Raw genomic sequence first — 114,345 nt, forward strand, 5'->3', positions numbered from 1 at the left:
TGGGGGATGAGTATTGGTTTCAGTAGTGCTGCCGGTTGTTTATGTGGTGGGAGCGCCTGGTATATGGTGCAGAAGCTGGGGTTGAGGGAGGGTGAGCAGTGCGGGTGGGGCTGGGTTTGCCCGGATGGATTAACACCGTCGACACAAAAGGATTAGGGAGCAGAGATCTGTTGTTTTCATCAACCATTCCCTCCATTTCTCTTAACCCCCGCCCTTTCCCCCCCTCACTTTCCCCCTCCCTCTATGCCTGGTTCTGTCTCGCAATTTGCGGGGGAGTGGGGGTGCTGGACTTGGAGGAACCAAAATCAGTTTTCACAAACATGCGGTGGTCAGTTTAGAGGAGAGAAGGGGATAATGGGGTTGTTAAAAATAAAGGAAGGGGAGGGGGAGCAAAAAAGAGCAACAAAACAGTGGTGAGTTCAGCAGGCTAGGGATGAACCACTGTGCTGGATTGCATATGATTATCAAAAAAAGAGACTGTTTTGGAGTGAGCAAAGGAAAGGTGAAATATGGGGGAAATTAAACAGTATTTCTCTGCACCCAGTTCAAACAGTCCTCTCATAACAACATGCCACATGCCATAAATAGCCAATTGCTATGATCTCACTGAGATAAAATGCTCTGTCAAAAGGTTGTCACCCCCTTTTTCTGCCTATTGTGAGGGATGTGGTCGACTGGTCACGCACAAAGCAAGTCACTCTATCCAGACCAATTCAGCACACGCACACATGCCCATGCACATGTACACAAAGGCCATGGTCTGACCTCAGTGCATGGCCCATGTGTACAATCTCAAAGGAAGTATTTAGATCCCATCAGAGTTCAATGAACACAGACAGTGAGGAAATCTCAGGGGTGAATGGGTTAAACAAATTTTTCCACCTATGTGCACAACAGTACTTTGTTTTGTGAACAGTGGAGGACACTCCCTCGGGGACAGAATTGAGGGTGAAATAAGCTACAATGCTTGTAACTTTTGAGTTCAGACACGCTTCTAGACACACAAAGACCTGCATACAGAGAGAAAGGCATCCAAACTTCCTGAATATATTAGCGACAGCATGATTTTCTGTATTCAAATTACTTTTTAGCTTGGTTTTGATAAGGAAATTATTATGTATTGTATATACTGGGGTGCAAAAGTCTGAGACCACTTTCCCATTGAAGTGAATGGGAAAGTGGTATGTTTGAGCTGATTAAAAAGATTGCGGGAAGACACTACCCAGTTTAAGACTTTTTGGTGTGACCTGAACAACAGATATATTCTGATTTGAGGTTGATAATAATACAATAAATTTTATGGTCAAATTATATTTCCTGTATTAATTTACTGACAAGCCAATAACATGTAGCCTGCCAGTCATTCTTTTAAGGTACTGGCAAAGTAACAACCCTACCAGTTCATGTATGTAGTGGAACACTGTGACATTAATGACTGTTTACAAATACAGACCAATGTGCCCTGGAGCAGATGCCTGGTACTCTGTTCAATCAAGCATGTAATGATGTTGTATTGATCCACTGCTGTAACAGACTAATGAAGAGTCTATAAAAACCATTATACAAATCAATTAAATGCCACTGAGGAAACAGAGTCATTATAAACAGAGCAGGGACTCTGCTTTACAAGATTTGCTTGAGTGCCATTTCTTGCTATCAGGGATTGGCACCTACACATGATGTTACTGCAAATGGTGGCATTCAGATTCTTTTGAGGTTTAGTGGTATTCTCTGTTCTCCCTGCGAGTGCCATGCAGGTGAGGATGAAGAAGGCACTGACAGGACAGATAGTGAGACAGTGGCACTGAAGATGTCAGACTCTCATTAAAGATGCAGCACGGCTTACTTCCACTCTTCACATCTCTTGAGAGAAATGGAGCATAAGGTTCTTGCTCTGACCAGCAATGTGCAGACATCTGACCACTCCATGTTTCATGTATGCATGCATGCACTGTAAATGTATGAACCCATTTCCTTCTCAATGCGCAACATACTCTATTTAGGAATGCAAGATAACTTAAAATGATTTTTTTTTTTTTTTTACCAAAATCTTATCCACATGTTCCTTAGAATTCAGCTGCACAGCATGAGGTAATGTTCTACTTAATCAAGCTTCTCAAGACTCATTTATCACCAGTTCCCCCCTCTAGAGATGTCAAGCTGAGGCATGTCTCTAATGACCACACTCAACACTTCCCGCTGTTCCACCAAGACAGAGAGGTGAAAATGGGAGACTGAAGAGCATAATCTCTCAAACAGGCGGTTGAGGGCTCCAATCTTGGGGGTTTAACCCCCTGTAAACCCTTTAAATCCCCAGTTTAGAGGGCCAGAACTGATGGGCTAAAACCCCCACAGACTGTCTACTAACTACTGGACCCAGACACAGCATGAGGACACAGAACGAAGGATCCCCCGCCACGACTACTGCAGCTACTTTATCCTCCTGTAGTCTTAGTCAAAAGATTGGATGTGCTTAATTGGCAACAGAGGCACCACAGTTATGTTCATGACCACTATCATATGGTTAAAGGTAGAAGGTCAGCATGAGAATATAAGTTTCTGATGGTGGAGTAAATACTGGAACATATTGTTCTTCTGTGATCGCCACTTGATGCAGTGTTTATCATCTTTTATGTAATGATTCTAAGGATGTGACTGATGACTTACTGCTAACCACAAACTTGGGAAACGGGAGATTATTTCAGTTTAAAATAGGGTTTGGTTTCAAAGTAACACGTATACTGGCTGGAGAGAAAAACTGTGATTTCCTGTCACCTCAGACAGGGTAAAATGACAAAAAAAACATGTTATCCTTTTCATTTCCTTCTGACCTTTTTTTGAACTATGTTTAATGGTGCTTCATACTGAAAATTTTAACCTGCACAAATGAGCACCAAGGGTATGTGAATGGGGGCTCTGAAAAATAGGGTGAATGGCGCCATCTGCTGACAAACTTTACCAACACTAATTTGAATAACGTGGTAAAAAAACAGAGAACATAGAACACATCACAATGGCCAATAGCATCCTACTGTATATTCTATATTGACTATTTGACTGGAACAATGCAATTTTGCCTGAACAAAATAACACATAATGACGTGATTATGCTGTGGCATTTACGGTAACTAAAATGTTAAAATTTAGTATGGAGAATCTATTGCAAATAACTGTCTCATGCAAGCCCAAATGAATATATAATTACCGTACATACAGAAACAGAAATATTTTTGCCCTGTAAGTGTTGAAAGGGCTCAATGCTGTATGAGTGTCTGCCTTACGTTCACCCATACACACACACACTGGTCATGGAGCTGCAGATGCAACATACAGTACCAGACACTGGTTTCTTTAATATCAATGAATTGTAGTTCTAGAATAGACCCTTTTTGCAGCACACATTTTGGCATGTCATAGCATGATAAACACAGGTGTATTTAATAATGTTAATGATGTCTGCATTCCACTTAGGGGAGGTCCTGGTATTGTGAGTGCTGGTTTACTGAAACAGCTGATACTGAGCTACTTAATGGAAGCCAGCCTTCGTTAATGTAATTAATTCCACCTGTGCTTTTCCTGCTACTGACAGGACTGAAAACTGACAGTGAAACTGACTGCTGTGAAAATAGTCTATTTGCTTTAAGCACCTCTGAAGATAAACACAAAGAACAAGTTAAAAATAAGACCTTAATTCAACAGAAATATACCATGAAATGTGTTATTTTATGTTTTGTGGTACAGTATTAGAGATATATAGGCGTTTCTGAGACCAAAGATTCCCAAATACTTAATAAGCCTGTCCTATGGAAAACTAAATTGTCCTGCATCAGGGCAATAGACTTATTCAAGTAAAAATATAGGAATTTGCAATACTTTGATTTCGTTTTTTTTCTTTTTTACTTAACACTAGTGTACACCAAACTTCTAATAGGAAAGGTTTCCCCCACTTAAATAACGGATGCTCATCAAGGTAAATTGGCAGCACCTGTAGCTGTAACTGTATTTTTAACGGTCGTAATACATGGGTCATTCCACAAAATCGGTGCCTTGGGTTAGATGGCCTTTTTTCATGTTACATGTAGTTTAGGGTTAGCGCTTACATTTTTCCTGGCACCCAACTCACACACTTCACAACTGACTACTGACCTAAGCCTGCTATGTTTTGCTTATGTTGAGTTATCCTTAATACATTACTTGTTTACTAATGTGTCAACCTCGTTCTGTGTTATGCTCCTGAATTAGCCAGGCATAAAAATAGGGGTGACATGACATATATATTATTCTACATAATCGTGCCAAAAACACAGTTTCACAATAAATTCATACCTAAAACAATATATAAATGAGAATGAGAATATTTTGCCTACATTTTAGAAATCAAGCAATCATAGCCAGGGACAGGCCAAAAACCTCAGAATAAAACTAATTTTAATAATTTGAAATAATATTTAATTGAATTGATATTTTGTTGAGGAGAGACATAGTAATAATATATTTTTTAATCACATATGTATTTGTTGTCTTAGTATTTTATGACTGATTTTTTTCTTCGGGACTCAAAAGGCATCGAATCTACGGACCCACATAAAACTGGGCTAGCACGATAGCTAGCGAGTAGCTTTGGTTAGCATTAACCAGTGACCGTAGTAAGTGTTGGCTGAAGTGGTGGTGAGCCCTCGGAGTATTTAACCCATTTCAAGCCTTTTGCAAATCTTCCAAGTATAAGACTGTTTTTTATGCTAGTCTAGCTACATCGGAGGTTGGAAAGGTATAGAGAGAACGATTGTTAGCATGAAACTTAGGAAAGATGAGGTCTCATTAAAACCTCTTACCTTTGCTGCAAGCAGTTCCTCCCAGGTACGGAGTAGTCAGACACACTGGTTAGTTAGCATTAATTTGACTTCTTTACTAGGTTTAACTGACACTGGTTTATGTCACAATGCTAACCTTGTACAACTTAAAACATGTAGATAACCAAACACGGAATTGCCATGCCAGCATAATACCTTGGTCTTTACACAATGAAATAACTGCATCCTTTTTGCTTTGCTTCCAGTTGAAATACCACTTATTTCTGCCCCCACCTCGAGCCGGATTCTGGCATTGGCATAATCTGGAAGCGTTAGGTGACTGAAGAAAAAATTGAGAATTTAGTTTTGAGGGGATGTGAATACCAGGTGAGAAACTTAACAGATCAGTGTGTTTTGTGGCATTTGAGAATGAGTAAATTGGTGTGTTTCTAATACCAGGATTACCACCAGGGATATGTGTTTAGACTTTATGCTTAGCCAAAGTCACACATGAGACCTAGGTGATTTGGGTGGCCTCAGCTGTTGAATCAGACAGCAACTTAAGTTATGCAGATAGTTTTAGACTTTCAAGTTCATGTACCTAAAACCACAGCCCCTACCGTGTATTCTGTCTCCACATTTGTACTGTGGTGTGCTTGTGGAGGCTATTGTCAGATGTGTACAATACAATGTGTGCTTTAATGCTGTAATGAGTTAACAGTTCTACAGAAAAAAACTCACCGACAAATATACTTCTTACTAGCAAGTACCATCTCTTTGCAAGCAATTGTTTTTCTCAAATGATTCTCAGAGACACAATATTCAGTTGTGATGCTTGCCCCCAAGCTTCAAGTCACACTGAGACTGTATCTTGATAGTTCAGTCGATAGTTCACATAAGATGTGCTGAGGTGTTCAGACTAATTAAGAACATATTTGCCCCCCAGGAATGGATGAAAATCTGAGAGCATGGTGTATTGCCTGCAACTCCAGCACATCTATGTGCTGTAGCTTTTGCTGGGGGCCTCCTTCAGGTAAGTGCAGAATGAGCCCAGAGGTTGTACACATCATCTGGGAAAGCTACAGCAGGAGATCTGGCTGTCTCCAAATAACCACTTTCAAACTGATTAGCTGTTGAGTCAAGATGTGCTGGCAAATAACTGACCGAACAGCCTTTGACTCTGCTGTTCTTATATGATGCTATACAAAACAAGCAGGATGAGCCAATACTACTGATGCCTCTAAAGTAGCCAGTGAGGATATGGTGCTACTATAGTCTTCCTTACAGAATGCTTTGGGTCCTCCTACAGAGGCTAAATCTTCTGTCACAATTGGGAGTCACATGTCTTCCCCACCATGTGACTATGTTTCACCTCTGCAGTAACAGAATCAGCAATTGTGGTCCTGCATATTTTGCAGATGTCCTCATGGGAGTTTCCTGGTCTGGAGGCACAGTGTTCACCACCATTTGAACCCCAGGACTACACAAACCCGAGGAGGCCACCTGCCACCTGCCTTTGTCCTCACTGATGCATGCACAAAGTGAGTTTTAATTACATTTATGCCTGGTTTATTGTTTTAGTTGTCATCTGTTACTTTAGCCATCATTTATTCTTATGAGGCCAGCTCTCAAGCCTGGCTGCTATCACCTCCAAACCACAGCAAGAAGAGCAGAGTGCTAATGTCAGTCCATGCCCTGATAATGTCTTAGTGTACTGTATATTGCAGCAGCAGCAGCCGATTGTGTTATGGTGGCCATTGGATTGGTGGTTCCATGTTCAAGTAGTGGCTCTAATTGGGTTGGTGACATTACTGTTCAGGCTTACAAACTCCTGGGTCTGCAAGTCCATCAGCTGTCATTGGATCAGAGCACTACATTTTGAGCTGCTCTGAAACTTGTTTCAGTGGGCGACATTTTCACTGTGACTAACTGAGCTTTATCCTGTGCTTGTACCTCTTTTCAGTATTACATAGAAATATGTCAGGATTACAGCTAGCTTCCCCTTTTCTCTTTCTAAACACACAGTTCAGGTCAGGGTGTTGATGTGATGGCAATAATTTCAGTAGTTTTAGCAGTTCTCTGTAGATTTTTCCCCCAAAGTTCAAATAAAAATGATTGCCTTAGTTCATAGAATGAGAAGGAATGGAAACCTCCACTGTAGATGGCATTCGAACCAACCAAGCAATAAACTTGCCCCCACCCCACTAGATCATAACTTAATTATTTATTTATATACCAATTTTCTAAAACCAGATTGCAGAATTCTTTTGTAGACTATTACAAACCAGTTGGCAGCTGATCGCTGATGTAGTTTGTTGGATGACCAGGAGAGGGTAGTATTTAACAAAATAAAATGTATAAAAAGAGCACCAGTAAGGTTACATTAGGAAATGTTAATTTCAAATCTATTGTGTACTGTATATACTGTAGGTCACACACATATTAGGTGTATAGATCTACATTGTTACACAGAAAATCTGGAAAACATGTCATCATAATTGGATAATGGTAATTTAATTTCTGAATTATTATTGATTACATATTTTAACTCTCCAAAAAATCTTACTTTATACTACTATAGATGTCAAATCTGTATAAGGAACATAATATTTTGATAGGCATATCAGTCTGGACAAATGAGTGCTTGCTTTACTAAATATTTTTTGCCAGAAGAGGGCAGCAATGTAAATCAAATAAAAGTAAATCTGTGGTCTTTACACATTCCAGCAATATTAAACAGGAGATTCAGATTCCCATAAATGCAAGTAATCAGCTCCAACTCAACAACCCACGTACTCTGAAAATGTAATGTCCTTTGATGTTTAACCATACCCCTCCCCACATTCATACTTAATTGTGTGCCTTGAGGACGCTGGCATTTATTGTCCTACAATCCATTTACTCATAATCCTAAATCCTGATGAAAAAAAGGAAGATGTAGATAGTAACTTAATGCCATCTGAACATTTTTAATTTAGTTTCTTTCTTGTAGCAGCTGACTGTGAGTATCTGCCTGAGTTTAAAATAGAATTTGGGTCTGTTGGAGAGACCACCAAAAATAACATTTAATTTTAGGGTGAGTTTGTAATCTCATGATATATATTTTTTTTTTATTATTACTTCAATTTGTAGATTATAAGTAAGGCCATGGAATAATGTTGTGTTTTACTATTCACACATTTGTTACAAAAATAGTTTAAAGTTAAATAATTTTCAGAAGTACACAACATGTCACAGGATGCAAAAATTATAGATAAAATATATGAGATATTGTTTAGTTGTAGGGATTTCAAATGTTGTAAGGATACTGAGACTGCAAGTCCCTATTGGGATATTGTAGTGAGTTTTAGTTGGGGCACTTAGCTGAAGTAAACAGAAAGGGAGGGGAGTGTGCACAAGGCTTTGGAAACAGGCATGCAGACAGTCGACCACTGCAAAGTGTAGAGCGCGGGACAGACTGACTTCAGCTCACACCACTCTTCATCTGTGCTAGAGAAGACCCCAACCCTCTAGCCTGCTTTGAGGCGCTCACACTCATCCCAACCAATAATGTGAAAATCAGACGGAAACGTTTGTCAGATGTTTAAACTCATCGTCGCTTCATTGTACTCCAGTGCCGTCTACATTCAACACTGTCACACAGTTTGCAGTCAGGCTACAGTAGGCTATCCACAAGGATACCTGGTGTGAGATGCAGCAATGTCCCGAGGAATATGCCCACGCGTGAACTCTTGCGGATCCTTTTGGATTTTGTCAGCGGTCATATTTGCGGTGAATGTGATCGACGTGGACGCGTACAGCTGCCATGAAGTCAGGACCGCTTTCCAGCTGCGGCAGGTCGGACCGCTTCACCGCGTACCGGAGACACCTGGCACAGGTGAGCGTGTGGGTTTGGCGCTTGCAGGGAAGAGCACTTAGGCTAAAACGTACTATAAACATCATAGATTTTGTTAGAAGCCACACATTTTGCTTAAACTACAATCATTACCATTTCAGCAAAGACAATTTGCGTGTAATTAATGTGTCAAATTAGCAACTTGATGACAACCTCTAAGTTTTTACAGTAGACTTGTCCAGTGCTTTTAACAGTTCAGTGATCCTGTCAAAAGCACACGTGGATCACAACACACACTGTGACTCCCAAAGGTAAAAGTCAAGTGACAGCATCAAGAGATTGAAAAGCTTAGAGACAGAACAGACACTGCTGTCTGTCTGCACTTTGTCTCTCTTGTAATAGTAGTCAAGTTTGTTGAAAAGAGTAAAGGGTTTTGACTATAAAATGTCTATGTCTGTTGTTGTGTATGGGGAGTATTGGTTATGATGTGGTATATTCTTAATGGTATAACACTGCAAAATCCAAAAAGATCTTGTGATCAAGTGAAGTGTGTCTTAACGTGTTTGTCAGTACTTTTAAATCAAATTCCAGGAATCATATCTGTCCATCACCGTGAAGTCTGAACATCCTGAGGTTTTTTTTTTTCTTCCAAAAAACATGTATCGATAAATTATCGCCAATATATTGCTCCCATCTGATCTGTGGGGTTTAAAGCACCAGTGCCTCTAGAGTTCCTCCACAATTTGCAGCTTCACATGACACCCAGCTGCTTATCATATGGGGGTTGTTTGGAAAGATTAAACAATTATTTTGTAAATTTCTTTTGGCAGAGAAGCTGCCCAGCACATTCACAGGCTGCTGAGACAGGGTTTTTGAGCTAGAACAAGACTAGTGTGATGCAGGGGTACCATGTGGTTTAATCTGTCTGGATCAAGAGGCTACAATATTGTGTTCACAATAGGGGAAGTGATTGATTTGCAATCTGCAGATTGATTCGCACAAGTCAGCAAGACCAACTCTTTTGTTCACGTCTTTAGATACTTGGGGTAGCAAGCCCTTATACATGCACTTGATTCCACTGTACTTTGGACATCAGTTGACTCCTACAGCAGGCCTATAGAGTCTTTTGGCACCTCTGCTGACACGGTCTTTTGACAGATTTTTGTTTATGATGCTGGAAAAGTTATTTTCTAAGGATAAACATTGGTGCCAAATCTGTTTTAGAGGCAAAACACATTTTGAGTGGCCTTAGGCTTTGGTTCAACTATGATAGTTTTGCTTGAAAGTTACTTGCAAGCAAAAGACACTTCATCACTTTTAACTAACTGTCATGTTTCTTATGAGGAGGACATTTCAATTGACACATACAGACGTGACATATTAACGTGATGACCGTGATGCTTGTGCATTAGTGAGATATGTGAGGAAAAACAGGAGAACAACTGTTCCTCAGATAACTGAGAATGTCAGTTCTGTGTCAAGAACAGTCCGAATAATATTGTCCTTATTGTAGTAGGGTTGCAGTGCATAAATCCCTCATTACAGTGATGCAAAAACCATAGTCATTGGTCTGAGTCATCATTCACCATATTCTCCACAAGTGGAGCAAATGCATATGTGGCTTCCACCAAGAGAATGGTACAAACCTGAATGCTTGACATCTACAATGAGGGGATCTGGCAGCTCTGTTATACTGTGGGGCGCATTTTGCTGGCATGGTTTGGGTCCACAGGGAAGGGTCACTACGAATCAATAGAAAGTTATTCTGAGTGATCACCTTTATGCTGTGATGACACATTTCTATCCTGATGGGAATGGTCTCCTCCAGGATGATAATGACACAATCCATAGGGCACAAGGGGTCAATGAACGGTTTGATGAGTATGAAAATGATATGAATTATATGCTATGCCCTGCACAGTCTCAATCTCAACCCAACTGAACACCCATGGGAGATTTGGACTGATATGTTAGACAGTGCTCTCCATCTCCATCATCAAAACATCAAATGAGGGAAATTTGTTTGGATGAACAGTTTTATTCCCTCCAGTAGAGTTCAGAGACTTGTAGAATCAATGCCAAGGAGCTTGGAACTGTTCTGGTGGCATGCAGTGGCCCACCACCACTTTCACAACAAATGAGGCTATTCAGTGGGCATTATTATATTTTAACTCCAAGATTTTTTTCTTTATCTTTATTGTAAGTTTTTTATTCTTGGGGGTGTCTAGGATACAAGAGCATTTCTCCTTCTGAATACTCAAATAGCAGTAGATATGCAAATGTACAACTATCTATATGAATACAGACCACAATCTGCTTTACTGCTGCGGTGTCACAAGCAGATTGGTGGCAGTTTAAATATCACCCAGTCTGAGACTGTATGTTGTAACAGGGAGAAGAGCAATAGATAGCTGAGTGGGAAACATACCTAGAGGTGCATCCAAACCACTTGATATGTTTGTTTAGCAGTGTGTCACTACTAGCAACAGAGGCTGTCAGTGTCATTGCAAGCATTAGTTTAGGGTTTGCTCTTAAAGACAACAGAAAGACCGTGGTCTTCTGAGGATGTCAGCAGTCTGGAGCAAGGCTTGCATGACAAGCTTTTACAGTCAGCAGTGCATTGGCAGAAGCTACATATGAGTATCTCTGTCTACAGTTGCAGCTGTTGGGAGCATTTTACCTGACGGTGAACAAACAGAAGCATGTACTCACTATGGTATGAAGGGGATACAATAGTCTTTCCTTTTAATGAATGTGCTCTTCCCCACCTCTAACCCCCACAGTTAGATATTTAATTTGAGGCACATCTATCTATAGATACAACATTTTTGGAAAATGGTGTTGATATGATCCAGATACAAACTGTGGCTCCTTGGTCTGGACTATTAATTGATATAAATATTGTTTGTTTAAAAGGTGTGGTGAACTGCATTTTTGTGCAGTTACACTCCACTACTTCTCTGCTGCTCCTTCCCTCCGCAGCTAATCAAACATTGCTGTAGCTTCACTGGTACATTCTGGGCTTCTATCTTATTTTGCTTTTTATTTGTACTTGTCCTAGAGAGGTGGTTTTGGGTCAGGCGCAATCTTGTCTTCAAAGCGCTGACCAATGGAAGGGGGTGTTACAGTGGGAGATTTGGTGTATATTTGTGTGTGTACACAATTATGCTACTCTGCTTCAGTTCTCAGATCAAATGCCAACAAAAGCAAGTCTTGAAATTTGAAGTGGCAAAACTTCAGCCCTTTTCAGAGCCTGATGTTTGTTTTAGGATACAGTGCTGCGTTTCATTCATGTGTGGTGAACTGAATTCTCACTAAACACCAGGAGTGTGGCAGCAGGGAACTTAAGAGCCGGCCAATTGGATATGATAGTGTATAAAAAGAATTGCACTTTAATGGTACAGATATTTTATGCATTATTTCTTTGTTCTTAATTCTGGCATTCAAAGAAAGCATGAAGTGCAATAAGTAGTGATAGTACCTTCTGATTATAAAGAGCTCTGTAACCTCATGTTGCCATGCAGTGTTGCAAGAAGTACTCATTGCATTTGCAAGTGTGTGCTTAAGCTGTGCTAATGAGTGACCATTAAAAGCAGTATTTTACCCATATATATTCGTATTGAATTATTTCAGCTTTCCAGACATTAAATGTTTGTTCCCTGCATGGGCCACAATTTATAAAGAGTAACTTTATCTCCATGCCAGATTCAGCATCAAGGGAGCTTAGATAATCAGTGACATGAAGTTGCTTATCCTGTCGTTATTTTGAAGAGTTATGACCACTTTGGTACTGTGGTACACAGCCAAATGCTCCATATTGAGATTACCACAGGGTGCTGATATAGCCCTTTGGAGATAGATCATTTGGAAAGCAGAAGGGTAGCAGTGCTGTGCACAGACTCACTACTTCTACAGTTGGCTTCCTGGATAATGTCCTCAGATATGATCAACCTATTTTACAGCTCAGTTAAAACTATCTGATTGAGCAGGGCCTATCTGATGGTGTACATACCCAACACGGAACACCTTTTTAAATCTTATTACTGTACTGCCATTCTCTGATTTACTGAGTCATTAACAGCTATTTTAGAGTGAAAGATAAAGTGTCTTATATTTTTAATATGTGGCAAGCAGGGTCATGTGTTAATAGCAAGAGAATGGGAGCCCAGTGTGTTATCACATGTCACCACATCCTTAACCAGTTACAGCGTCAAAAGCACTTGGCAAGCTCTCCAAGCTCAGCATGGTCTTTGATTGGCTATGGTTATTTTGAGTCCTTTTTTTACTTGGTCTTTCTCACTGAAATACCTTACATGGAGGTGTGTGCCTCAACCACCTACTTCAATCTAATGTACAATTCACATGAGTTTTGTAAATCTGGATCTATTTGAAAAAAGACATTGGTGGTTAGAAAAAATTACATCATATGACTTCAAGTTACAAGACACCGTTTAGATTATTGAACTGAACACCTCACAAGCTCTAGCTCCAGTCAATCTCAAACAGTTCAGCCTTACCAGTGTTTTCCCTGTCTGAAGCTGATTACACTGTCTGAGTCTGTCCCTAAGTCTATCCCTAAGTCTATCTTATGTTTCAGTGTTCAGTGTGTGTGCTACCTTACCCCTTCTGGCTTGCTACTGTGGTAGAGGAAGATGCGATTTTATGAAGTTAGTAGACTGTCAAGTATATCATCTACCTCTCCAATAATATAACCATCTAGAAAAGATGAACATATAGGACATAAGAGTCTGTGGCCCTCTGATATAATGCTGCATCATCAGGTGTGCATCTATCTGGCCACCAGCCTTCCACTTCTGTCTTTAAGATCTGCCTGTCCGTCCTCTGCCCTCTGCCGTGGTTTTGGACTGCGTGCCAATCACTGTAGGCAGTTGCAGCTTGGGGTCTGGGAAAGCTAAACATTCCAGTTGAGTTTCAAGGTTGTCCAAAAATGCAGGTATGCAGCAAAGACCCTTTTGAGTTGTTTTCATTCAACATGGTCCATCCCAAGCACAGCAAATCTGTATAGAGTAAATATCCTGTATGTTCAGTGGAGCTGGGAGCTTCAAAGCAAACTGGCTTCCTGAGGCAGGAGAAGGGTAACGGCATTAATTGCCCACTTTTGAACAAAGTTATTCTTGTTCTCAGAAAAATATCAAAACAGCAGCATCAGGAAACCGCAAACCTTCCAGTCATCAACACATTCAAAATCAAAACAAAATTTCCATACCATATTGAAGAGATGTGAGCTGCATATAAATCATTTTTTGAGTGCAGGACTTTATGCACGTGTTTGAAAAGAGTGGTAGTAACTCAAGCATCTTCTCAGCAGTATACTGTATTCAGCTCTGCTACTGTTGTACCACATATTGAGAATGGCATGTGAGTGAGTATGTCAGTTATACAGTGGTAGAGTTTCTCCACTCAGTTTTGACTTGTGCAATGAAGGGCACTGAGGTGTTGCTGAAGGGATTGAGACTAACAAGTCAAGACCCTTGAGCCATGGCTTTAATATGGCAAATTACTTCAGAGGTATTTGTCACCTGAGGACGATTAAGGGAATTAGGATTCAGAGTTGACATCCAGTCTGGAGAGCAAAGTGTGTTAAGGTTTAGCCAGGCAGAATGAGTAGGATACACAGTGGGCACTAATTACAAAAGAACCAGTAGAGTTCAGTCATCTGTCTCCATTGGAGTCTGTGTCAGAGTTGTTATTTGAAATCAGAAAAATAGCTACAGCCTGTAGACAAAATAACATTTACGATTCATGAGAAACTTTGGAATTTGTAAAATAAAATACAATTACCATAGCAAATTCTGCATATCATGTTGCAGGCCAACTAGCTGTATTTGTCCTCCCTCATATTCTGCAAATGTTCATTATCTTCATGGCTGGTTAGTTTCAACTTTTAACTCCTCAGTGCAGTTTATTTCTTCTCATGGTCTTTCATCATATTAATAGCTCAAAATATTGTTTAGCTTTCAACCAGTGCATTTATAGTGTGCACAATGTCTGTGTTGCCTTTTCAGAGCTCTGTTAGCTGTTAGCAAAAAATAGTTATTGCATAAGTATTCACCCCATTACGATTACAACATGCCAGGGAGTAATCAAGGTGTGGTGTCAGTGAAACAACTGGTGAAACAAGGTCCAACAACTAAATAGTTTATTTCTATCCAAAAAAGAACATCATGAAAACAAACAGGCAATTCAAACTCCACAACAAAGTTATTGAACAACTTCCAATTTTGGAAAGGATACAAGAAAATTTTCACAGTAGCACAGTAAGGTCGATCTAAAGAAAATAAACTACACTCACAAGTATGCCACAAAGGTTGTCCTTGTGAGCAGGGCACCAGTGTGGGGAAGCCACCAAGACACCTGTGGCTACTGTGTAGTTAGAGGGTTACATGGTTGAGACTGGAGAGACGTCACATACAATAACTACAATAACTATATACAATGGCTTTGGTGCTTCACCAGTTATAACTTTATAGCAGAGTGGCAAAGAGAAAGAAGATTTGAAGTTAATTCTAATGGTTTCTTGGCTTATTTTCCAGCAAGAGAGCAAGCCAAACCTGTGCAGAAATGGCTTAAAAACAACAATGCTGATGTCTATTGTGGTCAAGTCAGAGACATTCCAATCCATCCAATTGAACATTTGAGGCAGGACTTGAAAATTGTTGTTGAGTCATGGTCCCCAGGCGGTTTGACAGAGCTTGAGTACTTTTGCAAAGAATAATGGGGAAAAACTCCTGTGTCCAGATGTTCAAGACAGCAACTCTTGCCAAAGGTGCCTACTAAATTTTGACTGCAAGAGGATGAGAACCTTTAGAAATATGTAGAATTTACATTAGATTAAATTTCTTTTTTATGTTGACATTAAACAGCCCTTTAAAACCCCCATTAAATCCAATTATTTCATTTGATTAAACAGTATAAAAACAGTTCTAGGGTGGTTCAGTGCTTTTTATAGGTTTGTGGTATGTGTTCTTTATCTTGAAAATTTAAATGGAGTTTGGTTGAATAATACACATTACTCAAAATCAAGGCAGTCGGGTATTAAGATACTGTATGTCCTACATAGACTATATAGACTGAAATGAATCAGAGAGTCCTTGGAAGACCACTGCCCTGAGTCCTCAATACATATTTATTGTACCCTTCAGGCAGAAACCACTGAAATGTTGTTTATTAAGATAATGTAGCCTAATTAAACTATTTTTAAAGACAAAAAAGAACAGACTCTGCAGTTTGTTTGCTGTTGGACATACTAGTAGTGACATAGCGTCTAATGATTCCAGAAAGTGGCCCGGTACATTCGTGACACAGTCAGACTGTCCTGACTGCTGTGGTGGCTTTAACAGCCAAAGTATTCCTGAGTATCACTTACTCCATGCAGCTACTCGCAAGGGACGGAGAGCCCAGGCTGGATTCCACTGTGAGTCCCTGGATATTAGTTTCATATCACAGATAACACACAAACACAAAGGGGAGAAAGAGCCAGCCTGTTAAGTGAACAGGGTCAGGGACAGAAGAGGAGACAGGACAGACACCAAATATGGTGAAATGATAACCCTAAAAAAGAACTAAAACAATATATCATGCTTTCCCATACATTTCCCGTACTTCTAAGCTAACAGGTTGAGCTTGTTGTTATAGATTATATGTTTCATGAATCAGCTTGTTTAAATTTCCACAATGATGAGGCGCCTACTGTGTGTAGACACTGATATTTATTGAGAGATTTATAAACGTCCTTTTTTTAGTTCTTCATGGAAATCGAAATAATGCAATACACTTACATTATATCCCTAGAATATATAGTTTCTATAAAGGGCATTTATGGTTTGTTGTTGCATGTCATTCCGCCCCTAGAAAACCAATATCTTCTCCATTCAGAGCTGCATAGTTGCACTTACCCAGTAAAATGTAGTGGAAATGTCAAGTGTTGCTTCATTGCTTGTGTTGCCTGGTGACATGGGTGTAGACGAGCTCTGCTCTGACTGAAATACTTTCATATTAAAAGAAGATCCATTTTAAAAGGTTGGTGTTACGACTTTTAACCCAAGGATGAGGTAGACCACCAGCAGTATTCACTTGTTATGGGTCATCGTGACCTCGACCAAAAACAAAATTAGAACTCATACCCATTATTTTTAACTGACATTACTGTTAACTGACCTGTCCTGTCATCAATAGGACCCCTGATTTATTTAAGTGTTCATGTTAATTTATGTTTAGATCAATAAATATCTATGACTCGTATGCTGGATGGATTGGGATTCTCATTTATATCAGTTATCAAAATAATTTTTAAAGAGGTAAAGTTGCAAATAAAGTGTGGCATTCAATTTTTGTTCAATTTCTTCATTGGCAAACTTTATTCTTTGATGGTTGAGGTAAGGAAGAGGAGGAGTGGCATTATTGTAAAAAAGGTCAGGATAGGACTTTGCAGAAACAGTGTTGACATAAAAAGAGTAGACTGCTACAGAGATGGAGATAATGAGCTGGAAGGGGCAGGACAGCCAGTTATGACTTCACTCGTCTGGCTCTGGGATGGGAACAAATGGAGCCTCACTGGGTAATTAAGAGACACCCAGGCCTCAGTAGGATATGCCAGGCAAATGGGAGAGAGGGAGCAGAAAGGGAAAGAGGGATTGAGAATGCAACCCTATTGTGTTTCATGGAGGGATTTGGACAGTGAGGCACTGGTCTTGCGGTCTGTCCTAAGGCCATGCTTTAGGCTCTGGTTACAACACCTGCCTCCAGCCACCACATCCAGCCCTTCCCCCTGTAAAATGAGTTATCATATCAGCTACTGCATTATATAAATGCCCCTGTACATGTGAGTCTGTGCAAGGAAATGTGTGGGAAAGGACAGTTTTAATAGCTCATGCTAATTGTGAACAGTCTCAGTGATGTCATGACAGTGTTTATATATATAGCGATGGTGAGCAGCAGGTGACACTGGCAGGACAGGGTGGACTCTGTTTCAGCTGATGTAATTGTGCCTGATTGAGCTGTTCTTATTTGCAGTTAGGTCATTGCCGTCATGTGGTCGTTATGAACTACAGCATTATGGCTAATGACTGTTTAGTTGAAGAGGTGAAATTACTGTTCTGTATATATACGTGTGTGTCTGTGTCTGTGTCTGTGTGTGTGTGTGTGTGTGTGTGTTTGTGTTTGTGTATATGCATGTGTGTGACTCAGTTTGAAAGTTTTGCAAGTATGTGCATTCATGCACTTTTTTTAGTTTTTATGGGACATAGAGTTTACATACATGTACAAAAGTATGTCTTGATGACATGTGTGCAATCGTATGAGCCAGAGATATTTATATATTTAGCAGACACAGTATATATAGCAGGAAACATGGATGAATTCTTGGTCTACTTTCTCACCCTCCCCTGGTGCCTCTTCTGTCTCCCAGTGGATATGTGCATACTCAGGACACTATACATATACTCACACATACTTGGACAGCACACATATACATATACACACACACACACACACACACACACACACACACACACACACACACACACACACACACATATATTATATATATATATACATATATATATAAGTTCTCTGCACTTCCATTTCCTGTGATATGCTTTATATGTTACCTCTGATTTGAACATATGTTCATTTCTGCTTGACTTTCCTAGATGTGGATCTGCTGATTTGTAAGCACCAGGGTCCATCCTGCTGCACCCGGAAAATGGAGGAGAGCTACCAGTTTGCTGTAAAACGAGAAACTCTTCACAACATTCACTCCTACAGCTATGAGCTTGAGCACCTCATCTCCGGCCACTCGGATGCCTTCCAGGGTAAGAGCTGCGACAAAGGGGCCAAGCTGGGGTTGGGTGGGATTGGCCTGAAACACTGGGTTGTTGTTGATGTAATGGAAGGAGATGTTGGGATTCTGTGGTTGATGAGTTGTTATTTAGCTATCTGGCACATACTGTACTTACCACTGCATGAGATTGATACCCCAAAATGTTAGCTTTTCCAAAGTATTTGATTTGAAAACTTGACCCAGCACCTTGTTCACCTGAAACTGAACCTATCCCCCTTATTTTAATCCAAATTCAGCAATAAAAGCAAAATAACTTTTTGTTTGTTTTCGTGCTTGCAAAGAATATTTATTTATCCAGTATTTGGTGAAAAAAAGTTTTTACTCAGTTCCCCTGGGTCATGGTAGCTGGTGTGCAGGCAAGTGTGCAACTCACAAAATGGGCAAGGCTTTACTCCCCCCTCCTCTTCCCTTCTTCTGTGGGTTTGGCAGCAACAGAACTGTGGAGAAGGATCACTGAGGGTAGATGGGAAAAGAGGGTATATAGGCCTTTTTCAGCCTCTAGTATTTGGTGGAAGATGGTCTGCTTTGTCATTATCTGATCCTGCTCTCAAGACAGCAAAACAATTACTGGAACTCTGCAAGAAATTACAGTATTTTTGGAGGGTGAAACAATCTGTCCAGGGGTAATTATTTTTGGGCATATGTTTTCTGGTTGCAGTACTTTGGTTGTTAGGATAGTTAAAATGTCTGAGTTCTTAAAAAACAAAGCCCTTCTGTAGATACAAAGCCTGTTTCTGCTACGGCTTGCCTGGCAAAGGGCTTTGTGCTACACTCAACTGAATCAAGCAGTGCACTAGTTGCCCAAGCTTGTCCTCCCTCTTCCTCGAGTAATTGCAGTGTCATATAAATTTAAAAAAATTTCCGAAACAAAGTTTTTCCTCTGCAAAACCTCCAGCACAATCCCACAGGGTTGGAGACATGCTTTGGATGTTTTTAGTTTTACAGGAATTTCAGTACCATGCAATTAGTTTTATAAGACAATGGACTGCTTAGAGGCCATGTTGGCCAAGTTTTATTTTATGATGGATGTAAGAACACTACTGGTCTTGATGTCCAATATGGAAAAGTCATATCATATGTGAACAAATGGTGTAATAAAAAATGCGCACTGTTTAGGGAACAGTCATGGAGAATTTATTATTTTCAGACCTTGTTGTCATGGAAGTTATTATTGTCATATTTGACTTGTAAATGCCATATGGACAGGATATATTAATGTCACACAATGTTCCTCGTACTACAGCAGAACCAACATATGAAACTCCAGGCCTGTCAAACATATTACTATGTAGGTTTTCACTTAGTGCTGGAGATAAGCCCCTCTTACAGCTGTTTCACAAGCAGGCTACGTGAATAGAAGTAACCATGTTTGAATAGTGCTCCTGGTATTCGTCCTTTTCATCATCATTAAGATCTTTCCCGTCTTACCTCATGTCTGAGCCTGTCTGGAGAATGAAGATCAGGTGTTCCACATATCCAGAAAAGGCCAAGATGGAAAATAACAATGGAATAACAATAGAAACTGGAGTATGGTGGTGCCGAAAATGATGATGTCACTAGCCCTCAATTTGCAAGGCCATCTAAGGACAGTCTCTGCGCTGTCTGAGTGCCTTGAGTGGAATGTGAAGTAGCAAGTGGCTCATATACCGCATGAAGTAATGAGAGTATGATTTTGGCTGATACCATTGGTACTGTTATTCACACGCTGGATGGTGGAAAAGTGTGGGTAGCTTTCCTCCTCACTGCCCCTATTTGTTTGTACTGTATCTATGCAATACACCACACCACTGTGCACCACATGCAGTTCACCACTGAGTCAGTTGTCTGCAGGCTGAAAACTCTGCTCCTCTCCTGTTAATTTGTTGTTTTTATTTGATAATTCTTTCATGATGTGGCAGTACAGGCATTCATCTGTCTGTCATTCAAGTCATCGTAAATCTTCCAACAAGTCAGATGTGTGCGTGTTTTCTCAAAAGGATGTGCCCATTAGAAAGGAGATGGTGTGAGTGAGTGTGTATGTGTGTATGTCCGTGTGTTTTCGTTGGCCTTTCCTTTGTTTAGACAGCCCTAAAGGCCCTACTGTGCTCTGTCATGTGTGGGAGTTGTCATGTCATGAATATGACCCCATAAACACAGACCACATTTATGAATGTTGCAAGGTTTTTTGTTGCAGCAATATTTCTGACACTATTCAGATAAAAGAATTGGTTTAGTTGTGTAGTGTGATAACAAATCTAGTTCTAGTAAAACGGTAAAACAGAGCCAATAACCTTTTGGGAGTCTCCAGATATTGTTGTCCCCATTTGCTCTGCGACTGCCAAGCCCTAAATCCCACAGACAGGTTCCTTGTTTTTAGATAACATCCTCCTTCCTCCTTACTATCTCCTCCTACCATTCAACTTTTCAAAAGCATACTCTCAAATACACCCAGGCCAAACCCACTTCTCTCCTCTCTCATCTCCAACACACAAACAGACAGACTCTTCTAATCCATGCCATTGTTGATAGGTAATGAGTGTTGGGCCCTGTTGGTGGGTAGGTGTCAAAGACAGAGCCCAGTCTAAGCTGGGCCAGTCTAAGCTCGGCCAGCTTAGGGCTGCCATCAAGGGCTTTGGCCTGTCAACTTGCTCTAGCCAATCAGATCTGGAGTAATCTGACTGGCTGGACACCTTTCTGTGGCCTCCTGATTGGCTGAGAGAAAGTTGAACAGATGGATTGGCCACTAGAATATGTTTGTGTGTCTGTTTGCCTATGTTACTGGTTAAATGGCAGAATCATTGGGTTAGAGCCTTATGTTTAGTCAGTTTCAGCAAGCTTACTTATTCATTTTTAATATGCAGCAACCTCCTGTCAGCAGATTGTTGTGCAAGCAATCCAGTTTGTGTATATGTATATGTGTGTGTGTGAGTGTGTTTGTGTGTGTGTGAACGACAGGTGGGAATGATGAGCAAGAGAGTAAGTATCTGTGTATATAGTCACACTACTGGGAAGCAGATGTCAAGAAAATGCTGACACTTTTGATCACTAGTGTCACCGATATGAGGGGGACCTGGCCCACAGCTAAAGGCCATGACATCTGTGTTTGTGTGTGTTCATATATGAGTGTGTGTGTGTGTGTTTGCAATTCTGCATTTAGGTGTTTTGTACATGTGCATCTTGATCATTGTGTGTGTGCGCGTGTGTGTTTGTGTGCGTATATGTACACCAAAGACATGTGAGCATGTACAGTATTTACCACCCTTGCAAGTCATCATGAGCACCTCAGGGCTCAAGTTGTCCACACAAGAGCTGACAAATGCTTCTCAGAGAAATATATTCTCCTGGCCTAGATAGCACTCTATCATCAATGAAAGTGCACTGCATTTAAAACTTTAGATGCCCTTCAGTGAAGGGACAAGGACTACATTTGACAAAGAGCGTCAGCGAGAGAGAGTTAGAGACAGAGAAAGAGGCCATGGCAAGGACGGTGCCTTTCCTCATTGAGGCGACATAATTAGCTGATCCTTGTCTCATCATCCAAGAACTCTCCAGACCCCCCCTGTCCTGGGAGACGGCGTGTGCATGAGTGTATGCGAGAGACAAAGTGAACAAAACTATAACCCGAGGCAAAAGGGATACTTGAGGTTCTTTGCTGTGAATGGCAGAAAAAGAGAACTCAGAGAAGCGAGAATTGGTTGAGACAGGATAAGAAACAAAGACTGTGTGGTCTGTTGCTGCATCTCCCCCTGCGACTGTTTGTCTCCCTAGGCTCTCACAGGTGGTTGAGTTCAGCCTACTGTAATTGTCCCTCTGCCCCTTGGGAATTTTGCGCCTGCCTCATTGCCTGTTTAGACAGTAGACAGAATTCTCCACGTCTGTTGCTCTTTGTGCCCCAGTCCCCCCAGTGTCTCTGCTTTCCCCCCTAGACTGACAGCCAATAATGTCTAGCCTAAAGCATTTTTGCTAATAAGCCACCACAGATTAAACTGTTGAAAAGTCCTTGTTCTCTCCGCTTTGACTGTCAGGATCATCCTGGGTGGCTCACACAACACGGCCTATGTAAAGGCAACTGTCTCATTTATTATATTCTGAAGATTTATATGCGTTTGTGTTCACAATTTGCGTGGCCACGTGTCTGCATGTGTATATAATTTGCGTGTGTGCAAGTGATAGGGATGATGAATCACTTGGCTGTTGTGTCCTTTCTTCATTCTTTCAGCAGTCATAGGTCGTCTTATCTTTATTGCAATCGCTCTGTGTTTGTCTGGAAGTTCTCTATCTCATTTTGCCTGTGATCTTTTTAGCCCGTCCTCTCTCACATCATCATTTTTTCCCTCTCACTTCATGCCTCCATGTATTTTTCTCTGCAGATGTTTTGACCGACAGGGTTATTGCTCTAGAGGCTGATGCTTGGACATGGGACGACATTGCACTGCGCCATGAGCTCATGCTCAAATTAGGGAGGATATCCGGAATCCATCCCCGCACGTCTTATTTAATCATACAGGGCGGAGGGGAAACGTGTTTATGGACCTAATAGTGGAGCAAATACGTGTGTGTGTGTGTGCGCGCGTGCGTGCGTGCATACGTGCGTGTGTGTCTGAGTGCATGCGTGCGTGTGTGTCTGAGTGTGACCGACCTTAACATATTTGTATTTTAACTATGCCTTTTTATTCTCCTGAGTAGACATGATACATACGGGCAGGATGCGTTTCCCTCAGAGTTTTCAGGACTCCTCTCTCGGGGGAAAAGAGGGAAAGAACAAAGGAAAGGAGGGTGGAGTGAGGGGGAAAGTTCAAAGCCTCTAGCAGTCATAAAGTCACACTCAAAGCTTCCCTAATTACCTCTGCTTTTCATCTGCCCCTCTCACCTCAGCATGAATGTGTGAGTGAGAATGTGCGAGGAGCAGGGAGTTAGGCCTAGAGAGTGAGGAGAGAAAAATGAGACAAGACGGATGATGAAAGCAGAATTTCAGTGAAAGTGTGCACAGGTGTGTTTTAATGTGGTTCAATGGGGTGTATGTATTGGTGTGTGTGTGTGTGTCTGTGGTAAAGAATGTTGATTCGACAGGTTTCTACCTTGTAGATTCACAGTTCCCTTCTGCTCACTTTTCTGCCTCTTTCTTCCTGGGTGTCTCTCTGTCTGTGGCCCGTGCTTTGTCAGCAGTGGGTGCTTAACAAGAGCATGCTGGGTCTAGTTGGGCACTGTGCCAACAGCTTGCTTGTTGCCATGTGCTCTACAGGGAACCCTCACGTCTCAAAGATAACCGAGTTGCCAAATGTGTGCTCCACAGAATAAAACCATAAACATAGGAAATCTTCCCCATCTTCTTCTTCACCCCAAAAGTCTCCTCTCATTTTTCTTCAGCCTTGTTATTCTGCTTTCCGACAGCCCCGGTCTTCGTCACCAACCATCCATGCTCCCCAATATTACATCTATTGCCTAAAAAAATAGGTCTGCATAGATTAGCCTGCTTCCAGACACCACAGCCATATTTTGACATACTAGCATGAAATGAAACTGAGATAAATACCCCTTTAGTTCTCGCCAACATGATCTCGTATCACACGCAATGGTTTTGTGACACAACTTTACAAATACTATTTCTGACACTGCTTTTCAGCTAGCTTCAACAAACACTCTTGGTATAGACTAAGCCTCTTCAGTCTCACTGCTATTGTACGAAGACAATAAGCTTGATGTCCAGGAAGTTTCTTGGTAATCAGACAAAGTCGCATCTCCCGGGGCTTGTTCTCTGTCCAAGAGAATTTGGCTTTTCTGGAACACAATCTGTCTGGCTGGCTGATGGGATTTATGCTCTACTGTTGCTGATTGGTCCAGCCTGGCCTTTTCCTGTGTCCTGTCTGACTCTGCTGCACCCGTCCTTCCCAGACTGATCCCAAAAGCCATAAAATGTGTGTGTGTGCGTGTGTGTGGGTGTGTGTGCGTGTGTGTGTGTGTGTGTGTGTGGGCATGTGTACAAGTATGAGATAAAGATCTGTGTCTGCACACGTGTGATTGCATAGCAGCTGCCAGTCAAAACTCTTTTTTAGAAAAATGTCTAATAACCTACACGTTTGCCAGACTAGTCACTCTTTTGGTGAAATGTTATCTACCTTTATTCAGTTTAATGAAAGGCGATATTACAAAGTGGTGGATTTTGTCCAAAATAAGGTCACGCTGGGAGAAATAAAGGAGTATTGGTGAAGCGTAGCATGAGAGAAAGAGGGGTTGAACACCGCAAATTGGCCAGACTTGCATGCCTGTGAGGGAGAGTTGCTTCCACCCGACGCCTGTGGGAGATCAGGGTGTGTGCTTAATATGTGCTTTCAATGCATAAGTGGATGAGCATCATGATGTACATTTCTCTGCGTTGTGACTCACACTGTTGCTTCAGCTCCAAAGTAGGTCGGAATTGGCCGTCTTCCTCCCATCTCCCACCACCAGCTCACTTCATCACTCCTCCATTCAAGTCAACTCACTTTCCTCATTACACGCTGTGTTGGACACTCCTATTCTTCCTCTCCTTCTTCCTACTCGCCTCTGTGGCTCCTAGCACACCATTAAGGAGTCCCCACGGTAGGCTTTATTCTCTAATCCTCCAATCTTTTGATTTGTCGTTTTCCAGAGGAGGAGGTACAATAAATGAGAGAAATGGATAGACAATGTTGTTCTGACCCTGCCCAGTCGTGTCCTGTTTTTTTGATCCATGATGGATTATGATATCTGCTGCACTGTCTGCCAAAATGAACAGAGGGTTTACATGGATCTGCTCTTACATCAACCGCAACAGAGTCTATCACTGGCGAACTCTTAATACTTCTTTTGGTTTCAATAATATGATGGAATTTGTCCTTCGCCAATATTTTCAAACATTTATCTTGATTATTTCATGTTTTCCTTTTGATTTATTTCAGCCCACAAAACGAGTTTTTGGGTTGTTTTTAATGGCATTAGCACAAAAGCTCAGGCCTAATCAAAGTAGTGTTTTTGGCCTATAATTGAAACAATGCATAAGTGACCCTCCCTGTGCTGAAGCTGAAAAACGAAAACAGGAGCCACACCTGCTAAGAAAAGTGGAAAATCCTTCATTAGTCTCCCTTTCATCCTCGATCCCTTTCACACCTCAGAGTCCATTTGAGGGTCTGTTTCATGTTAATCTTTCGTTAGCCTAAACGTTTCCCTTCCTTTTTCATGAAAATCTGGAGCCCAGTCCCTTTCTCCGGCCGTCTCTAGTCATCATCAATTTCTGCTGAATATTATGGGTTATTACCTTGACAAGGCTTTTTTGTTTATAACAAACCCATACTGACATCATTATAACCAGGTCTTGGAGAAAATGTCTCCTGTCTTTCAGATTCAGTTTTTTATGCTCTCGTCTGCAGAGTACAAAAACACTGCCAGCTGATGTGCCGTTGCATGGAATCTACTTTTTCTTATAATTCTCCCTGTCAAGCAGTTGACTCTTTTTTGGATGTGCGTGTTCTTCTTTTCTTCCAATCTGTAGAGCTAACAATAGCTAACAACAGCTAAACAATATTTCACAACTGGGATAAAGATAAATGTAGCAGTCCCACTAAGATGGGAATATTAATCAACATACTGTTTGTGCAGGAAGGCTGCTGGTGCTGTGTTCAAGAGTCAGAGGGCATTCCTACTTGTACAACTGGCATACATTTGATTGCAGCTTTAAATAGTCATCAGCGGGTGCAAATACTTTTTTTGTGTATGGCACTCTGTGTTGCTCCTTAGGGCTACACCATATCAAAAGAAACACCATATTTTATGTTCCAATAAACAGCAGAGAAATGGGGGGGTCACTGCAGACCTGTGGCCCCCTTAATGCTTAGGACCAGAGGTGCTGTCCATCAGCCTGTCAACAGTCTGCCCCCAGGCTGGCCCTCCACATCTCCCCTTTATGGTATTAGCCATTTAAACAACCTTCCCTCCCTCCCTTGCTCTTCCCTTAGCCCCTCACCCACTGCCCGTGTGCTCTGTTTCCTCTGTCCCCGTCCTTCTCTCGTCTGCTCGTTCCCCTGCCTTCGATCATGTTTCCCTACTTTGGCCAGAGCAGAGAGAGCAGTGAGCCCCCCTACCCCCCACCTCCCCATGCCAAATCTCCACCTCCACCCCCCAACCCCCACTACATTATAGCCCAGTGCACCCCGATTGCCCCTGGCATCTGTGGAATTGTTTATGTTTCAAAGTTTTGATATAGCTGGGCTGCCTTTTTAATTACTGGAATGCTGATGGAGAGATGGGGAGCTTTCTACCCCCCTCTCCTCCACTCATCCTCCACCACCTCCTCCTCCTTAACCTCCTCCTGTCCTGCCTCTCAAGCTAATTGTCCCACCTGTTAGCCCCCTGATAGGACAAGACAAGCAAATAAAAATGTATGGCCAGGCTTAGCTGGAATTTGTTCACACACATTTGTGATTGAATATGTGAGTTTTCTAATTGGATTGTGGAGTCACAGTGTTTTTGTGCAGCTCAGCCAGTTCATGAAGGTCTGCGCCTGTTGTCTGACAGATGAGTCATGCTCCCACTTTAGACTTTAGACGTGTGATTTTGCCACACAAGTATGATGAATCAACAGATTGATTCATTGACTTATTAATAGTTTATTGCCATTAAACTGTTTGCTGAAAGGTTAGAGGCTGGGAGAGTGTATGACATTGCAGCTCTCCTCTGTAACCTAAGATGACCAGCGCTCAGTGGGAGATGGCCCTAAGTACAGTATTTCTACTAATTAAAACAAGGATATGTAATCTGCACACGTGTCACTATGTCACATATCTGTGTGGTGACCTGTCTGAAACCCAAGCCTATGGTAGGATTAAAATGCTTTGCCTGAGAAGACGGTTGGACAGGTCCAGTCAGGACTGATTGCCAAGATAGGAATGGCCCACAGCTCCATGGTATGAGAACAGTGTCTCCTACCTCATTATCACAATATTACCACATCTCCAAGCACATGTGAGCATACACACATATGCACACCCACCTCAACAGGCAGACATGCACTTATTAAAAGATGCAGTCCCATTTATGACACAGTAGGGCTCTACAACTGGTTTAGGATTTTTCTCGGGCCGCACATTATCGATTTTCCATTTTTTCAATCACAAAATTTGCATGCATGTGACATCAGTGACTCAAAACCTTAAACCTTTACAACACTATGTGTTTTTACAGTTTAGACGTCATCTGATATAACTAATAATAATATTAGTAATTAGTTATTTTATTGGGTATTGAAAAGCAATGGTGAAATTGCATTACAGTGGAAACCTTATGGACTATCTCTCTATCTCCAAAAGTCATAGAACATGTTTCTGATCACACACCTTTATCTAAGGGGATAAAATACATTTCCAGGATTTTACAGGAATAAATGTTAGTGTACTGCACACAAGATATTTTATGATTCCTAAATAAAGAAATAAAGAAAAAAAAAATAAAGTCAATGTTTTCTGTTTTACACTTGTTTTTGATTGGGTAATTAAGACTATTGGACTGTGGATTTCAGAAATGCAGTATTTTTAGATTTCAGAAAATGCTTTGTTCACTTATGAACTCTGCAAACATTACACACTTGTGTATGCAACAGTTACAGTTGCTTTGTGACATGCGATTCTTTCTGCCACAATGTCCACCTCCATAATACCACTTGGAGTCATCAAAGTCAGAAATTTAAAGGGATTTTAAATTATTAACAAATAACTCAGTGACGACTACTACTAGAACTTCTTGTAATGGTAATACAGTATGACCCTTTTGTCTAACCTCTTTAAACACACTTACCATGTTGGTCTGTCCTGACTGTCTGGTACCACGTGTCTGTGCTGAGTTTTGACAACTCTGCTTTGATGCCTCGGCCAGTTGTTACGCCGTTACAATACAACTCAGTCAGATACACACACACACACACACACACACACACACACAGTGGAAGTGGCTTAGAAATCAGAGACCACTGGCTAGCAAATTCGAGGAACATTATATTTGTGACTTAAATCTCTGAGCCGCCACTGTGCTTATTTTGACTCAGTTACTGTGGCAGCTTCACCATGGTGACACTTCAGTTTTAATTGTGCCAGTTAAACACTGGGTTGCCATGCAGAATGTAAAGTAGAAATAGCTTCTTATGATTAAAACCCTGTGATCTCAGAAAAGTGGCCTTGGCTGAGCATTGGTGGAAAGATATGGTATAATATCCCATCCCAGAGTCATAAATGCAACTCAGTTTAAGCCACGGCAGGACAAACGCCTCCTCTGCATTGCCACCACTGCTTTTTTATCCATTTAATACCCTGTTTATTCCGAGCAGAGAGCATGTTTCGGCCCACAGGGCCACAGACAAAGCAGGACTGTTCATTTATTCCTGTATAGTTAGCTTGACAATTATGTGTTTTGAATTTCAGTGTTTTTAGGACTTCCTTGCAAATTAAAGATAATTGTTTCATGCAAAATAGCCTCAATCCAGCCAGACTTCATTTCCCAAGAGGCGTACTGATGGGAGATGTGACAAGGTAATGATAGCCACCCACATCTGTGTGTCTGAATGGAATGTGGTCGAATCCCGATTAAGACACAGTGGTCAGACAGAACAATCAAACCCAATTGACTATCATGCATTGGTAGTTAGGACATAAAAAGCTCTCTCTCCATGGTTACTTGTTTTTTATTCTCACCCTGTTTCCCAGCACTGGAAAGTGCAGAGAAACCCACAACGACCGTCCTTGATTTATCGCAGAATGAAACCGGATCCGTGTGTTGGAGAGAACTCGATAGAGAACAGAAAATAACTGATGTAGAAAATTAATGAATCATGAGATCCACTGTCTTGTTTGTCAAAGGGAGTGGGGAGAGGAAGAAAGGTGGACTCTCGTCCTACTTTTTTATATTGAGAGGAGGACAAGTTTGAAGTAACAGCCACGGAGAGACAGGGAAGTGCTCCGGACCCAGGGGCCAAATGAATCCAGATGTCAGAGCATGTTCAAGGTGGAGTCCACTTGTACAGTAGTTGTTTTTCCTTGTTTAAAAGTTCAGTCGCTTCTTTTTATTCCATTTTTCCTGGCAGTCTCCCACTCTCTCTTCCCTTTTTTCCTCTTTCGTGTTCTCTCTGTGTCACTCTCTTGGCAAATAAAAAACAAGCTTTTGCTTTTACTTAACAAGTACAGAATGTCTTGAGGATTTAGTGATCCTGTCAAAACCCTAAGAAAGATGTGCATCCAGATAGGCCCCTCTTAAGAAGTATAAGACTGAGGTTTTGAAGTTTAACCTCATCTTTTGAGATGCCTTGATTGATTCATCCATCTACATATTTTGAAAGCAGACAAAGCAGCAGCGTCTGGAGCTGAAAAACACGGAAGTTCCAAAAACTGCAGTTCCTCGAATGGCCAGTTGAGGCTGGCTCCAAAAGTGAGTCAATCCCCATAGACTCCCATGTTAAAATGCCAGAATTTACAGCAGAAATTAACAGCCTGGTACAAAAAATGGTTTTGGTCTCTATACCTAATTTCCCCCTTCATCACAACTGGTTTTATGCATAATTGACAGGTGGGTGCTATCACAGTTGGCTAGCCGCTTGGTGTCTGCTCGGCATTACCATGGCTACTTCGAGTCACCGAACGTGACCTCTTGGCAGTGTTTGTGGTGTTCGTGACTTTTGGAGGATTTTTCATGCAATACCGGGCAGATAATATGGCTTGCTGTGCGATTAATTGACTAATTAATTAACAGAATGTGAGGAAGTATGTGCTCCTCCTTTTTTGGGGGGTGAGTGAATTACTAGTATAATTTAATTTATGTTAGCACTAATTAGCAAGTATTCATGTCTGCACTCGCCATACTCGGCTTCTTAGCTTAGCTTGTCAAATAGCCAATTAGCCAACAAAAGAATTAGCCTTTGGTTAGCCTTTGATGCCCAGTGGTGCTAACGGGTGCGTATGCTTGCCACCGGCATGCAACAAAGTCTCAGCTCCACACTCCACACACGACAGCTCTTTGCCCAGTTTTGGATTAGACAGGAGTTAGGCTGAGTCAGGTACTGCCAAGATGGCGGCGCTGGAGCAGCCCACTCTCAGCTTCAAAGCCGCTCCTCAGAAACCTATGGATGACATCACAGAGACTATGTCCAACTTTATATACAGTCTATGATATAGTCTAGTTGGGTTCTGTTTTTGCACCCACCACACCTCACAGAGAGTAAGATTAAACTGTGGTATTTCTGAGCATGATAATTTTATAATAACATTATGTAATGCTGTGAAACCTAAGCCTGTGAGTACATCTTGTGGTGTAAATGTTTTGTGGCTATTGAGCCTCACAGCCTGACTGGCAGGCAAGCAGGCAGACCTCACACTGGTACCAGCTCTGCAGACTCACAGGCTCAGAAGACAGTGAAGTGGAACTGAAACTGCAACTTTACAACTTCTCTGCCAATCTCATGCTATTTTTGCCCATTCCCTTTCTTTTCGGGTCTCTCATTTTGCTGCTCTTCTCGGCCTGTTGTTAGCTTGACGTCTCTGGAGGGCTATCAGACTGCTTCCAGCCTACAGACAGACCACGTTTCACCACCCTTTACAGTAATAATCCCTAACAGACCATTACATCTAATGTCTGTCTGCTTTATTTCTGTCACAGGCAGTCACGCTCTTCAGAACCCATTTAATAGGCTACATCTTTAAATGTTTTGTGTGTGGGAGCTGCTCTGATGATGACAATAGTGTTTTCAGGCCCATTACAAATGAGTTGTGCCTTTCACTGACCAGTGGGGAGTCCCTGTGTGTCACAGACAGCGGTCATATTAGTGCAGCTGTTGAGGAGGACATGACTGTTGTTATCCTTCTGTCTGTGAGCAGGGAGGGGCTGGACACACACAGGCACACACACACACACAAACACACAAACACACATACACTCGTTTGGTAACAATCACTGTGCCAAAATAGATTCACTATGGGAAAGGTGCTGTTATGAAGGAATATGTGTTAATTAATTAAAAAAAAAAAGTCAAGGCCACAGTATATCATTGATGACCTTTTTATCGTACACTGTGGGCTTATGTTCAGTTCATTCACAATATGTATATATGTGTGTGTATATGCGTGTGCGCGTGCGCGTGTGTGTGTATGTGTATGTGGTGGTAGTTGGGGAATGTGTGTTGGCACCCTCCTTTTCCTGTCTCAATTTCTGTACAGTTGCTACTGCTCCTTCATGTCCTGGCATGCTTTTAAGCTGACATCACACCCCAGAGGAGAGTGTTGTGTTCAGGGCACGCATATACAAACTAACACACATACATATATACAGTGCCACACAGTTTTGGAGGGAATGTGTGGAGAGTCACCGAGAAGGAGAACTGGACGGAGGGTTATGGGATTAAGTGGACGGAGAGTGAAGGAGAGGGTGGGATAAGAGAATGAGATGGCTGTACAGTAGAGGTCACATCCCATGTGACAATCAGCAAGAATAACCATTTTCCTCTTGCTGTATGGTCATTTTCAAATTAATATCTAAACATCTCTGAATTGCATCAAACAATACACCATGTCAGTGAGCAGTGGAAGTGGGGCAGGTAAAGGGGTATATTGGAAAGGAAAGGATAGAAAACTAAAAGGGAAGAGAGTCGAAGAGTTTTTCTAAATTGTATTTCTTTTCCACGCCCTTGGCTATCCGCTCTCAATCTTTCTGCTCTGTTACAGTACCTAGCTTGGCAAGAAGTGGCACTTCATTGGCACTAATCAGCCTCTGTACTGACATCATTGATTGCTGTACAGCTTCACTTGCTCACCAGGAAATGACATAAGAAGTGGATGACTCAACTCTTTCTCGAGCGTGTGTGTGTGTGTGTGTGTGTGTGTGTGTATGTGTGTGTGTGTGGTGTGTGTGTGTGTGTGTCAGAAATCCCTGTAGAATCTAGAATATACAGTATTTGCTGCAGAAAATGAGAACTGATTGCGGTTTGTGCTCATATCAGCAGCATTCAAGTCTCTCTCTCTCTCTCTCTCTCTCTCTGTCTTTTTCGCTCTTGCTCTCTGTCTCCTTAAGACATACTTATTGGGTGATGACTTCATACACAATGATTTCCAACTGCGTTATAGGGAAACTTGACACTGGTTTCTCAGCCCAACTTACTGATACACATAAGCCAAGCTTCACTGGTTGGGAGCCAGGGTTTGGAAATTTCAATGTCTTACCCATTTCACGGAGAGCTTCTAGATCATTCCATCAGTGATTTTATTAAATGACTGAATTCCCCATTTGTTCCCCGTCCTTGTCTTTCCTTCTTTCTCTTATCTCTGTGTTTCTCTTTTGCTTACCTTGCAGACATGTTCCAGTACCTACTGTCCTTCTCTCAGGGCCACCTGAGTTCACTCCTGGAGGGAACCTACTCATCCCTGTCCCGCCATGCCCTGCCCCACGTAAATCAACTCTTCTCCTCGCTCTCCCTCTACCTCCGTGGGGCCAATGTTTCTGTGGAGGCAGCAGTTCACCAGTTTTTCAACAACCTCTTCCCGCTCGCCTACACACGGCTCATCAATCCAGGTATTGAAGGCAGCATGATGGTGGGCAGTGAAATGGGTGACTGTCTCCGTATGATCAGGCAGGATGTCAACCCTTTTGGGCCTCATCCAGCTGTCATGGCCCAGGAGCTGGCTGGGGCATTGGGAGCCGGGCGACAACTTGGTCTGGCCCTGGAGGAGGGTGTGGAGGTGATGAATGCCACCGAACATGTCAGCCTGAGCAAAGAGTGTGTGAAGGGCCTCGTGAAGATGGTGTACTGCTCCCACTGCAGAGGCTTGACGCTGATCAAGCCCTGCGTGGGCTACTGTCTGAATGTAATGCGCGGTTGCTTGGCCAGTGTGTCAGAGCTGGATCAGCCCTGGAGGAGGTATACCAGTTTATTGGAGCAACTAACCCACGCCATGGCCGGCCACCACAGCCTGGAACTGGCCCTGCTCGGGGTCAGAGGGCACGTTAACGAGGCCTTGCTCTACGCGCACCTCCACGGTCCACTCATCACCGCCACAGTGAGTACACACTGGAGAAACATAGATCAGCAGCTTTAATGACACATGCAAAAAGTCTCCAAACCTTTTTGTTTAACATCTTTGTTTTATACATATACTTTGGCAATGTCCATTGTATTAATTGGAAAGGCTTTGCAGGCTGCTTGTGGGTTATGAGCTATTTTTTCCAGCAATGCAACAAAGAACCCTGCACACTGCATTAATGTTTACACAGTATTGAAACTATTCGGAGAAAAATAATGTTTATATTCCAAAAAAATTTCAGCCCTCTCCAAAGAAATGGGGGCTGGGTTGAGGCTAGAGAAAGACCAATTTTCCAAAATGGCAAGGCAGCTAAAAATCACCACTGCTGTTTAGATTCTTACTGTAAGGGACAATTATAAATTCCTCATTGACTAAAATGAAAATGAAAAAAAGTAAAGGCTGTAATGAGAATTGGGTGCACTTGCAGGCTATGAGTATTACCATATGCCTTAACCCATACTATATGTGGTTATAAGTTGGATGTTCACAACATGAAGACAGTTTCATGAATGACTGCCAGACATAACCGAATACTGCTTTTAAATCCACAGTGAAAATTGGGATTTTGTTTAACAATTTATCTTGGATTTGTACTTGTATGTTCTCACCACGCGTTGTGGTCAGACTATACTGAATAAACAAAATCCATTCAGTCGGCAGTTGTTTTAATTTTGCAATACAAGTAAAGAAATTTTGATTTTAAAAACTACGGCACCATGGCTGGAAAAACTAGTGATAGACATAATCTCCTAATCCTAACATCCTAATCTTACACATATCCTTGCATGCAAGTCATATGTAATACACCTACATCAGATTAGTAGCTTTGTTTGCATGTCAGCCATTTGTCGTCTAAAATCAGCTTTCCTACACCGAACACCGAACACTGTCATCTTTACTTCACCTTTGAAGCAGTTCCCTCCTTTTATATCATATTTAAAAGGTGGAGCTATGCATGTGGGTGTCAGTAACATGACTCATAGACCGAGGAGCAGAATGTGATTAGCAGAGATTTATGTACATCAAGAGGGAAAAAAAAAAACAAACTCTTGCAAGAATGTCAACCAAACAGTCCTATTGCATTTCCCTCCCTCCTTTAAATTTCAGACATGGTTGTCGACGCGGTGTGTGTGTGTATTCACTGATTTTAAATGAATGTATAAGAGCACTTACAAATGTGTCTCCCCCTGGACATGAGTTGGAGAGTTTTGGACAGCGTGCTTCCACAACCTTTAGCGAATACGTGGCTGGACTTGACTTCCCTGACTTCTGGGAATCGTCTCCGTTATATCTGTTTATTCTCAGAGTCTGTGTCCGTCCTTTATTCATCCGTATTTATCATATCCTGTCAACACCTTGAGATATTCAGTTGGACTATAGCTTTCTGTGGATACTGTGTTGCGTATGGGACCTTAGAATAGAAGAGCAATGCCTCAAATATGAAAGGTTGTGTAGGGTGTTGTTCTTCTGTAATATCTTTAATGGGACCACTCGAGGACACGTCTACACTGGAACAGTTCCCAGAACTGGACTGAAACTATAAGACAGTGCTATAGAGGCCATAATGTGCATGTTCTTGGTTGATTAAACTTCTTGGTCCTTTTTTTTTTAGTTAAATTACTGTTGCAATCCTTCAAATAAATTATTGTCAAAAAGATTTTTAGGCCAGTAATTACTATGCAAGAAATAGAAATACACTTCTGCATTCACTGTACGTTCCTGCTCAACATTTTTTAATCTCAGCTTTTGTAGTATTGTACTGTATTTTCAAAAGATTTTATCAGTAACTCGTTTTCCCTTGGGTCTCTTTCCAAACTGGGCAGACTTTCTGTGGCATCCATCACTGTGATACATTTAAGCCCTTGAAGTAATGCTCACTTCATTAGTTTGTGAACAAAGATCACAAAGCACTGCCATTACTATTATTATTGTTTTGCCCATGGGTTTAGTTCTCAGCTTGTGAATGCTAATGCTGTTAAGAAGGCAAATCTCAAGTCTTCATTAGCCCAACTTCACTTTAGCACATTTTTGTGCTACTGAGAAAAATGTCTAACATGAAAATACAATAACTGGAATTTTACAATGAAGTAACTTAAAAAAAAAAAAATTTAGGACATGCTGTCCACTGTGACACTGTCTCTGTAGCGCCTTTCACTACTGGGAGGTGGAAAAATACAGTTAACATGTACAGTGGTGGAAAATGTTTGGCAGTAACCATAAAATGTATGTAATTTGTAGTTAATGGGGTTAAACATGTGAAACCACTGGTATGGTTCTTTAAAGGTGTGGAGGAACATCAAAGCCTCAATGATTCTACAATAAACACTCATTCCCAAACGTGTAGACACTTACTGTATACACACATGCATGCACAGACAGGGGAGGGTCGGTTGCCAGGCTTGAAGATTGACCTAATACAACTATGCAGAGAGAGACCCAGCTTGTATTTCGTGTGTGTATGTACGCATGTGTGTGTGTGTATGCCTGCTTGGTATTCATGGGGTGGCAGGCGAGCCCGGAGCAGGGAGTCTAACACGAGGACAAGTGGGACAGAATTGAAAGGGTTCCAGCTAGGCCATACAAACTAGACCCAGCCAGCTGGAAAAAAGAGCCCAGAGAATTGCTGCAGGAAAAGGAGGTGGCCCCCAGACGGACACTGGTGGCTCCCATTTTCTGTGCTCTCATACGCTTCATGCAGGCGCATACACCCAGGCTAGAGTGCAAACATGAACACCAAAGTTTACTCACACACACACACACACACACACACACACACACACAGAGTCATGACACTCATGGCCTTTTTAAATCACAGTATGTTTTTATAAACCCACAGTGGCCTGTCAAGGAAAACTGTTAAGTCTCCAGTGCACAACTACTGTGTCAGCACGGCCACCTTCACCCTTATGCCTCCATATGCCCCCCCCCCATACGAACACCCCATTTAAAACACCTACTTTTTTTGATAATCATATACTATATTATCCTAACTGTCTTACTGCAAAGCAAATAAACTGCAAATACTTGCTTAACGTACTGCAGCTTTTTATAACTAATGCTGTATGTGTGAAGTCAAGCACAGACTCTGTTTTTTTGCAGAGTCAGAATATTATATGCAGTTGTTATTAAAGGAATTATTGTGACTGTGTGGTTTTACACTGGGATGTTATCCCAAACCATTTTGTGGTTGCTCTATTCAGTCATTTAGAGAGCTGCAGACTACACAGAGTCTCCACTATATGTTGCTATACGTCATGGGGTAGGACCTGGGTCACAACACATATACTGTACATACACACACACACACACACACACACACACACACACACACACACACACATATCACCACACCGTGTGCAGGTATCAGGTTTTTAGAAGTCCTGTAAGGAGTGTAGATGTGTGGCCCACCCTGTGACAATACTGGCAGTGCACGTGAGACTGAAAGGCAGCTATTGATATATGTGGGGCAGCAGCAGGATAGATTCTGTTTTAACACATTCCTGCTCTTATTGAGATGGAGCGTGAACGTGGGTCAGAGGGAAGTGGTTATGGTTATGGATACTGGGGGAGCCTGGGGCTGGATTATGTTGAGTAGACACAATTAGGAGAAAATTGGAAAATACCCAGTAAAAGTGGCGAACTCTTATTGGGCCCCAAAGCAAATGGAAGCTCCAATGTTTAGTGAGGTTTTCTCCCTCTCAATACTACATTGTTGAATTCATTTTAAAGTTACTCCCTCCAGAGTCAGCTGTGCTCGAGAGGCCGCAGACTGCTGTTTATTGACATTGCCATAAAAATGATATGCCTCGTATGACCTAGAGGGAAACTTTATATCTTCTGCTTGCTGAAGATGAGTAGACTTTTGGATAAATCTTAACACAAAGAAGCATGTACTGTATTCACTCACGCCGTCATTCACTCACTCACTCACTCACTCACTCACTCACTCACTCACTCACTCATTCACTCACCCACCCATTCTTTCTCTCACTCAGAACTTTATAGTGTGCTTATGAGAAAATAGTACCAGTGGTCCAGATTAAAACAGTTTATATGCAGGTCTACCTTATCCGCTTGTTGGTTTTACCCCGGCTTTTCATTACAGACTTATGGAGGAATGATAATAGCAGCCTGGGCCTTTAGATAATGGAAACAAGGGCCAGTGGGATGACTGGAAGGTTTCCATTCACCACGGCGGCACCTTAATAGACTGCAGTGGCTTACATTGCAAAAGCTGTTTTCTTTTTCTAGCCCTCAATAAAATGAAAGAATATCATTGGTATGAAAACAAACTTTGTTGTTATCGCACTTTAAGATTTTACTTTCCCCGTGCAATTCTCTGTAACCATGTATTTTTCATGGTTTAGTATAGGAGTGGGCTACATGATTATCTGCCTCGTGTCATCAGATATTTTGCCATATTGTTAATACCATTTTATGTATTTGGCCATTGTGAGCAATGTCGCAAATCAATGAGCAATACAGTCAAAACTTTTTATAGCAATATTTGATTTTTAAGGGGTTTTCTGCATCAATGTTATGTTAACTTTATTGGTTGGGTTTATTTTATAAGATTAGACAAAAACAGAAATCTGGTATTTAATCTATAAACAGTTTCTCATATATATATATATATATATATATATATATGTATGTATGTGTATCTTCCAGGAACTTTGCTACATCACAATATAAATTCATCTTTCAGTTTAAAAGTAGGTTGGTTGAGGATTTTATTCATACCAGCCACTCCACTTCAGCATCATCTGACATTAAACATGGACAGTCTCTGTGTTGCCTTTTAAATAAATGTATATACAAGACAATGAAATATGAAGTTGAAGGTAGTTGCTACAGTCTTTACTTTTGTCACTTTGTCCCATTTGATGATGCATAATGTAATTTTTACTGTGTGTGTAACTTGTTTAATTCAATTTATGATTTAGAACAGGTTAGAAATTATACTATATTTAAATGAATGTGATATAATGATAATTATAATAATATAATGATTATAATATAAAATAATAATAAGCTAGTTGTGCAAGTAAGAATAAAAGGACAGATGAGGCTTTTCAAACTTTTTGAGATACTCTGACATCAGCTGCTGAGAACACCTCTGGAGGGCACCTTCTATAAAATGATTAGCTACACAGGCTCAGGCCTTTATGGTTTTTGTATCTAATATTTGAGACTGTTAGCAGAATGGTAGATGATGCAAAATGCGCTCACGGCCAATCTATACGCTTAACCCATCTCTCTAAATTGTGTGTGCCTTTGGCACCGAGTCTAACCCTCAAGCTGGCTGACTCACTTACTCAGCAGTCCATTAGCTAATGATGGTTGGTGCAGCCTCCCTTCTCCGCAGCCACACTCACACATCTTTTCCTTCTCTGCCTTTCCCTCTTTTGATGTTTTCCTTACTTTAATATTCTGATGATATGTAGCAGTCCTCAACACCACAGAAAATTCCTGCATTTCTTCGCCTCTGTATGAAAGACGTAGTTGTAACAATGAGCAACCACCATATGACTGATTACTGGGTCATTAAATTTGGATCTGAAAGGAGTGGTGCTTAAAATATTTTTCTCTGTGTCCCCTGACTTTGATCGGTATAATCATATAATTTCAGGAATTATGTAATTTCTCTGATTGGTACTTGATCATAAGTTGATGAAATGTTCACAGAAGAAAGACTTGGGGAGGTCTGCTACTCAGATGGACTGTTACACACATAATAAGAAATGCTAGGAGAGACAGAGATGACAACAAAATGAAAGAGTGACCAAATACAGTGTGTTGAAGTTGTCGTTTGAAGTCTACTAAATATCAACAACGAAGCTCATATCCAGTGAATTAGACAAATCATACCCACATTTGGGCTTTCTGTACTTGTTCTCACTGTAGTATTTCAATGGTTATGTGGCCTTTTACCCCTTTGTAAGCCCTGCTTCCTGACCCTCCATATTTCTCCCCCTCCCTCTCTGTCACCCTTTAAATAACCCCTGCCAACCCTGTATGTGTCTTCATACTTGGAGCAGCTTCACCTGATGCCTGCGTGCCCACTAGCCTGGTGTTTGAGCACCTTTAAACTTGAGCTAGCTGGTATGATAATTTCATGCAGCTGCTGTGAAGTTGACACAAATGCCTGCTGCATCTGTGTTATGATTTGAGTGGTAATTACTGGTTCATTGGAAGTCTTCAAATGGACATGTGGACCTTTAATGTTGTTCCACAAGATTATTTTCTTTGCTTGTGCACGTATGTTCTACCATATCACAGACACAGACGAGATGAACTCGCTTGACCTTCCTCTGTGTCTTTTTCCTGCCCCTTTTCCTCCATCTTTGTGGTATGACACCACTTGAATCCTCTGAGACATCTTGCCACATTCTGTGTCTGTAATTCTCATAAATTTGTTTACAAAGATGGACAAATGTAGTCAACAAACTCCACAGTAACACCCATATTTACAAGGAAAAACCAAGAGCCTCTCATTTTTAGATCATCTGTGAGTGATTTAATCAGGGTAAACAAGCCTCATTGTGGACAGAAAAACTCAGGGTTCTCGTCACTGATTGGAATCTCAAGGACTTTTCCCTGTGATATACGAGGGACCGAGTCTCTCTTTAATTAGCATTGACATCATTCGGATAAGAGACAGCGAAAAAGGCGAGGACGGGGGTGGGGGCTGATTGACAGAGGCTGCAGAGTAAAGACTAAAAAGAGAAAGATGAAGACAAAGTGATTCAGAAAGAATAGACAGAGAGCTAAAGAGATGGCAATGAAGAACTGGCGGGGAGAGAGAAAAAAAAGGCAGGGGGAGAAGAGCACTGCTGTAAATCATCTATCCTCTCTTACTCCAGGCTTTCAAAGAGAGGCTGAGTCTTAAGCTATCACAATTAGCTTACGAGTGGTTCAAGGGCTGTTATACACTGCATTCTGAAATTTTTCGAACCCCCTTCAATTTTTTCATATTATGTTATGTTGCAGCCTCACGCTACAATAAAAAAGAAAATCATAAAAATCATTTCTCCATCAATCTACACTCCGTACTCTACATAATGAAGTTTCTCCCATCACCACACAGCATCTCTGAAGCTCATCCAGAGTGACCATCGGGTCCTTGGTCACCTCTCTTACCTTTGGCTGGGCGTTGAGATCTAGGTAGAGTCCTGCTTTTTTCAAACTTCTATCATTTAAGAATTATGGAGGCCACTGTGTTCTTGGGAGCCTTCAATGCAGCAAAATTTATTTAGTAGCCTTCCCCACATGTAAGCGTCAACACAATCTTTTCTCTGAGCTCTGCAGGCAGTTCCTTCAACCTTAAGGCTGTTTTTTTGGGTCAGAAAACTTTCTGAATGCACTGTATGTGCTGAATGTTTTTACAATGAAAGAGCCAACCCATGCATTGGTGACGCTTTCTTTGGTTCAGTAATCAATCAATAAATTAACTATGAATTAGCTTTGTACAATTTATATGACAGACACATCTGTCTCTGATGTAGTTTCCTTTAATTATTGTCTGGACCTAGAGTCGCCAGCTTTAATCTTTCCTGACCGAAAGAACTAAAGTGTTACTTCTCATATGTGAAAAGAATGAAGGATGACATCAGTTCAGTTGTTCACAGCATCATCTGGACATTATCAGATGACTGTTCCAATTATTAGTTGTATGCTGAACTTTCCCATCTTCATAAGTGATTGTTACCTCTTACATCATGTATAATCTCAGTGCTATACACCAGACTCTCTGACTAAACTTAAAGGTTAGCATGTTTCGTCTGCTTTCCCCTGGAACACAGGTGATGAGCGCTGCCATCAAAAATGTAAACTTGCTTAGTATTTCTGTTCAGTTATCTTATTTTGTAATATTCTTGAACACAAATGTGAACGCTGCTTTCTCTCTGTCACTCAAAACCATGTACCATCATCAGCAGATCTAATCACAGAACACAGTCTTTAGCCATAACAATAATTCAATTGATTGATTGATTGATTCAGTCTGACTCAATCTACCTGCTCGACCTAGAACCACTTTTTTTATTATCCTCAGAGTCAGCCATGTTAATTAGATGGAATAAACATCAAATTACAGTTATCTTGTTATCTATCTCATTGATGAAAAATGTCTACAAGTCTACTGTTCCAGTCCTGGGTTTACTGCCATTTGAGGCCATAATGATCTAATTAAACTCAACATCTTAAAACCTACATCTGTCTCTGTGTTTGTGGTTAAACATAAAACAACCCCTAACGTTGTTGTTGAGGGAGGAGAGACACTTTCTTACTCCCCTAACGCACCCAGAATTTCCCAGATGGTCCAGGGTTTGAACTGGCAACTTGCCAGCCACAAGCCTGCTTCCTTAACCTGAAGGCCTCTGCCGCAGCACTGCTAGTCCTGCGAAATTAAAGTAGCACCTTAATGTGTAAATAAGTTCCATTTGGATCCTTGCTGTATACCGTATATGTGTATTGTTATTTTTGGATGGCAGTATATTGTGATAACACATAGTATCCCATGTTGATCTTCAACAAGTCAGTTGATTGTGTCCTCTTTTTTTTTTTTGGTTATTTTGATTGGACAAAAACACATATATTTGACTCCTTGCCTTTTAATAGTGCATTGCCCCCGAAACACTATGTCTAATGCCAGTCTATGGTTTTTAACATAATGTAAAATGCATTTAGCTAAAAGAGAAATGGAAACCCCTCTTCTCCACAAATAATGGGCCCTCCCTTTCTATTTATATACATGTTGCACTTAGGGATGGAAATTGTTACTTGTTTAAACACAATTATCATGCTGCTCAGCGGCGAAAAAACTCCAGTCATTTGAAATTAAATTGATGCCTCTGGTTTTCTTTGGAGAGAGCATCATAAACAACCATGTTGCCAAAGTGGAATAGAGAGCCCGTCAGTATGTGAACCAGTGGTCTAGTGTTCTCTGTGCGCTCCCACTACTCATGCCTCTATTTGGCTACTGATTGCATTTTTTTCTCCTCTAGTTAGTAACTGCAATGAAGTAAACACCAAATAACGCTAATTATTTTTGCTCTCGCTCTTTCTTTCTCTCTCTTCTTCGCTTGCTTTTTCTCTGTCTCGTATTTGGTTACATAACTCTCAATGAAACATCAGCACTGAATGAAATTCCCATTCCAATCACGTGGAACGTGGTACTGAACAGGGGCTTCGTTTTTTGGTTTTTTTTTTCTCCTTTTTACGTCACTTCTCGATTGTATGTCACATATCTAAACCTAAACAGGACATCTTTCTTTGACAGTAGTATTTTACTATCAATGTAATTTTATTTCCTAATTTTTGTTGGTTAGTCACTATTTCATGTTTATGAGAAAAAAATTATTCAAGAGTGTCCAACATTTTGAGATGACAGTGACTGTGGTTCGCATAATGGATGTGAGCAGATGTCACGACCGTTCTCACAGCAGCTACAATTTGCAGATTTAAGCTTCTTGCCACAGCGAAGTCATAACATTTGCACACATGCATTCATACTTGCAGTCAAGCTTAAACTTACACAGATGTACACTACTGTCACAGTGCAAGAAAGGAGCGACTGAATTCCTGAGATTAATTTCAAATAATACAGCTCATGGCACAAAACCAGCGCTGATGTTCCATTCAGGCCATTCATCCCTATAATATATAACTATGATAAATGAATACAATCCCTAAAGCTTGGTTGAAAAGTGGATATTGTTTAAGTTAAGGTCAGGAAATGTTAATACAACACAACCTCAGTATGAGACAGCTTTTCTTTTCTTTTTTTTTTAACTCAACACACTTCGTCTCTGTGAGATTTAAAAGCTATCCTCTGCTCAACCAGCGGAGCCATCAAAAGGCCAACTGCTGTAAAGGGAAGATCTTTGTACCTTTGTTGCAAATGCTAAGGATTGCTTGGCTCTACTAGAAAGGGAATTTAGCTGTTGTTCACTTTGGCAGAGCTGACAAATTTAGTACTGTTCCTAGAGTTAAACAGTTGGTAGCATTAGGCAACCACACTGTATGTGTATGCACACTTAGCACACAAACTGTGGAAAAGTGGAAGGGTGGGGGGGGGTCTTCACTGACTGAGCTAGCCCCCTCCATCCCACAGTGCTGTGTGCTTGGGGTGAGAGGGGGCTGAGAAAGTTCCCTTGGCTTTACTGGGTAATCCCTTGATAAATAAACTAGGAAGACAAGACCACCGCTGCTATCTGTAAACCAATACTCCCCTAGAGGAGGGATGGCCCTGGGCTTGGCTAGCTTGGAGCTGATTCCCTTGCTGTGCTCCTTTTACACTCTCTCGCCTTAGGATGATATGTTCTTAAAGCACAAATACACACACATACACTCATCAGTTTAGAGCAAAAAACTTGGAAACAGATTCTGGTAGACACCATTGTGTGGTAAAAATCTAAAGTTTATTTTGGTTGGACTAATGTCTATTCTGTGGATATGCAAAACAGTAAACCCAGTAGTTGTCAAAACATCCTGCCTGCAGCAATAGAAATCAAACGTCCTTGGGTGGCTCAAATGTACATAGAATACATGCCTTGTATTTCCCTAAAGTCTTCCCATGTGGACAACATGCATCCAACCAATCTGCCCCTTCCATCAGTCTCTGTCCTCAGGCAATCATATAAGGAATGCTCCACAAAATAGCTGAAATTGTGAAGGTATAACAAGGGCAAGCAGGTGGTCACACACATACATACTCTAAACCAAGTACTCATGCGGTGCCCAAATGGGATTTTCATTCTCACGCCATCATCAGGTCAGGAGATAATTGATTTATGGCCGTGTCCTAGCTCATGTCGTTATTCAATCTGTCGTCTGATTGGCTCTCAGGATTATGTGGTCACAAGATCCAGCCTATAAGAGGGCCTCGCCATTTCTCAACCCATCACGAACATACTGTTTATTTTCCCTACGATGACTTTGTGTTCTGTTTACACTGTTGTATGTTTAGTTAGGCAAAAGAATGAGTTGTGTGAGCATTATTGTTTTGAAATGCAGGCCCTTCTCAAATCCTTTCTGGCCTCTTCACAAGTAGCACATTTTTGAACCTCTTCTCTGTGGTTTCTGTTGTAAAAATAATGGGGTAATGCAAACAGAACTGTGACTGACCTCTTCTTGGTGTTCATATTTTACGCAGATGTTTACATTTTTCTCTCGGAGAATAGTGTCAAAGTGTCATACAAAGGCAGGTGAGAAATGGCACTGAATTTCAAACTTAAGTCTGCCTCTTTCCATTCTTTCCATTAATCACCACTGCAGAGAAATGATAACCTGTAGCTCTGACCTTTTTTGGTTGCTTTTCATGTGCTGAATTAAATTTATCACCTTTAATATTATGACATGTATTTAAAAGCAAATGTTGAGAGTGCCAAATAGTCCAGTGAGTAGTTTCCTATTCTTTTAAACTAATGGCTACATTCTATAACAATTTCCAGTGTTTTTTATTTAGATATTTCAAATATATTTTCATCTGTACTGCATAGGTGTGTTTATGTGCTGATGTTTGCTTAGGTGCATTTAGCCCTTACGGGTCTGTTGTAGGTTTTTTTGCCCACATTTTATTTTCACATTGATTTACCTAGGATAGTCAATTGATAGTCCCAGATGAAATGCCATCATCATTAGGTTACACTAACCAACACAGAAACAAAATTCAATGAATGCAGTGAAATAAGAAAAAAGAGCATAAAACATTCAAGAATCCATTCTAAACACACAATTTCCTCAAAAAAAATAAAGAAAAACAGTATATATTGTTACAAACCAATCTTGGCTTGGCTCAGCCCCCTCACACAGTTTACTTGCTCAACCACTTTCATACAAACACACACACTACTCCACACGCACAGTATTGTAGACCTCCCAAAATCTGTCTGGACATGATGTCATGGTACTGTATGATGTCTCAGGAATATCTCAGGAATTTATTTTATAGAAATGGATTTTTTGCTTTATAAGAAAGAGGCACATGGTTCACTTCAACGCCATCCGCCATACTGGCCAAGTACTTTAAGCATATACATTTAGTTAATGACCAGGTTTATGTAAGTTTGCCAGGTAAAATGAATCAGCTTTGACATTTGTAGCTTTATTACTCTTTGGAATCAACAGTGTTTTACTGGTTAGTTTTATTTTTTGTTGCTCCAAACACTAACATACTTGCCGGTGTTGATCATGCTGGACTGAGCAATGTTGAACTCCAGACTAATAAACAAAATTTAAATACATTTTAAAGGACCCTTGTTTTCCTTTAGTCTTGCTCAAATTTTGCAAACTTTGTTTCATGAAACCATTTTACCGGTTTGACATTTACAAGCGTTCTAATAAATGTCTGAACACATCATTGTGTGCATACGGTATGCAAATGAATTAAACAGTAATTGTCTGCAGAAGTACTGCAGTAACTGCATGGAGCATTTGGCTTAGTGTGTTGAAAGGCTACATGGACAAAACAGTTGCGATGTTCCGTCTTTTCTCACCACCACAATGTAATGTGAGTGTGTGTGGCATGTTTGCATGTGTATGTGTGGCTGTGTGCATGTGTGGCTGTGAGCTGCTCCACCACATGTGAGCATGTTTTATGGGTCCAGAGGGAGTTAAGGTTAATGCAATAAAACAACTTTCCCCGTGCCCAGCGTCTGCCTTAAGACAGGATTTAAGACTAGAATGTCGTAAAGAAAGAGTAGGAGAAAAAGGCCAGAGTGAGGAGTGAGGTGCAAACAGTGCAAGGAGGAAGAAAAATGTTCAGGTGGTAAGTTATACTGTTAGAAAGCATCTCTTTGGTTCCTACACCACGGATCGGGAATAGCTAGCTATTACATGAAAACCTCCATTTAAACTCAATTTATAAGGCACATGAGATGACTGATGTGCTTCACCCTGGAGGCCAAGTGTATCTTTAGCAGGCTGGCAAGACATATTTGTGACTGTTTAACACATATTTCAGCTGCTTCCAGAATTACTTACCTCCCACCATGTAGGCACACCACTTCAAGCAGCCATTTAAACACACATGCTTGCCAGTTCCTTCCCCAATGAAATTTATGTATTTGTTTGCGCGTTCCATTGTTTCGGGCCCCACACATGACATCCCAAACACTGCCTTCTGCCATGGCACTGTGTCTAATAGTGTGAGAAAATTGCAAGATTGGTCCAGAGCAAATCTGCAGGATTAGCATTGGAGCTAATTACTGTATTGTTTGATAGATTGTTATTGAGCGTAGGACTTACTGATCTTGTGTTTTTTTTATAAGTCATTGTAGTCTGGGTGTGCTAGTTGTGAAAACTCCCCACTGTGTACCTGCAAAATAAAAACATCATTCCGTTCTTATTCAAAACGGTGAAGCAGATGAGAAAAGTCTAGATGTGCTTCTGTACTGTATGTATGAAAACATCACTAAGAATGAGGTGGCCACTCTGCTTCAATGAAATAAAAAAAGAATAATTCCCACTGCTTCACTGTAAGTCTCCCTTTTTCTAGATCAGTAATACATTAAATGTGCTGTCAAACATTTCGTAGTCCTGTTGGATGCCCTTACACAGTAGAATGACGCGTCCCTCAGGACAAAGCAGTGTATGTGCATTGATCACTACGAGGAGCTATTCAGTCCAGCGTGCAAGACCCATTACACTCTCTCTGGCTAATTGAGGACTACTTAATAACGCTGCCCAGATGCTTTTAAGCCAATGAGATGTCATTGATTTTACCTCTTGGTTTGAAGTACACGCCCCTTTATTCTCATGACCCTTCTGTCTCCTCCTCTCCGCTGCTGGCTTTAATAGCCCACTGGAGGTACTTGCCAGCGTTGCCAACTGTGCACACATGCATTCACCTCCATGAGGTAGTGGAATGTTCTCCATTTAACGTCAGACCTCCTGGCAATAACTCACTCATCGCACCATTTTCTTTCATCACATCCCTCCCTTCACGCCTCCTGTTTTCCCACGTTGTCCGTTACTCTGCACTTCTCTGTTCTGTAATGCTTTTCACCTCCCTTCACCCTGCAATCATTCATTCTTCAATTGAAGCTGTCAGTATCACCCTGAAAAGAAAAAGTTCACTTTGAATAATTTCTTTGCGTTTATATGCTTTCAACTGTGCAGGTGTCAATTGGTTTATTGAAGCAACCCTGCAGCTCCACCCCTGCTGTTATATGTTCTCCTAGCTTAACAGGTGTGTGTGTGTGTGTATTTGTGTGTGTGTGTGTGTGTGTGTGTGTGTGTGTGTGTGTGTGTGTGTGTGTGTGTGTTCTATGCTCCCCACAGGTGGACAAGGTGTGTGGCCTGACGACTGGGGAACCTACAAGCATGCAGCCTACCAGCCCAGAGGTCACAACCTCCACCGTGACCTCATCGTCTCCTCTTCCATCTGCCACTCCCTCCCAACCTTTACCAGAGCAGTGGCTGGGGCAGCTCGCCCACTTGAGGAGGTCAGACAAAGAAATCAAATGAACTCAGTCAGATCCAGAGCTTTACTGCTGCCAGTTGTAAATCAAATTGCCCTCTTTTTTTTCTGGCAAACACAACTTTTCTTTTGCTTCTTAATTAGTTGTACTGCTAGACAATCAGCTAGATGGAAAGTTAATTTCGATAAAATTAAAACTGGCCAGGTCGGTATGACATAGCCTTAGGGTTTGGCCCATGTCTACTCACAGCTGCCATGACTTCTTTATTTCTTCATATGGTTAGTTGAACACAACACACGCCCACACACACACACACACACATAGTAAATGTAGAGACTGGCACTAAGGTCCGTGCCCTCCACCTGGCCTCTGGGGCAGCCAACCCATGCCCACAGCAGCTGGCAGTGATGTGCCCGGCTACAGGCAAGGGGGAGCGTGGGTAAGATTAATCTTGACGGACCAACAATTTCCTGTTTACCCAGACGGCCATACCACCAACTCTGTACACCAGCCAGCCTCAGCTTAAATAGCACAACACACAAAAAACACACACTCAGACACACACTTGCAGCGTTGCCTGTCTGACCTTGTCCCAAACCATGAATCACTGCACTGATGCCAGCCTAGCTGACAGGTCTGGCCTGGCACTGCCACCGCCATTCATGACAACACAATCCAACTCCCTGCCTGCTGCCAAGCCTGACCAGAGCACATGTGAGCACTGACCACATCAGAGACCTGGCAGCATCCACTGCAGTAAAGGGAGAATAGTGTACTGCTGAAAAATATGAAACATGATATAGTAGAGCAACATTTATGTTTCATTTTAATGGGGAAAAATGTAAATCAAGAAATACAGCAGAACTTTCTTTGGCTTTCCTGTGGATATTTTAAGTGTTTGCACATCTGCAGATGTTTGCTTGTGTGTTTGTTTACTGACTTAACATATACATTGCATACCAGTATTTGTTTTAATTGTTGGTGTGGTGTGATGTGGTGTGGGGAGAAACGGGGTTATTGATGTTTTTTGTGGTGTGACCATTCTCTGCATGTGCATGATTAATCACTCTCTTCTAGGATCAACTGACTGGTCTTTTCTCCCTCCTCCCAATGTGTCCTGTCATGTCGTCCTTTTGTTTCCTTTTTCTTTCTCCCACCCCCCCACCCCACCCCCCACTTTCACATCCCTGCATCCTCCTTGCTTGCAACAATCTCCCCTGGACTTCAACTCCCATCATTCCCAGCTCACTCCCCCTGAAACCCTCCAAGAACAATAAACATAGTCTGAGAACGCTGTCTAGGTAAGCATGAACCCAAGGGACTTATTTCTCTCAATCTCTCACACAAGCAATGACAGCTCATATTTTGACTGCTTTAGATACATTTTACATTTTCATTTATTTTAACAGTTGATTATTTTTGTGTTTTGGGTGATTCATGCATTTTTTTCCTTGTCTTACAAAACCATCGTCTGTTTCTCCTGAACAGTGATTCCCGACACTGTCTGACTCAGCACATAACCTCTCACGACCCCTGCTGTTTTTGCTCAGGCTCATGGGTGGCAACAATATGTGTCGGATCAAAATATCATGCCATTGTTATGCTCGCAATGAAAACATCTATATTGATAACATGTGCTAGCAGATCTGGTGAAGCGTGCTCTGTGCCGCACGGCATAGTAGAGAAAAATATGCCGACTGTGGTCACATTCAAAGTCACTGATTTTCTGCCGCCATCAATATCATGAGGTGTATTTATCACATGGATGTATTGTTGAGTGGAATGCAGATACCTATTTAATGTTAGTGGGATGGCACCAGAGTATTATGTTAAGAAGTGTGCCCACCAGCTGCCCCAAATATGTGGCCAGTGCCGACTTATGCCACGCTTACACAATAAATTCCTCAGTTTTTTCTAACATGGCCAGTGATGACGAAAGACATGTTGTGCAGTATGAATTAAAATCACACTATGTCCTCTCCCCATGTGTCTGCTTTCTTTCTTAGGGAGTTCTTGATGTACCTGCAGCGCTACAAGTCTTTCTTTGCAGCGCTGCCAGAGATGCTGTGCGAAGGGGAGAATGTAGTGGACGACTCCATATGCTGGAGCGGCGATGATGTGGTGGAGAGGTACACACACACACACACACACACACACACACACACACACACACACACACACACACACACACTCCCTAAACTTGAACTATAAATAATAATATTAAGATCAAATTCAATCCAAATTTCTGTACGAATTCGATCTTCTGCTATCATCACTACTGAGTGGTTGTTTAGGAACTAAAAAACCGCAAGATTTTCAAATATCAACATTACTGTCACCTTATATGCCCAAAATTCATTGTTCTTTTCAGTTTGACTAAGAGCAGCAAACGTGATCTACGTTTCGCATTATGAGTCTCTATTCACGTTTGCTCTTCATGATTAGGCAACAGTTTGTATCGTGTTTCACTGCTTTGCTGTGGCCAGTAGTTGCATAAACAGGTTTCTTGGCATCGCTGGAGTTTGGAGATGAGATCTTTCATTTCCTCCAAATGACAGAGGATTCTGGCTTTTATGTATATTTCAAACAGGTTCTTCCAGTTCCACCTGAGATTTAAAAGCTCTATTGAATTGAGAAGTATGAGCTTTTAATACGTTCACATCCGAGAAAAAGCAACAGACCCTCTCTGCATGTGTTTGTGTGCTTGTGCGGGATAATGTCAGGGTGTGTTAGTCAGTGTGTCTGGCTGTTGTTAATCAGTGTGGAAATAAGGAATTTATTAAATCCATCTCCACACTGAGTGAATGCAGACAGAACAAATAGTTGCTATGCTCTCCTCTCCTTTGTATTAGATTCAGTTAATGAGCTGTTATCTGTGCCATTTTTTTCCTCTTCATTATATTCATTATATTTATGAGGTTTCTGTTTTGTGCTGATTTATAGGTGTGGACCTGGAGCCCTTTTGCTGTTTATGGTTTTGGGTGCATCTCTCAGAGACTCAAGTACTCACTCTCTGTATGTGTGTGTATGTAGTTGCGTGTTCCTCAGTCAGCACAGAATTGATGCAGAGTACTGAGCCAATGCAAGTCTGTAACTGATTCCCCCCGCTGGATCTGTTTCTTAAACACTAGAAACTCAGTCCACAATTATGACAAGGTTATGCTCTCCTTTTTCTGTGGTGGCCCTAAACTGGCTCCCATTACTATGGCAACCTCAGCTCTTGGCACTGCAAATATTGGCCTTGACAGAGGAAGACAGTGGTCTGGGGATGCTTTTTCCCCCACGATCCACCCTGAGTGTTTGCGGGATCCTTTTGCCCTTGTCTGTATGCTGGGTTAAGCCATACATTAAACTTTACATGAGTACATGGGAAGACATTAGGCACATGAACAGATGTCGCGGACCCATTTTATTATCGTGGGCGTTAGGCAAAAGCATTTTGTCAAAGACTTTCAAAGACAGCTTTCATAATTTTAGTTGGGTCTCTTCTCTTCTCTTCTCTTCTCTTCTCTTCTCTTCTCTTCTCTTCTCTTACCCTCTCTTCTCCTGGCCCTATACTCTTCTGCCCTTCCCAGCTACAGAGCATCTGCCAATGGCTGAGACATATTGAGCAGACCACCCATTCATCAGGGCCTGTGACAGTGTGTCAGCACACAAAGTACAGTAGGCAGCCAATGTGTGTGTGCTTGGTCCATGATCAGGAACATATGAGCATAAACACAGGGCGAGGCAACCATATCTCTAACTGAACTTGTCAAGGAACAGCCTCTTTGTGTGTATTTAAAGCCACTTCTTTATTTCTTTACTCTCCGTGTGTGTAAGTGAGTGTGTGAATGTCACTTTTACTACCAAACATTGCTAATGGGTTGTAACGGTGTGTTATCACACACTCCCTGGTGAGAGCCAGGTCTTTGCTTGTGGTGTCAAGTGTTCTTGGGTTGAATAAGAAAACAGTACCCTACTGAGACAGTTGGCACCACTCATAAACTGCTCAGATTGGCTTGTGGCTATTCAGCAAACCTCTTCCACTGTATTTGACTCTGTTGGCATGTATTAGAGAAAGAGGGGCAGGACAGAGCATGAAAAGGGTTGGCGTTTTGGTGCCGTGGTGCCCCTTGTGCCTCCCCGTGCCCCTGATGAGGGAAGCATGGTGGAGGGTTTGGGGGGGGGGGGGGCTTGGCAGCATAAAGACCCATTGTGGAGTCAGTGGAGTGGGGCACAGCCCTGCCGTGGGGACCCCCAAAGCCTGGAGGGGAAACAAAGACCCTCCTATGAGGCTGCATGGGAAAGACTTGGACATTGCTGCCACTACTTCTGCCACTGCCCACACCACGCCTGGGAAAGTCGCATGAGAAACTGCAAAGGAGATGAGACAAGGGTAGATAGTGAGAAGCAGCAAAGAAGACAGAAAAAGTGTGATCGACAATGAACATGCCAGGCTACCATCATGTTAGTTCATATCATAGTCTGACTTCCTGTGTGTGGTGGGCACACAAAGCCTCTGAGAATTTGGTTGGGTTTCCCACACATGCAGCCACATGCAGGAGGACACACACACACACACACACACACATGTCAATCCACATAAAATCCATATGCTACTCAACAGCTGGAGGAGTTATTCATTCAGACAAAATCATACTGTGCTAAGACAAGGAGACACACATCCACATGTTAGAGCACAAACATGCACACACACACACACTTGCATGTTGTAATACTTCAAAGCACATCAAAGGCTCTGGGGATTGAAATTCCCTTCTTCTCTTTATTCAGCATCTGATGACAGAAGGGCGAGTGGGGGGCAAGCAGTTGTACTTACAACCAAAAGTGCACGTTGGCATGTGTTCAAACATCTCTGAACATTTACAACATCACATGTGTGAATACTTTGCACCATCTTTTCCGGAAGATAAGATCAACCAAACTTACCACGTTCCTTATTTAGATTTGCCAGTCACTGTAAATCAATTGTAGTAGTCTTATCACAAATAGAAATAATCAGTTGCCAGCTCTCCTCGCTTTAACTGTGTTTATACCATTCCTGTTGTTTCTTGCCTTTTTGTGAAGCTTTTGACACATATTTAGAGATAGTGTGCACAGGTTATGAAACAACGTTCCAGGATATAGCCACTATTTGACATCATAAAGGCCATGATCAGCTCCCTGACTGAAAACACATGAAGGGTTAACCTCAACAAGGGTTTCGGTAGACAACAAATGTCATCCAGTCACAACCAGACAGCAAATATTTGGGTATGGATGAGACATTAATAGAATAGATGTTGTCATCAGTGTCAGGATCCAGAAAGCGGAGCACATGCAAGTGTTGCTTATTAGATTGCAAAGAGGAATAGTGATCAGTGGTCAGTATTGGCTGTCGCCCACCTCCACCTTTTTAAGAGGAGCAGCAGATCAGGTGCATAACAGCATCAGACGGGGCAAAAGACAGTGAAGCGGAGGCCATAGTTTAAACAAGTAAATGCAGCATGTCATTTTAATTCTGGATTTAGACTTGACTGTTTTTGAGATGCAGCTCATGCAGCAATCTGCGTCAACAATGAACGTTATTGCAACAACCATGGAACAATACACAAAAAACATTGTTTGGATATACAAAGCTGAGGTGCATGGTGGACTTGCTGTATTTGGTTTTTGCCATGCCATTCAGATTCAAAGCTGATGTTATAAGAGAACAAAGTAAAAGAAATGGAGGTGAGTGAATGCAATAGTCTTCCTGTTTTTAATTTTGCCCAAGCTTTATTATTATTATTATTATTATTATTATTATTATTATTATTATTATTTTGCCCAAGCTTTATTATATTATTATTATTGTTATTATTATGCTAGTGCAAGTGTTAAGAAATGATTTAGATGGAGTCTGGCAGTTCATCAGCATTCTGGCCTACGGACTCTTTTGGGATTTACATTGAATTGAGCTGATTTACACACTGTATAGAGGTAGAATATATATTCTGTTGTGTGTGTGTGTGTGTGTGTGTGTGTGGGGGGGGGGGGGCAATCCTTCTAGCCAAGTATGTCAGCAGTAAGACATTATAATACTCATTGGACAGCTCACTTCCTTCTCTCTCTGTATTGACATTCATTTTAAACCCCCGGTCAAACCAATACCACCAGGCGCTGAGAAATATTTAGCTTTAATATAATTTTTTTTCTTAGTTTTTAAAATAGTATAGTATACTTTTTATAGTACATTACATTTGCAAAGCTGATTTTTTTTTTCAGAGTGGTTCTGCAGTGAACCCCCAGGGTGCAAGAGTGTGTCAAATTATCGTCAGATTGCTGAGGATCTTTAAATAAGTGGATGTATGTGGTGGGTATGTAGTGTGTGTGTGTGTGTGTGTGTGTGTGTGTGTGTGTGTGTGTGTGTGTGTGTGTGTGTGTGAGTGTGTGCGCGTGCGTGCGCGCACATGTGCGTGTGTGTGTTCTCCAGTAATTGGGAAGAACTAATAACTCATCACTATGCTTTAGGGATGATTGCAAAGTTCTGGATTAGCGCAATGGGACATACCACAGACAATACAGCAGTGTGAGTGCTTCTGAATGCCTTGCATTTTTATAAGGTTATGACAATCCATTTGTTTATCATTTTGACATCTGGAATCCATTCTGTTATTGCAGGGAGAAGCAGTGAGAACGCTGTATCGGGCAAAGCCCTCACCCCTTGCACTCACGCTCATTTTCTCTCCTTCGAGTCCCACTGAGCCATTTCTCTTTTTTTTTTATCCTCTACCTTCTCTGTGTCAGTCTCTTGGGTCAGATGAGCTCAAAAAATGTGAGTGCAAGGGAATTGGATAATGAAACTCTGGCAGAGGGGACAATAAATTAATTACTATATACACAGGAAGGACATTCAGTGCTCCAAGCCTGTGTGTGCTGTGCATATGTGCCTCAGAGCCTGTTGTTGCAGTAGAACACCAGCAGAAGTTCAGTCTGTTTAATCTGTCTTTTTTTAAATGCAGATACGAAGCCTGACATGTTGTGGTGAAAATCGAGTCATGAGAACAGTTGCCATCAGAGAAGAATTGATGAGCCATGGAAATATATAGACTTTATACCCTTTCATTTCTTATTCTCTTGCATTTGCCCTTTTACCTCTGCCATTTCCATTTGACGTCTGCGCCAAACTTCTTAGTCCTTCCTCTGCCCCCCCACCTCACCCCCCACAATCCCTCTCTTCTATTTGTCCTTAGCTGTGATTCAGTGGCCCATCCCTTTCCCATAACCCTGGGCTGCTGCCTGGGACCTCAGCATGACCCGCTCTACATTGCTTAGACTTTTCTCTCTTTGGGCCTGCATCTTTATTGTGTGTGTGGGTGTGTGTGTGGGTGTGTGTGTGTGTGTGTGTGTGTGTCCATGTAACAGAAAGAGAAAACAACGGTGATCATATTACAGTAACTGTGAGTTATTTATTCTCTCTGCTGAAGTGCTTGGATTGTGAGAGTCTGAAGTTATGGTGTTTCTAAACGTGGAGCAATACACTCGAAAGTGAGGAAACAATCTGTTAGAAGAGAGCTTTTCTAGTTGTTTGTAAGCAAATGTGATTTTTGTTGGCCTCACTATACAATTATTTGCCACTTTGGGACTTAACATGCCTCTGAGTGAAGAGTGTTTATGCGTCTCAGCCTCCTCAAATTTTGGTGTGCCTTGTGCATATTGTACATTTGTGAAATTTCCTTCCAGCTTCTTTCAGTCTAGTATCATCACTTTTATGGAAGGGACACGGTTTTACAGCCGCTCCCGTCTGTTGTGTGTCCAGCCGGCGGAGTGGGTAGAGCTAATATAATTAAAATGCCACAATAGGCTGGCATGTTTTACTGGAGCAGTTCCTACTGGGTGAGGTTGACAAAGTGCACTCACCAACCTCTGTGCCGGCCCATTGGCAAGGCATCAAACTCATAGCAGGCAAGGAGGATGAGAAACGGGGAGATAGACATGCAGGGCAGGGGGGAAAGGAAGGGTGGATGAGAAAACAATGGATAGAAGGAGAAATGGCCTGATGGATGGATGGATGGATGGATGGAGGAAAAAAATAAGGGATATAGGTCAGTGGCAGCAGGAAGCAGTGGCTTTAGGAGAACCCTCTGTCTTTGTGGCTTAATTGCCTCTATGAGCCTGTTTGATGTCTTCACTGCTAGCGTGTCAGGATGCCAGTCGATGGTGGTCTGTACGTCATTGTCCTGTGTGTGTGTCTGTGTGCTTGTGTGTGCGTGTGTGTTTGAGAGGGTTGTCTCAAGCATTTCCGTATCACAGTTTGACATGCATTCTGACCGACCACGGCAGGGAACAATGGACAAAACCCACAAAATGAATCCTCCTTGATGTCGACACCACTCATTATGTGCTATTGCGCAGATAAACACCACACCGCCCAAATATTACGTGTAAAACAAAACAGTCAACAATGGGTCCTCAAGGACGAACCCTGAATTTTAGAGGCAATTTTATCTTGTGTCATAAATTTGCTCTTGGAAAACACCACAGCTATGCAGTGAAGTGCTCGCTGTTTCTCGGCAAACGCTCTGTGATTGTTATCGTGGTGTCGCAATATTAGAGCTGTCTCTGCCTGTGTCAACAGAGTCTGTTCCCCTTGTGTAGGAATTTCAATTTAATTTCTACTTTTTTAAACATAACATGCAAGATCAAAGGTTACATTATACATGATATTTCTACACTGGCAGCCTCATGTGACTTTCTAACTGAATTTCTAGAAATGGGAATGTGAGTTGTGGCACCAAAAAGTGAGCCACACATTTGCCACCTTTTGAGCTCATGAAGTGTGACTTTTAGTGCAGTTAAAACAGAGAAAAACAGAACTAGTTCTCAAGTAATGCAGCCTATGGTATGATAAAGTCTTCATATCTTTGACTCTTTCTATATCAGTATCACACACTTACACTCTCACTCAGTTCAGTGTGCATTTGAACACTGTTCAAAGGCAGAGAAAATCCACCTTCAAACCTCTGCTTTGATCCTAACACGCGGCTCGTAGCCGTGCGGACACAGGATTACGGCCTTATAGTCTATCACACTATTTCAGACAGCACACATTCTGTACACAACACATTCACACACCCGACACACATCAACACTCACACAGCATGATCACATCAGAGTTACAGAGCTGAACTTCTCTCCGTAGTGACTATTTTTAGGGACACTGTTATCCTTCTTCCTGGGGGATACAGCAGACTTTTTCAGTTAGAGCTTGATTGTCTTTTATTTGAGCTGAACTTTTGTGCGATGCAGTGTATACCTGTACGTTCGAATTTGGGGCCCATAGCAAGCACTGGCAACACTCCCTGTAGAGTTTTAGTGTGAATGTGAGTACAAGTTTAAGTTTTCAACATGTGGTATTTACCATCAGAGTGAGAATCTGAACAACATCAACGGCAAGTTTAAGGTCAGTCCGACTTGTTGTCCAACCCAGTGGATAAGTACGTGAGTTTAAAATGAAAATGAATGACAGGCACGGGAGGAGAGAGGGAAAGCTAACAAATCCAACTCTGTACAAACAACAAAAGTACAGTACACTACTGTGGAGGGTGTTGTGTGTGTGCCTGTGATCTGTGCTCTGTGTGTGTATGTGGTAACCTGAAACCACAGGGAAAACGTTCCTAGAATTCCGGGTGGGTTTGGTGTCGTGGCTCGCTCACTGGAGCCCCCTGAGTGGTGCTGGGAATGCGGCCTCTGCACGGAAGAGCTACAGAATGAAGGGAAAGTCCCCCCCCAGCCACCCACCCACCCATCTCTATACATCCATATACCCTTCCCACTGCTGCCAGACACACACACACACACACACACACACACACACACACACATTCCTTAGCAACTTACCAATTAATGCACATATTGACAAAATATAGGTGTAAGACTGAAGTTGTGAAAAAACTGTTTACTTTCAGAAATAGCTTTTTATTAGTGTCTGTTGCTCAAACCCTGACCCTTTAGGTCGTAACCTAAAGGTTAGGGCAACACCCTAACCTCTCTCAAAACTGTATGTGCACAAATAGGCCTACCGTGTATCCTGTGAAGTCACGAAAGATAGCAATGCAAAAGGCCATATCTAAGTCATGAACGTGAACAGTGGATGTCTCTGGTCCGGTAAGTCTGATTGCGACTGTGAATGATGATACACAGAAAGACAAAACGTGAACTGGATCTGGCTCCCAGATCTGGCTCGATTTGAAGATGCAGACGTGGCCCGTTCAAGATGAGAATCATCTCCTTTAAGCAGCCCTCTGGTGAGCATATTGCGACCAGTCTCAAAAGGGTTCGGGCCAAACTATTTTGCCTGTTTCTTTTTTTTAATAAAAATTAATTGAAACAGACATTGCACAAAAACGAATACACATGGCCATCATTGCTAGACAGCAGTGGTTGGTTCGTCAGGTAACAGACACATCCCACTGGTATATACACTGTAGGTCTACAATTTGAGCCACAGCAGCTTGGCACTTCAGCACAAAAGATAATTGAATAGTTTGTTTCCTGAATTGTAGGTGAACTGAGCATGAAAGTGTGTTGTAAAAGGCACCAGATTTATACAAGGCAAGACTCTAATAACTGATGGGAATGTCTAAGCCATTTTAAAGTGTTGTGTGAGAGAGAGAGAGAGATGGAGAGAGTGAGGCACAGAAACATTATTTTGCCAATTTATTGATGCCAATAACCTGTTTAACCACATACAATCACCCACGGCTATAGTGATAACAGTAAAAAAATGTAAGGTTGTTAATTAAATGGTAGAAAATTATATAGTATCAATAGAAGTTTACGATTTGTTTGGAAAGACAAACTTGTTGATGAGCGCCACAGCATGCCAATAAATACACTCAAGTGTTTTCCAATCAAATTCATTGCTGCAGTTTTACACACAGCAGCACCAAGGGAAGAGCAGTAGTCCATATTTTGAAATATTACGTATTTTGTGACTTAAATAAATGCAACTTCAGGTTTGAGGCAGAAAATAAGGATGAAAATATGAGGCAGTGGTAAGTGCTAAATATTGTTGACATTTCCAGCAAGCAATTACACACTCAAGAACGTGCCTTTCCTATTGCTTCAAACACTCACCTGCTCCATACATACTCCCTTGAGAAGAGAATCCTAGCAAAATCTTAAATGCATAAAAGAAGCTTAACTTATTGTTAAAGGTAGTTTATTGAAATTTATTGAAACTGTATAGGACTGAAAATGCCAGAGGGGGACTTATCTTATAAAAAAAAGTGATGCTGTCAATGACTCTGAGCTCTTGGGACAAATTTGTTAAGCTATAGTCCAAGCCTCCTAACCCAAGCTCGATCTCTCAGATTCAGCTCACTGATTGACTTATGATGATGTGTCCGATTTCCAACCTGTGGCTGATTGACAGATAAGCCTGATCATTACAAACATGATAGTTATGGCTGGGATTTCTGCCAAGAAAGCCATTTTGACCATCTGTTTGTCAATGCTACCATCTGCCTGACTTCATTTTGATAATTGCTCCCTAACCTTTGCCCTTCTTCTCGCTGTTTGCGATACACTCACTCTCTCTTACACCTTGACGGTAAACGCAGTTTGCACAACATTGCGGTATATAATCCTGTATATGTTCTTGTGGCGTAAGGTTGCTGCAGTCTGAGCTGCTCCTTATCTCTATCTACAATATGCTCTCAAATGTCCAACTTACTGAGTGTCTTGGGACCATTTCTGCTTGTGTGTGGGTGTGTAGGGGTATGCTGATTCTCTCATTGCATCATAAATGTACTGCTGGGTTGTCTGTGTCTGCCCTGTGTGTGTGTGTGTGTTAGTGTGTGTGTGTGTCTTCATGATAGATAGAGGATGGTAGAGTTGTGCTCCCACATGCCCTTTGCAGCAGCAGATTCTGATCCCTGACCCCCTCACTCAACACCCTCGCAAGCCCTCGCCACTCTGTGTGGGTATGTCTGAGTATGTGGACGCCTGAGTGCGTGTTTGTTGCCTTGAGTCAAACACACGGCCTTTCGGAGTTGAAGTTGGACTGTTTGTGCTGAGTTTACTTTGCATACACAGACGGCATATACAGTATAGTCCAAATGTGGCATTATGCCTCCCTCTGTCTGCGTTTGTCTGTGTTTTTGACACTTTGTACACACTTGAGATGTTGTGTGAGTGCAGCTCGTACATCAAGATGTAAAATAAGGACTTAAAATCACGACGAGGAGTATATTCAGCTTCATCTGTGTTGAGACCCTTGACTGGTTTTTAGTGTACACTGGAGCTGTCAACCTTAAGCACTAGGTCACGCCACTCTGGCCAGGATCAGACAGACACACAGACAGACAAACAGGTGGTCGTACCACACCAGAGGATCATGGTCCACTCCACCCGTCTGTGCTCCGGGGGATAGTTTACTCTCCTGGCTCTGCCCCTGCCTGCCCTTGTCTGCCTTCCACACACCAACTGCCCCTCCAGCTCCCCCCAGACCTCTAACCTCAGTTATCCATGCCCTCCTCGGCATGTGGGCATGTGGCTAGAAGGGATGGGGGGTAGATTCATCGCTCTACGTCTTTCTTCCTTTCTTTCTGTCTTTGTTTCTTTGTATCTTTCTTTCTTTCTCTCTTTCTTTCTTTTCTTTCTTTCTTTCTTTCTCTTATAATATCCTTCTCCATTAACATGTAAAGTCTAGTGTTCTTGTTTTGTCTTTGAAAGCAAATTTGAATCACTACACGGTCTCTATCTGTGGCCTCATGGTCTTCAATTTCGTGTCATGCATCCTTCATCCCTTTGTTCCAAATAAATTCACACGATATCCTTGAAATGACTTGAGTTGTCTAGTGGAAGTCGGAATTTGAATTGGTTAAGGTTGCCACCTACTGGGGAATCGGTGTCACTGAAGTAGGTATATGCTTCATAACTGGTTATGAAGTTTCAAAATCTATCTGAGAAATTTGCAATTCAGAGAAGTTAGTCCAGCGCAGTTTTGCATAGAGCAGCGACTGCCGATGGATTTTCCCTGATTCTCACCCACTGGGCTTGTTTGTGTGTGTTATAGATTCACAGTCATGCTCCAGTAATGGTTTCACTGTGATCCATGATTACTGGTGAATGGCAGAACATTATATTTCCTTTTCTAGTGTGTGACATTTTCTCATTGAGAATCATTAGTGATTTCTTCACATTTTGAAATTAGACCTGTATAATTGAACCAAGGCAAATTTGTGCATGTTTGTGGGAAACGCAGAGACAGGAAAGCGCGGTTGAGTGAGTGTGTGGCGGCATATGTACAGAAGAATTGTTGTATATGTCAGGAGATAATTCCTGTCTGCATGCGATTTTCATGTGTGGGCACATGACTTTCTTATTCCTCAAATCTAATGGCGCTGCGCAATGTTTTCCCAGAAGTCTGTGTGGTCTGTTGAGTCAGCCTGCAGTACGTCTGCTGGTACATCGGCGCAGGCGACACAGCGAGGTGGGGAACTGTTACACCCAGTGACAGACGCAGGCGGGACAGTCAGGCCTGGGAATATCCTCAAAGCAAACCACAGGCCAATTACAGTTGTAATCTATGGAGCTTTAAATGCTGTAGCCATACTCTACTCTGTGTTTCCATTCTCTAGTGCTACAGTTAGACAAATGGAAGCTCTCCATTATGTAATTTGTTTAACTTTCATGTGAGCAAGTAGTTACATTGTTTTGTAGTTGTAGAGGGGGAGCAGCACCCACTCACTTCCTATATGGAAATTGTGTTTAATTACCTGAAAATAAAAGCTTTAAATTACAGTTTCAGTGGTTTAATGTTTATTGCACTGATCTGAGACGAGGCGAATTACAACTTCGAGTCTGTGCTCCTTCAACTGCGACTAGTTTCAGTGTCACAAGTTTTTCCAAAGAACGAGATGATAACATTATTAAATTGAGATTGTCAGGGAGCTTCAGTGATCTCAGGTTTCTTACTTTGAACAGTCAAGCTTTGTTTCAGATGAATATCAGTACAATCTGCCTGTTATCCATGTCAGAGCCATATGTTACACTTAAAATACAATCCTAAAATGAACTGGTGCCAAATTCGCCTGAAGGCACTGTCAGCCTGTCAACTCATTCTTAATATTCAAGCTCAGAATTGCTCGATAACTCAAACATTGAATACTGTAGGCTTTCAGTACATAATATTGGCCACATGGGTGCAGTGTGGAAGCATGTTTTACTTCACTGTCAACCAGCAACTAAGTCTGATAATATTGCTCCTCTATTATACTGAAATGTAGTTCACTTAGAGCAATGTAAACTTTCCTTTTCCTTTTTGTTCGTCTGTTTGATTTCCGTCAGACTAAATGTTCAATATCATCATATCAGTGTTTGGAGGCAGAACTAAGTACAAAGAGTACATGTTGGATCTGGTGAGCTCCTATAGTGAGTAGGTGGGTATATACATTACACTGTGCTGCAGCTTTTGATCTGTTAATGTCAGGATTTACTTACACAGCCACAGGGATGAGAGAGACGGTGTGTGTGTGCGTGTGTGTGCGTGTGTGCGTGTGTGTCAGTGTCAGAGAACGTGAGGAAGAAAGCAGGAGCAAGAGCAGTTTGTTGCCAAGAGTGAGTCACTTACGCCAAATTAATTCAGCTCTTTGCAGTTACTGTGATTGTTAGATAAATCGATACTTGTTCATTAGCCTGGAGTAGCATTGAAATGAAACATGCTTGGCTGCGTGTAGGCCTATAATGGGCTAATGATGAGCCAAACTAGATATTGTAGACATCACCTAGCCTGCAGACGGAAATAGAAATAGACAGGTAGAACAGCCCTAATGATGAATATCAAACGCCTCTTGGGTACAAGGTAATCACAGTATTTGATTACCTGTAAGTATATACTCATGCTAAGTGAATCACTGCGCCTATTCATAGGTCATTTCCATCATTCTGTTTTTCTCCCTTTAAACCCACTGCCCTTCCTCTCGCTCAGTCTCTATTCCAGTTCTCTGGCTATCCTGAGGGTTGGCCCAGGTCGCAGTGGCCTAGAGAGCATACCAAGGCGGGACTAGACTTGGGGTAAACCCAGAAGACCGAGTACTTGCTGAAGTAGCCCACAGCTGGGATTGTTTGCTACCACAAACAGGGACTAGGGCCACTTACTAAATTTAAACTCGCTGCTGTATCCAGGAAGTATAAGTGTAACTGTGGTCAGCAGTAGTTTTTTAAAATTAATTTGGCACTGAGCATCTTGGAAATCCCGATTCTCAAGAGAGTTCCAGCCTGCTATTAGCAGTGGGCCACATCTCCATGAGACCATGGTCTACTGGCTCATAGGGGACGGGGGTCAGCTTTCATCTCTCCATCCGCCCCAACAATCTGATAAGAGACGTCCAGTCAACAGCTACCACACTGCCACTCTGATTACATGGGAGACAAGCAAACATACAGACAGGCCGCGTTGCTTCACCACATGGACCTCTGGTCACAGCGAAAAGAGAGAAATGTGCACAATACAAATGAAAGGAAATCTGAATTTAATGATTGTTTATGAAAGCTAGATTCCCCTCAGGGGCACTCAGTGAGAGAGATAAGTGTCGGCAGTGATGGGCGAACTGAAAACAGGATGAAGCAGAAATATTGATTGGATACTTGACCTGACCCAATAAAGTCTGTGTACATGTATTTGCTGGCATAAGAAAAGAATATATAAAACAAACATGCAGTATGAAGGGGGCCATTCATAAGTGCAGAAACACCTTTTATTGCACTGTAGAGGACAGGCTTTCAGTGCGTAATAGCCATGAGTAATATGAGCCATTGGACCTTCAACCATATAGCTGTTACAGTGCAACCACTCAATAAACCAGGCTGGTCTTGGTAAAATCACCCTGGGACCTCTTAAGAAGTGGCAAAGCAGTTGAGACCAACATAGTGGTGTGTAATTCCAACCAAACCACACAGCCATAAACAGCCATATTTCACTGGTCCACAGCGCCGCAAAGACAGATATACGGCCAGTTTAGCACAGGTGTCATGCCTCAGGTACTTCACCTGAAGCATGACAAAAATTGTACAGATTCAATAATGTTGACGTCCTGGACAAAAATGTTTCATCTTGGCTGACGTGACATAACCTCGCAGTTAGTGTAAGTGGAGTTAGAAATAGCCTGTGGACTGTTTATGTTTGTGTGGAGCCCCATCATCAATAGTAGAAGGACATGTCTTCTGCACTTACTGCAATTACTCTAGGTCACTGAGTCGTAACCCAAGGGGCCAGAACTCCCTAAGAGGACCAAGATGATTAACAGTATAGGAGAGTGGAAAACAACTGCTACACAAAATGAGGTTTACTTTTTTCTGATTTGTTCCTATAATTAGCTTTTTTTTTTTGTTAAATAGTGTAAATTTCACCTCAAAAAATACTTTAAAGAAATAACTAGAATGAAAAATCACTGATTGCAAGGTAGACATACAGTATATAACCTGTGCTGCTGGGTCACAAGTAGACACTGCATCATTTTAATGGGTCATAGGTCAAAAAGGCAACATACCGTACTTTAGGTTCAAGCAAAAGCCAGAGCTGATGACATTAACATTCCCAACTAAAGAAAATAGTTTCATGAACTAACGACGGATGATTATTTAGTCAAAACAAGTTTCAGTATCACAACATCTCATGATTGGTCATGCGGACACAAGGAACAGCTAGTCGGTATGAAATCACCAAAACAGTTTCCAACTAACTTCAAAACAAGAGAAATGAGATTGCTGTTCAGCAGCTGACTGTGTTGTTGATGTTGTTTGGGGATTCCAACATGACTGCTGTGCCTGTGCTGCTCTTTATTTTTCTGAACCCGCCTGACTCTCCATACATCTCTGTCTCATCGCTCAATACTGAAGCTTGCCAGACTGAAAAGAAGCATTGCAGAGGGTCCACTGGGCTACCGGCCAGGTCTACAAAAAAAAAAATCACATGGCACCCTTGACTCAGCTCTTAAAGAAATTAACTGGGAGCTTCACAAAATTTGGACGGATAAAGTGAAGTCTCATTGCTCGGAACTACCGTCAGAATTTTCTACTTTCAGCAATGGAATCCAAAAATCAAATCTATAATGAAACAAAATAGTTGAGAGTAAATTTGACAAGCTTTCTTTTGAGTTTTTCTAGTTGTTAAACTTGGGAAAACTTTTCTCAAAGTCTGCCTCATTATCCGCAGTGTCCTAGTGTTTCTGAACGTCCATTACACTGGTGTCTCACTGGGACAAGATTGGATATAGAACTGTTACATTTCCAAATCCCCAAGCTGCCAGGTGGAGGTCAAAAGACAGGAGGAGGCAGATAAAGAGGGGAAAAAAACACATAGCTGTTTGGAATAGAGTGAGAGTAAAATGAAGCCATGACTGCATGCCCCATATACTGCGGAGACTTCCAAGTGACTGCAGCTACTGGTGGCGTTCAGCGTGTTCATGTGGTTACCAGCTGGGTTACAAAAGGAAAGCAAAAAGAAAAGAGAGTGAGAGAGAAATCACAATTTAATGGGAGTTTGCAGTAGTAGGTGGAGAAAATAAGAAAAAGAAGAAGAAATATGACTTGAACTGAAGACTCTCGATGGACTGGAGAGATGGTTTAAAAACAAAAAAAAATAAGAGGCGGGGTCGGGGGGGGTGAAAGAGAGAAATAGAGCACAGACAGAAAAGCACACTGTTTGAGCTCGCCTGCCCTGTAGATAACCTCTCCTGATTTCCTTGCTATTTCTCCGTGCACATTTTATGATCTTGAGTATCTCCTCTCTAATAAAGTTGTCTTTGAGGCACAGAAAGCTACATTACATGCTGCCAGGAGTTTGGACATCTTATATAAGAGCAGCCAAAGATTTTGCCAGTGCTTAATTTTGTATATAGCTCCACGTTTGAGATATTTATTATCACTGTGTTTATCGGTGGAATCGAGGGTTTGTGGTAGGAGTGTGCCGTGTGTGTACGATCACGTTGCATGACAGGATAAATCCTTACGAAACATTTGTATGTGTTTGCACATGTTCATGTTTACTGTCCAGCGGACAGCATGTGCACATACAGCATGTCATGTTGATTAAATGTTTGCAAAGTGGCTTTTGACCAGTTGCCTGTTCATGTGCTTAGTGTTAGCGCAGTGAATGACTGCTAAGCTCACAGTGTGTGTGAGAACAGTCTGGCCTTTCAGAACAAAACCTCCTGTTCAGAGTATTTCAACATGTCCAAGCCCTGCTCGTAAAGTTAGCTGGATACAAACATCTACTCAACCCCTCCCTTGCTCTCACTACTGGCCTCGCTTTTCACTTCAGGGTCCTCCTGTTCCAGTGGGTAGGACGACAAAACTGGAATGCTGTATTTTATGATGTTATGGGCTTAGTGTTATGATAAGCAGCGTATACAGTGTATGTTTTATTCTTATGTAGACTTATATCCCTTAATAAAACAGTCAAATTAGCAACAAAAAAAAGTATGAAGGCATCAACTTAAGCTAAAAGCATGTCTGTAATGTAGTAAAAGTAATGTATAAAAATATTGGTTCCTTTGCAGGATTATCCCTATATTAGTGCATCTCTGCAGATTAGACTGTGAGGCTGCTGCTGATGCTTTCTTTAATTCTGTATATTGTACAGTCTTCCCCTTGTCAAGTTCTTCTTTTGGTACTAAAATGTGTGAGTATATGTTTGTTTTATGAGTGAAAACACAGAAAGTTAAGTTAAAGAAGGAGGACATAAGAAATTAAATTATTAAATGTGTATATACAGTGATAATAATATTTCCATTTATTTTAGACTGGCCTGTTGCATCTGTTCTCTTCAAATATGCACAGTAGTCTTCAAGAGGGATCTGTTTTAAAAATCCTTGACTTCAGCTGCAAGTTCACATTTTGCAAAGTGTTTCCCATACACAGTAGCATTCAGTTATTAATGGAATGTGTGTGTGTGTGTGTGTGTAATAAAAAGTCTACAGAGCAAGAGACTTCTTAACTGTTGCACAGTCTCCATTTTAGGAAAAAATGGATAGGGGTTATTGCCAGAATGGTGGAACAGACATATAAAGCGTAATCTTGACATTGCTTGAACGTGAAGTTATCTTTAATGCTACGGGCTTAGTGCATAGCTTTGAGGGCTTTGAGTCGGCAGCGCAAACGGCACAGAAGTGACTAAAAATCGCACAGTGTTATCAAAGACAGTCACAAAAAGTGCAGAGCCTCAAGGATGACATCTTCAGAAACTACAGTTGCCCTGAACCATTGTGTAGTAATCATAACCTTTCAATGCGAGTAACTCCAGCACATGTTCAATCTCGCATACACACAACGGGTGGGAGGGTGGGGAGAGGCTTTATTAATCATGATGAACCAACAATTTGCTGTTTGCCCTGACAGCAGTACCACCAGCTCTAATCCAAAGCCCTCCTCAGCTCAAATAGTACCACCCACAGCCACAAAAATACACACACTCCAACATGAAAACAACCTCATCTCCTCTCAGTCATTAATCACTGACACTTTTGCCCTCCCCACTTTGCTCTGATTCAGCCTGATGTTTCTTTCAGAGGAATCATTCATCCAAATCAATTTCCATGTGGAAATGTGACCGCCAAAGATACAAGCTGAAATATTTTCACCTCTTAATATTTAGAAAAGGAGAGGGAGCTTTATATCAGTTAATCAAAGAGGCGTATATCAGTCTGTGATGCTGTGTACTTTCTGAAGATTGTATCTTTTTAAAAGGGAAACACACACAGAAAATAGGATTTGTGATGAGGCACATTTGAAGGAAGCGTGATGACAGAAAATTTATCATGGCTTATATTTACAGTCGATAGTAGTTAGTAGATCACCCCTTTTTGTAGTTTTAATGTTGTGCTTTTCAACTGTAATGAAACCTTACTTTTCTGACGAGACTCGCACATAGACGCACAATGCCCAGGTATTCCGTCACCTTCTGTGTTTGTCAGAGACTTTCCCTCAAAGTGGAAGACGGTTTGCAGTTTGAGTTCTTCCCTTCGACGTTGTTGACTGTTTTACACATCCTACTGGGCAACAGAGATGTGTTTGCTGCTCAAGCATAAATCTATGTGTTGACTACTAACCTGTCAGGCAGAGAGTACAGCATGTTGTCTCCTATATCTCCTCATGTCAGCGTAACATGTGGAGCTGGATAGTTCAGCTCCACATGCTGCCAGTGGGAAATAATACACTGTGTATGTCCATATTATTCAGTATTATTCTATTGATACATTCTTCATTGGTCTATTAAACTTGACGATTTCACACAATGTCCTGCTTTCGAGCTATTACGGGATGATTTATTGATTCTAATTACTGAAGCAAAGATCCAGATATGCAGTGTGTTAACTTAAAATTCTTGGCACAAAATGTCAAGAACACCATGTAGCCTTGATGGTGCTATCCTACAATCCTGCAGTGAATTTTGAAGCACATCAAAAAAAAATAAAAATCAACAAAACTGCCTTTAATCATCCCAGAGATTATGTACAACCGTTTATCTCACTGGCAGATACTAGTGGATAATCTTCTTAACCACTGGGATCCTGGCGAATATCTCTGCAGAGAGTTTGCAGAACCAATGCAATTATGCAATTAGACAAATTACAATCCAACAAAACTACTGAATCTGCTGTATGTTTATTTTACAATGTCTATGGGTCATCTTGGACATCTCTGTGGTACTGTGTGTTTGGAGGTTTAAAATAAGCTGTGCTGTGAAAGGTTTAGTAGAACAAGAAGGGATCCGTCTAGTTTTTAGTTGTTTGTTGTACTGTCTGTTTGAAAGGGAAATGTCAGCAGCCGTAAGAGTGCAGAGTGCTCTGACGAGTTTCACTATATCAAAAAGAGATTCATGGGGAAATGCAAAGATCATCCCTACCTGTACTTTAAAGAGACGCACACACACACACGTACATGCAGTATATACACAAAAAACATCTATATAATTGAATCCCCGATGAGTGTTGTCGGCTCAACTGGTTTCAGTCAAGAGCTGAGCACAGATGAAAGACAATCAGAATCCACTTTACCTGGGGCCAGTCTACTAGACGTGCTCTCTCTCTCTCTGACAGAAGCTAACCTCCTTCAGACCCCTCATCAAATGTTTACACATACATGAAAATGTTGTTATATTAATGCTATAGCGCAGCTTTGCTTACAGCATACACACCGAAATGTTCGGGCATGTTTAAGCGTGCACTCTGGATGCACATATTCCCTGTGTTGTCACCCCGTACACCTTGGAAGATGAATATTGAATATCTGTTTTCTGCCTTACAGCCCCACAGGCATTCCCGCAGGCCTTCAAAAGATCAAGACAGTTCAGTCTGGGGTCAGCATCAGGGAGTGGAGGTCACTTCTAGTCTGTGCTCCAGGCGGAGGGAAAGATGGAACAGACAAAGCTGCCTTTAGGAGGGTGCATCAATTGGGCATTCACAGGGGAATGAGTCAGTTCAGTAGAAAATAGCCAGAGAGCGATGAGTCAGAAGCCATACATGTGTAGGTAGTCGTTTTGAATGTTTGTTGAGGTTGAACGTTTGAGACCACCGGACGAGAGCTATTCATTTATTAGCCACACAAGAGAGTGATATCATTTGGGTGCTGCAGTCTTTTACTTTCCTGTACAGTTTTCTGCTCGACATTCACAGTCACACTTTAATTCGATGGGACATAGGGCTGTAGCGAGAATTTTTTTTTTTTTTTTGAAATAGTACACAGCCATTGGCAGAAAGCTTATCATAGCATCTGATGTCTGCTCCAGATCCGGCCGAAATTTGCTGCATTAATTGTCTGTCTATCAGGTAATCATCTCTGGGATGTCCTGCTTTGTCAGTTGTCACACCCCTTACGTCATATTAAACTTACCCCGCAATGAAGTGCTCTAGGTCTAACACGCTGCCAAACTCACCCTGACACTTTCCTTTCATTAGCATCCCATCTGATGAGCTCATTTCCACGCCGACACTGTTATCCCAAGCCAGGGCTGGAGACGGACACGCATATGCTCCCGAACACACAGGCCCCCGCTTTCAACCACTGCTTAGGGAGCTATTCGATTCTTCAATTAATCATTTATGTCAGAGGGGGGAAGTTAAAAGTCCAAAAGCAATCGATTGTCTCCATCTTGACAAGAGAAGATTCAAAGCCGCCGGGCAATTAAGTGCTCAATTGTTGTCAAAGCAGACAACGGTTTGTGTGTGTGTGTGTGTGTCTGTCTGTTTGGGGGTGGGGGTCCACTTTGCAAATACAGTAAAGTGAACCAAGCAATGAAAGGAGGAAGGAAATAAACAAGGAGGAGATGCAAAGTAATGTGTAGCGGCAGAGGGTTAAGTGAGAAATTTTTGCATTTTTATGGGCCCGATGTGTAAAGCGCTGTTTCAGCAAGCCGAAGGGGCACAGACCTTATCAAGATGTTGCTTAGATCACGGAGATTCTCAGGTTCAGCACTTTTATGATTGCCTCCACTCATATCCACAATACATGCAGGTGTGTGCGAGCACAACCACACCACAAATCCACGCACATGCCTATCCGCCACGTCCAAATAAACACACTCACTTACACAGTCCATAATCACTCCATCAGCCTTACGCTGCCCGTGGAAGCATCAATTGATTTGATGCCTGTAGATGTCATTCCTCTCCAGCACTGTTAAACCCCCCCACACACACACATACACACACACACACACACACACACACACACACACACACACACACACACACCCGCATGGATTACCATCCACATATAATTCTCAAATTGATTTGGATAACAGTATAATGGCTGTGGAAAAAAACATATGTATATAAGGCGAAGCTATTAGTTTAACAGTGAATCTATATATCTAACCTTTACCTATGTAGGCAAGAGCATTAAGAGCGTAGCAGCAGCAGGTGTGCCAGACCTCCATCGTCATGGTAACTATAATAGTATTAGGGTTATCACTACGATTTGGTTAGATTTAAAGATTGTGGTTTAGGTGCTACAGTAATAAGTAATGTTTTGATGCCTCCTAACGCTGACTTTGTCGCTCTATATACTACGTCACCTGACTTCCTCCTTTGGTCCTGTCATAATCAATACGGTTGCTAGAGGTGGCCTAACAATGAAACCTATCTGTAGGTCATAATAAGCTGCTTGCACAGCACTGTGGGGTCGTTTTTTTCACAGGACAGTCTCTGATCAGCAGAATAATATCACTAATACAAGAGGCCGACATAAGTTTCCTTTGCAGGTTGTGGTGTTTAACCTTAGGGACAGGCTGAGGAGACTCAATATCCCAGATGAAGAGGGGGGAGACTGAGTATGTATGTGCATAATAAGTGTGAGAAATAGAGAGTTGAGAGCGGGTGAGTGAATTTTAACATTAACAGTCTCTCTCTAATATTAATGGATTTTAAAGCACAGGTACTTTCTCTTTCTAAGGCAATGTATTTCTTCTGAAGATGTAGTGTCTGAGCTTCTCATTTGTCGAAACGAAATCACTATTCTACCCATTATGAGTTGTCATTGTAATCGTATTGGTTGGTATAATTAGTGAATTTGCTTGTATGTTGTAAACAAATTCGGAACTGGTCAATTAGTCATTAGTATATAATGAATTGGGTTAATTAGGTTCAGTGTAATGACAAATTCCCAGTTGCCCACTAGTCAATATGTTTTATTAGCAACAGATAATAAATGGTTGTACCTTTTCAGTGAAATAATACACAACGCACGTAGCCTAATGCTAAATAAATAAAGCTAAAGTACAGCGACTTGCAATATATTATTTAAATTCCTGTTTAAGAAATGAATAATAATGTAGTCCAGTTCATGGTTCAAACATTCTTGCCATTAAAACTATAAAATGTTCCATGAATCCCTGCTGGATGCTTAGCTGTGGTGTGCTGAGTCATCGTAGGTATTATTTATTTCAGCCATAACAACTTCTATGTCTTAATTTTAAACAGTTACCACACTTCCCCTCTAAATCAGGCATGCTGCTAGAAATGTTAACCTCCCTGACATCAGCTCAACAACAGCTCTGACAAAATCAACAGCTATAATCCCTGCCAGGCCCAAGGAGCATGCCAGGGATTAAAGGGTCCAGCTCACCATGTGTCTCAGTTTCATTTTTACAACGCTGTGCCCAGTCACATTTTCATTTGAAATTATTTTCAGTTACAGAAGAACCATAATAGCAGCATCCAGTGATTTTTGACCACATTTGATTCATTTGAGCCATTATTGACACAAAACATATTGCAGTGTTGGGAGTTTTTAATGTTTTCGTGCAACATGCTCTGTTTCTCGTCTTTGACAGATGAGACACTAATGGTTTTCAGTTCATGTTGAAGAAGTGCTGCGGTGTAGTTGGCAGATTACTGAATAAAGACATTGGTGGACTACACATTGTACTGCTCTGTTTGGCTTTTAGTTTAGTTTAGTCTATTTGACAGTAAAGACAAAATTACATCTCAGTTTATTTGTCAAGCATAACACAGTGAAGTCCAACACTTATTTCCATTGTGGTCTTTGATGCAATATAATTACACATGGTTACTTATAACAAGGAAAGATCAACAAATAAACTATCTCACAATAACAAATACCTACAGTACCCCTCTCTTACAAGCAGAATAAAGCAAAATCACATCAGAATATGGCTGCTGGTGTCTCAAGGAAACACTTCTTGTCTGTCTTTCTGCGCCTAAGTGTATATTGTCTTCTATTTGACACCAAGCGTCTGACTCTCTCTTCCTTTTTCTCACAGCTATTCTGGCAGAGTTGTAGGAAATGGTCTGCATGCCCAGAGGCAAAACCCAGAGGTCAAAGTTCGCAGTGTGGATCCTACGCTCGCTGAGGTCAAGGAGAGGTTGGATCGTTTCAACCAGGTAGGGTGACCCTTGCTCAGCATGATCATCACTGATAAAGCTTCAGTATACACACATATACATTTGTACACCTAATCACATGTATACAGCATGTGTCTGTGTTTCAGCATTTTCAAAAAAATTTTCTTCCATATGTCACACATAATATCTTAGACACCATTGAGTGACAAGGGGGTCATAACAATAACTGTACATGTCAAAACAAGGAGACCTCATTGTTTAGTTGAATGATTGTTGATGGTTGCCTTGTTTAGAACAGAAAATAAGAATCATTTAAACAAAAAAAACAAAAGTGAATACAGATTTCAGGGTTAAATGATGTTTGATGTTCTTGTCTTTAGTTGCATAAGAGCATTTTTTCCCAGTATTTAAATGTCATTGCACTGAAACAGGTCAAAAGTTACTATCAACTGAAGTATTTTGCAACAACAACAACAACAACAACAACAACAACAGAATCTTAATTTATGAGGCTTTTGTCTAATTAGTACTCTGCAAACAATATAACACATAGTCAGAAGAGCTGCTGAAATGTCCCTGCCGTTTTCTTCAGTACCCAAAGTCTTGTTTTGAGTGCAGAGGCAGATATCAAAGATAAATGAAAAGGACAGAAGGTGAAAGGGAGACAGTCACAAAAAAAAAAGTGAATTACTGTGGAAAAAAAAAAAAAAAAGAAAGAAAGATGAGAGGCGGGAGCAAAAGGTCAGGAATGAGTGACAGATAGGCCGAGATGACACAAGCAGCTTCAAAGTGACACTGTTTGTCATGTAGATGGGGTTTAGGACTGAAAAGGACCAAGAAGAAAAGGGCCATTTCACACAGTCCCTAGAGGCCATTTGAGGAGACAAACGGAGCAGGATTCGGTTCCCCTCTGCCTGCCTGCCCTTTTGTTGCCCTGAAAATTATGCCCACAGACAGTACACCAGCCATCTCTCACTTTCTATCTCTAAATCCCTCTTTCTTTCAACAGTTTTGACCCTTTTGCCACCTATTTGATTCTCGATGCTTCTAATACATCTAAAAGACTTACTCCTGTCTGTCCTTATTCTTCTTCGTCTTTGTCTTTCACTCTGTTAACGCATCTCTATTTCAGCTCTTATTCTACTCTATATCATGATAGTTCTTTATCCTCACCTGCAAACATCCTCTTACTCTCACCTTTTTGTCTTCTCTCTCTCTCTCTCTCCATACATTTTTTTTTTTGCCTTCGCCATTCATGTGTATCTTGTATATCTCACATATATGTCTCGGCCAGCCTGTGTCAGCCAACCTGTCTGCCACTGACAGCTGAAGATCATTTCTGTCAGACCAAAACATCCAATTATGCATGGTGGCTGTCAAGTACCATGTTGTCATGGTAACTATGCAGAGTTGAGCGGGTGTCTTGTTGACATTTACAGGGTTGAAACGCCTACCTTCAATCTAGACCAGGTGGCAGAGCGTGGCTGAGCTTTGTGGCTGTGCCAGATAAGAGAAAAGAATCAGAGAGTGTTAAACTGCCTAACGTGGCAGGATTTTTGATGTACATCCACAAGAGTTAAACATCCACAAGCGTAGCCGTACATTTTATCACATGTGCCCACACCCGCCTGTACACAGTTTCACATAGTTGCCGTACATACATTAAACTGTTAAACATCCGACACAAAATTATGTTCATTTCTGAATTCAGACATTTAAACTTGTGACACTCACCTGTGACAGCTAAGAACCCTGGGTACTATCCAAAGCGATTCATATAGATCAAGGCGGTTTTGTTCAAAATTCTCTGGCCTCTGCCAGCCCTTGTAATAGGCTAGTACCATTTCACGCTCAAACAGCATTGGACAGGCTTAAAGGCACACTCCTTGATTTTCTTATAGCAGCCCGTCACTCCTCCCAAATCACCAAATTTCCTCCCAAAGTCTGACACCTCAACCGTGAGAGGAAATTCTGAGGTGCTGTTCAACATTTAAATTGAACTCGACATTCTCATTTAGTAAGTAGCTTTTAACTCAGTAGTTGTTAAAAATCAAAATGCCATTTTGTCTCTCTTTTGTCATTGTCTGCAGTTAAAATAATTGTTCTTTAAACACCATTAGAATGGAATGATCCTCGTTTAAAAAACAAAGTCTTAATACAAGGCACAAGCCAAATATTCTAGTTTTTGAGCAAACAAGGTCATCACTTGTCCCAGGCTCTCTTTATCCTTCCTACAGAGCCCTCAACATATGTTTAGAGACAGAGCCATTATATGATAATCTTCCAGGTGGGCAAGTCAGCTCACAAAATAAATTTATTTGCAGATTGATTTTGGCAAGCCCATCTGGATCCCTTTCCAAATCACAAACCTTACGGGACACCCTTGCTGCCTTTTAGGCTGTAAAGTTAATTGCAGTTCAATCAGGAGAGAGTTGTTTACAGATTTAAAGAACTGTTAATCCATACAATTTAGATTTGTTTGTGCACTCTACATTGACAAAGCTCAGTGGCTGAGGACTTATAACTGAAACAGCAATATAACCTGGAATGAGATGACAATCATCACTCAGATTCTGTGATGCTGGAGTCTTGATGCTGGTGGTGACCTCATGCTGGTTTGTAGGCCAGAGGCTGTAAGCGGTGCACTGCTAGTCCAACTGGACTAAGTGATCAGCACTCGCTGTGTGGATACATGAGAGGAGTAGGGAACTTAAAATCTCTGCAGCCACTGAGGTAACGGCAAAGTGCTTGGCATTGATCAGCAACACCTGCGCACCCCTGCTACAATATTACAGATTATGTCTTTACATAAATATATTCATTTGAATGACCAATCTGTTGTTAATAAACAGCAGGATTTTTCACAGTCTGGCTGGCAGCCCCACACTGAGTGAAAACAAAAACCTGACCTTGACCGTAAGAAAAAGCTTAACAGAAAGCAGCGTTGTTAATCTTCTGCTGAGACGGCTCCCACATGAACCAGATACAGCCGAATCAAAGTAATGTCAGTGCAGTGGTTAATTTTGGTTCTTTGTGTCTGTGCGTTTCTGTACTTCAGTCTTTGCAAAATACAACTTTGAGTCTCAGACAGTCAAAGTGAGGACATTTTTGAGAAGTGAAATCATTTATATCAGTCTTCACGACTTCAAAGGACTCTTTGGGTCTACGATTTGAATTTTGTGTCAATGTTAGAAGTACAATTAGGCATCTCTGTGTGTTTGTCGTCTTTCATCCTCACAGCTAGTTTGGCTTGTTATTTTCACTGAAAAAAAAAAGGCTAAAAATACACACAGTGGGAGGATTTTAAAATTCATGTATAGTCTCTTTTTTTGGACTTAAAAGGTATTACAGGTATTTCAATGAATCCCTAATCTGAGTTTCTCCAGATTTGAATAACCTTCATTCCTCCATTTCCGGGATTAGTGAGGTTGAGACGTGTATATTTTTACCTACTGGAGAGTAGTTAGGCCCACAGCACAGTGGCACTAAGAGGATTGGAGGAAACTACTGCTGATGTATCACAGACTCTGACCCCTCATCTACCCGTGGCATTCTCCTCTTAAAGCACTCAGAGCTCTGCATACAAAATGTGTGTGTGTGTGTGTGTGTGTGTGTGTGTGTGTGTGTGTGTAGCTTGCACATGCACATAGCAGAGCGTTCATTGGATTCACACGCACACACACAACCTGTGACAGACAGGTTTGCAAGGTGAGAGAGGAATCATACACAAACTCGCAGCAAAATACAGTATCTCCAGTTAAAATTAAGTTTGTAAAATCTGGAAATAACACACAAATACACGCAGGACAAACCTAATCTCTTGACCTCTTATAAAATGGTCCATTAAGTGAATCAGCCTGTGTATCTCCACTGACGATCCTCTTTCTTGCTCTGTTTCTCTCTGCCTGTAAATATTGCGAATGTGGACAATAAATGTTTCAAAGTGGATTTTTGATTCCCGGCCATCAGTCCAGCTGTTTTTGGGTGGGGATCTTTTTACAATGGTCTATCTGTTTCCATTTGAGTATTAAGACCAGATCATTTGTCAGTTTGTCAATTTGCACTTAAGTAAATGCAAAGTCAGTAGTAACATGTAGTGCAGGGGCAAAACACCCAGATGCTCATACTCACGCTTTATCGCTTTATTTTTCTCTCAGGCACACACACGCTCTCACACACACACACACACACACACACACACACACACACACACACACACACACACACAGAAACACACACACACAGAAACACACACACGCACACAGACAGCATCATTAGAAATGTTGAAATCTGTGGTGAACAGGGAGTTGTAAAGACATACAACATAAAACTCCAGTACAGAGATTTCAGTTGTTAAGTGTCTACCGCTTTGCTATCCGGTTTGGCCTGTGGCCCAGCCAGGTACCACATCACAGAAAGCTTACTTATGTTTCACACACACTCAACACATCCCCACTGTGGATCCTGTGGCTCCTTGAATCTATCAGCCAATGCAGAGACTCCAGAGTTACTGTGTGCTCTTGTTTGTGAGGACAGTTTGTCGACGGTATTTAGAAGACTAGAAATAAACAAAATAAAATGTTTTATGTGAACTCCTAAAGAACATATGAGTTGTATGAGTAACCCACAGTTGGTTTTGTGACTTCAGTTTGCTTTCACAGTGTATGTTTCTCTTAAGTTTTAGCGATGCCTGCAGCAGTCAGAAAGGGGTTTGAGCTTTAAAGAGTTAGTGGAGTCCAGGGATGAAGAAAGAGCTCAGGCTGAGCTGGCAGCCTGTCACAGGGAGGGGACAGATTCTTTCCACTTGAAGAAGATGATGGAGCTGGCCTTCACAGGAGCTCTGCTGCTCTTTGCTGCTGCTGCTGCTGCTGTGGCAACGATACAGCAACAAGTCTCACAGCACAGAGCTCTCTGTAGTTTGGCAAGCAACCTTCATGAACCCAGACTCTACTTTAAGCGTTACATTTTTTACCATCACAATTAGATGAAAAGCTCATAAAAATCCAGTGAACCGTGAATGTTTTTCCACATTGGGTCATATTCATTTTCCTCATGGGTTTCAGCTCCATGAAGACAGTGATTCTTGTCATGTGGAGAAAATATGTGACCCGTTTGTGTTTCTGGCACATAGTTAAGAAAATCCCCTTTTTCAATCTGATATGGTGTGCATTCGTAAAACCAAGTCAAAACACATTGTTCCAAAGGTTATTTGCAACAGGGATTACAGGCTCCTGTGGCTTCACATATTTTGTAAATTGTATTGATGGATGGTTGTTTCGGTATATATATTTTTTTCTCACTGAAGTTATTCCATTTGGGATAATGGGTAAAAAATGGTTTTCATTATATCGTTGGATAGGGGTGGGTGATATGGCCAAAAGATCATATCTCAATCTTTTGCGGTGGAATCACGATCCACACTCTGAATCACGAGTCTCCCCGTAGATTTTGTTGAACTCGTGATCAGATGACTAGCTGTGCATATGGCTGCCTGGACACAGTGCCTGTCACTCACAAATCTCTGCATCCTTTTTCCGCTCCGATTTTATTCTGAAAGTCCTGTCCAGAATTTGTGATTCGTCTCTTTCTGCCACTTTGACACGTCTTTCAGATGTTTTTCAGCTTGCCGCTAATATTTGACCACAATGCTGTCTTGTTTACAAATTGTGTCAGAACCAATCAAACTTTTTTTGCTTTGCTTGCAGTGGGCTGGTTAGCAGTGACTGAACTTTAAAAAATGAAATATCTAAATATAGGACCTTTTAATGACGCGATCTGTATGATTCATCTGACATCACCACCAATTTGTTTCATCTCTTGGAACACAATCACATCCTCAACATTCATTAATCATTCATTAATCATTCATTGATGTAACAATCCAATGCTAAACATGTAGCTTAGCCCTGTTGATGATGCACAAAGTTGTGTTGTAGTAATCTATGTGGCTTAGCTGTGGTGTTGAGCAATATGTTACAAATACAGTGTGAGGGTTGACAGTCTGGAGCTTAGCTCTTTTGATTATGAGCCAGGTTACATATTGACAAGATAATAAGCTAATGAGCGACTGTACCAATAAATGACCTAATTCATCAAAGAAGCCGGTAAATTAAAGAAAAGATTGCTTTCAGGGCGGAACTTTCGTTCTTAACTTGTTGCCAAGGGACACACACGTGACAGAATATCTCGGCTAGCGCATCCAGAAAGTGGTTGTACCCATCCATTTAACAAAAAGTAGGATTAAGCAGCCGGAATAAAAGTAAGAGTGGGTTTATTTATTTATTTTATTTCTTAGGAATCTTCTTAGGAATCTTTTTCACAAGAAAGAATTTACTTTTTGTACATTTAAAAGTTATATAGGCTTTCTTGCTTTAAAATTTAGATCAGATTTTATTTATTCATGTATTTTTTTTTTTTTTACCCAGTCCAATTTTGGATGGATAGGCAGTCAAAGAAAAACTAGGACACCATATTTTTTCTTTTGTTCTGTCTCACATGAATCATATTAAAGTTGATGTAGAACCAGCAATCATTAATGCAGTGTGTGGGCTGATGATGACCACAATGATGGACGTTCGTGGTGAGTAACCAGGAGCGGTAACATATCAGGGGGCCCTCTTCAAACCTTTTGTGCTGCTGCCTTATAAGGGCTTCTGAAGCCCAGTTTGAAGTCTGAAAGGCTCCTGCTTCCCACAATCACAGCAGCAGCCATCAGTGTCTGTTGATCCTGACATTTCTCACAACAGACTTTTCATCAACGAGGTAGCTGCTGGAACATGCTCCCTCCGAAAACTGCTGATGTCACTCAAACTGCCACACATTTTCGAACAACGTCTCCATCATTTGGCTGGGAAAAACCAAAGTTCATTCACACGTACATAGTTTCACACACACAGTCTTTCTCAGTCAGTGCCTGACAGGAGCAGGGTGTGACAGCACAACGCCACAGTGTGTTGTTGTGATTGACTCATGAGGGTTATATGAGGTCATGGCCAATAAAGTGTCACTAACGGTTAGCAACAGAATCGGCTTGTGCTAACTTGCAGAGCAGGGGTGTGTGACTCTGCTATTGTTTTAGAAAAGGTTTTTACCATTACTCAGACTTCTTGGGAAATTTGCTCATTTATTTTCAAAAGCATGACCAATTTTTCAGCTTTCATGCTGATTTCATAAGGAGAGGGTGAACTGACTAGTTGTTGTTGCAGAAAACACCACCATGTGTCCACTTTTGGCTCACAACTGTGGAGAAATAGGTGCAAAACTTTCCTGCATTCCTTGTTTCGAGACAGATCTCTCAGCAGAAACATTTGTGCCTAAACAAATAGTCATATAGCCATGTTTTCTATTGTTTTCTATTCTCCTTTTCTATAGTCCTTCTGTGAATAATGTCCAACCGGCATTTTGAAATTGCAAACAAGCTTAGATAACCACTGCGTAGATGAAGTTACCCGCCGTCTTCCAATATCCATGATTGTCTATCACTATTCGTACATTGATGCAGATCCAGACACAGAAATATGAAACATTTTTATCATTTATCAAAACATATTCAAAGTTTGCCTGGATTTGGCAGAGGGGCATGTGGTCTGCGAGCGAGTGTGTCCATGCATATGTTAACAGATTTTTTTTTTTTTTTCCTTCAGCTAATATGTTGTCCAGAAAGATGGCATCTGGAGTTTTAGGGTCAGTGATCTGAGACTTGAACTTCAACTTTTTGTTTTCCATCGTGTGATGTAGATTTCACAATAAAAGGTCAACAAAGCAAAAGATCTGGCTGTCAGATTTGGATAAGGGATTATTATTGGTTTCGTCTTAAACCACAGAAAAGGGCAACAGCAGAAAAGTACTTGGCTCACTCTGTTGTTAGGCCTTTGATTTTAAAATCATTTTGGAATCAATTTCATTTTCCATGTTGTGGATGGCAACGCAGACTTTTACTTAAGTCCAGACTCTGACAGCTACTATTACTGTCCAGTCCACAGCTTGCTTATTCTGCCAGTATGAGGCTCTGCATTAATTAAGAACCGTCTGGAAACCGGTTGGCCGTAACAGGCACAATTAATCCATGCAAACAATACATCATATCTCTTCCAGAATCAGCAACTTTGGATGGCTGAGCACTGCAGCTATCTACAGTTACTTTTGTTTGCAGACTGTCACTCTTCCTAGAATACTTTCTCTCTTTCACTCTCTCTCCCTGTCACACTCATACTTTGGAAAGATGCTTGTTTTTTTTTTTCTCCTTTGGCTCCCTTTTCTTGGTCATGCAGTCTGAGATGTAGAGAGAATTGCAGCCATTTCCTCTGAAACCAGGCAGACACACACACACACACACACACACACACACACACACTTATTCTGTCTCTCAGCTGATGTTTGTTTCTACACAAAAGCATTATGAGCCTTTACAGTATGTGAGAGAATGGAGAGAATTTTAATTTAAAAGTTGAGAGGGCTTCTGCAGACTTTTAGAGATTACCACTGTCACTTTTTCCTTAAGTCTCCTCCAGCTTTTTCCTCCCGTCTCCTTTTCTCCGTCCACATATGCAGTTTTACCACCACTGCCCTCAATGAGCTGATACTGTTTCAAATTGTCAGGGAAGAAAAAGAGCACATGTCTCGATGTGGGCATGCAAAAAGGTTATGACTTATGATCCTGGTTCGCTAGTTTGACAACGCTATCCCACATATTACAAACGCACCGACGTGTGCACAGACACACTCACTTACACCAGTACCGCAATAGCTGCAGTATTCATATCCCATCCCTAATGACCACATTTCACATTTTTATATTTCATAATCAGATTTTCTATTTCCACATAAAACTGGAATGTGTATCCACAGCTCCCTCCTGGTTAAGCTACACGCACACACGCATGCACGCACGCCCGCAAGCACACACGCACACACACACATACACACACTGTTTTAGCTTCTTTCCTCCAGACTTTTTCAGAAAGTGATTGGTTACTCCTGGCAGTACAGATTTTAGTGTGACTAGAATGCAGTGAAATACATGCAGGAATTCAGCCCTTGATGCTCTCAAACCTGCCCCATCATCCTCTGACTGAAGAATGCTTTTGAAAAGAAAGAGAGAGGAGAATGAGTTGGCAGGGTGAGAGGAGAACTAGAAAATATTTCATGATTTGGGATTTTATTCAAAGACTTTGGGGAATAAATGATTTGTGTTCAGATGCCAGGGTAATTTCAAGGTAATCTTAAAGTAGGCTGGCATCTTGTTTTGTTTTTTTTTTTTGTTTTTTTTCCAACCCCTCCATCCTCATTCCCATCACCTGCTTACACAACTACAGGCTCAGTCTTCCTGTCTGAACATTTTGTACATAGTGTAACAGATATTTTCTTTTCTCTCCCACCTCCACTCTCTACTTTTAATTCTCCTTCCTCCCCTTTCTCTAATTGTGTCTGTCTGTCTCTCCTTTCACTCCGTCACCATCTTTGTGTTTTATTTGGCCCGAGCAGTTGAAAATCTTATCTAGATGTTGATCTGAAATTGCAACACTTGAACTGATCATTCCAGTTTCGCACTGCACTCATTTGTCTTGATCCAGCTGGCATATTGTTAATGAACATATTGTACTAAATCTACAAAAAAAAAAAAAAAAGAACTAATAAGAGAAATGGTTTCACTTTAAATCTGCAAGTGATATTTAAGCAGGATGAAATGTATCATAAAAGAGGCTGAGACATCCATTTGTCAACCAGAGATATTCCCCGTAGCCCATAGTGCAGTACAATCACAAGATTATAAGGAACATACAATTACAGAAGTTTACCTTTGAACTTAGTATGGTTCAGACCAGTTTAATAAAAAGTAAGAAAATAGCTATTTAACTGTAAATTTTGACTAAACTTGAACAGCTTAAATATTCTTCTTTTTTTTTTTTCTTTTTTTTTTTACGGCATGTTCTCACTATCCATAGGCTGTTGGGAAACAGTATTTAATCCAACAGCAAAGGGATATTCAGCATTGTTTTACATGTCAGAAAGAGAAGGAAGAATCATGTTAGACCAAAAACATTTGTACCGTTAAAGTCACAGCAAATCTCTGCTCAGCGCATCACATAAAGACTGCTGCTGCCATTGAAATGTTCTGCCCACTTGCTCACATTTAGCACATGTTGCAGTGTGACAGATCAGGAGGACGAGCCTTTGAAAGGTTGTTGTTGTTGTTATTTTGGATGGCATGAATAGACTGTGCTCTGTTTTGTTGAGCGCGTTGTTCGTCTGTGGGTCCTGAGTCATTGGATTCTAGAAAATGTTGTTTTCTTACATATTATTTTTTTTTGTTCTTCAAATGGACCTACATGGCTTGGCAATGATGTCTGTGGGCTATCCTCTAATGTGATAACTGCCTCTACTCTAAAGCAGATAGAACGCTAGGGGAAAAAAAAAAAAAATCCAATTTGAGGAACTGCTTAAGACTCTCATTGAAACCCAGAGCCGATCCTTAGTGCAGCAACAGTCTTTTTCTATGAGAAAGCCGATAAGGAGAGAGAGACTATTCACCACATATAAAGCGTCCACCAGTCTTCAAGAACACATATTGGAATATTGTATATCTCCAAGGACAAATTAGATATTCGCTTTTTCAGTATATTGTTGTAATACGACAATTCCGTTCCCTGCGTGTTACCTCTGAAATAACCACAGTGGGAGATGACATTTCAACAGAAAGGCATAACTGAAATCTTTGGCAGTCTTGCCGTCCCGACTTAGTCACAACAAATCTACAAACTGCGTTGGACAGCAGCCAACTACCAATTCTACAACGACCCAACTGTGGTTTCCACAGCGACGGCGCCTTAATTGATTCCTTTTCTAATTAACATGCTTTAAGGACAGCTGGGCCAAGCGGCATTGTGTTAAACGTCCCCTGAACAGCACGGTTATTAGCTTAATACCCAACTGGTTATCTGGATGGTGTTGGTACACAACGTTCTGCTGTTCAGCAGAGCATTTGCTCGTGAACTCTTGGAATGTGCATTGAATTTATTTAGTTGCTCTGCATAATAAAAAAGCTTAATGTGTTTATCGTGGTTGCTGTCCAGAACCAAGGAAGATGTTTTCTCTGTCTTGCTGTCTATCTCCCGTCATCACTTATCTGCCCTTTGCAGGCGTCTGCTAAAATATCTGGATTAAAGCAGTGGATAGATACTTTAATTCTAGCTTATATTTTGTACACAAATCAATGTACTTTCACCTCTAATTCACAACAACAGAATGGATTCCTCAAAGTGTAAGGAGAACCAGTACCCCGACAGCTGAGATGGGAAAGAGCTTTTTAATTGTGTCTCTAATGAGCCATGAGTCCCCTCACCAAAGCTTGTCCTTATTTGAAGACAGCATATCACATTGCAACCGCAAAACAGGTGGAACCAGTACAAGACACACAAAGAGCCTGTTGACAGGTTGTAGTGAGAGTCTATCCATAACCATAAAATGCAAAGCTGTACTGCAGTGTGCAGTATTGTTTGCATTCTTTCTAAATAATCCTCTTGTAACTGTCCATCTGTGAAAACCGAGCCATCCAGCTAGTGTCAGTGTCTTTCACGTTTGCGGTGAGCACAAGGGATCTGTTTTACCTGCTTCCGCTGAGGAGCCCACTCGATTTTCGTGAAGCCTGGCCTTGTGTTATGGTTGTACATGACTCATTTCAGTGTCGCACTCATTTTCTCCCACTCAGGCGTGAGTGAGGGGGAGTGCATTTACATTGGGTATAAATGAGATACATGACAGATGTAATGAGTTACAGTATCAGTACAGTGTCAGGATCATTTTTCCGTTTCCTCTTCCTCTCTCTCTCTCTCTTGCAGAAACTGGTAATAAGTACTAAGGCATTAAAAACTCAAAGAACACCAATGTGCTCTGTAAATGTTCTCCTGATAACTTTGACAACAGTTTATCTGCTGCAGAATTATTGGTGACAATCAAACGGTTATACATCAGCATCAGTTTTGTGTGGTTTTCTCATTAAGTCTGCCTGTCAGTTGAATGCCTTGACTGTCTGGGCATCTACTCCTTTATATAATTGTCTTCCAAGTTAGGAAGGTCTAGACTGAAATATCTCACAACTACTGAATGGATTGCTATGACATTTGCTACAGATATATGGTGTCCCCAAATGACAGTCATCTGTCCTAATGATTTCTGCAGGGCCCTGACTTTTCACCTAGTGGCACCAGCATGTACTTCAGTTTATAACTAAATACCTGTTTTACAGTGTTAACATTATACCTGCTAAACATCAGCATGTTAACATTGTCACTGAGTCGAAACAGAATAAGGCTTCTGGCACAACTTAATCTACTTTCAAGGTGTATGGAAACAGCAGGAGGTCCAAAGAGGTAAAAAAAAAAGTCAAGCAACACTTGTAGTAAAAGAAGTAAAAACTTTATTTGACCAACGCGTTTCGGCTTGTGGTCTCCATCAGGGTCATCATAAAACACATCACAGGTGACATTTAAATAAGATAGGTATGGAACAAAAAAAATACAAAACAGCCAATCGTGTGTGAACACATTGATAACTGCCTATGGGGCTACTTCAAAGGTGGGTTGGGCCTTTGGCCATGTGGATTCAGGCCAATCACTGTTCCAGGCTGGTGAGAAATGTCCAATACGGGACAAGGGTGCCATGTTTTGTTCAAAGCCTGGAAAAGTGCAGTTAAAGGGTTGTATAAAGGGGACCTTGTTCCAAACTGGGTCCATTTGATGTGGCGTAGCACCCCCACAAAAGTCTTACATTTAAAAAAAGATTTTAAAAAAACTTTATATGTAGAAGGCCACAAGATACAACAGAAAAGTAAAAGTAAAAATTACATAAGTAAAAAAAACAAATTATACATAAATACATCCAAACAACATTGTGCACATTGTCACTGAGACCATTTAAGCGTGCTGACATGTAACATGTAGCTCAAAGAACAACCTCAGAGAGCAGCCGAAATGGATTAGTCTTGGTTCACATTTACATTAAGCTTTGCATTGTAATCAGTATACATGAGCCCATCAGCGTTCATGACATGTTTATTTTGGGGCATTCAAGGCATAGGAGACAATTGGTTAAAGGTCACCTTTGCTGCCAGGTGTGTTGATAGACAGACAGAGTCTGGTGTCAGTGGCAAGGATATTAGTCATCCCTCAACAACCCAAGCCACCCCCATTCCTCCCACCCACCTCTCAACATGTCTTTAGTGGCTGTTCCCTCCATATGAAGGTCAGATGTGCTCCAGGATTGATCTTTGTCAGCTTTCTCATGAATGTTTAATGGTGTGCTTGTGTGTGCATGTGTGCATGAAGCTAAATGATGGTCAACATGAGCAAAGATGTGTGTGTCTCTATTGTTGCACATGTTCTACAAATCTGATATTCATGTCAGTCTAACACCTTTTTACTCCAAAGCACCATTTGTTGTTGTGTCAAGAGTGCTCCTTGTCTGACATGGTGTGATGGAACAAAGGCCACCTTGATGATGGTGGACAGCAGGATGGCCCAGCAGGTGGTCCAATTAGTTGGCCCCACGCTGAGAGGGAAGAACATCATAAAGAGGAGTGTTTCATGCTCCAGGCTGCAGAACTCCAGTCACAGTGTGATGTGATATGTTATCTGCAAGTCAAGGTGTTGATCACAGTTAGATGCATCGGTGGCGTACACATGATGCTTCGTTTAAAGTAAAACAAGCAGTGACAACACATGCATGGTAAAAGATTCACAATCTGTTCAAGATGTGTGGTATAAGAAAAGTGTAAAGTGTATGAAATTCATTGATGTTTTGATGCACTGTGATTCAAATTTCACAGATCGTGATTTGCTTGATGCATGAACTGTGAACTGAAGGGGAAAATCAACAAATGTCAAAATAATTGCAAATGTTTTACATTCTAATTGCAAACAAATACTGTAGATCATGCACAGAGTTTGCCAGAGTTTGTCGTGATTTATTTCTGGGGTTTTTTTTGCAAAATATTGAACAGAGAGTAGCTATAAGAACTGATCACCAGGAGGTTTTATTGAGTTTAACAAAATCTAAACATTGCAGGGCCTAGTCATGAAGTTTCCTTTTGTTTATGGGGCTCTTTCTCAACCTTATAATCAATGCTCTCCTTAAAATGCGGTTGTAATTAAATGCAACACATCATCCTACCACCCAGGGACCTGGCTGCTGTACACCACCCACACTGTTCGTCTATATCCCCAGGATGGTGTGTGTCATCTATTGGACCCTGACATTTACAAGGCCTGATATGTCAGGGCAAGAGAAGTGGCGTGTCAACTTCAGAACAGTAACAGGAGTCACAAGGAAGCACAATGTTCCCCTGGGACACACTGTGCCCCTTACTGGCATCTTTCTGCGTAAATAGGCTTGTGTTAAAAGGATTCACAAAGGGATTTCAGCTGTGTTAAATAAAATTTTGTCAGAGACTCCCACAGACACTAAGCGTGAAATCAGAAAATCAGTGATATTTCCATTTTTAAATCCATGCAGTCATTTCTTCCTGATGGGATTGGATAGAAGCAGTTAAACGTGGTACAGAAATAGTAATATTATGCACAAAACAGTGTGTAATAAACCTTGCATTGTTATTTTTGTGCTTCAGGAGACCCAGGAGAGGTTTCCAAAACTGGGCCAGGTCGATGCCTGGGACGAGCTGGGTAGCGGGGAAACAGACGAGGGCAGCACCACAGACTGCGATGATGAAGATGGATGTCAAGCCTCAGGAGACGGTCCAGAAAAGACCTGTAAGTGACACATGCCAGCTTCCACATGCACAAACGCTCACATGAACACAAATTGTTCTTCTTTTTCCTTTTAGCCCTAATCTCATTCCAGTGTCCTTCACTCTGCGTTTAAAATTCACAGTACACATTATGTCCACACATAATGATTTTCAGTATCATTGTGATATCTTTGTGATATTTTTTATTGTGATTTACCTTTAGTCAGCAGATTTTTGTGCAGTATATAAGTAAAGACAGATCTGCCTCTGAACTGTTTTCTGCGGCTCCTACGTTCACTTCGTACAGGGCGAGGAAAATTCACTTTAAAACACATTTTCACTCTCTGCAATCCCCGTCTACTGTATCTCCTTGAGGCTACGGCAAAGGTGGCGGCACAGGAGGTTCTTAAGATCCTGAGACAACAAGCCGGTTTACAGTTGGCACACACACACACACGCACACACACGCACACACAAAACAGTGAAGAGGTGTTAGGGCATGTGTTGGCTTTGATGAGAATCATTTGATCTGCTGCAGAAGCTTCACGTTAATCATCCCTAATTATCATGTTGGTATTTTCCACCTACACAGTTAAACAAAGGAGTCTGGTGTGAAACATTGTCTGACTAGCATGGAGGGAGTAGAGAGGAACGCGGAGGAGCAAAAATTCACTCATCCATGCACACAAAAGCAGCGGGTGCCAGGTTAGGTACAAGTGTTGTGATTCTTTTTCATGTGGGCGGTAAATAGGCCATCAGGGGATACTGTACGCTGAGACATCCAAGCAAGCTGACAGGAAAACATAATGAGGGAAAGGCCCAGTGATAAGATCCTCATTGGAGTAAGCTGATTCTTTTTGGCTTCCCCAAGCGCCAGACGGCAGGAAAGCCAGATGCTGATTCAGCAGTCTCTTCATTCTTAAGGTGTACTTTGTTTCCTCTGTCCATCATAGGCACATTTTACACATACCTCTGGCCACAAACATCAACTTGTGTCTTATGATGAGCACATAAGTAAATACTACGGACATGGGTGCGTGCTGGTGGCTTCGATGTTAGAGATTAAGCGCTTGCCATTCTTCGTCTGTTTCCTTTCAACAAATGTCGCCTGTTGCATGTCACCTGCCCACTCTCTGCCGTCAAAATATCATTTAAAAATATACAAGATATACAACATTATTCCCACATACCATCCAACCTTTAATCTCTCTTGAGTCACTGAGGTCACAATATTATAATTTTTTTGTGTTGCTAGTGTTGCTCACTAGATAAAAAAAAAAAAAAACCATCAGTATACTCGATGGACATTTTCAACTGATCCTCTACTGTCACCACAAGGCCTATTCATTTTCAGCACGCTGACATATCAAAATGGTTTTTCCACCACCCTCCATGGGGCCGCAATTGACAGCAAAGACACAAACAGAAAGTAGGGCATATCTCATCAGTCGTGTCTCTACTCATGATGACAATTGCTTAATTGGTAATCAAATCTCATTGTACTCCTGTACTGTGCTTGATGGAGTTTACATAACTACTTGATGTTATAAAGTAAAGTAAAAACAGCATGAGTCAATGAAAATTAGTTAAAATATTTTAGCCCCAAAAAATAAAAATCCCACCATAAGCCATTGCAATATAAGTATATGCGAGATGAAAGGGACCGAAGTTAACATTCAGTGGGCTTAAAACCACCGGTCTAGTTTTTTTAGTGTAGTGCAGAGGCTACCCACGCCACGATACGGCTAATACACTAATCAATAACCATTACATTCCCGCTTACACACTGCGCTGGTCAGGCCGTTGCTGCTCCTTGTTGTGATGTGGATAAAACATGCCAAAGTGTCTTGAGCACTGACAGCACAGCCAGTATCCCAACAGCAGGGGGTAATAAATCAAAACCACTGTCTGAGATTTACTGAACAAAACACATTAGTCTGTGCTTTAAGTATAAATCCATATCCTGGTGAGCTCTGTTCAGCTGTCCTTTAGCTTTCAAAAGAAGGTTTTTCATCCAGAGGTATGGTGAGGTATTTGGCCTTGGTATCTCTCTTCGTATCTATAAAAACAGATTCCAGTATTGGCTCTATCATAAGACAACTCTGACTATGACACAGAGTCATTTGCTTCTCCGAAGACCGACGGCAAGATCTTGGCAACACTTGTCCTCTGAAGCAAAGATAGTCCAGTTTTGGTACATCGTCCATTCACGCTTGCCAAGGCTCGCTTTGAACTCTGTTGTGGGTATGATCAACTATTTTTACAAGTCTTAGTCATGTGCTGCACTCCCCTGTCAAACTCTTTGAAGAGACGAGTTTTGGAGTTAGGATTTTATCTAGGATTTAGAAATTGATCTAGGATTTCCTCTGACTTTTAGCATTTTTAAATCTTCTTAAAGTCATTTAGAGCTCACCATCTGACATGTGACATTGTACCGCTTGGTAGCTTGATGTTCCTTGATGAGATCTGCTTCACTGATCACCAGGTCATGCTTGAAAATTGAAATCGTTGTCTTATGCCTTCACAAAAAAAAAAAAAAAAGGTTAAGCTGTTATTGATCCAAACAGCAACTTTGGCAACTGTTAAAAGAATTCCTCAGGTGGGTGAGGTTGTAAACCATTATCGCGGTAGGAGGCATATTTTAACTTCCATCTGTCTGTGCATTTGTTTGCCTCTGTAGATGTAGCAGAGCTCGCAAGGTCCATGTTAAAAGGGGGCATGACCACCCACTGTTCTGCTAAGGGAGACTTCATTACCAAGCTAATGAACAGCGCTAATCTGCAGAGGACTGTCTCTGTCATCATTCAGATATGATGGAGCTGCTGCACGTCTTAAGGAGGAGATAGGATGCATGCACACAGCCTTCTGCATACTGAAAGCATGCAGTTTAAGAATGCAGATGTAGATGCTTCTTCATACATTCAGAAGATCAGTGGCTGTGAAAACCAAAGGATTGTTGGCAACCATATATGAAAACTGAGCAATGTTACTGTTTGACACTGCCTGGCTAAGAAAAGGGATTATAAATATGCTAACAAAAGAAGCTATAGACAAGAGTTGGAAAAGTCGCATTCTTTTCCCATACTCCAATTTGCTCTCCGCTACCACAAGAAAGCACAGTCTGATTGCATGATGTCATGCCTGTTTGATCTTGGTTCAGATCCCACTACTCTTGCCCTGCAGACATGTTAGTGTACTTTGTGTGCCAACTAAACAAGGCCTGGTCATGTACGAACTGCCATGACCACAGCCATGAACAGGAGAATAAATCAGTGAATCTTTAATGAACCATATCATCCCTCTCCCCTGCAGCTATGAGAGCCTCCTCTGTGGTACATTTTGTGGCGTGACTATGGCTTATTAACTGTATTAGCCCGGGAACACTTATGGCTGCTCCTTCCAAAGGAGCTATTCATTTGTAGCTAGCTCATTAACGTATTAATCTGTAAAAGACCCACAGTGGCATATTAGACCACTATCTCTCCATTAGACAGAGAGAGGAGACTCCGGATGTCTGTGCATCAAAAGGTGGAACATTACTTTATTTGTCTGTGTGCTTCCCGGACTCCAGCAGTCTTGTCTGAGTCTCTGGCAGAGCTGACACAGCCTTTTTCTTCTCTGGCCTTTTGTGCAGATCTCATGAAACAGATTTAGGCAAATGGAGAAGAGATGTTCTTTCTTAGCACTGAAAGTACAAGAGAAGGTAGAATTTTGCTTTTAGATTTCATGAAATCTTAAAGGAGTTTAGGATGGAATGTGGGAGATCAAAAAAAAAAAAAATCCCACTACTTACACCCTTTGTATTTGACCGCAAAATAGTTTTGTTTGTGCTGCTGTTGAGGCTGCCTGGCAAAGGTGTGAGAAGCCATAAAAACACAACCAGGAGAGAGCAGGTTATCCATCTCAGAGGAGGAGGAGAAGTAAATGCATGGATAAACACTTCCTGTGATTGAGCCGGGGGGATGTGCTGTGAAAAAGTGTGAATCGTACAGCCATGAAAGTACAATTCTCTTCTGGTAACAAACACCATCTGTCAGGAACACTGGTGAGCTCATCAAGAAAGTGAAGACACCCCCGGCATCGCTCACACACTCTGCAGTTCAGTGGCTAAACCTGCCTATTAGCATGAAGCCACTAGCAATGATTGTTTTGCTTTGTCATCCTGTCGCAGAACATAATTATCTAAATGTGACAAGATGGGAAGATTTAAGAGTGGATCGGTGTGCTTCCATCATTCTTGAACAGAGGGATAAATATCTAAACTTTCTTTGTCTCTCCTTGCTTACCCTTATACAGCTGGAAACAGCTGGCTGTGTGTATCTGTGTGTTTGTGAGTGTGTGTGTGTGTGTGTGTGTGTGTGTGTGTGTGTGTGTGTGTGTAAACCTGAAGCTAAGGGAAGTAAACTCTGAACACTATTTCAAATTCAGAGCTTTTTTTTTTTTGTGAAGTTGTGAATTTTTCTCCACTTTTAACACACACACACACACACACACATTGATGGAGAGGTAGGTCTATATGGCAGCAGGTTTTGAATTTAAGTCTAAAGGGCACCCGAGCGAAATCTGTACTCCCCATCCATCAATGCCCAATGTTCCTAGTGTGTCTTTCACTCTCTCCTTTGTGTACACAAACACACACACACACACACACACACACACACACTTATTATGAATACGTTGCTATCCACAGCTGTATTTCTACACCTTGAAAGCTTGAATGTCAGGAATTCAAAGTAGTAATGTGTCCGATATGACCTTGAATCTGACCTTGATACGGTGATTAAGCCTTCGACATATCAGCCTAATAAGGTTCTTGGGTTTCTGTTGTGTTTGTACCTGAGTGTCAAAGGCATGGAGAGAACTTCTCCCCAAAGCCTATAAGGCCATAAAGGTGTGCGGCAGCTGTTCGCCCTGGCAGGGGAAGTACATTCCTGACGTGAACGGCTGCTTGGGCAGGATATGGCCAACCTGCACCAGTGTTAGCAGGATTACACTGGATCGGCCCCAAGCCCACTACAGCCTGCTGTTGCCCTGGATCCAGCACGCACCGACCTTTCATGTTAGAAAACTGGAGATTAAGGATGAAGTTCTCCAAGTTGAGGTCTGAGAGAGGACACGCGGTCAGAAGTAGAGGTGAATGGGGCAGGAAAAGGGTTTGAGATGAAGAAAAAAACACAGGGGTAATACCATAGAGCTGTATGACGTTATGTTACAGTGCAAGAGGTAACAGAAGCATGGAAGTACAGTTTACACAGGCATAGAGTGCTAAAGGCTGAGGTTCAGAAAGGACGATTGCAAGATGCAAACCTGTGACTCAATATGCCGTGAGAGGATGGGTGGAGGATTTGGTGCGTGAATGTTCTGCCAGGCTGGTTAGAACCAATCCACCCCACACTCTTCCCATCCTAGGTCCTGATTCAGCCTGGGCCCCTTGGGACTGGCGTGTGTCGAGACCGGCTGGACAGCAGATGTCCCGGTACGGATATTACCAGTAGAACTGCCATTTCCCTTAGCCTTTCATCTGGAGCTCAAGGGGCTGAGAGTGTGCTCCGCAGGGCAGAGTAGGCCTGGAGAAGAAGGAACAAGAGGATCAGAGACGGCTTTGGCAGGGCAGGGCGATGGTCTGGTCTGATGTGGGAGGAATGAGTCACAATTTCTCTCAGATATGCAGAATCATCTATTTGTTTAATGTGACACTGCGAATAACATTGCATAATTTCCCTTAATACTTGCTGGGACAGATGTGAACGATTCTGAGAAATCTCAGTATCCTTCAAGCAGAACAATTACAGCAATAATCCTTCAGACTAATATGTGCTCAAACTTATTTTCAGCAATTAAACTACTTGACAGATATTCAGTTTTCTTAGAATCGCTGTATCAGACATTTGTTGTTGTTGTTGTGCGCATCAGCATTTGTGATCAATTGGCTCCAATCTTCTGCCGCCCCCATCCATCCCTTTTTATACTATTTTCCACCTTGCCTTTCAGTGGTCTCCTTTTTTGTCCTAGCTTGGCATATTCTGCCCAGTGGTTTTTATGGCACTATGAGAGCATATTAGCTTGAAGTGCTCCCTAGGCGTGCAGTCATCAGTGGAGAATGGTTCTCATTAGCCGGCATCATCATTCCGTTTCTAAGCAGTGTCAGTGAGACCTTTATGACTGAGCCTCTGCAGCACACCTTTGGGACCCTGGTTGGGAAACACCAAGAATCTCTTGTATGGCAACAAGTTATAAACTAAAGGAAGTAGTGGGAATTACTACCTTGGAAGTGTAAAATGAAAATGATTCATGGAATCCAGCATTTTGTATGGTTGCTATGAAGTTTACTAGCAGAGCAACAAGGAATGCTAGTGACTCAGTGTTCTGATACCGTAGCCACATAGAAGGCTTTACTACGGTATCGCAGGAGGAGCTCTTATTCACTTATATAACAAGAAATCCTTACAACATGTGCAGGTTTCCAAGCAGTAAATGGTATTTTAAAGATGGTGTCCAGACTCATAAAGTGCTCTTTATTGAAAGCTGCAAATTCAGTGGATATGACTTGAATTTTATTGTGTGCGTAACGCACTCCTTATACCACCATTCCACCCCGGCCCCCAGTCGGGCTTATATTAAACTTGTGCACTGTCATTGGGGCCAGAGGTAATCAGTGCTCAATGAATTTATGGAAATATTTTGTTGCTGGCTACACACACTAACAGACAGACCTACAGCTGAGGCGACGTGGTGATGGCCCTAGTTTATTTGGGCTGCTTTATTAATGCCCATACTCAGGCTTCTCTGTCGGGGGTTGAGATGGGGATTGGACGGGAGGGTGGGTGTGGGGTTGCATGAGTGACCTCCTTGACTCTCCTGCCTTGCCTGGAGCCCAACCCTGGCTACTAACACAGAAACTGGCATTCCTGCTGTAACACAGCACTGAGCAAATAAAGGCAGACATTCCATTGATATTGAAAAATACAGTTGAAGGATAAGCAGGGATGAGTCTGATCCTCTTTGTCTCATCTCAGCCTGGTATGCAGGGGGAAATACAAATTAGGTGAGGGGAGAAGGAGAGAAAGCGTGGAATGGCTTGGGATGGAATTTTCCCACTGAGGCAGGTACTATCACGAACTCAAAAGATTCAAACTTTTGTTTTAAAGCAACACTGGGATCAGAGTATCTGCTTTAGATAGCAGAGGTGCATTGCATGAGTGGTCAGATAATGGAGGTTGGTACCAATGAGCCAAGTTTTGTATTGACTACCTGCAGCGGGACTCTGTGTGCAGTCTTATATATGTGTATGTATCAAAGGGACACACACGCTAGACAGGTCACTTCATTAAAATCCTATCCTATTGACCAGCAGTGAGAGCGACAAAGCCCTTCTCCTTTATCCATAATTGATTTGGCAATTAGAGCTGAACCTGGAACAGACTGTCAGGCCTGAGGGCTGGGAGGGGGCTGACCTCTCACTGCTTCAGCTGATTACAGATCAGATTGGAAGAGCCGCTGACAGCGTACTTAATGTAGTGCACAGTTGTAATTTGATTCTAAAACTGCAGTCAGTTACGCAACCAAGAGTTTACATCAAAGTATTTGACTCGCCCCCATAAAATCAAACATTTATAACATCACACCACAATTTTTTTTTCCTTCTTTTTTAACCCACACAGATTTCTGAAAAACACTTTGAAGTTGAAAAGGCAAGTATCACTTAGATCAGTTTAATTCAGAGGAGGCTCGTCACATGGAGTAACTCAAGATTTCGTTCTATTCTCTGCATCTTACTTTTGTGTGGGCGCTGCTGCTGCTGCTGGTGCTGCTGCTGCTGCTGCTACAACACTGTGTCACTGAGAAGATAGTACCCAGTGACAGTTTACACACTCTAAAGCATATTTTCCATACATACAGCCTTTACACCCCGTCTGTGTCACTTTAACAACAAGAGCAAAGAGCGAGCTCCGAATGTGTCATTGGAGTCTTGATGCTCCAAAACTGTATAGAATCGCAGAGAGAATATGATTTATCTTGAGACTTCTGTACTGATTCGCTGATTCCATTGGGCATGGATCCATGTGTGGCATGTTAAGTCAGCAGACTTACACGGCAACTGTGTCTCTGTGGTGCTACCTGATGTGCTCTTCCTCTTGACTATAATGGATGGCAATGACATGTGCGTTGTGCCCGTGTGTGTGTGTGCCTGCGTGTGCGTGTGTGTGTGTGTGTGTGTGAGAGCGAGAGTGAGAGAGCAAAAGAATATGAATGTGAGTTTATCTCCGCATCCTTCACGCTTGTCTGTCCACAAGGACAACCTGACACCTGCCAATGCAATGAGGCATCTGGCGTTTGAGTGCACACAGGTGTGGCATTAGGTGTGTGTGTGTGTGTGTTTGGGTGTGTCTCGGCGCTGATATCATCCAAATGAATGTTCTGGTGGGAAAGCAGCGTATGTGCATCTGTAAGATTGAGGAGTTGTACTGGGCCTTTAACTCCTCTGTTGCATAGATGCTGCTTTCTCCTCAGGATTCCCCCTCCATCTTGGGAATCTGTCGCATTGACTGGTGGAGGTCACTGTCCTCCCAGGGCCCCTTTAGCCTATTTGTTTCTGTGTGTATGTGTTTGTGTGTGTGTGTGTATGTGTCTAGAGGAGTAAATCTTAATCTTGCCAAGGAGCTTAATAGTGTAGTACAGCCAAGAATCGCACTGGGTAGATTCCATTGCGCTGATCCCTGCTCCGGAGTTGCCATGCTGCTCTGCCCGTTGCTAGGTTAGCTGTAGGCTCCGATGCGTACCCCGCTGGTGCCCCTGTATTTTTGGCCCTTTAGCCCCTCGAGTGGCCTGCCAGAGACCCTGTACCAGTCCTGGATTCCCTATACAAGTTGCCTGTGAACCAGAAGGACAGTTCCCAGAGAAGTGAGTTGGTGTGTGAGTGTGCAACCAAATTCAGTGTGTAACTTAGAATACAGAATAAGGAGATTAGTTTTTGATGGGGTGAGGAGCCCCTGCCTGACATGGGACCACGTAAAGAGTGAGCCGTAGACAAAAACAGCAAAGAGATGAATGGCCAGTCATGAACTGTGTGAATGCATCCTTCCCTTCTCTCCACCCTCTAACCTTACCACTCTTTGTAAGAAAGTGTATGTGAAAAAAGATAAGGGACTACTGTGTGGGTGCTTGGGAAGGTAAATGTCTGTGTGCGAGACAGTGAAAGAGAGGCCATAAAAACTATTGTGACCCAGAGAGTTTTCTCCTGGGTCCCAATGGTTCCTCTGATGTACCAAATAGTGTCAGGACACTCCTGATACATTGCCACCAAGAGCAGCATCAGTCTTTTATTGGTGTCCAAAGGTCTGATCAGAGGGAGACTGATAGCTCTGTGTCTTGGTAATACCGGCTTTACCCAAGAATAAAAAAGACTTGTATTGGACTGCATACATTCAAAAATGAAAAATATGTGTTCATGAAAATATTGCAACCAAGGAGTAGCAATTAATTACTGAATGGATGTGTGCCTTAAGGGGCTACGTATGCATAATATGGACTCTTTATTGTTATCATTATTGTAGAACTCACGTACTGTTGAGCCCCAAAAGAAGGTTGCCGAACACTTTATCTACACAAAGTGTAGAAAATTATGGGGTTAAAATCTCCAATCATAAAACTTTAAAACATATTTGGAATACGTGCATGTACAAAAAGGGAGTAGTAGAACATTGCGTCTGTGTCTCCTCTCTCTTCATTTGGGAAAACGGAGAGCCTCTTGCTTTCAGAGGGATTGATGGCAAGAAGCAAATATCTGGCAAAGGTCACACATCAGGTCGAATCAGAGGAGAATGCTCTGTCCCTGTTAAAGTCAACAGAGAGTAATGGTAGAAATAATTGTACATTTGAAAAACGGTGAGCAGGTGCCCACGTTTTCAAAGACATATTGGCTGTTGCATTTGTTTTACGGCGAATGAATCATTTAGCAAATCAACAGTGTCATTATTCAGCCGCTTGGCAGAGCTGTTGCAGGGGAAAGGGAGGAACAGTTGGATAAACTGCACCCCTGTTGTCTCTGAAGCATGCTGACGAGTCTTGAACTTAAGCTGGAACTAAGCACACACTCACATTCAGACAGCATGTCTGAGTGTGTATCTACATGCACCATGAACATGCATAAATCTTTGCACCTGTGTGCGTGCTTACATGTATGTGTCTGCCTGTTTGAGTGGGAAAAGGTCACCTCTCCTAATGAAACATCGCCATGAGACAGATCCAGTGGCCTTGTCAAAACTCAGGAGCATGAGCTGCTTTACAACCCCCACCCCTCCTGCATCCTTCTCCCATCAACCGCTTAGCAGATAGAAAACCTCCAAGGTCAAGGCAGAGGTGTGAACCTAGAGAGGGGAAGATTCTGAGAATGAGAGAGAGGAGGAGCAACTTACTGACCTGCACCCACCACCTCCACCACACTCCCTTGATGTGCCATAAATCGAAGCGCTACCTTCTGACCATCGCTATAATTATACACAGCAGGCAGAGGAGCAAGAACTGCCACAGGTGCTTTAAAGTCCATGTTAAGCAGGTCAACGTCTTCTATTTACACATGTAACTTCTCTGTAGAGTTAAGTTACAACAGCAAGTTACACTAAAGGGATATTAAGACCCTACAACACAATTCTGGGTTGATTATAATTCAGTGAAATACAAAAATAAAAAATGAACACAATTGAACTCAACATAACACATATCTGTGTTTGTTATGGCTACAGGTCTGTGCTTAGTCTGGAAAAGCTGCCTTGTCATGTTGATAGCATATAGTATGACAACTTGCTAAGCCCCAGTATACAGTAGCACCATTCCTCACTGGATTACAGCTCTGCAGCTAATGTTCTGCCAAGAGTCCCATGGAGGCTTGCACAACACACACAAATGCACTCACACGCGCACACACGCGCACACACACTGGGTTAACTCATTGGATTTGTCCCTTAGTAAACTCTTTGCCCTGTTGCTCCTGTACTGCTCCTCTGAGTGAGAGTGTGCGTTTGCTTTTGTGCGTCCATTTGTGTTGTGTGCATGTATACTGTAAGAGTGTGTATTCTTGTCCACGCATGACGCGCTGAGGAAAAGAGAGACTAAATCTTATCAGTTGAAGACAGAGCCAGGATTGTTCGAGAGCGGTTTGCTTCTTCCCTTTGCATAGATTCAAGGATTTAGACTGTGTGGCAGCAGCGGCCGGGTGCTGGCAAACCAAAGGAAGCACAGAGGAGAAGAGGGAAGGAAAGAGAGAGGGAGGAGAGCAGAATATGAAAACTGACATGGCTGCCCAGACAACCATCATGCAATTTTCTGTCCCTCAGAATTTTTCCAAAGAAATGATGGCCAAGGCGTTTGTTATTCCTCCCACTCACCTTCCAACCCTTATTCCTCCCTTCCTCTCTCCCTTCCCTCCAATCCCTCCTTCCTCTTGGCTAGAGCCCGAGGTCCACCTCTTCCTCAGTGCTGTGGCCAGGCTTGTTAGAAGCAGCTGTTGTTGCTCCTTGGCCAGTGGGAAATGGAGGCTCCTCCAAACACACAAGCTGCCCATCTGGAGAGGCATTAATGGCAAAGGACACTATGAACCATTTCTCACACACTTAGCCAACAGAGAGGTCAACAAGGTGGAGGAGGACCTTGTACTGTATGTGTAGTTATGAAGGTAACACAGTGCTTATACTGTATATAGTGTTGGACGTGTATAAAGTGACCTGATCCCACATCCTGTTTCCCTTCATGACCCTGTCTACCACACACTTTAATGACAAATGAAAGCTACCACAACCCATCCTTTATACTTGCACAGGGCCCACACACACACACACACACACACATATACACACTTCACATTTAATGTCTGCAGTGTTGCACAGACCTCTTAGCACTCAGGTTCTATTTGTCTCTTGGGTTTGCTTTGCCCTGTTCTTGTTTTTCACTGTCACTCTTTGTCGCCTGTTACAAAGCTTTTTACCAATCAAATCACATTTGTCTTTTACTGGTAGAGGACATAAGTCATTGACTGGTGAATGTTGTCGTGATAGGAGGAGCATGTCAATGTGGCATCGCTTAGCCTTGATACAAGTGTCAACGGACATTCATCTTCCTCATACTGAAAAGCCAAACTAACTGTTTTCTTCCTCTAACACTTTACGTCATCTTTCACTCCCTCCCACCCCTCTGTTTTTCTATCTTGCTTGTTCTCCTTCCTTATTTGGAGGATTTACACATGAGCCAGCTTATGAAGCACGGCTTATGTGCTAACATTGTCTCATTATGACAACAACACCACATTCCATTATCCTCCTGCCCTCCTGCTTTTTCACTTTTTTGTGCCTCAGGTTGTTAAATACTTTTAGGGACCTTTTTCTATTTCAGTTCACCCCATTTTTCTCAAGTTTCCACTGCTTCTACTGTTCTATTTTATTACTTTGATAATTGAATCCATCTCAACTCTTGCATGGCAATATGGCTAAAAGATCCCCATATTATCTGATAAATAATTTAAAAGAGACCAGACGTACAGTATGCCGTGTCACAAAAACATTTTTTTTTCGGACCAAATAGATGAAAAAGAAAACTAAAGAAATAGGATAAGTTAAAACTAAAATACAGCTTACAATTCCTGGCCTTTATTAACTGTGTGGGAGGGTTTCCCTTGAGAACTTATTCATGGTAAATCTGCCAAAATAAATGTTGAGAATTGTTTAAAACTGTTGTATTGCTGAAAAGAAACCTCTCCAAGATAAACATGGCACAGTGCATTATTACATTTTAGTATAAAATGACAATTGTGTTATACAATTTGACTGCACCTGTCAATGTTTTGGAGAAGTTTCCTTCCTCTATTTCACAACAGATGTTCATCTGTTTTCAAGACTTCAACAATGTCATCTTTAAGAATTGTTTAAATCTATTTATAAAACATATTATCTGTGTAAAAAAATATCTCAGACTAATCTAGCACAGTACCACTGCGCTGAATCATCCATCAAATCAAATTAAGGCCACTTATTTGGGTCCCAGTCATGACAGCAGCTCATGAGAACAGCTCAGGAGTGTTTTTCTCCAGCCACGTCCACCATCTCATTGTGGAGGATACTGGAACGTTCTCTGGTTGGGAAACATAATCTCTTGTACGTGCTCTGGATTTGCCTTCTGGGGCAGGTGTGGTGCAGTGTGAGCTTGTTTTTTTTTTATATTTATGAATTTGTCACATCAGATACAATTTTGAAAGGCATTTGAAAGTATATGAGATTTTTATGTGTCTTCCAGCTGGGTTTAGGTAATTCCAAGTTTGGCTTTGCCCAAAAATGGACCCGGGTTGATGATTAGGTAAATACGTATTGACTCTCGGCCTTGTAATCTGATTTTATTGCATCCCATTTTATTTTATTTCAAAGATCACAAAGTATTCTAGCTCCATGCAATACCTACCTTAGATGAAAAAAGACACTTTAACTAGTTGGCAGCACTGTTGTCTATGCTGTAAGTGGTTGTTCTGGCAAGGACCTGCTCCAATAATTAGCCAGTTGGTTAGCCTGCAGTGGAGCAGTATTAGCGTTGTGTTGGCCCATTCAAACGCTGTTTTCTGACATCTCCCTGATGAGATGCAGCCCATTTCCATCGAAACAATAACAGCAATCTGATTTGGGATAAATGATGTCTTTGTCTATTGTCTTCTGGAACAACAAAAACCATTGGCACGGGAAACACTTCTCTCTCTAGAGCCCTGCCTAGCCCTATTCAGACTTGCATACACATAAAACCCAAGTGCACAATAGGGATGGGTTGATATGCATTCTCAGTTCTACAAAAGAATGTTTTTTTTTTTGTTTTTTTTAGAATTACCCATTTGACTATGCCATTTGTGCTTAAAAAGAGCAATAAGTGTTGTTCCCAGTGGAGAAGTGATCACGCTAGGTATTCAGAGCTTTTGCACAGTGTGCTATGACATTTTTGGGTTTTATATGGGTGTAACATCTCGTAACCCATCACACACCTGACTGTCAAGCTGTTTGACAGCAAAGTAGCCACAGAGGGGCGGCTTGAACTGTATATAATTAGACAACTGAACTCTAGACAGATTGGTTTATACACACAGTAGTCTGAATCATTGAAAACTTGGCCTGTTTCTGTGACAGTGGCAGCTTAAAGAGACACTTTGACACTGGGCTTTGGCATGGTCAGTACTCTGATAACTAGCTTTCCCCCATAGCACAACACACACAGTCATTCTGTCCTTCACCTGTGTACCATTTGTTACTTCCATATGGGTACAAACTAAATATATTGCACGTGTAAAGTCTGAGTGATGCAGGTTAATGGGAATTTGATTACGAGTGTGTGGTGCACTTCCTGTGCCAGGGGTGGTAATCTGTCTCTAATCCAATCATGCACGAATTTGGTCTGGGTTGGGTTGGGTCCGGGTGGGATCCATAAAGAGGAGTAGAAAGAAGGATGGGTAACGAGCAGATGGAATTAATTTCCTTTCAATTTTAGAGACACCAACACCTTGTCACCACCCAGAGGAAAGTGAGATGAAGAGAGGAAAGAGGTTTGTTCAGAACCACAGCTGTGATGTGGTATGAAGATTGAAGTTGGAGAGAGACTGGAAGAACAGTAGGGAGTAGAGGCATGAGTGAAGTCCTTTTTCAGGAAAGAAATTTTACAGACGTCAGCAAGAGTGGGTTTGTGCGCTCAACTTTATGTGTGTGTTTGCGGGGACCGTGATAGAATGGGTGCTTAATGTCTGCCCTACCCTCATCAGCCTGATTTATCTCTGATTGGCTGTAATGACACAGTGAGGGCTGTCCATCATCTTCTGCAGGAGATTAGACTGCCTGTCAGTCCCCAGTCATGATGTGTGTGTGTGTGTGGTTGGAGTTCAGTTTTTATTATACTGTGTCCCTCTGGGGTAGAAAAATACAGTATATTGCAGCGCAGGCTTGATGTGTGTAACTTGGACAAAAGAATTTAAAAGTGAGTTGATAGCTGAATACTAATCTAGTAGCACTGTACATATATTTTTTAAATTTTTTGTAAAGCACTGTTCAAAAAAGAAAAATCGCAGGTAAAATCGACTGAAGCAGCCGCAGCTGTGCTTCTTCTGATGAACATTGTGAACTCACTTTAACTGTAACAGACATAATCATACATCATTTTTATGTCTGATTGTTTTTGAAAATCCTTGGAATGAGGTGATGGAAACGGTGACTGGAGATGATGAGCCTCTAATGTACAATTTTACAAGCCCAAAGGACTCTGAACAATAAGGCAGATTACCATGATTACTGTGATGCGCCAGACTATTTATCTCAGTCTGTCTCTCTCCTCCCTTCTCCCTCTCTGTCTGTCTCTTGCAGCACAAACAGAAGTCTCCAGTGAAGGAAAGCCCATTGGGAGACAGCCTGGAGGTGACAGCCCACATGAGAACTCTTCCAGGCCCCCCTCGGTGAAGGTGATAGGGGGCTCGCCGTCTGCCAGCTGGGCACGACCCTGGAGCCTTGCACTGCTCTTTGCTGTACTTTGCTTGCAGTGGACCCTATTCTGATGCCAGCACCATCTGTGAATCCCCACTCCCCTTTACATGTACATGCAGACAGACACTCATATCATATAAACCACACGTAGTATCCTTACTCCTGTCCTCGACCTGCGTGGATGGATCGTAATGATGGAAAAAGGAAAACAAGATGGAGACGGAAGAGAGAAGGACAACATTGTAGGAGACTGTAGGGGGAGGGTGGGGGGGGGCTGCTCTTGCAGGAAGTTGTTGTCCTGCAGCATCACCAATGTGGATGATCGCACAAGCTGATCTCATGCGCTCTCGTCTACAAAGATTATGCCTGCTGCTTCCACTAGGCTGTTCTGGGACTAGATGTGTTTGTGTGTGTGTATAAAGACACCAATATAGCCCTGCAGCTCCTTGCTCCACTCACACAAACACACACGCTTTGTAGTTCAGAACAGGACTTCATCATTCTGATTTTACTTAAAACCACTTACACATTTACAAACTCACTTACACGTGTTTTACATATACCAATGCAGCCGTCTTCTTTTTTTTTTCTGCTGCTGGATTTCACTTATCCTTTCAGACTAAAAAACCTGGTCACAGCCATTAGCCAGCCAGACACAAGAATTCAGCTCATTTGAAAACTCCACTCATTTTCTTTTGGAGGATTAAGGAATGCATGATAGATTGATAGATCAACCCCAGGTGCCTGGCCCAGAACAGCAGATTTGATATACTCTAATGACTGTGTACCTTGGCAGGGATTAGAATGTAATGAGTTCACAGGTAGAGCACGGGCGCACTTGCACGGCTGAACAGAGACAAACTAGGTGTGTATAGTATGTAACTGTATATAGGTGGAAAGATTTGATGGAGTGTATGAGGTTCTGATTCTACAAAAAGCTCTTAATTGATTTAGCTGAATGGGTTTTTCTTTTCAACTAGCTATGAATGGACTATGCTTGTCGACTCCATACTACATAGAAAACGATGCAAAAAAAAAAAAAATAGAGAGAGATTTCATTTCTATAACAAATAAAGCAGGAATGTGCATCATTTTCCAACTCAAGCCCATGACATAAATGGACAAATTTTGGACAAGTCTGTACATTGTTGATTTTCCTAATGTTTATCGTGCATCCGGTTTTGTGTGTTTGCTCGTTGAATTGCACATTAATGCATGTATCGCCTACCAGGTTCTCAAATCGTTATGATGGGATCAGGCCCTTCTTCAGACAGCATAAGAAACATATATTCTAAAACCTTTTACCTATAACGTTTCACTGATGGCATGACATCAGGTCTGACCTTTCTCAACAGATTCATCACATGCAAAAAAAAAAACCAAACAAAAACAAAAACATGCAGAATATTTTTTACAAATCGGTGCATCTATTGTTTGATCCAGTACACTGGCAGCCATTGTAGAAGTCATGGATTTTACCATGTATTTCGTCCTGTACTGAAATTGTTTTTTTTTTTTCTTAAACATCATTCAGGAAACCCAAATAAGCTCAAATTCTTGCACACCATTCCTTGGAATTCCAACAGCAAATCGTTAATTGTTTTAAATGATTCCTGATGGGGATGGAACAAAAAGGAGGTTCAACCAAAAAGATTGCGACTTCTACAATGGCTTCCTCTGTATACCAGTTTTCTTTCTTGTGTAGATGAGGATTTTGTACGCACAGATACTGGTATACCAGAGTACCTGTGTGAATGAGGATGATGAATGTATGGTCATTGCTATGCAAATGCTATATTAAAGCTGACTATGCCCTATATAAAGGCTACACAGATACGGTATCTAAGCTAAAAAGGTCTACACACTTACAGATTGACATGGGTCTATGAGCAGTGATATACCTCTTCCATTAACTAGCCTTTATTGTAAACAACTTTTCCTGTCGTTACTGAAAGGTAATTCACCTTTAACTCTGCCTGGCAGTGCAAATAGGATGACCTGCTTAACTACACGCAAATACAATTATACATTAAATGCCTGCCGTCAATGAAGAACAACGATGACTACAGCTATGTAAGGTTTCGGCAGTTTAAATGTGTCACATTTTGTGTTCTATAACCCTTTGTTTAGTTCATATGATTTCCTCCATGTATGTTTTGTTCCAGACTGGCGTTCATTGCACCCACAGATCACTTACAGCCCTATACCCTCGCATGTGTATAAATGTACATATTTTAAGTCATTTACCATTTGTTTTGTGTCTCATTTCCTCTCTTTTGTATCAGTATGATACGGTGTAGCTGAGCTCTATTAAAGGTGCTCTGCTTTTTTTGCTTGTCTCTGTAGCCTCTCCTTGAAGAATATCAGTCACAACAGATATTGACAGACAACAGAGATTTGCTTGGAAAAGGTGTTTATTAAAGGACCTACACACCCACACAGGTGTTGTTATTTCTGATTAATCCTCTTCTTAGGACTGTGTGGACTTGCTTGGTTGACATTTTCTTCGTCCTCTTGTTAGGTCTAGTCAACTTACATCTTCTTTTTTTTTTTCTAATGGTACGGTAAGTTTAGTCAGCTTTTTTAATTATGTAATTCCCAGCATAGCTCCACCCAACCTCAATCTGGTGGGAAGTTTAATGAGCCGTAATAGATGAAAACACCTGTGTGGGTGAGTAGGCTCTTAAAATATTTCATGCTGATACCACATACATTGCCCCTGTCCTCAAAAAAGAATATTAAACAGTGAGGTGGCCACATTTTGCACATCAAGCTATACATTTTGAACCTTCTGTCACATTTGTGTGTTATTTGGGGCTAGAGCCATGAGGTTGTTAGCTTAGATTAGCATAAAGACTGCAAACATGAGGAAACACTCATTTGATATCCAAGACTCCTGGACGTCACTGCGTCCAGCCAAGAAATAGTTACAGCAATCAACTCCCTGTAGAAGCTCAACCTGTCGTTTTAAAATTTTGATTTGTTGTGAACAAATTAACAAGTTGTGTTCATTTGTGAGTTTTGGAGGTGCTTGTAGATGTGTTTGTGAGCCTTGGAGTGAGCTAGGCTAGCTGTTTCCACCTGCTTTCACTCTGTATGCTAAGCTAACTGCTTCATACTTAACGCACAGACATAAGAGTCATATAGTTCTTCTCATCAGAAACACACCATCACTTTCATTGACCATACTTGTTGCTGGTCAGCAGTAGAGCAGGACTGAGTTATGAGGGTGTAGGCAGGGCAAGCCATCTCAGTCTGACCTTCTCTATTTGCATCCAGGAAGCCTCTTGTTAAACATATCTGTCTGTGTGTTTGCACCAGGAATAGAGGCAGAGGGAGTGTGAGAGTACAGAGGACATGAATAGGTTTGGTGCTGGAAAAGACCGCGGCAGACAGTCAGTTGTGATGACAGCGGCGTCGACAGTGACAGTTTGCTCGCTCAGCTGATGTGTGGCTGACCCCTTTGGCTGCTCCTGTAGGGGAAACTTTGCGTGTTCATGGGCTAAAATTGCCCTGAATTAGTCACTGCATCACTTTGTTTGTCTAGCTTAGCTGCCATAGGTGTGTTTTATGCATTATTTTAGATAAAGCCCAATAAGTTACAAAAACATACAATAGGACTGAAGAAAACCTTTTAAAAGGAACGTTTAATGTCTTTTTTCCTCCACAGTAATTATAAAAGCATTTGATGGCAATGTATCAGGCAACAGTGGCCCTCCAAGTCTCACCACACCTCTCACTGTTTTAGCCATCAGCCTGGGAGTACATACCCTAATAGCACTTTCCTGGCTAAAGCACACAATGCCCATGAGCTCTTTCTCACTCTCTTTGTCTCTCTCTCTCTCTCACACACACAAATGTACCCTTTTATGAACACAAAACTTGTCAAAAAGACACACTGATGATCTCATTCACGCACCCCATCCCACAGTTTTGCACTTCCAATTGCACCCAGACTGTATTTGATCCTTGGAGTCTATTTCATGCTTGTTGCTGTGAAACTGAGTGTCTGGCTAGCTGCAGACGAGAGCAGAGCGAGTGCCTAGTCCAAGGATATCGTGCCTCCTCTTTGCCTGGGCTGTAATTGGGCTGCATTGTCCCTGCTTGACAAAACCAAAGCTGTCTGTTGTCCTTTAATAACCTCCGCTGACTGACGCAGAAAGCCATGGATGACTTTAAAATATGGACAATAATGGGAGCAAACTCGGGCACTGAAAGAGAGTTAGTCCGACAATTACTTTCAGCCGAGTTTTCTTACTGAAGTTCGCTTCATAAAGACAGTTTAATGTCTCCAAAATTGGTATAGACGATTCAGTGTATTATACTGTAGGTACAGACACACACACATTGCAAAGAGCAGTGTGGTCAGTGAGTGTAACTGAGAGTTCGGGGGACCTGAGGTCACAGCTGCTCAGCTGTCTGTCTGGGCTATTTTAAACAGTAGCACACATCAGCGCTTCTGTCCCACTGGCTTGGCCAAGTCCACACCTAAATGTCCTCACACACACACACTGAAATCTGTCTCTTGCTTTAGTTAAAGAGTAGATCTTACAATAACTCACGCATTCAGAGATGAACAGTTGCATCACACAGCGTGAACAGACCCTTAAGATGCATAACTGCATAACTGCAGATGTTCCCTCAAGTCAACCTGATTGTGTGGTAGCAGAATGAGAGCAGTGAAGACCCCTCGCTCCCCCCCAACCAGATTGTCTTACCTTTTGAGCCAGGGGGATCAGAGTGACAAGCTAGAACCAGGAGGAGGGAGCAAAAGGAAGGAGGGAGGCACTGGAAATAGATTTTCAAAGATGGACAATTGGGTGAGGTAGAGGGGAAACGAAGGAGGACCTGCGGCTCCTGTTAGCCACAGCTCTCCTTGAGTTTCAGCCGTCAACTGTATCCATTCCCCTCTGTTCAGAGCTGCCTCTGCCCTCACAACAGGCTAACACAAGCTGTCACTGCCAATTCTCCTTCTGTCACCCTGCTCTGCTGGCCACTTAGCATTATGCTCAATGAGCTCTTGAGCTGACTAATTGAGTCCAATTAAACAAATTTTCAACATGACAGACCATCAAGAAGAGTCTTAGCAACCCTGACAGAGATCAAATCTGCACCAGGAACATGGGAACTTTTGCTTGATTCCTCCTTCTCAGTGATTGGCCTCACTTGTCAGGTTTGTTTCCCATCATGCACTGTGCTGCTGGCAGAGGCCAGGTAAACAGTATTAGGAGGTGTTATCTTCCTGGCAGCTACGGTGAGGTTGTTGTCATTTTCTGTCTGACTGTGGGAAAAAAAACTGTTATGTGGCAATGCACAAAGGTTTGCTGCTGAATTAAGATATATAAAACCCAACATGTGTGTACAAAACATTCATGCATACCAACAATTGTGAAAGTTTCAGATTGTGCAAGATTGCACAAGTCGTACAAGTCGCTTTGCAGACAGCTCCCTCTGGCAAGTACTTCTGGATGTGTATGAACAGACCTGAAGACGAAAGCAGTGATGCAGAACAGGCAGTCATCTGTGCAATAATCTCAGATCCCACGAGAATCCCAATTTATTCTGCCTGTTATGGGGGAAGAATAGAGGCGGACATGAACCACCACACCTCGCGTCACAACACTGGACATCTGTGTTGTGCCCCTAACTACTCGCTGAGGACACCTGAAGGTGAAGATGTTTTCTGTACTTCACTGCCAGGTCAGGTAGTGCTCTGCCCACAGATATCCCTAACCATGTCTCAAGCAGATGAGAGAGAGGACAGAAATCATTTACAATAGAGAAACAAATGTTATATATGCTCTAAACTTTTCAACTTTTAGGGGTACCACATTAGCACACACAATGCATTCAAGTAAGCCCAGTTTTAAAGGATGTCTAAACATCTCCTCACCTCAAATAGTCAGAAAAGCTTTGTCAGCTGTACCAATAATAAAGCATAGTTGCCTGCTGTACTGTGCATAATTATGTTTCATGTCACAAAGAAGAGAACTAAATTACTACAATTTCTACAGTTTCAAACTTTTGTGATGTGAATCATAGTACAAAACATAAACACAACACATGTACAGTCATGCACAAGCCCACAAAGAAACAGAAGTGCTTGGTGAGGGCGAGTTGTCATTAGAATGTATTTTGTCTTAATAAGGCGATGCAGAGGGGCCTGAACATTAGTCACCATGAAAGTCTGGCTGTTTGGAAAACAGATTAACTTTGTCGCCACATGACAATGGCGAGCCGGAGAGAAATGTGGCCCCGCTAGCATGAGCTCCCATTCCAATTAGACCAGTGGGGTCTGCACTGATGTGTGTGTGGTGTGAGGCGTGATTGAGGAGTTTAAGAAGGAGTTTGTGAGCGTGTGTGTGTGCATGCATGAATGTCTGTCACACATGTTCAAGGCTGGCCGGCATCTCATGTTGAATTCTCTGTCAGGCTTGCTCTGTTTGGCATGCTACAGGCTGCCTCCTTCCCCATGTCCCAGAGATGGATGAGCTATGGTATGAATGTTCCATGGCTCCCTTGGGTGCCATTCTACCTTTCCAACTCTCTCTCCCTCTCTCTGTCTTTATCAGGCTGGAGCTGAATTCACACATTCCCCTGTATGACTATTGTATTAGTTGGACTTTGTTTTTTTTTTTGTTTTTTTTTTAAATTTATTTCATATTCATTCAGGATTATTTTCACCTGCATTTGCGATCTGAATACCTGACATCATTGTGTTATATGGTGTTAGACTTGAATGAGCATAGAGCATGAATGTTAACATGCTAGTTTGTTGGTTTGTGTAAGGGTGTGTGAGCATGTTGGCCACATGTGTGTGACCCAGGATGAATGAGCATGCTGGTGGACAGGAACATCATTGATTGGCTCTGATTACAGATTCAGAGATGCCTACTGCTGTCCGATTCTGCTGGGCCTGAGAGAGTGGCGATCAATGTTGCAGGGCCACAAGATCTTCACTCACATACACCCTCATACTTACAACACACATCCTCCCTACCTCATACCAGACGGGATTTGGATTACATTAATGACACTAAAAACACATTGCTGATTGACATGACTACTGTTGGGACAACAAAAGTCTGCTGCATTTTTTCATTTTGACCTTGTACTGTACAACCTGTACAAGCAATAACTCAACACTAAGGATGGATGATCTTCACAAAAAACTCATATAACTCATGTATTAGTGACTATAATATGAAAATGATAATATGATATTTCTCTAATGGCTCATGGCATTGATAATGATTTATAATAAGAAATGACAAAAAATATGTTTCATACCTATTCTCACTCAAGAGACATGCAATTAAATGATTTGGGAGATATTATTTGTAAATGAAAATTCACATTTATTTGTTGAAAGTTTAGTCTAAACATGCAAATTTGGACAATTTTAATTTCTGCTCAAATCTAACCTAGCAGCGACAGAGTCAATACTGTGCTTGCAGCCCGTGTTTTTGAATGAGCGACAGATTTAATTCATGCTTTGACAGAACCAGTAGACCAGTGTTGGGTAAGCAAGCAGCTCTTCCGGGGGCGTCCTCCTTGCAGGTACCGGTGAGTATCTTGACAACCTCGACTGTCACACTTTGCGGCGGTCGCAGAATATGTCGTAACACGCAGTTCACTCACCCTCGAACTCTGACCAAAAGTGTTTCCTGAATGTATTTTGTAGTTGCTAACTTTAGCGTGACTCCTTAAAACATGCAGTAGGTTATGTAAATATAAAAATGTCGGAGTGACCAGGAGTCTCATTTTTCTTTTGCGAAGGCTACTGGCCTTTCCCACCTCCAGTCCCTGCGCCAACCTAACATGCACAGGAGAGAGGCCGTCTCGAAAGCAAACGGATATCAACCATTCATCAAACTCCTGATAATGGCGAGTATACGCTGTGCTATTTTGTGCTACACACACAGACCAACGTGAAAGAAACATGGCAATATCTTTGTTCGTGGCTCCAAGTGGCCCTACATCTGTGACAGAGGTTCAAAGATGGTTGCCATGGTTTTGATACACTGGAACAAAATACTGACTGTGTCAAACATCCAGGATGATCAATTATCAAAGCATACATTTCTGAAAAAGTTATCACATTATGTAACATGTTACTTCACTTCTGCTAACAGTTATTGCTGCAGGGAAATGGTTCACAGATTTACTTCTTTAATCTTTTCCAACTGTTAATTAATAGAGCAATTTGGTTTTTGCTAGCTTTAGTATATTTAAGCTTTCTTCACAGCACACATTTTCCTCCGTCATAGCAGGTTTAACTGATAACACTAATGAGAAATCTGTTCATTCAGGTGTCCCAGTAAGCAAAGCCAGGGAGCCAGCATGTAAAATATCAGAACCATGAAACCTGCAGCCAGTTATTATTAATTGCACATGTGTTTGTCCTGCTATGATAAAATCTCTCCTGTGAAAAAGTCTCACTGGCATGGTTTACAAGGATACGCCATTGCAATGGAGACATCCTTAATGTTATCAACTTAACTTGCTCTTAATTGTCCTTCTGTTACAAGTGAAAATGTTTATTGGTAAAAGCTCTCACTCTCTCTATTACGATTAACATGTCTCATAGATTTGAAATAAAATGAATTTGACTTGACTTTAGATGTCCCCATAGGGAAAAAAAAGTAGTCACTGCACACTAATTTATTCAATACTAAGATCAAAAAAGTTTAACCTGGAAAAAGATCTAACAGAAATCAAAATATCAAAAATAGCCAGGGAATTACAAATAATGTGCATATAATAATGGTAATTTCCCTTCTGATGTCTTTATACTATGCTACAAAAATCAAGTCTCTGTGTTTACAGTAAGTACCTTGTAAAACATGCATGTATGCATCAGTGACCGTGACAGTGTTACATGGTAAGCACATCCATGTTGAGTTTGCTACTGTAAATCATGCTACAGTCAAGAGGGCTTTTTGCATCAGCGATGAGGCACGCAGAGCTGCAGGAAATGTGCACACGGCATTACAGCTTCATTTGAAACCCAACCAAAGACGGACTGTTTCTAAGCTGACAGATTTACAGGCTAGATTTGTTTTACCATCCAGTTTACAACGCCATATGAGGGGAATACTGAGAGAACTATCCGTCTAAATGGCAATGCCCCATTAGCAGCTTCGCTCTGATCACAGAGGGTGAGGGAAAAGGCTTCAGACAAAAGCCAGTACCAAAGCTGGGTAGCTCTCAAAAGTGGGTTGTTTAAAATTGAAAAAAAAAAAAAAACAGCAGCGGAAGCTGGCAGTTTATATCAGTGGTAAGCATAAGCACTTACACAGTCACTTACTGTATTTGTGTCTGGTGATCGAACTGAGTCAGCACTGATACATTCCACTTTTTATGCAATCTTTCTCATTAGAAACAAATTGGAGAAATGTGAGGAGGAGTAATGTGATAAAGTGCTTCTGTACAGGGGAGGGCTGAGTAATGTTGAAGGAATGTGTGGATATTCTAAAGTGGCAGTGGGAAAATAATGAAGGACTCCTCTTAGGGGGCTGAGAACCACACAGAGACACGGCCTCCCGCTGTCCCTGAGGCCAACATGGAGGGAGATGCTGCCAATTTGGACGAAGAGCTGCCGTAGAACCACATAAGACCTGAAGAGAGTTGAGGTTAGTTGACTCTGGACCATTTGCATGTATTGGAATTCCGAGAAGTGTTTCAGTTTCTGTTATGATAGCAAGGTCACTCTCAAGGTCACTCTCAGGAAAATATAATCCACCAAACTTGTTTTCCTTGCAGCACATGACATGGAACGTAACATCATGAAATATATGAATACAAGTATCCGTGCATATTAATACCCAGCTAACAATTAATCGCATGAGAGTTGGTCATAAGAGGTCATCTGAGGCTTTTTTCTATTTCATCATTGCTTCCCGTGTGTTTATGAGTTTTCACAGCAAGTGACAGATGAAGAGAGTAGTTAATTTATCCAGTTAGACATATGACAAATAGAGGAGGTGAAATATTCATATGAGAACAGCATGCAGGCAAATGAACAGAGTAATTGGATGAAGTTGGTGCAGGGATGAGGAGACGCCACTGCCAGATGGGTACAGTCTGCTATTGTGTATGAGAGGGGCTTGATTCAGCGCCATCATCTCATTTAATGAATCTACACAAATGAGATGTGTGCTGTCTTTTCCTCTTCAATAACCTACTGTACATGAACAAATATTTAAAAAACTGCATCCAGTGGCCATTATTCAGGTTTAAGTGGTGTCTCAATTAGATTTCATATGCTCCACTCCACTCCATCCTGCTGTAATTTCCAAGTAAGTAGTTTGTGGTGTTTTTACATTGGATTTCATTACATTGTAAGGTGCACCTAGAATTTTGTCCATGCTTGGACAAGGTTGGAATGTGCTCTGATTATTGAGCAGAGAAAGTGCCAGGATGCCCACAGAGACGTACAAAAGCACAACGCAGCACACCACAGGGGGCATTTCTCATTGACCACACCGCCTGTTTACAAGAACAACCCCAAGAATCCAAGGATTGGACCGTGCTGGCCATTGCTTGTTTTCACTTCATTCTAACTCACTCCTTCCCTTTGAAAACACTGTATTTGTTCTATTTCCTGCACTTCATCTTTTCCATTTTGAATGTGCAATCCCTCTGTGCTACATTTTCCCAACTCACTTCTCTGTCATCCCGCCCCCTCCCGTCATCCATCATCACATTCTCTCCCTCCTTATCTTGCCTCATAAGCTCGCCGCCCTCCTCCCAGTTTCCCTCGCTATTTCTCATTTTTCTCTACAATACTATCTGTCTACCCTTTGCACTTGCCATCAAAATTTCTCCTTTTTCCGTCATCATCTGTCTCTGGCAACTGGGGAGGGCTCCGTGTGTGGAGATATGCAGATCTACTGTTTGTGGAGGCTGTGTTTGCACAGGCCGACACTCGGTAAATGTGATCAAGGGATGATGTAGCATTGCAAAACGGCAAAGGGGAAGGCAAGAAGAGAAGGAAGGTGTCAAAACAAGTTTAAGTTTTTATGTATGACTGCATTTTAACAGGCAAGGATGAAGGAATGATCATATGTTCTCATGAGACTTAGAAGCGGAAGGAGAAAATATAGAGCAGCGGTGAGTGTGCATACAAGAGAGAAAATAGAAAGGAGATGGACTGAAGAAAAAGAGACAATGAACGAGAAACGAGAAAGGGAAGAGATGGACCTGATGAGTAATGTGCACACACTCGAGCACTCCGGTGAATGTGCTGAACTCAGGCTAATGGTTGACATAAAAATCCAGAGGAGAAGCAGAATCGATGTTATCTGTATGAGCCCAGGATGAGACTG

General features: G+C 41.7%; 1 protein-coding gene across 4 annotated transcripts; it reads left to right on the forward strand.

The window, feature by feature from the left end:
* The first annotated feature begins 4,711 nt into the window (after positions 1–4,711).
* On the forward strand, positions 4,712–105,454 carry LOC130179273 (glypican-5-like). Of its 4 annotated transcripts, XM_056392165.1 has the most exons (12): positions 4,712–4,857; positions 5,057–5,177; positions 5,737–5,823; positions 6,209–6,331; positions 18,297–18,458; positions 32,801–33,504; positions 47,815–47,978; positions 49,199–49,255; positions 49,961–50,083; positions 72,706–72,826; positions 87,408–87,549; positions 102,899–105,454. In XM_056392165.1, exons 4-12 carry the CDS (start codon positions 6,319–6,321, stop codon positions 103,084–103,086), a joined length of 1,674 nt encoding a protein of 557 aa, XP_056248140.1. In that variant the 5' UTR covers positions 4,712–4,857; positions 5,057–5,177; positions 5,737–5,823; positions 6,209–6,318; the 3' UTR covers positions 103,087–105,454. The 4 variants fall into 4 exon arrangements, with proteins under 4 accessions (XP_056248140.1, XP_056248141.1, XP_056248139.1 ...); XM_056392166.1 differs by lacking the exon at positions 5,737–5,823; XM_056392163.1 differs by lacking the exons at positions 4,712–4,857; positions 5,057–5,177; positions 5,737–5,823; positions 6,209–6,331 and adding an exon at positions 8,192–8,667.
* The last annotated feature ends 8,891 nt before the right edge of the window (positions 105,455–114,345 follow it).

Source organism: Seriola aureovittata, chromosome 12 (assembly GCF_021018895.1).
Source record: "Seriola aureovittata isolate HTS-2021-v1 ecotype China chromosome 12, ASM2101889v1, whole genome shotgun sequence".
Lineage (NCBI taxonomy): Eukaryota > Metazoa > Chordata > Actinopteri > Carangiformes > Carangidae > Seriola > Seriola aureovittata.

Excerpts from the sequence above, each read along its gene's own strand:
- LOC130179273 (XM_056392163.1), top strand. The coding sequence starts at position 8,490 with ATGTCCCGAGGAATATGCCCACGCGTGAACTCTTGCGGATCCTTTTGG. Across the intron at positions 47,979-49,198 it reads CAGCTCGCCCACTTGAGGAG|CTCACTCCCCCTGAAACCCT; the intron begins GTCAGACAAAGA and ends CATCATTCCCAG. Across the intron at positions 72,827-87,407 it reads GGTTGGATCGTTTCAACCAG|GAGACCCAGGAGAGGTTTCC; the intron begins GTAGGGTGACCC and ends TTTGTGCTTCAG.